The sequence below is a fragment of the Aquarana catesbeiana genome, linkage group LG02, assembly GCF_042186555.1.
Source record: "Aquarana catesbeiana isolate 2022-GZ linkage group LG02, ASM4218655v1, whole genome shotgun sequence".
Classification (NCBI taxonomy): domain Eukaryota; kingdom Metazoa; phylum Chordata; class Amphibia; order Anura; family Ranidae; genus Aquarana; species Aquarana catesbeiana.
In genome coordinates, this window is record NC_133325.1 from 55374524 (window position 1) to 55518702 (window position 144179).

Consider the following 144179-nt stretch of genomic DNA (forward strand, 5'->3'; position numbering starts at 1 on the left):
GATTGGAGCAGAGTGTAACAGGTGTCACATCTGATTCCTCTGTTTATGCAGAGCAGACATGGACAGACTTCGCTGTCCGTTTTTACATCTGACTGCCTCCCAATCCGGTCTGCAAAAATGGAATATAATGCAGTTGGACATACCCACCATGTATGTGAGTGCTTTCTTCCTTTCTTACATCTCTGGAAACAAACAGGAGGGTACCATGGGCCATATTTGGCTTGCAGGAACCAAAAACCAATGGGCTAAAAGGGGGACAGTTTAGATGGTTGGTTCCTGATCCCATTAGAGTCATGGTGTGCATTCCAGCTATTTGGTATTATATAGCAGCACAACAAGCACATCCCTTTTATCTTTAGCACTGAATGTTCATCCTAAATGATGCAACCTGGTCTCTGGTGCCTTGTACTCGTTGTCCTTTTTATTCACCTTTTTATGGTGACTTAAAGTGGTGTTCCGGCCGAAATGATACTTTTTAAATAAAATATCCCTATAATACACAAGCTTAATGTATTCTAGTAAAGTTAGTCTGTAAACTAAGGTCTGTTTTGTTAGTTTATAGCAGTAGTTTGTTATTTTTTAAACTTACAGCAGGCCGTGGCCATCTTAAGTGTGGGCATCTGAAGCCAGACTGTATTTCTTCCTGGATCTCATCCTTGCAGATCTCGCACATGCTCAGTGCAGCACAAGCAGTGTAATAAGTTTCAGGTCAGGTTTCCATAGCAACGGCAGTGTGAGGAAGTTGCCGCCCCTTCCCAGAAGGCATTGCAAACAGGAAATGATGCGATGGGCCACGGCCAGGGAGGAGGAAGTGAAAAATGAATACAGCAGATATACAGTAGGTGCTGAGAAAAAATTTTTTAAAAATATCCAATTCGTTTACAGTGCACAGTTTAGTGAGGGATGCTGAAGAGTTGTAAAAGTGGGTGGAACTCCACTTTAACATTTTCATGTATGTGCAGCACACATCCAGCTGTTTACCGGTCTGCAAAAGGCTTGCCCTGATCTGTGTATGTGGGAGCTTTTGTTGACCAGATATGTAGCTTTGCATTCACTGTAAGTGTTTGGGGTGTTTTTGTTTGGTTTTTTTTTTTTTTTTTTTTTTTGTTTTTTTCAGCCGAAACCTCTGGCAGCAGCCCTGTGTGCATTGTTGTTTACTCGTAACCAGGGCTTTTTTTCAGGGGGAACTTGGTGGAACTCTGTTTCACTACCTCTGGCTCAGACCCTTTGGTGCCTGCTCACCACAATCGCTTGTAAACACAGAAGTCTGGTTTCTGTGTTTACAAGTGACAGCTCTGCACTCTGTGTGTAACCCCCATGAACTCTGCACTCTGTATGTAATGCAATCCTGATATTTAATGCCCCTTTAAGACCCTTCTACTATTTTTGAAATATGACCACACCCACTATTTGATGTGATTTGAGAGGTGTGGGGGGGGGAGGGGTTTTGGGGGGTCGTGGTTGAGTTCCAGCACCTATTTGAGGAAAATAGCCCTGCTTGTAGCACAGCGCTCATCTTCTGGCAGCTCTAAACGAAATACTCTCAGAGTGGGGACATGGGAGGACAGCTGTCTGATCAGTGTGATACAGACTTCAAAGGAGGAGGAGGAACTCCTGGCTTTACTTTAATAATGACCCTCCCACTTGTGCGATTTGGCCACAGCCACCCTATGATACATCTGGGGGCGTTTATGGGGGTAAGTTCTTTTACCTATTCTCTGAGAGGGGGAAAAAAAGCCCTGGTGATTTAACATTTATTTGAGGATCACTTGTAATAATTGGGTGGTTTGTGGACAGAAATATAGGCTCTAAGCATAGTCCTCAGGGCCGGTGCTACCGCTAGGCAAACTAGGCAGCCGCCTAGGGCACACAGCTGCCTAGGGCGCCCAGCCACTGGTGTTCCTACTCTCTTCCCTCTGAAGCAAGCAACTAAGTCTCAGCATCAGCAGGCAGCTGCGGCTCCGTTTGCACATAGTTTTAGAGTAGCAGTGGAGGAATGGAAGCAAGCAAACCTTCATTGATGGGTGCTGGTGAGGCTGCATTTGAAGGGCGCTTCATTAAAAAGGTGGGGTATACATGGGCAGGGCAAAGGGGGTGGAGCCAGGGGTGGAGCCAGGGAGGGGGCGGCAAAATGAGGTTTCGCCTAAGGTGTCAAAAAACCTTGCACCAGCCCTGATAGTCCTTTTTATAGAGTGGAACCATGGTTCATGTATTTCTATTTCCAAACCAAAAACTTCATTTTTTTTTTTTTTCCTCATTAATGTACACACAGCACCCCATATTGACAGAAAAACACAGAATTGTTGACATTTTTGCAGTTTTATTAAAAAAGAAAAACTGAAATATCACATGGTCCTAAGTATTCAGACCCTTTGCTCAGTATTTAGTAGAAGCACCCTTTTGATCTAATACAGCCATGAGTCTTTTTGGGAAAGATGCAACAAGTTTTTCACACCTGGATTTGGGGATCCTCTGCCATTCCTCCTTGCAGATCCTCTCCAGTTCTGTCAGGTTGGATGGTAAACGTTGGTGGACAGCTATTTAGGTCTCTCCGGAGATGCTCAATTGGGTTTAAGTCAGGGTTCTGGCTGGGCCATTTAAGAACAGTCATAGAGTTGTTGTGAAGCCACTCCATTATTTTAGCTGTGTGCTTAGGGTCATTGACTTGTTGGAAGGTAAACCTTCGGCCCAGTCTGAGGTCCTGAGCACTCTGGAGAAGGTTTTCATCCAGCATATCCCTGTACTTGGCCGCATTCATCTTTCCCTCGATTGCAACCAGTCGTCGTGTCCTTGTAGCTGAAAAACACCCCCACAGCATGATGCTGTCACCACCATGCTTCACTGTTGGAACTGTATTGGACAGGTGATGAGCAGTGCCTGGTTTTCTCCACACATAGCGCTTAGAATTAATGCCAAAAAGTTTTATCTTGGTCTCATCAGACCAGAGAATCGTATTTCTCACCATCTTGGAGTCCTTCAGGTGTTAGCAAACTCCATGTGGGCTTTCATGTGTCTTGCACTGAGGAGAGGCTTCTGTCGGGCCACTCTGCCATAAAGCCTCCACTGGTGGAGGGCTGCAGTGATGGTTGACTTTCTGCAACTTTCTCCCATCTCCCGACTGCATCTCTGGAGCTCAGCCACAGTGATCTTTGGGTTCTTCTTTACCTCTCTCACCAAGGCTCTTCTCCCCCGATAGCTCAGTTTGGCCGGACGGCCAGCTCTAGGAAGGGTTTTGGTCATCCCAAATGTCTTCCATTTAAGATTTATGGAGGCCACTGTGCTCTTAGGAACCTTAAGTGCAGCAGAATTTTTTTGTAACCTTGGCCAGATCTGTGCCTTGCCACAATTCTGTCTCTGAGCTCTTCAGGCAGTTCCTTTTGACCTCATGATTCTCATTTGCTCTGACATGCACTGTGAGCTGTAAGGTCTTGTATAGACAGGTCCAATCAGTTTAATCAAACACAGCTGGACTTAAATGAAGATGTAGAACCATCTCAAGGATGATCAGAAGAAATGGACAGCACCTGAGTTAAATATATGAGTGTCACAGCAAAGGGTCTGAATACTTAGGACCATGTGATATTTCAGTTTTTCTTTTTTAATAAATCTGTAAAGATGTCAACAATTCTGAGTTTTTCTGTCAATATGGGGTGCTGTGTGTACATTAATGAGGGAAACAATGAACATGAATGATTTTAGCAAATGGCTGCAATATAACAGAGTGACAAATTTGAGAGGGTCTGAATACTTATATATATATATATATCTCTTTTCATTCACTCATGGTTAGTGTTTGGCTGAAGCCATTTATTATCAGTCAACTGACCCTGATCAAAAGTTTACATACCCCAGTGTATTGCCCCCTTTAACATCAATGACAGCTTGAAATCCTTTGTGGTTTTTTGTGGATTAGGCTCTTTATCTTCTCAGATGATAAAGCTGCCCATTCTTCTCGGCAAAAAGCCTCCAGTTCCTGTAAATTCTTGGGCTGTCTTGCATGAACTGCACGTTTGAGATCTTCCCAGAGTGGCTCAATGATCTTGAGGGCAAGAGACTAAGATGGCCACTCCAGAACCTTCACTTTATTCTGCTGTAGCCAGTGATAGGTTGATTTTGTCTTGTGTTTTGGATCATTGTCATGTTGGTATGTCCCATGCGCAGCTTCCTGGCTGATGAATGCAAATGTTCCCCCAGTTTTTGATAACATACTGCATTCATCTTGCCATCAATTTTGACCAAATTTCCTGTGCCTTTGTAGCCCAAACATCCCCCAAAACATTCACGATCCACCTCCGTGTTTCACAGTAGGAATGGTGTACCTTTCATCATAGGTCTTGTTGACTCCTCTCTCCAAATGTTGTGTTTATGGTTGTGGCCGAAAAGCTCAATTTTGGTCACATCACTTGTGTGCAAGAAGATTTGAGGCTTGTCTCTGTGCTGTTTGGCGTATTGTAAGCGGGATACTTTGTGGCATTTGTGTAGTAATGTCTTCTGGCGACTCGACCATGCAGCCCATCTTTCTTCAAGTGCCTCCTTATTGTGCATCTTAAAACAGCCACACCACATGTTTCAGAGAGTCCTGTATTTCACCTGAAGTTATTTGTGGGATTTTCTTTGCATCCCAAACAATTTTCCTGGCAGTTGTGGCTGAAATTTTAGTTGGTCTACCTGACCGTGGTTTGGTTTCAACAGGACTCCTCATTTTCCACTTCTTGATTAGCGTTTGAACACTGCTGTTTGGCATTCTCAATTCCTTGGATATCTTTTTATATCCCTTTCCTGTTTTATACAGTTCTACCTTTTCCCACAGATCCTTTGAGAATTCTTTTTGTTTTCCCCATGACTCGGAATCCAGAAACGTCAGTGCAGCACTGGATGATGGATGCAAGGGTCTGTCAGGAGTCCAGAAACTCGTTTACCTTACACACACACACACACACACACACACACACACACACACACACACACTACAACAAACAGATCACAGGGGAGGATGGTTACCTTTTTTAAAGTGGTTGTAAACCCACAAAAAAACCTGCAAGACAAAGGCATAATGAGCTAGTATGCATGGCATACTAGCTCATTATGAAATAATCACCTTAAAATCGAAGCCCCTGTAGCGGTCCCAGTACACAGCTCTGGCCGGGGACATCGCTCCCGAAGTTACTTCTGGTTATCGCGGGCTCCGGTGTTGTGATTGGCCGGAGCCACAATAATGTCACTCTAGTAAAGGCACACTAGCTGAAGTAACGGCATGAGCGTGCCATTGCTTCATTGTGCATGTGCCATGCAGGTTTAGGAGATATCCGGGGTAGCTACAGATAAGCCTTATTATAGGCTTGCCTGTAGTAAAAATAGGATTTTTTAAAACGGCTTACCTGTAAAATCCTTTTCTTGAGATTACATCACGGGACTTGGAGCACTATTCATTACATCATGGGTTAGATAGTCAGGTGTTGGACACTGGCAACACTACTTGTAAGTAGAGTTCCTCCCCTATATAACCCCTCCCATATGGAGAGTACCTCAGTTTTGTAGCAAAGCAATAAGTATCCCTATGTATGTGTGTGTGTGTATGTATATGTATATGTATATGTATATATATATATATATATATATATATATATATATTCTATCTCTAATATAGAATTTAGAGCTACATATACATGAGGACCCGTCATGGAAGGATCATGCAGAGTGCTGGTCTGGAGAGGGGCCTGGTGACTCGGTTGGAGGACGTATCCTGAAGTAGTCTTACTGCATAGTACTGCCGGGTTGGCTTAAAGGTTCAAGCACTGTCTGACATTCATTGCAAACCAATACATCCTGTGGCAGAGGATTGTACGGGTTTTATTCCAAACAAGTCTGTGGCAGAGACTTTTGTTCGTGCTACGTACTGGCTGGTAGGCAAGTGAGAGAGGCCTATCCAGGCGGGCAAAGATTAAATCCTACAAAGGGGAGACTATTAAACTACAAGTGTTCAATTCCAAAGCATGTTCTGAAGAATACTACAGAAAGGTATTTGAGCTTTCCTGCAGCTTTCCTTCTGCCTCTTTCCTGCTACTTCCTTTATTTGTTCATTAAAGCATTGGAAAACATACTCGAGTCTTCAGTGCTTGTATCGTCCAGAGGTTAACTCAACGGAACCCTAGAATATATATATATATATATATCTCCCAAAGAGGGGCGGGGAGCTATGTGTCCCGTGATGTAATCTCAAGAAAAAGATTTTACAAGTAAGCGGTTTTTAAAAATCCTCTTTTCTTGTTCATACATCACGGGACACAGAGCTCTATTCATTACATCATGGGACGTCCCAGAGCAATGCCCAAATTGAGGAGAGGGAGACTCAGGTCAGTAAAAAAGACCGCCATTGGACGTGAGGACCTACACTGCTGCCTGCAGTACACTGCGCCTGAAAGCGGTATCCTCATGCCCTCTTACATCCACCTGATAAAATATAGTTAATGTGTGGACCAAAGACCAAGTTGCAGCCTTGCAGATCTGAGCCATGGAGGCCTGGTGATGCACTGCCCATGAAGCACTTACTGCTCTAGTCGAGTGCACCTTAACATGAAAAGGAGGAATCTTCTTTTCCAAACCATAGGCCTGAACAATAACTTGTTGAATCCACCTAGCTATAGTGGACTTCGAGCTGCCTGGCCCTTTCTGGGACCGTCTGGCAGTACAAACAGTCAGTCTTCCGCATCTGAGTAGTTGTGTCTAGATAGATTTTGACTGCTCTAGCAACATCTAGAGAGTGTAACAACATTTCCTCCATGGACTGCGGATCTGAAAAAAGAATGGTAGGACCACATCTTGGTTTAGGTGGAACCCTGATACCACCTTGGGTAAGAAAGCCGGGTGAGGACGCAACACTACCCTGTCTTTGTGAATAATTAAGTTTGGCTCTTTACATAAAAAAGCTGCTAACTCCGATACCCTCCTGGCAAAGGATATGGCAACAAGAAAAAACACTTCTTGGCCAAAAGACACAAAGTAGCATGACATAATGGTTCAAAGGGCTGTTTTTGCAAAACAGACAGAACCAAATTCAAATCCCATGGGCACACGGGCAGCCTGACTGGTGGATTTAAACACGGTGCCCCCTGAATAAAGGCCCGGACTAGGGAATGAGAGGCAAGCGTTTTCTGAAAAAATACAGACAAGGCTGAGATCTGACCCTTGATAGTGCTCAAGGCCAGCAGGGAGAATTTCCTAGGAGGAGAAAATGATTTATCTGGGTGAGCCCATCCATCATACATTAGCTTTTCCATTAATTGATGGATGGGAAAGGAAAATGCAGCCTGTGGAGACTTCCAAGACCCCAAGGATGAAACTGGGGACAGGGCTGGTTCAGTACAGGGCTGGTTCAGTACAGGGCAAATTGTATGTGGTGCGCACCATCCCTGTATATTATTGCACTTGTAGCTTAAGAGCCTGCAAGGTAGAAGAGAGCTTCTCCTCATCCGCTGATTTGTCCAACTGCTTGTGATCCTTGTCCCCAGACAGTGTTGTATCATCATCATAAGACTGCTGATCATCTGATAGGGAGCCCAGAGCAGAAGGAGACCTACCCCGTTTTCTGCTATCTCCTGAGGATGCTGTGATAAAAGCAGTAATCCTTTGTTCTAAACCACCCAATGCTGCCTCCATAGCATCTTCAGTGACATGCAGGGGCTGCAATATTGGGAGAGGCAGCAATGCCTGACAGCGGCGATGGCTCACTCTGCATGGCTGCCTCCAGTCTCTCAGGGGGGGGGATGTTACCCCGCAGGCATGTCTAGAGTCCCCAGACCCTGATGGTGATTTCTTGGTGCTCTTTTTACCTGCCTCTGAAACCCTTCTGCAGGGAGACATAGTCCTGAGCTAACAAAGCAGAGGTACTAAAATCATTTGCATACACTGTTGTGCCTAGCTTACACTAGTAGTGTTTGCTTAGACTGCACAACCTGATGCTGAGTAGGTGTCTTAGGTGTGCCTGTATCGGATCCACATGACATGTTTACATGCCCCAGCTCTGTGTCCTGCCGCTTACAGACCCCTGGTGACCTGGGCTCTTTAAAACAAGCACCTCGCACCTGCGCAGTGAATCGCCATGCACGCTGCATGTAACCACGCCCCCCTCCTTCCCCGCCGTTTTCGCCGTAAAAGCATGCCCCCCTGCGCGTGCGTAGGGCCAATGCGGCGGCTGGGGGTGAGGGGTTGGGGGGGGGGGAAATGAGAAGACCAGGAGGCTACGCGGGACCCCAAAATTGCGTGGGATCCCCTTTTATCACTTAAGTGTCAGAGCCTGCAGCGGAGGAGGTGAGCGACTTACAGAGCGGCTTCACTGAGCTGTATTTCCTGGAAGCATGTAAGTAACACCAGGTATGCCTCTTGCTGCCTCTAGTGGCGGAAAACAGGTAAGACATGCAACAACTCAAAGAAGCTAATCCTTAAGGTGTTCACCTAGGATTGCTTAACCTACCTTATCCCCGCCGCAGGATACTGCTGACAACAGCCAGACCCAACCTTCACCCATCACGGCGGGTAGTGTTGTGCCAACCTTCAGGGTTCTGGGTTCCTCATTACAGGACCTGTGGAAGACTCTGCCAGAAAAACTTTACGCATCTTTAATATATGTGCTCAAAAGTACTGGATCCCAGAGCCCAGTCCTCAGAAAGAGAGAAAGAGAGACATTGCAGGCAAAACATAATTTCTTCTTCGAGGCCCGGATACCATCCATCTTAGGCGATATAAATTGGCCCAAGGTATGGATCCAGTTGTGTAGCTCCTAGAACCTCGCAGAGACCATCAAACAGAGCTTTTCTTCTAAGCACATCTTGCATCGTGACCAAACGCCTTAGGCGCTGACGAAAAAACTGAGGTACTCTCCATATGGGACGGGTTATATAGGAGAGGAACTCTCTCCTTACAAGTAGGGTTGCCAGTGTCCAACACCTGAAGGTGACTAACCCATGATCTAATGAATAGAGCTCTGTGTCCCGTGATGTATGAGCAAGAAAAGTGGATTTAAGGGTTTACAACCACTTTAATAGCCATTCAAACCCCTTTGTGTCAACTTGTGTGCCTGTTATCCGGCCAAAATCACCAGGGTATGTAAACTTTTGATCAGAGTAATTTTTGTAGTTTCTGTTGCGATTTTTTTTTTTGAGTATGATCATACTTTAAAAAAAAAAAAAAAAAACTTCTTTCATGTTGTCATTATGGGGTATTGTTTGTAGAATTTTGAGGATAAAAAATTAATCCATTTTAGACTAAGGCTGTAACAAAAAAAAAATATGGAAAAAGTGAAGAGCTGTGAATACTTTTTGGATGTACTGTAGCATTCATCTGGCATTCTGGGTCTTTCTAGGCCTACATACCTTGATTTTTAAAGATCATCAGAGGATGATTGTGTCTGCACTTTATCCCTAAAATTTATATACCAATACTGCTAAACTGGTTCCCTTTTTTTGCAAGTCCCTGTTTGTGAACTATAAAAGGGTTTGCCTTCTGCCGTAGAGATTTTCAGGCAACCAGAAACACCTTTTGCAATTGGTTTCTTAAATTAGAGACATTTTCTTGCACCCCATGTTCATTGCAAAAAAAAAAAACTCTCCCAAATCTGGTGAAAGACCCTAATGGTCAGTTTTAATATTAACGGATAAATCTGCCATTGTGACCAATGAGAATTGTCACTATTAACGTGCATTATGGCCCCTTTTGAGGGTAATACTTGATGCTTTGTAAAATGAGTATTCAAACTGGCTTCTTTGTTACCATAAGTGTTAGAAATTCTGTTGCTCTTCACAGCAGGACTTTAATGCTGAATTGTTTTTTCGCTTTTCAGCCACAGCCGCAGCCGCAAGCCCCACAGGCTGCAGCGAGGGCAGCAGCAAGACCTGCAGCTCCTCCGGAGCTTCTACAGCCTGAGCCTCAGCTTGTTGGCAGGGGGCGCCAGAGGGGACCTCCGATAGGTGAACGGCCTCCAGCTGATGGTAAGCTTCTCCACTTGGCTTGTTTATAACAGAGTGAATTTTGTATTTATTTAAAGAGATGCCTGCCCATTTACGACTTATTTAGCCCCTCCAGAATTCGTGCAGAAGTTAAGTGTTCTAAAATGCACTTCTGAATCTGAGTTAAAAAAAAAAACAAAAAAAAAACATGTTTGTAATTTTATACCGCAGCAGCAAATGTGGACTAATAAACATGCATAAAACTCAGTTCTGCAGCTGTCAGCTGGATTTCAAGAGATATCACTCGGTGAACGAGGCGGTCGAAGACGGGATTTTCAGGACCTTGGAGTGAACACTCGTCAGACCATCGAGCATGTCAAAACATCCAAAACGGGTATCTGCAGTTGTAGATTGTTATAGGCCCACTGTACTCTGAAATATGAAATTGTATACTGCTTCTTCCCCCCTTTTTTTTCTTTTCCTTTTCCTTTTTTCTTTTTTCTTTTTTCCTTTTCCTTTTTTCTTTTTTCTTTTTTCCTTTTTTCTTTTTCCTTTTTTCTTTTTCCTTTTTTCTTTTTTCTTTTTTCTTTTTCTTTTTCTTTTTCTTTTTCTTTTTCTTTTTCTTTTTCTTCTTTTTCTTTTTCTTTTTCTTTTTCTTTTTCTTTTTCTTTTTCTTTTTTCTTTTTCTTTTTTTCTTTTTCTTTTTCTTTTTCTTTTTTTCTTTTTCTTTTTCTTTTTCTTTTTTTCTTTTTCTTTTTCTTTTTCTTTTTCTTTTTCTTTTTCTTTTTCTTTTTCTTTTTCTTTTTCTTTTTCTTTTTCTTTTTCTTTTTCTTTTTCTTTTTCTTTTTCTTTTTCTTTTTCTTTTTCTTTTTCTTTTTCTTTTTCTTTTTCTTTTTCTTTTTCTTTTTCTTTTTCTTTTTCTTTTTCTTTTTCTTTTTCTTTTTCTTTTTCTTTTTCTTTTTCTTTTTCTTTTTCTTTTTCTTTTTCTTTTTCTTTTTCTTTTTCTTTTTCTTTTTCTTTTTCTTTTTCTTTTTCTTTTTCTTTTCTTTCTTCTGGGGCTTGGGTTCCACAACAGTAATGGGTGTTCTAAACTGTGTACTGTATGTGGAAGTCAAAGTTTGCAAACTGTATTTGCTGTGCATCTGTCAATGTACAGCCTTTGTTCCCCCAAAAGTCTTTCTACCTAACTCAGCAGAGAAAACTACAAGAGTGAAGAAGAAGCCGATCACATGATTCTGAGTGTCAAGTGACTAGGATCCCCTCCGGCTCTTTACTTCTTTCTTCTTTCTTCTTCTTTCTTTTTCATCATTAGTAAACGTAAAAAAAATCCCAATTTGAGTTGTCCCCAGAAAAGCAATAGAGGGGAAATCTTCCAATGGGTACACTAGTTCTAGTGATCTGGTGGTCCCCAAGAGATTCTCTTAATTTTCAGTGATTTCCTCTCCCTTCTTGTTTTGGCTATGGGACAGGAAGTGAAGAAATCTCCCCAGTGGGACAAAAAACATTTACCCAAATAAGAAATAAAAAAAAAATTGCCTATAGCTCTATTCTAAAAAAAATAGAGCTATAGGCAAAAAAAAAAAAAATTAAGTCAGCAGCTACAAATACTGTAGCTGCTGACTTATTAGGACACTTACCCGGTGCTGGGACAAGGCCAATTGGTGCCCAGATGACAAACTGCACAGAGTTCACTCACACATTTTAATTATATGTATTTTTATTGGAGGCACTTTGAAATAATAATGCAACAAATGTGCTTGTAGAAAGGCCTGTTAACTGTTTTTTCTGTCAAGGCCCATGTGAACATACTAAAGTTTTCAGTTTTGCATTCTTTTTTTGTGAGGTAGTGCCCCAATACCAAATATTCACATAAATAGGAAAAATGCAAACTCAAAAAATATCACAAATTTCTCAACCAACATACATGGCCTTCAAAAAAAAGAACCCTCAATACAAAATATTAATATATAACATTCAACTGTAATCTTTCCTAAAGGTAGTCAGTGCCCCAATACAAAATATTCATATAAATATGAAAAGTGCAAAAAAAAAAAAAAAAAAAGACATATTAAACATACAGGGCCTTCAGTCAAATAGATCCATATCTCCCCCACTGTAATGTCCACATCTCCCCATACATCAGTCCGCTCAGCCCCCCCCCCCCCCCCCCCCCCCCCCCCCAACCACCCTGATGTTCTCAGCCCACGACATCACAGCCCTCAACAACTCCACTTTAATGTCCTCAGCGAGTTAGCACACACTTTCCTCCTTTTCAGCTTTTCAGACTAGTGTCCTCACTCCCTGTAACTTCGCCCCCTCCCTCACTTACCTTGCACAGACCGAAGATTGGAGGGAGGCATGGCATGTGTCGGATGGAGGGTGGGTGTTGCAAGATGGTGATTGGTTGCTAAGACTGCCCTTCATCCTAGCAGCCAATCACCTGCTTGTTAACCTCCGGCAGCTCCGCCCTCCATCCAGAACTGTCCCGCCTTCCGCTATCGGCTCTGTGTGAGGATTACAGAGATGGCAGGGGAAAGAAAAGGATGCTAAATGGTGGTACCCGGGGCAGGCCGCGTAGAGTGAGGCGGTCCGTCATTTTAGTGATGCCCGTTTTTAGGACACTTCACTGTGCCCACCCCAATAAATTGTACCACCCAGGGCATCCGCCCCTTCTGCCCCCCCCCCCCCTCATACTGGCTTTGCGCTCGCCTGTCCAGGGATCCCGGGATGTTGGCACTGCAGCCGTTTTTTGTTTTTTTTCAATCAGCTCTCGGGTGATGCTGCCACCATTCCTTGTGAAGGAAACCTTGTGGCTTCACAGCTGGCTCCCTACTGTGCATTGCGCAAAGTGCGCATCGCTTTGTAACTGCCCTGGCGGCGGGGGAAGGAGTGGGGGGGGCAGAACCTCCGAGGGACCTCGCCACGGTAAGGTCTCCCAGAGGTGGAGACAGGTACCCCCCCCCCCCCCCCCCAAAGGTGCCAAATGTGGCGGGGGGGAGGAAGCAAGCGGAGCTTCCCCTTCTGGGTGGAGCTCCGCTTTAAGCTCCACTCTGCTGTGCCAAGTCATGCCCACCTGCTCTTAGTGGGCACTTTGGGCACTGTCATAAAAACAGGTTACTGGTGGTGTACCAAACAAAGACTTTCTAACAGAATAAATCTAGTATCAGGGAGGCGCACAGAAAAGGTTTTCCTGCATTCTGAAGATGGCAGTTACTGCTTTTTATGGTGGCTTTGCACAACTTGAGTTTGATTCTGTGTGACCAGCATTAGGCAGAACCTTTAGTTTCCAATGAAATGCCTTCCTGGTTTGTTTAACCACTTCAGCCCTGGAAGGTTTACCCCCCCTTCATGACCAGGCCATTTTTTGCGATACGGCACTGCTTTACTTTAACTGACAATTGCGCGGTCGTGCGATGCTGTACCCAAATAAAAATGTCCTCTTTTCCCACAAATAGCGCTTTCTTTTGGTGGTATTTGATCACCTCCTGCAGTTTTCTATTTTTTACGCTATAAACAAGACAATTTTGAAAATAAAAAAAATTTTACTTTCTGCTATAAAACGCATCCAATAAAAAATTGTATTTGATCTAAAATCAAATTTCTTCTTCAATTTAGGCCAATATGTATTCTACATATTTTTTGCTAACACAAAATCCCAAAAAGCGTACTGTCTACAAACCTATGGAATTTTTTTTTTTTTAATTTACTAGTAATGGCAGCGATCAGCGACTTGTAGAAAGTTTGCAGCGGGCAGATTGGACAATGACAGTTTTAGCGACCAGTGACACCAATACAGTGATCAGTGCTAAATAATATGCACGGTCACTGTACTAATGACACTGGCTGGGAAAGGGGTTAACATCTGGGGCAATCAAAGGGTTAAATGTGTCATTAGGGAGTGCTTTCTGACTGGGGGGGTGACTACTGCAAGAGGAGATCTGTTTTTCTGCTTAGCAGAAACACAAGATCGGTCTTCTCCTGTCACAGAACTGTAATCTGCCTTGTTTACATTCTGTCTGCCTCGGGAACGATCGGTGGTTCCCAGTGGACCTGCTGATTGGCTCCCGCTGTCAGATCACAGTGGGATGCTGGTCGCCGGCGGCACGCGTGCACGCCCCAGACCCGGAAGGGCAAAATCAGAACATTGTAGAAAACCTGATCTTGGAGACTGTTGGAGTGGGGTTATGAGGAATGGCCTAATATTTGATCACAGGATGGTTGTAGACTTTTTTTCTCCCCTGAATGTTGTGTTCAGTGATTAATGCTTTTGCCTGTAGGTGCGACTGGCAGCGCAATCCAGCTGGTCACCAACCACATCAAACTGGTCTCTCGGCCACAGTGGGTCTTGTTTCAATACCACATTGACTACAATCCTCCTATGGAGTCCTACCGCTTGAGAACCGCTTTGCTATACCAGCATGAAGAAACCATTGGGAAAGCACATGCCTTCGATGGTACCATCTTATTTTTACCTAAAAGGCTCAATAAGGTATCTAATGAGAAACTTCAAATTGTGATAATTTTTTTTTTTTTTTTTTAATTTAAAATTGCATTAACATATAGACTTTTACTTTAATGTTTTTGTGTACTTCTGGTTGAAGGTTACAGAAGTGTTCAGCCAAACACGGAATGGAGAGAACGTGAGAGTGACAATTACACTGACAAATGAGTTGCCGCCAACTTCACCCACCTGCTTTCAGTTTTACAACATCATCTTCAGGAGGTCTGATCATTTAAATAAACTAGGAGTACAGATTTTGAGCGTTTCCTCCTTCTTCTTTTTTTTTTTTTTTTTTTTTTTTTTTTTTTTTTTTCTTGCTGTCATGAGCTTGTAAAGGTGCTTAAGTGTAATGTTGTAAAGGTTGGACCAACCCATGACATGACTGCAATGCACAATATGAAGCATATTATATGGTTTCTGTTTCTCTGTAATAACATTACAGCTTCTTTTTTATCCTATTTATTTTTTTTAAATATATTATTTATTTATTTTTTTTTTTTTTTTACGCCAATGTGGAATTCATGTTTGCAGGCTGCTCAAGATTATGAACATGAAGCAGATTGGACGCAACTACTACAACCCCAGTGATGCTACAGAAGTCAGAGCACACCGGTATAAAAATAGTCTAGATTCTCTTCTATAGAGTTTGTATATCTCTAAGGTACAGCTGTCTTACACAAGATACACTTTAGTCAGTGATCCATGAAATATATGAAAATAAATCATAACCTACCTTCTCTGGGCTTCTGTTAATACAGCTGTAGTGTTGCAGGCCACCCCACCAATGCACAATTCTTTTTTTTTTTTTTTTTTCTGGGAATTTAGTATTGGCAACCCCAGTTGTTGAGACAATGAAAATGGCAGGCCAGGTGTTTCTTACTTTTGGTTTAATGTGCCCATGCAGAAAATGTGTCAGAACTCAGCCCTTGCTACTCCCGCACATTTTGGCGGTTGATTTACTAAAACTGGAGGGTGCAAAATCTGGTGCAGCTGTGCATGGTAGCCAATCCGTTTCTAATGTCAGCTTGCTCAATTGAAGGGATATTGAAGTCTTGTGTGGGTGTTATTTTGAAACAAAAAAAAAAAAGTCATACGGGCATACCCCGCTTTAAGTACACTCACTTTTACATACACTCGCGAGTAAGGACATACCCCTGAGTGTATGTAAAGTGGCTCTCAAGCTAAAGCTGCAGCTGAGTAATCCGTGCCTGGATAGTTCAGATTCCCCACTACTTGGAAACGCACCCCCTGACACTCCCACTACAGTCCCTGACACCCCAGAAGTGAAAAAAGGTATTGCTTCACTTTAAGTACATTTTCATTTTACATACATGCTCTGGTCACATTGTGTACTTAAAAGTGGGGTATGCCTGTACTTGCCTGCTCTGTACAGTGGTTTTGCACAGAGCAGCTCAGACCCTCCTTCTCTGGTCCCCCATCGGTGCTCCTGGCTCCTCCCTCCTGCCGATTGTACCCACAGCGAGCCGCTTTCTACATGCGCATCCAAGCAAGCCGAGCCACTGCTCTGTGTCCATTCAGACACCAGGCCACAGCTCTGCCCTGCCCCCTCTCTGTGGCAGCTGGTGAAGTTTTAGGATGGGGGGGGGGGTGCCAGAGCCTGCCATTTTTTTTACCCCCTCACGCTTCTCAAAAGCCCCACCCCTTATAAAATCCACCCACTCCGTCCCCTGTATTTCAAGTGCTTCCACCCATAGTGTCAGGAGTATACAGCCCCGAAATCACAGGACCGAGTATACAGCTTGGCCTCACAGATCAGGGTATACAGGTGAGCAGCATTACAGATCGGGTTTAGAGAGCACCCCCCGTGACCACATTCTCCCCCCCCCCCCCCCCCCGCCCGCAGAAGGTCCGGCACTTACCGGGCTGTTTAGAGAGGATCCTCCTGTGTCTCCGCTCTCCTCCACATTGCGGACAACAGCGGTGGCAGAGGTGTCTGCTCCTAATGCTTCCTCCGCTCTGTTTCCTCTTCCGCCAAAGCTCTAGGCATCCAATAGGATTGTCTGCAGCTTTGGCCAATCGGGAAACAGGTCTCCCCTTTCTGATTGGCAGGGGGGGGGGGGGGGCACTGTAGTGTGAAATTGGCAAAAATTAATTCTCTATGGTCACACAATTGGGTGGGATCAGTACGCACTCTCTGCGACCCAAGCCCACCCTTTTTTTTTTTTTTTTTTTTTTTGAAGCCCATTGGAGCCTCTGGCTCTATCTGCTACTACATATTGGTCCTCTGAGCTCTGATGTTGGATCCCTCAAGAGGTGGGTTCATGACACCTTGCACTCACAGTATATCCTCAGTCTTTATAGGTTGAATGACGCTAGACTGAGGACATCTTGTGGCGATAAGGAACCGCTGTGGGAGGGCGGTGGAAGAGGTTATTGCTGCCAGAGTTCCCTTTTTTCTTTTTTTTTTTTTTTTTTTTTTGTGTGTGTGTTTTAAAGCTGCCCGAGTGATCTTTTTAAATTAAAGAAAAAAAAGTTAGATGTTAGGCTTTTAAATGGCTTCAAATGAAAAGTTAAAAATTATTTTATAGTTTGTGTGATTTTATATATATATTTTTTATTTTATTTTGCTAGCCTGACTATCTGGCCTGGATTTTCAACCTCCATCCTGCAGTATGAAACCAGCATTATGTTAAATATCGATGTCAGCCATAAAGTACTGAGAAACGAGACCGTCCTCCACCTCATGCGCAATATATATGAGTCGTGTGAGCAGCAAAAGTTTCAGGATTTGTGCACTAAGGAGCTGGTTGGACAGATAGTGCTTACCAAGTAAGAAATAATTTGTGTATGAAAATTTGAGCGTGAAAGGAGGGATTTGATATATTTGGGGTTTTGCAACTTTCTGGCAACAAGCTGTGTAATGTTACCTACTTAAAGTGTTACTAAACCCACAACAGTAAAATCGGTCTGTATATGCAGTAAAGCATGCTTGTTATACTCACGGTGGAACCTAAGGGGTTAATCCTTCGTGTTGTGTAGTAAAAAAAAAAAAAAAAAACTTGTTTTCAACCGGTCTTCTCTGATCCTCCCTTTCCACTGTCCCCAATCTACCTGCTGATCATTCAGAGCCTTGGAGGCACTCTGTACATGCTCAGTTTGGTGTGTATTGCTAGAGAGGTGTGTGTGTGTGGGGGGGGGGGGGGGGGGGGTGTTGGCAGGGTGCATGTGATCGGCTGTGGGCCAATCAACACTGTCCAGACAGGGGGTCAGGGATCATGCAGCCTCATAAGTCAGAGGAGACTGAAAACCGCCTCCTACAAGCTTTAACCAGTGCTTGGCCAGACACTGATAGAAGTCACAAGACTGCTATGTACTGATGAGAAAAGGTATTTAGCAGTTTATATTTACTAAAATTATTGCATTTCGATGTACTGTGGGAGACCAGATATAGTGAATGCTGGGTCCTTGGTTTAGTAACACTTTAACCCTAATCTTCATTACATAGACCTTTTGTATAACTGATAGCATTGGTGGCCGGCGCTCAATATTTTATGGGGGGGTGGTGGGGCGGCAAACCAACGACACCCCCTCCCCTGTGGGAGACTGACGGGGATGCGGCGAGGGCCGTTACTTCTCCTCCCCGGGCAAAACAGAGTGAGTCTTGAGATGCGATTGACCAGGGAGTCCGAAGACTCGCTATTGTCACACAACTGGGGGGGCACTGCGCCCTGAGCCCACCCTTTTTTGAAGCCAATGGGCGCCTCTGGCTCTAATCGCGTGCTTCTAAAAAATTAAATTGAAATCCATGCGTCTGGCGCCCTGCATGTAGATTAGGGGAGCGGCGCTCGTATGGACGGGTCACCACTGATTGAAAGGAGCAGTTACTATCACAATTTTATAAAGTGGGGGGTCCCTACAGAGATTTCTCAGCAGTAAGAAGTCTGTGAACTCTGGCCTAATCAGATAATGTATTTTCTGCCTGTATTGCAGCGATTTGCCTCTGAAATTTTATAGCACAGGACTAGTCCCAGCAAGTGTAGTGGTGTGTGTTTGTTTTTTTTTTTCTCTAGCGTCTGAGTCTGGATGTCTTTTTCTTCTCTGCTCTGATAGATGCAAACCGTTTTATTTTAGCTGTAGCTGCAGCCTCCGTTTAGCAGCTTTATGGATCGGTTGACTCCTTGGCCAGTGCCTTGGGTGACTATACCCAGACTCCTCTAGAAAAAAGATGTGCGGCTAGCCTGTAATGCTACTTCAGCAATCAGGTTCTACATGTGTGCTCACCTTGGCACCTAACTCATTCTAATGAGTTAGCCACAGGGTGCTATACAGGTCCAGGGCAGTAACGCCACCATCTGGACTGACCCTGTTGCTGTATGGTCCAAGGACATGGCCCAAGAACCTGGGTGTATTTTGCATCTTTCTGTCCTTCATTAGTTGGAGCTCTTGCCCCTTGCATTACCCTATTATGCGGACAGGTTAGCAGACACTCCTTGAATGAACCTCCTCACTACATATGAAAAGGGTTCTTTGGCTCAAGTGTTGGTCTGCGGAGCTTCCTCGTAGGAAGCATTTCATGTAGATGCCTTTTGAAGAACCGTGCCTTTTAATGGTGATTCTTTGGACCCTTACAGCTAGGAAGTCCTGGGGGTAACCATACTCCTACAACGGAAGAAGAATGCATAAGCACCCACTGGCATACCTTTCAGTTTCTGAAATGGAGAGTTCCTTTTAGAATCTCTTAGGCCTCTGGGTATAAAGTGTTAGCTCGGCTTACACTCCACTGTAAAATCTCAAAGTCAAAGCCTACTGTGTCCAAGTACAGCCCCTCCTCATTTGCCTGTACAGCCCCTCCTCATTTTCCTTTACAGCCATCTGGGCACAGGGCATTTCAAACATCTGGGTCCAGAACCTTGTATCCTGGGGCTACGAGAGGGAGCTCCAGTCTTTCGACCCACCCCCCATTTCATGCAGTTAAATCCCTTCTGAGGGGAAGAGGGCAAGTTATCTTCATGCTGCTCTCAGCATCTCCTCACAGAGGGGGGTCATTACAGTTCCATAAACGGAGAGATGTCAGGATTTCTATTCCAACCTATTTGCTGTACCCAAGGCAAAGAGTGGCAGTCGCCTTATTCTAGAATGTACCAGGTCAGCCATCGATTACCTTTTTAGCCCGGGGGACCTTCTGACTTCTGTGGACATCAGATGCCTACTTACACATTCCCATCTTCCCCCGTGTCAACACTACTTGCCTTTTTTGCTGTGGGCAGACAATATTACTGGTTTGTGGCCCTCCTTTTTGATGTGTCCTCAGCACCTGGTGTTTTCACCAAAATGTTGCCTCCTCAATGTGTCTGTCGGGGCATCTCCATTGAGCAGAATCTGCAAAGGTTTAGATGGATCCCAAATTTCCAGAAGTTGACATTTGAATTGGCCCACCACTTTGGACCATCTCCAGAATCGGGCTCAAAAACTCTAAAGTTTTGCTCCTGCCGACAAGTTCTCGGCCCTCTGCTTCCAGTTCGGGCCCTGAGGTCCAGGGGACACCCATCAATTTGCCTTTGCATTCGGGTCTTTGGCCTGATGGTTGTCTCCTTCAAGGCAGTATCACACACACACACACCCAAGTGGTATGGAAATGGCTTACCTCAGCCACCAAGAAAGCAAAAGGCTTTGCCCTGTTCAAAGGGAAGTGAGCCTCATTCTAACCTGGGTGGAACTACACATTCTGACCACGTCTGGGGTGCACAGTTGGCAGGCAGACTCTTAGTCTTCGGTGTCTCTTTCCAGGAGCATGGTCTCTTCACCCAGAGGTGTTTCAAGACCTCTGTTGCAGGTGAGGGACACCAGGCATGGATCTTCTAGTGTCCAGATTCAACAGCAAGCTGGACAGGTCTGTTGCCAGGACCACAGACTGTCAGGTCTTTGGAGTGGATGCCCTGATGACTCCATGGGATAAGTTCAACTTATTCTGATCTCATAGGGCTCCTGGCAGGCTCTCACCAGATCAGCCAGATCTTCTGTCCCAGGTGCCATCATCCTGCTTCCTGAACACTGACTTTGAGCATGGCTATTTTGAGGCCCAAAACCCTTTCTCTCCTCTGTCTGGATGTGGTATGCGACAATTGGCTTTACTCCTTGTCATTTGAGGGACCCTGTAGGGGGACATCCTGCCCCTGATTTCACCATTGCCAGGTAGATTAGGTAAGTTATCACTTGAGCCTAATTGCGTTGTGCTAAACTGAGGCTTCCCAAGAGTGGGAAAGGTTACGCTAGGGCTGTCCTTAGTTTTGTTTGCCAGTATCCAATAACCTGAAGGTAGCTGCATAAACCCAATCATCTAACATTAAGCTCCTGTGTAATGTAATGAGCGCCAAGAAAAATTTTACAGGTTGGTCCAAAACTTTTTTTTTTTTTTTCTTTTTCTTTTTTCTTTTTGTTTTTTTTTTTTTTTTTTTTTCTTGTAAACCCCTTTGCTTCAATTACTTTTTGCAGGTACAACAATAGGACATACCGCATAGATGAGATTAACTGGACTATGACTCCAGCGGCTACATTTAAGAAATCGGATAAGGACGTCTCCTATCTGGAATACTACAAAAATGTAAGTTCTGCATGCCAAACCCACCTCTACAGTACCTTGGAGTGTTTCCTGGCTCTGCTTACAGCCAGGGCTGTTTTTTAAAGTGGAAAATTTAGACTCAACAATGAAAATGGGTGGACAAGCAGGAATTTTTTTTTTTTTTTTTTTTTTTTAAAAAAAGGTTTTTTCAATTTTACAACAAAGAGGAAAAAAAAACAAAACCATAGTGCCCCATGAACAATAAACACAACAAAAAATCCAAAAACGGTGTAGGACATCATATCTTGTACAAATTAGAACCTTTCCCAACATTTGCTCCCTAAAATACTTAAACTTAACTGTAACTTTTATATAATAAATGGCGCTGTGCTGCTTAAGTGCACATATATTGCACTACGAGTATTGTGCAAAATGAAAGAACACTGTGTAGTGTTGGTAAGTGAAAGGGCAAAAAAGCAATCAAATGGTGTGCAACTCTGCAAATAAACACTTAAAAACTATAAATTCATATAATCAATGCTCAGTGACTGGTGTATAGAGAGCAGATAGGTATACAGAGATAAGCATAACTAGTCCATAAGTAAAATGTGGATAATTCAACAGTACAGTGTGCTAGAGTCCTTTGAGGCAATGGTGTGTCCCTTCACTATTAGATGTGTATATCGATAGTCTGTCTCTTCTCTTTCCACCGCGATGACATCTCTGTGCTCTCTAGCCTCTCGCCTTAATACTGCTTGGTTACAACATTTAGTTGGTAACTCAATTTGGTGGTCCATTTGTCTCCACTCCCCTCTAGGGGTCCTCTAGTAATCCTCCCTGGCTAACCAATCTTTGTTAGGTAGAGTCCACTCGCTGTATCATTCGTAGTTGGATGTTACTGTGAAAGACTTCCCATAGTGTATTACCGTTTTTTAAAAGCTATTTATTTAGGTTAAACCGCTTTTTACTCATGTTTGGAACAATTCCCAGAAGAAGTCACGTGGGTGTGACGTAACGCGTAGGATGTGAGCGTAGGCATACCAGAAGTGGTGTCAGCGTTGGTACAAGTTCAGCCAGCACTCATGGATTACATACGTTTTTTTATTGTTCCAAATGTGAGTAAAAAGTTGCTTTTAACTTAAATCATTTAAAATGGTAATACACTATGGAAAGTCTCTTTCACATATATATCTAACTACGGATGATACTGAGAGTGGACACCTGGGATTACCATAGAGGAGACCACACTTGCCATAAAGATCTGTTAGCCTGGATTATATTAATTTATCCTACCATAAAGCATTGAGCACACTATATTGCATCCATTTTGGGTAAGTAACTTTGTTTTTCCCTAATGGATTGATAAGATTTTAGATACAAATTCATTGTTGCATGAGGAATGTATTGAATTGTGTATGATTATACTCAGAAAAATGTGATAACCTGATTTGTACCAACTTCTTATGAATAGGCTGTATTTTTTGCTGTTGCTCATTGTTCTTCCTTTTTGCTTTATTGTAGATTTTGTTTAACTGTCTGTGATTTACTTGTTTTAAATACACACAATTCTGTTGGCCCTGATGAAGCAGGTAATCCGCGAAACACGCTGACCTTCTCAGAAGATTTGATGCGCTTTTCTTTGTAATGTATTTCACAGACAACGTGTTTTTTTTTGGGGGGGGGGGGTTTGTTTTTTATTACATACAATATAAAAAAAAGGTTTTTATACAAACTTTATGATCTAGGATAATTTTTTCTTTTTGTGTGACTCTAGGGTATATTTAAAGTCCCAAAATACTCTTTTTCCTTTTGCTATTATATTAGGATGATACCCTAGTGCTCACACATTTTAGATTTTAGATTTACTGCATTCTTTATGGTAAATATTTGCAGAGTTTGACCAGAGCACACCATTTGAGTGCTTTTTTGCACTTTCACTTACCAGCACTACACAGTGTTCTTTCATTCTTTCATTCTTTCATTATGTCATTTTGTTTTGCACAATACTCAGTGCATTATATGTTCACTTTAGTAGCATAGCACCATTTATTATATACAAGTTGCATATCACATTAACCACGGATAAGCTATTAGGTTCTTGAAGCAGTTGGCTATTTAAATCCATCCTATCCCACCTTAAGTGATGGCGCGGGAGCACTCATTAATCTTAAAAGGAACCAGAGGCGGCTCTAGGCTTTGTGAGGCCTTAGGCAAAATTTTACAGGGCACCCTCCTCACCCATCAGACATATGCAGCCAATACAACATCTGGGATCCAGCAAGGTGACAACCCCTCTAGGATTTTCCCCTGTGCCTTGGGAGAATGGGAAGGGGGTGTCAATGAATCATTCCACATCCACAGAGGAAGGAGAGTGGGGGGATCCCAGGGCAGAGAGAGAGAGATAGAGGGGGAGGGAGTGAGTGAGTGAGAGGGAGGGAGAAGGAGGGGGAGGGAGCGAGAGAGAGAGAGAGAGAGACCGCAGGAAGCTGTGTGTAATGCTTGGTACGGTACCGTTCATGACGGCCAACAGCAGACAGGGTCCATTCTCATTCTGGGTGGGGACAGTCTCCTGCTCCTTCCAGAGGATCTATCTGGAGATGGAGTGGTCCCTGGTCACCTTTACCTTCCACCCATCCTTGTTTTCCGGCCCCAGTCAGCCTGTCCTCCAGTCCTGGGAGGTCTCTTCTCCCTCCAGGACTATCGATCCTTGCAAGCCTCGCTGCTCAACTTGCCCGCCAGGCCCAGACTGGGACAAAAAAATAGACTGAGCAGCCCATGATAGTGGTCCCTTCCCCGCTCCCCAGCCTGAGAGATCCCTGCAGCAGCCGGAGTGAAAAGAGGGGGGGACCTAGCAGAGCTGCCCGGGGTGAGGGGCCAGAAAAGAGAACAGGGGTGGTGGAGAGCACGGGAGTGAGGCTGAGAGCAGCAGAGGGGGGGGGGGGGGCAAGAGTGTGCGGGTAAGAGCACTGGGGGAGTGGAGAGCAGGGGGGTGGAGAGCACTGGGGGAGCTGGAGAGCACTAGGGGGGTCACTGGCGGGAGTGGAGAGCCTGGCAAGGGCAGAGAGCATGGGGGGGTGATGGAGAGCATAGGGGCCAGAGAGTACTGGGGGAGGGGCAGAAGAGCATACAGAGGGTGGGGAGCACTGGGGGAGCTGGATAGCACAGTGTGGTGGAGAGCATGGGGGGAAGCCAGGGAGAAAAGTGGGGGCTGGAAAGCACAAGGGGGGAGCTGGAGAGCACTGTGGGGGAAGTTGAAAGCACAGCGGGAGCCAGAGAGCACTGGGGGGGAACTGGACAGCACAGGGGGCAGAGAGCACTGGGGTGCAGATAGAACTGGGAGGGGTTAGGGAGCACGGGGGAGCAGAGAGCACTGTTGGGGGGAGCCAGGGAGCACGGGGGGTCGGAGAGCACTGGGGGGGAGTATGGGGGAGATGGGGAGGACCAAAGCACTGTGGGGGGATATTAGTGTGGGGGGAGCCAGAGAGCACAGAGCACTGGGGGGAGGTGGAGAGCAGTGGGGGGGGGCAACTGGACAGCACAGTGGGGGGAGCCAGGGAGCACAGAGGGGACTGGGTAGCAGTGGGGGCGAACTAGACAGCACTGTGGGGGGGGGAGCACTGTGGGGGAGCCAGGGAGCACAGTAATGGGGGACTGGACAGCACAGTAGGGGGGAGAGCATGGGGGGGAGCTGGGGAGCAGTGGGGCGGGGACTGGACACCACAGTGGGGGAGCCAGGGAGCACTGGGGGGAGCCAGGGAGCAGAGGAGGTGTACAGGGAGAACTGGGAGGAACCAGGGAGCACGGGGGCAGTAAAAGAGTTGGATAGGAGGAGCTCTGGTGGATGGATCCCATCCCAGCGCCTGCTGCAGCCTGGCCGACCGCCCAGAGAGTGCCCGGCCGTGCCGCCCTCCTGTGTGCCTGGATAGGAGGAACGGTGGGACAGCTCAGCTGCATATGGAGGAATTGATCTTTCCGTATTCTTTCTGCAGCCAATGAACGCCCACAGAAGAAGCGGTCATTCAGCGGCTGCAGGAGGAATATGGAAAGATCAATTCCTCCATATGCAGCTGAGCTGTCCCCCGCCGCTCCTCCTATCCAGGCACACAGGAGGGCTGCACGGCTGGGCACTCGCGTTCTCTCTGGGCGGTTGGCCAGGCTGCAGCAGGCGCTGGGATGGGATCCATCCACCAGAGCTCCTCCTTCTCCTTCACAGACAGTCAGTCATAGGGCAGGGATAGTTTCTGCCGCCTGGCCCAACTCCTGACCCAAATAGGCAGCCGGCCAGACGCGGAGAGGCCAGGTGAGCGGCACGGGCTGATCTTAGCTGCTTTAGGGCCCCATATGGACTTGCGGCCCGCCCGGTGTGCCCTATGGCTGCCTGCAGGGCTTTTACAGATGGCACCTGGAGCCTGTTGCTCAGTCCAGCGATCGAGCAGAGGCAAATTAGGCGGCCGCGAGGCCCCTGTGAGTGAGAGGCCTTAGGTGGCCGCCTAATTTTCCTGATTAGAGAGCCGCCCCTAAAAGGAACCTCCCTTCAGAGTAGTAGACATTGTCATAATATTGGAAACAACAATTTTCATAATCACAAGAATCGAGTATCCTTAGTCCAACCTAAATACAGCACCTGCCTCCTAAACAGGTGAGTTCACTGATGAAACAAATGTCACTTCTGCAGAGGACAACCATGGTTTTGATATCTTTTTTTAGAATTTTTTTTTCTTTTAAGACAACCCCAATGATTATATGTCAGTTCCCCCCCCCCCCAAAAGAGAATTAACAGCTTCTCTCCATTGTGACAAATCAGGAGGGGTGGGATTTTAATGCAGAACAGACATGTTTTGTCTCTTCTGCATTAAGGCTGGGTTCACACGTAGCTGATTCGTTGGACAAACTCCATTAGCTCAGCGGGGGATCGCTCTGTTGATCCCCACTGAGCCTGTCTGTTTTAATTCGATCCACTGGACGGATGGTGAACGTATCGCCATCTGTCTGTTTTGAGCAGATCTTATCGGATGGCAGGTGGGTGTCTGTCTCTGCTGACAACTGCCTGCCCATAGAAGTCAATGGATGGCCTGCTCGGATCTGCCTGAAAAACGGATAGGTGTATCCGAGCGGGCAGTTTGTGTGAAAGTGGCCTAAGGCTACCTGCCTGTCTGTCCCTGTACAGTAAATTTGCGCATGAGCTGGAGTGATGTCACCTCAGCCCAGCCAGTAAACGCAACAAAAAATTTTGGGGTGGCTGGAGTTGAGTTCCAGGGGCAGCACATCTCTAGATTCAAGGTGCGTTTAGTTCCACTTTAAAGTGACACTACTGTTTCCTGTAACGGCATGAGGCTTGACAGGAGGAACCACTGAGTGCAGCAGGGGACATAGCAGATCGCCAATCACAGTGTTGGTTTCAATAGACTTCAGCAGCACTAAGAGAGGTAGGTAAACTGGGTGAGTATTGTATCCAAAAATTGAATCGATTTGATTAAAATATCTACGGTAATTTTTATCTTCTAATGGGCTATTCATATTGCTCTTTATTTACATTTCATTAGTAGCTTGTTTAATGGTGCTTGGGGTGTGTGTGTGTGTATTTTATTTTTTGTTTTTTTTTCCCCTCAATTCAGCAATACAATATAAATATCCAGGATCCAAAGCAGCCCATGCTTGTCAGCATATCCAAAAGAACCAAGCCAGGTGTCCCCAATGGTGCTATTATGTTGGTGCCAGAACTTTGTAACATGACAGGTGAGAACAGGCCTTTTATCCATTACACTGTATTTGTAACTGCGGTTTTTATTTCCTCCAGAGATTAGTTTGCCACTTCAATACCGGGCACTTTTACCCCCTTCCTGCCCAGGACAATTTTCAGCTTTCAGCGCTTTTGGATTTAAATGACATTTGCATGGTCATTCAACACTTTACCCAAACTACATTTATATCATTTTGTTCACACAACTAGAGCTTTCTCTTGGTGGTATTTAATCACCACTGGGTTTTTTATTTTTTGCTACATGAAAGACTGAAAATTTAAAAATGTGTTTATACAATGTTACAAATAATTGTTCTTCATAAATTTATCCCCAAAATGTATTCTGCTACATTCCTTTGGTGAAAATAATCCAAATCGGCGTAAATTTATTTAGTCTGTAGGCAGGGGCGTTGCTAGGTCTGCAAAAGATCTGGGGCTTGAGCCCATAGCAGCGGTCCCCAACCGGGGAGGGGGGGTCGGGGGCATGTAGGTGGTAAGCAATTTTTCATGGGCAATGGCTGGTGTTGGCTCTTCATCATGGCACCTTGGTTGATATGCTGTCAGGGTGATTGAAGTGCATTGTTTCTATTGTTACATTCTAATATATAATGAAGTGGTTCAACTCACCATAATGCAGAATCAGTGGGAGCCCTGGGCGTGTCAGTTGCCACTGTCACCTGGCACCAGATGTGGATTGTCAGTTGCCACTGGCACCAGATGTGGATTGTCAGTTGCCACTGGCACCAGATGTGGATTGTCAGTTGCCACTGGCACCAGATGTGGATTGTCAGTTGCCACTGGCACCAGATGTGGATTGTCACATCACCTGCAACCTGATGCGGATTGTCACTTGCCACGTCTCCTGGCACCAAATGTGTATTAAATCGAAAAATAGAAAGAAATGGACTTTGAAGGCACGTATAAAATATAACAAATTTTTAATAGTTCACATATAGACTACATATACAATGCACATTGACTAAGACACATATTGTAGAAATTACAACAGGAAAGGAACCATTGATCAAACCCAAGAGTGTTCTTCCTGTGGGGCTTGTATTGCTTAACATCAATAAGACCTCCACTAGGGTATGGCATCCGCTAATGGGTTGTTCATGGTCCTTATGGATTTAAAATTTGCTCAACTTGTTTCGCGATTTGAAGTTATCGCTTCTTCAGGAGCTCTGTATCATTGGTTAGAGAGATAAGTTTACAATTGGAAAACAAATATTCAAACATCATATCAATGCTTGATCATATACGCATATAGTGTGAACTTAAGAAAGCTTGGTATCTTAAATTCACCCCTGCTGATAGAACGCTGCTACAGACCAACATCGAACCTCTCCTGATTGATGGGAGAGGATGACCACATAAACTGGACAACAACCCCCTAGGCCGAACAGGGCCTCAAAATGCAGATACTGTGGTATGGGGGTGCATCTGATAACTAAAAAATATATAAGAAAATATCTGCATATTGGGCTGGACAGGCTTATACATTGCTTTTAAAAGGGCGAAACTGCAAAAGAGGCGATCTGATAATTGCATTGCTGCTGCGAAAAAGTATATGTATCCACAGCTGCCTATGGGCACTAATATGGTCCATCCGTAGCGGCTATATCTGAAAAAATATATATATTTGGGCATAATTATAGTTTATAAATCGTATCCCTATATCTGGAAAAATTCATTTATATAGCTTCATGTCAGGATTCACCATGTTTTCTTTTACCGGCCAGTTAAATCTGTGAATCGGTGAATCCTGACATGAACCTATATACAGGCAGTCCCCGGGTTACAAACAAGATGGGGCCTGTAGGTTTGTTAAGTTTAAATTTGTTTGTAAGTCGGAACAGGTACTTTTTTTTTTTTAAGTGTAGCTCCAGCCAAAAAACATATTTTTTACATTTTTTGGATAGCATAGGGAAGGGTTAATACCCCTGTAAGGTTTGTTTTGCTGTCTGTGCCCCTGTTCAGAAGATTTCAACCTCACTTTCTGTCCCTATGACAATTGGATTTAAAAAATTTTCGGGTTGTTGTGGAAACAAGGATTGGTGATAAAGCTTCAGTTGAGACACCTTTTTCCCATAACTCTCTTACAGAAGTGAATTTCCCTTCCTAGAGGTAGATTTCCTCTCACTTCCTGTTGCCTCCCTCCGTTTGTAAGTAGGAGTCATTTGTAAGTCGGATGTTTGTAACCCGGGGACCGCCTGTAAATGAATTTTCTCTTTCGTTCATTGACGGACACAGCACTATAATCTTGACCTTAGCGCTATATCGCTACCTTTTAGGAGAGGACTAGGCAGAACATAGAAAAAAACAAGCACAGTACTGCCCAGAGGGCGGTCCTACTGGCAATAACCCTCCCACTCTGCTCCCAGCAGCTCAGTTTTTTTTTTTTTTTCTGCCTAGTCTAGGAGAAGGACATGGCTCCCTGTGGGGACCAGTGGTTCTTTGAAAATTTTTGCTTTTTTCTTCCTGTGATCTGCAGTCAACATGCTGGCTGGATGACAGGCTGGATGATATAGATCCTGGTAGTCTCCCCAGCCTGGCCATCGAGCAGACCTTAGCCCCTCGCTGGGTCGGTCACGACAGGCCCCATTTTGGTCTGAGGCAGCTGGCGAGCTCTATGCTCCGGGCTACTGCTGTCCGAGTCAGTGTTGCCATGGCCGACAGCCACTCTGTACTATGCGGGAGATGGCTCTGTCCGTGGAGTGCGTACAGGAGGGGTAAGTATGGCTCCACTTGTTTAGACAGGCTGGAGCAACTGGGCACTCCCGGGGGGGGGGGGGGTTGATTAGGGCAGTTTTTTCTCTCCATTTCCGCCCTCCCTGCCTCTTTCCCTCCTCCCCTTCCAAGGGGCGCTGCGTGGCTTGGCGTAGGGGGTGTGTGGCACTTACTTTTCCGTGGGGTCTCCGGGTTCCTGGCAAGGGGTTGCTGCCGTTTTTTCCTCTAGTTTGACCGCCATGCAGGGGGAATGGTCGATGCATTAACCGTGGCCATTTTCTTGGATCGCAGTGGCCATTTTCCCGGCGTTTTCAGGCACTTTTGTCATTTTCTTGTAGCCATGGGGGACGTTTTCTGTTAGTTCTCTAGCGCTGGGCGGCTGTTTAAGCCAGGAACAGCGTGAAACTGACACAGAACTCCTCGTGGTTTGGACGCCTGCAGAGGGTTAACGGCACAGCACAACGCCTTGGTCAGGCTGGTGAGTCCTTCGGGGGGCCCCTCAGTCTGTGGCAGCAAGGAGGGTAGGCATTTTTTGTCTCTTGCCTTGGGTTCCGGGTGGTGACAGGCGAGAGTGGGTCAGGCATGGCGTCTGATGCTGGCGCTTCTTCCCCAGACACCCCTGGGATGGCAACCGGTTCCCCTGGACCTGCGGTGCCCCTGGACGCTCTGTCTGCGGTCCTGGAATCATTTGTTTCTAGGGTGGAAGTGGCGGGTGGAAGTGGCGGGTGCAAGGCGGGTAAAAACACCCCCTTCCCTCACATCTTCCGGGGAAAGCTCTGATTCAGACTCTGTTCCCGCGGTGGCAGGCGGCCCTTGTTCTGATGCTTCAGAGTTTGCGGACCATGACCCTTCGGACAGTGAGGAGGAATCTTCCGCGTCCATTTCGGCGCAGGAAAAATCGCTAGTGGGGGCACTTATCACGGTGGTCCGGGAGACCTTAAAGATAGAAGATATGGCTGGGGCATCTGCAGATGTGTCGGTCCCTTTTGGGTCCCACAAGCCGGTCCGCACCGCTTAGGTGTTTCCCTACCTGACTTATTTTGATAAGTTTATTTACAGAGATTGGGAACGCCCGCAGCGTGCCTTTTCAGTCCCGAGGCGATTGGCGGTGCGTTACCCATTTGAGAGTTTCCTGAAAAAATGGACATCTCCTCCGGTCGTTGACCCCCCCCCCCCGGTATCTAGGTTAAATAAGATGACCACGATTCCGGTGGAAGGGTCCCCCCTCTTTCAAGGACCCTGCCGACAGAAGGGCGGAGGCGGTTGCCCGGTCTGTTTACAGTGGTGGGGTCGGCACTTCGGCCGGTGTTAGCCACGGCTGTGGTGTCACAAACACTTATGCCGCGTACACACGGTCGGACTTTTCAGCTACAAAAGTCCGACAGCCTGTCCGACAGACTTCCGGCGGACTTTCGGCGGACTTGCAGCAGACTTTCTAACGAACGGACTTGCCTACACACGACCACACAAAAGTCCGACGGATTTGTACGTGATGACGTACACCGGACTAAAATAAGGAAGTTCATAGCCAGTAGCCAATAGCTGCCCTAGCATGGGTTTTTGTCCGTCGGACTAGCACACAGACGAGCGGATTTCGGGGTCCGTCGTAGTTACGACGTAAAGATTTGAAGCATGTTTCAAATCTAAAGTCCGTCGGATTTGAGGCTAAAAAAGTCAGTTGAAAGTCCGGAGAAGCCCACACACGATCGGATTACCAGCCAGCTTTAGTCCGTCAGCGTCCGTTGGACTTTTGTAGACGAAAAGTCCGACCGTGTGTACGCGGCATTACTGAATAGGCTAAGTTGTTGCACAGCGAGTTGGGGAAGGAGCAGGTTTCCCCAGTCTGTGTGGAACTGACAGACCGGTTGGTGCACGGCCTTAAGTATATTTGTGATGCGGCCCTGGCTACGGCCCCTTTGCTTTCTAGAGCCTCGATATCCGCAGTAGTGCTGCGTCGGCTGATTTGGCTCAAGTGTTGGTCTGCGGACCAGACATCTAAGAAAGCGCTGGTGGAGTTGCCCTTCCAAGGTGGGAGGCTGTTTGGGCCTCTCTGGATGACATTATTAAAGATGTTACTGGGGGAAATAGTACTTTGCTCCCACAGTCCGGAAAGGGTAAGGAGCCACGCCGTAGGCAGGGCCCTCTTTTTCCGCTCCGCTCAGAAGCGTGGTTTTTTTTTTTTTTGTCCGCCAGTTTCGGCGGGTAAGCAATCCCAGTCCAACAAGGTGCCCCTGAAGGACAAAAGCATCCCTGGTATTGCAAGCCTAACAAGGCTGCGAACAAATCGGCTACCGCATGAAGGTTCACCCCCGCCCGGTTCTCAGATGGGGGGCCGCCAGACAGGTTTTTTCCCTCCAACCTTCATCTCCTTCCGTCTCGTCGGGAGACCCTGTTTGGGGTAGTACAGGACTTGCTACTGCGTGGGGTGATAGTGCCTGTACCGACTTGGAAAGGTTTCAGGCATTCTACTCCAATCTGTTTGTGATCCCGAAGAAGGAAGGGGTCCGTCCGGTCCTGGATTTCAAGGCCCTCAATTGTTTTGTGATTGTTCGGAGGTTCAGGATAGAATCGGTTCATTCTGTGGTCGCTGCACTTCATCAGGGGGATTTCCTGGCGTCCTTGGACATCAAGGGCACGTACTTGCATGTTGCCATGTGTCAGGCACCAGAGGTTCCTGCGATTTGCGGTTGGGGAAGCGCACTACCACTTTGGAGCTCTTACCTTTTTGGCTTAGCGTCGGCACCAAGGGTCTTCACCAAGGTGCTGGCTCCGATTCTGGCTTTGCTGAGACAACGAGGGATCGCGATCGTGGGTTACCTGGACTATCTCCTCCTGAGAGCAGCTTCTGCCTCAGAATTGAGGGAGGATGTGACGATCACCATACAGACTCTTCAGGAGTTTGGACTGGGTGTTGAATCTCCAGAAGTCGGTATTGCTGCCAACCCAGCGCCTGGAGTACTTGGGGCTGATTCTGGACTACTCAAAGGCTAGAGTCTTTTTCCTTCAAGCAAGCTGCAGACTCGCCACTCTGCGGTGCGATACGAATGGTGGCGGATGTTCCTTGGCGGCTGCTGGTGCAGGAGGATCTTCTGTCTCAAGGTCCGATACTCCACCCTGCTTTACTGTCTCTGGCTTTAAGGGCATGGCTGTTGAAAGCCAGGTACTGAGGGCTGTCGGCTTCGGTAATTTCCACAATGCTAAGGGCATGAAAGTCGTCTTCTTGGAAGATTTATCATCGCACCTGGAAGGCCTACATCTCCCTGTGTGAGGTGGTGGGGTGGGATCCGCGTTCATATTCGGTTTCCAGGATCCTGTTGTTTCTGCAGCGGGGAGTGGATGAGAAGCTTGCATTAAGCACCATTAAGGGGCAGATATCAGCTCTGGCTAGCTTTTTTCAGCGGCCCCTGGCGGCTCACTCATTGGTGCGTACGTTTGTTCAGAGGGTTCGGCATGTGACCCCTCCGGTACGCCCGCCACTGCCCCCGTGGGATCTGAATCTGGTGTTCTCATTGCTCCAGAAACCACCGTTCGAGAACATTAGGGAGATCCCTTTACTGACACTCTCTCAGAAAGTAGTCTTTCTAGTGGCTATTACGTCTGAATTGGCGGCCTTGTCATGCAAGTCTCCCTATTTGTTTCTCCACAAGGATAAGGCAGTGCTGCGCCTGCAGCCCTCTTTTCTTCCGAAGGTAGTTTCTGCCTGTCATCTAAATGAGGACATTGTGCTTCTGTCCTGGGCTGTTGCATCCCAAGGAGGTCGCCCTACATTCTCTGGATGTGGTGTGTGCTCTGCGGGTGTATCTGTCTGCTACGGCTCCTTTCCGGAGTTCCGGACTCTGTTTGTTTGTCTCGGTGGTTGATCTGAAGAAGGGCCTGGCGGTCTCGTTGGCCACCATTTCTCGGTGGATCAGACAGATTGTTGTTCAGGCTTATTTCCATAAGGGGGGCGGGCGCCTCCCTTTCCTGTCACGGCACATTCTACCAGGGCAATTGGTGCTTCCTGGGCCTTCTGGCATCAATCGTCCGTTTCCCAGGTGTGCAAGGCGGCTACCTGGTCGTCCGTACACACTTCCACCAAATTTTACAAGGTTGATGAGGGCGCATCTTCGGATGCATGCTTCGGCCGCAAGGTTTTGCAGGCGGCGTCTGAGGTTGCGGCTCCTCTGATTGGGAGTTCTTTTTGTTGTGGGTGGAGTTTTTTTTTTCTCTTTTCCCACCCCTCGTTTTTGGCACTGCTTGGGGACGTCCCTAAGGTCAAGATTATAGTGCTGTGTCCATCAATGAACGAAAGAGAAAATGGGATTTTTTACTTGGTGTAAAATCCCTTTTTCTCTGAAGTTCATTGACAGACACCGCACCCATCCCTCCTATTTATGTTTGTACTGCTTTTTGACGAACTGAGCTGCTGCTTAGTCCCCTCCTAAAGGTGGCGATATAACCCTAAGGTCATGATTTATAGTGCTGTGTCCGTCAATGAACTTCAGAGAAAGGGATATGGTAAGTATAAAAAAAAAAAATCCCATTTTTCCAGATATAGGGATACTATTTATAAACTATATATATATATATATATATATATATATATATATATATATATATATATATATATAATATAAATTTTTTTTTTTTTTTTTTTCAGATAGTATAGCCCCCGTGGCCCATATTGGTGCCCATAGGCAGCTGTGGATACATATATATTTTTTCGGAGCAGCAATGTAAGTATGGGATCGCCTCTTTTGCAGTTTCGCCCTACAAGCCTGTCCAGCGCAATATGCATATATTTTCTTTTATATTTTTTAGTTATCTGATGCACCCCCATATCACAATATCTGCATTTTGAGGCCCTGTTCGACCTAGGGGGTTGTTGTCCGGTTTATGTGGTCATCCTCTCCCATCAATCAGGAGAGGTTCGATGTTGGTCTGTAGCAGCGTTCCATCAGCAGGGGTGAATTTATGATCTGAAAACCAAGTTTGGTGAGTTCACACTATATGCGTATATAATCAAACATTGATACTGTTCATGATGTTTGAATATTTGTTTACAATTAGAAAACGTATCTCTCTAACCAATGACACAGAACTCCTGAAGAAGCGATAATTCCAAATCGCGAAACATGTTGAGCAAATTTTTAATCCATAAGGACCATGAACAACCCATTAGTGGATGCCATACCCTAGTGGAGGTCTTATTGATGATCAGCAATACAAGCCCCACAGGAATAACACAAGTGGCACCTAATCTCTTGGGTTTGATCAATGGTTCCTTTTCTGTTGTATTTTCTACTTTGTGTCTGTCAATGTGCATTGTATATGTAGTCTATATGTGAACTATTAAAAATTTGTTATAATATTTTATACGTGCCTTCAAAGTCTATTTCTTTCTATTTTTTGATTTATCATTACTAGGATGTGGCACATTTTTATCTAGGGTGTTTTGATTGCCACCCCGAGGCATTGCAATCAATCTTTTTCTTTACCAGATGTGGATTATCACTTGCCACGTCGCCTGGCACCAGATGTGAATTGTCACTTGCCATGCCAACCAGTGCCACCAAATGTGCATTGTCGCTTCATTGATGGCAGGCTGGCAGCATTGGTCCATTTAGTGAGGGCAGGAGAGCGGTGATGCGGGGCGGGCAGTGAGAGATGTCATCTCTGCTCGTCCGCCCGCTCGCTTCTCTCCTTTCTTTTAGAGTAGCCTCTGGTGCTGGGACAACTGCTGCAGGGAAGGCAGAGAGGGAGTCAGTGTTCTCATGATCAGCGGGCTGTGCTGGCAGTGAAGCCCAGTGCTGCTTTTTGGCTGAGCGCAGCTTAGTGGGTGATGAGACTGGGGAGACTGCAGCTCTCTTACCTTTGTCAGATGAGGAGAGGGAGGCTTCAGCTGTGGACTCCATGTCAGAGTGTCTGGGCAGTGGTTGTGGTGAGGCAGGGCGGCCGTTCTCCGCGGCGTCATCTTGGACTGCTGTGTGCGGTGGCTTCATGAAGAAATCTGTGAGGTGGCGAGGACCTGATATCTGCAGTCGCCACTGGGTCATGGTCCGCTGGTGTGCAGGGATCTTCTCCTCCCTGGGAGAGACAAAATCGGCGGGCTGGGATGCAGAGAGCTGTGTTTTTCACCCGGAGCAGCAGCCGATCACGTGGCCATATTGCTTGGCGGCCAGGACACGCCCCCCCGCTTGCTTCTCTCCTCTCATGCGCCTCTCTAAGGCAGCCGCAGCCCGCTGGTTAGGCAGGGACCCTGCGGCAAGAGACTCGGGGCTATGGGCCCCAGATTTGGGGCTATAGCCCCAATAGCTACCCCCTAGCGATGCCACTGTATGTAGGAAAGTTAAAGTTCACAAACTATGGTATACATCTGAAAATTGATCCATCATGATGTACTGACGGCCTCATTTCTCGAGGCCTTAAAATGCCAGGACAGTACAAATCTACCCCAAATGACCCCTTTTTTTGAAACTAGACAGTCCAAGGTATTTAAGAGGCATTGAGGGTTGTTTTGTTTTGTTTTTTTTTTTTTTTTTTTTTTACATGCGGTCACCAGGGCAGTACAGCATCTGTGGTGGTGATCAGGGACACTGACCGGTAACAGTAGAAAAAAGTAAAAAAAAATGTATTTTTTATTTTTTTTTCTCAATACACTGTGAGCAGAACAGACCAGCTGTGATTAGGTCAAAGCTAATCGCATGGCACAAATGGGCTGTGATTGGTCCTGTCTGTACCATGTGATCAAATTGACTAATCACAACTAGCAACACAATTTTATTTATCATACATCAGGGGACACAAGCTAGGTTATTCATTACTTACTGGGTTATACGCCATCTCTAGGTGACGGTAGACAAAGTCTTAGACAGGAAGTCTGCCCCTATAAACCCCTCCCATAAGGAAGTACTTCAGTTTTTTACCAGTGCTGCAAGGTGGATGGGCACGTTTGTTTGAGCTCTCTAGAGCTCCAGGTCTTTAGTTCCAAAACTGTTCTTAAATGAATCGAGGGATTGACCAATCGGATCCATTTGAAGAAAAGCTTTATATGCTTAAATAAATGGTACCCGAGCCTCACAAAGAAGATGCAAGGATCCTGCAAGGTTTTGCCTGTAACTCGACCTTCGGGCGCTGGACCCTGACTAGTGGAATCCTGGACACCACAGAGCTTAGGCATTCCTGCAGGGTGCTGTACAGGTCCAAGGGAGTAGACCCTAAAACGTGAAGGGGTACCCAGTCCTTGATGGTCCCCAAGTGACGTAACCTGCCATGATGGGTGAAGAAGATTGGGCTGTTAGTTTCTAAGGCTACCCTGCGCCTGGACGGGTAAGTGAAACCCCCTTATTTACTTAGTGTGGGGTGCCCCAGGGATTGTAACAATCTGCCAAACTAGCTAGAGGCTGGACATCTGTGTGCGATGACCACAGGGGGAAGTTTGGGCTAACTGTGGGTGTTTGCAGGAGTACCCTTTTTTTTTTTTTTTTCTTGTCTTTACTGCTTATAAATGGTCCGCGCACGAGGGTGCACCATTGCGCATCTTGGTTCGCTATGGCGCACGTGCGTTTGTGGCTATTGGCCATGGTGCATTCGGCTTCGCCACAGACATTGTGCGCAAACGGAGCCGCGCATGCACCATAGCCTAATCTTGGCATGCAAAGAATTGCGTCGTGTGAATACAGCCACGTGCATTCGCCGGGACCACACACCTGCACGTATGCGCAGCCATCTTATTTAAGCAGAGAATGGTTGACATGTGGCACCTCCAGGGGACAGCTGTGGGACACAGAGTAGGCTCTGGACCATTCACTTTCAGCAGTAAATTTCTCCTTACCCGGGTCACGTCAGTCACCAGGTGTTGGTTGGCATGCTAAGGTCCTTGGCAGGATTGATGCATAGGGGCTTGGTGAGCCCTATTAAAGGGTCTCCCTTCTGGGGTGTGTAAATACTAAACTAAGGTATGTTTTTTGTGGCTTGCAATGTCTTCAAAAAAGAGGAGCGGGACTAACAAGACAGGGAAGGACACATCTGTGTCAGTAGCTCCTGAGGAGCCTAGTTGAAACCCTAGTGTTGTATCCCCTGAAAGACCAGAGGCTTCTGGGAAATCTGAGCCACTGCACCTGTCTATTGTGCCTACTGTCAATGCTGCTGCTTCAGCTTTTATCACCAGGAATGATCTGTCCTCAGCTCTAGCCGGGTTAGAGGACAGGATTATTGGCATGATTGCCTCCATCCGTATCGGGGGGGGCAGGGTTTTATTTGAACCTGTTCATGGCTCAAAAACCTGGGACACAAGGCCCACTTTGGATCTAAGATCCCTGAACCAGCATCTATTAATCCAGTCCTTTCGGATGGGAGACTTCTTAGCCTTCATTGATATCAAGGGCGCGTATTTACATGTACCTATCTTTCAAACTCATCAGAGGTTCCTGCAATTTGCAGTAGAGCAGGGGTACTGAATTAAAATTCACGGGGGTCCGGTCAGTAAAGTTTTCTTCCAGCGGAGGTCCGAGTGTCATATTGGTGATGACTCATCGCGTCATGATTGTATTCTATTATAGATCTCTGCACAAGTGTGAACAAGCCCTCACATTAGTGCCCTCAGTCCCCCCTTCACAGCACATCTCTCCCTTTTACATCACAGTCCCCCATCAGAGACCTGCTAACCCATTACAGACAGTCCCATCACAGCGTGTCCCTTTAAAGACGCCCTCCATCACAGATCCCTCCGACCCCCATCACAGATCCCTCCGACCCCCATCACAGATCCCTCCGACCCCCATCACAGATCCCTCCGACCCCCATCACAGATCCCTCCGACCCCCATCACAGATCCCTCCGACCCCCATCACAGATCCCTCCGACCCCCATCACAGATCCCTCCGACCCCCATCACTACAGACTCCACTATCGCAGACCTCACTCTATTACAGAGTTAGACTGTCCCTTTTCATCAACACAGCATTCCCCCTTCCTCCCCCTCCCCACACTGCCCTACCTTAGTCACACAAGCCAGGAAGCACGCATGGCAGATCCAGACAAAGGGCGGGACTTTCTAAGTTAAAGACGGTAATTGGTTGCTGGGACCGCCCCACTGTCTAGCAATCAATCGCCTGCTTTGTAACTTGAAAAGTCCCGCCCTTTGTCCGGACCTGCAGCGCTTCCAGGCTTGTGTGAATAAGGTAGGGCAGTGTGTGGAGGGGGAGGAAGGGGGGAGTGATGCGATGATGTAAAGGATAGAGCTGCCGCGCCTCCCATGTAAATCAAGGATGTTAGCGGCAGCGGCGGACAGGCGAGCCAACAGAGGGGAGGGAACACTCAGGCAACCATCTGGCGAGGCTGAGGGCCGCATAGGGTTGCTACTGGTTCCGGATTCAGCCCGCGGTCCGCCATTTAGTGATGCCTGCAGTAGAGGAACACAATTTCCAGTTTGTGGCTCTGCCCTTCGGGCTTGCCACAGCATTCCGGGTGTTTACAAAGGTCCTAGCACCAGTACTGGGTCTTTTAAGGGCCCAGGGAATCTCTACAGGTTCTAGAACCGAGCATAGCCTCCACAGTGCAGTATTTTGGAAAGCCTGGGCTGGGTCATAAATGCCAAAAAGTCAGCCTTAAGACCAGCTCAAAGTCTGAAGTATTTAGGTCTGATCCTAGATACAGTGCAGGCAAGGGTATTTTTGCCACCTGTGCCCTGATCGATCAGATGCATCAGATAAGGGGCACCAGGCAACCCTCCATTCGGCTTTGTATGAGCCTTCTGGGAAGGATGGTGTCTGCCTTCAAGGCAGTTCCCTATGCCCAGTTCCGTTCCAGGCCTATAAAAGAAGACCTCTTGTCGGCTTGGAACAGGAGAGAGCAAGCCCTGGATTACCCCCTGTTCTTATCTCCTCGAGTGCACTTAAGCCTAAGCTGGTGGCTGCAGGATCAGAACCTACAAAGGGGAAGATCCTTCCTCCCGGTGTCTTGGAGAGTACTGACCACAGACGCCAGTCTCTTGGGCTGGGGAGTGACCCTAGAGGGGCTCACAGCTCAGGGAAGATTGTCAAAGGCAGAGCCTACTTATCAACATTCTTGAGTTACGAGCAGTACGTCTGGCCCTATGGTCCTGGACGGTAGAGCTTCAGGACTGCCCTATCAGGGTTCAGTCGGACAATGCCACTGTGGTGACCTATATAAACCACTAGGGCAGTACCAGGAGTCATTTAGGTCAGGAAGAGGTGAACCACATATTGGCGGGGGCAGAGGGACATGTGCCAGTTCTATCGACGGTCCATATCCCGGGGGTAGAGAACTGGAGGGCGGATTCTCCGCCAGCAGATCTGCCCGGGGGAATGGTCCCTACACCTAAAGGTTATCTGGGAAATTTGCCAGTATTGAGAATGGCCAGATGTCGATCTATTGGCATCCAGGTTCAACAACAAGCTACATCAGTTTGTGTCCCGAACAAGGCATCCCCTGGTAATCGGAGCAGATGCTCTAGTAGTTCCATGGCACCAGTACTCCCTGGTTTATGCTTTCTATCGTAAGGTCTGGAAGACTTGTATTGCTTGGTGTGAAGCCAGAAAATGGCATTCTCAGAAATACGCGATTAGGAGAATTCTCTCTACTGCAGTCGGCTGTGGAAATCAGCATGGCTTTGAGTACAATCAGAGGTCAGATTTCGTCCGTGTCTGTATTCTTGCCAAAGCTGGTGTCGACCTTTCATTTAAATTGGGACATTGTTTTGCCTTTTTTTTTTTTTCTCTCGGTCTTGTTTGGCGGAAGAGAGGCGACTGCATTCCTTGGATGTCGTCCGGGCAGTCAGGTTTTTTTTTTTTTTTTTTTTGTCTAGAGCTGCGGAGATCCGAGAATAGTTTTTACTAGAAGGACCCAAGAAGGGGCAGATTTCAAAAATTTCAAAGCTTCCATTGCCAATTGGGTCCACCAGGTCATTCAGGCCTATGATCTGAAACGTAAGGCTCCTCCCTTCAGGGTGAGAGCTCATTCTACAAGGGGTGTAGGAACCTCCTGGGCTTTTCAACATCCAGTATCTGTGGCTCAGATTTGAAAGGCTGCTACCTGGTCTTCAGTGCATAGGTTCACAAGATTGTATCGAGTAGATGTTAGAGCAGCCGAAGATTCGACTTTTGGCCATAGTGTACTACAGGCTGCCGTTTTTTAAAGTCTGGCTGTTTTTTGTTTGGCAAGTTGTCTCCCTTCCCTCAAGGCTATTACTCTGGGATGTCCCAGTAAGTAATAAATAATAGCCTAACTCTGTGTCCCGTGATGGATGATAAAGAAAATAGGATTTTTTGTCATACTTGCCTGTAAAATCCTTTTCTTTGAATACATCACAGGTCACTGAGGTCCCTCCCCTCCTTTTGAGGATTCAGTGCTTGCTGCAAAACTGAAGTACTTCCTGTATGGGAGGGGGTTATATAGAGGCAGACTTCATGTCTAAGGCTTTGTCTACCAGTGTCCATTCTCCTAGAGATATAACCCAGTAAGTAATGAATAATGTCCTAGCTCTGTATTCAAAATTTTACAGGCGTTAAAAGCTTACCATCACGCAAGTCCCTTGGTCCCGATGGCCTCCCTTATGAATACTATAAGGCATTTCTTCCAACCCTCTTGCCCCATATGTGTAGGTTGTATAATGCCTTTCTTCAGCAAACCCCTATTCCCTCAGACATGCAGAGATCATTCCTTACATTAATTCCCAAGCCTGACAAAGATCCTTCATTATGTGCAAGTTATAGGCCAATCGCACTGCTAAACTCTGATTTAAAAATTTTTACTAAGCTCCTCCTCGATGCGATTGAACCTAATACTTCCCTCCTTAATACATAAGGATCAGGTGGGCTTTGTCCCCCTCCGTCAAGCAGGGGATAATACGAGACGGATTATTGATCTCATATTAGTGGCAAACAGGGATGGTTTGGAAACATTGGTCCTAGGGCTAGATGCTGAAAAGGCCTTTGATCGCCTTGGATGGCCGTTCCTGTTGGCCACATTGAAATATATGGGGTTCCGGGGCCCCTTTTTGCAGGCCATACAACACTTATACACAAATCCCACACCTCAGGTCAAGACGCCCTTTGCCTTATCAGCTTTTTCGATCGCGAATGGAACCCGCCAGGGATGCCCTCTCTCGCCGTTATTATTTGCGTTATGTGTTGAGCCCCTGGCGGCGGCGGTTCGTAAAAATCCAAACATACACGGGACAGGGAATTTAAACTAGCACTATTTGCAGACGACATTATACTTACCCTGACTCAGCCTAGGATATCGCTCCCCAATTTACATGCTGAGCTAGATTTATACCGCTCCCTTTCTGGTTACAAAATAAATGCATCTAAATCAGAGGCTTTACCCGTTAATATCCCCCCAGCGGAAGTACAGCATTTACAGCAGTGTTTCCCCTACCACTGGAAAACTACAGCCCTGAAATACTTAGGAGTGCAGATTACCCCGTCCTACACTACCCTATATAGAGCCAACTTCCCTCCCCTCTATAGATCCATAAGGGATTTGCTACAAAAATGGAAGGCCCATCATATATCCCTTCTGGGGAGGGTGGCCTCTGTAAAGATGACCATCCTTCCCAAACTTCTGTACCTCTTCCCGACACTTCCCGTTCCAATTCCTCGGTCAGATCTGAGGAAGCTGCAGACGGATTTGGTGAAGTTTGTGTGGAACTATAGGAGGCATAGAATATCTCAATCAGTTTTAATGGCGGCGCGCTCAGAAGGGGGACTGGCGTTCCCCGACTTTAACAGATATTACCAAGCAGCCCAACTGCGGACCCTGGCATCCTGGTTTCCCCAACGGTCTTACAATAGATGGACTGAAATTGAAAAACTCTGGCTGGCACCCATACACCCAAATAGCTTGCTCTGGAATGCAGATGTGGAGGTGTACTCGGCCCGGCTCCTAGGCTCTATGCTTCTTCTTCGATCTCTCTGGCGTAAACTATCCAGAACACATAAGTTGGGCTCGGAGAGATCACTTCTTACGTCCTTTCTTTACAACCCCAGACTGCCTGCAGGCCTCACACATCAAATGTCCTCACCATGGGCAACAAGGAATTTATTCCACTATGGTCATCTAGTACATCCCTGTACACGTAAACTGCTATCATTTACAGAACTCCAACAGAAATTTGATTTGCCCGTCAGGTATTTTATGGGTATCTACAGATCCGGCACTATGCCCAATCGCTAGCCCCGAACTTACAATTCTCAACTCCAACCACATTTGAGAATCTGATGTTAGAAGGTTCAGCACGTTGAGGTTTAATCTCAGATATATACAAGGTGCTAAATTCGTATTGCTTTGCCACACAGGGTAAGCATGCATACATGCTTCGATGGGAAAGAGCATTGGGAGAAGCGATACCAGAAGCGACTTGGGAAACAATTTGGTCACAGGTGGCTAAAAGTTCTCTTTGTACACTCTACAAGGAGAACGCCTATAAAATTATTTTCTTTTGGTATATGACACCAGATGTTCTCCGAGCCATTTACCCTTCTAGCTCGGATAGATGCTGGCAGTGTCAGGGAGATAGGGGAACTTTATATCACATTTACTGGTCCTGCCCCAAGATAGTGCCTTTTTGGACGGAGACGCAATTTTTACTAACCCGCTTGCTGGGAGTACAGGTCCCTAGAGCCCCTAAATTATTCCTCCTGGGAGTATCTGGTTTACAGATACCTAAGCACTCCAAGAAACTGCTTCGAGATGTCTTGACAGCCGCGAGGTGTCTCATAGCCCTCTACTGGAAGAGACGGGACCCGCCTACTCAAACAGACCTATATACCAGAATCAAGGATATAGAATTAATGGAAAAAAATGACTGCTAGATTACAAGACAGATTGTAAACACATAAGGTCTGGGAAGACTGGCACAGACGAGAAGATCCTCCTTGAGCTATTGATGGAGCCTCCCCCTTCCCTCCCCCCTCTTTCTTTCTTTCTCTTCTCTACTGTTTCTTTCTCTTTTTTTGTTCATCAGACGATGCTAGGGTCCATGTTTATATCTATATGTTGACTATTGCACTATATATGGAACCCAATCCAAGCTTTATACATCCGAATAATTGTTTATTGATGCTGGTTATTTGCCAGTTTTGTTGCTGGCATAGCAAGTTCTGTACAACACAATATCATTGTCTTTGTAACTTACCTGACTTTATGACTAATAAAAAATGTTATTTGGAAAAAAAAAAAAAAAAAAAAAATTTTACAGGTATGTATGACGAAAAAAAATCCTATTTTACAGAATGGATAGCATGAAAGGAAAGTGTGTACAACTGTCATGTGACCTGCTGTGATTAGTCATGGCGGTCAGTGTACCAGTTCACTGCCGGTACAATGTGATCAGTCACCGGCTGTGTCAGTGGACACAACCGGTCACCGATCACACCGCTGCGTGGGCCCTTGGGTGGTGTTTTCTGACAGGACATCATATGATATCTAGTCAGGATGGGAAAGCCATCGCCCAGCTGTCATTATGCTGTAAGTTGGACAGGAAGGTGTTGAAGCAGAACTAAACCCTCTTATGCCTCCATAGCCTCTGTTTGATCTAAAATTTCCATGGTGCTGCAATATTGACCAGTTATGACACCAGCCATGATGGCTTGACATGTCTTTTGAGAGCACAAGCAACTGTGACAGTTATTCACAGCATGTCTTAAATGTAATGGTTTTGTAAAACTGTTAAATCAATGGGTTCAGTTCTGCTTTACCCCTTCAAAAGTCCAGCAGATTTTTAAAGTCAACTCTTGCTTTATCAGTCATCCTAGAATACAGCTGGGGTACTGGAAATCCTGTAGTAAGACAAACAAAAGTCAGTACTAATCTGTTTCTCACAGCTACCAAATTCAGATTCAGACCTGTTCTGGGCTTTTAAATTTGATCAGGAATACAAGAGACTATATACAGTGGGGAAAAAAAGTATTTAGTCAGCCACCAATTGTGCAAGTTCTTCCACTTAAAAAGATGGGAGAGGCCTGTAATTGTCATCATAGGTATACCTCAACTATGAGAGACGAAATGTGGAAACAAATCCAGACAATCACATTGTCTGATTTGGAAAGAATTTATTTGCAAATTATGGTGGAAAATAAGTATTTTGTCAATATCAAAAGTTCATCTCAATACTTTGTTATATATCCTTTGTTGGCAATGACAGAGGTCAAACGTTTTCTGTAAGTCTTCACAAGGTTGTCACACACTGTTGAACAACAACAAGAAGATAAAATGAACTGGACGGCTTTGCTTAATCAATATTGGTAACAACTGGTGAAAGTTCAGTGATGACTACACCTGTGTATACTTAGCTAATAGCTTACACCCGGGGCACTCGGGCATAAAGGTGGGTGCATTCCTCTGAATTATCTATGCATATCAAAAAAGGGAGGGGGAAAAGAAACGGAATTGGAGACCAATTCCAACCAAAAGCAATTCATCAAAGAGGAACAGGCAATTTAGCAAAAATATATTTAATTTCATTTTAAAAAAATTCACTTGAACACCAATCAAAAAATGGTTAAGAACCAAATACCATCACCAATGAATAAAATAGACAACGTTGTCTATTTTATTCATTGTTGATGGTATTTGGTTCCTAACAATTTTTTGATTGGTGTTCAAGTGAATTTTTTCAATAAAATTAATATATTTTTGCTGAATTGCTTTTGGTTGGAATTGGTCTTCAATTCCGTTTCTTTTCCCCCTCCCTTTTTTGATATGTCGCACACTGTTGCTGGTATGTGTTATGTCCCTTTTGACACAGGGTCTCTCAGGGTGTTGCTAGCAATGCTGCCAGTATCTGCTCAGCAAGTTACACACAGGCTTGATGCACTTCTTAACCAGGGAAGGGTTTATTACTCAGAAAGCTATATACATTCTTACATGGAGGAGTCTTATACAACAGGTCTCCCTCTTTTTTTTTTATTTGTATTGCTGAAATAAATTCACTTTTTGATTTTCAAATTTGACATGCACCTGTATATCCACCAGTGTGCAACCCAAAAAGAACTTGGTTGCACTAAAGTTAACTTGATCTAATCTGTCAGTCAATGGGCGCATCGTTTTTTCTCCTTTTTTTTTTTTTTTTTTTTTTCTGTGTATATGCCTTTTCATGTATCCAAACATAAAAATGGTTGTAGAGTTCTAAAATGTAATTTAGGCTTTCTTTCTACGGCTGGTAAATATTTGAATGGCTGATGTGTAGTGCAGATTTTATTAATTCTCTTCAATGAATGCCACAGGTTTAACTGACAAGATGAGAAGCGACTTCAACGTCATGAAAGATCTTGCTGTTCACACCCGACTGCCACCAGACCAGAGGGAGCGACAAGTAGGACGATTCCTCAACTACATTCACAAGTAAGTATTTGTTTTTTGCTCTTCAGTAACTTTTTTTACCACTTGCCGACCGGCAAACTAAATGTACGTCATTTTATTTATTTCAGGTACTTGTATAGCATCCGTCAATTTACATATACATTGTACATTCACATCAGTCCCTACCATCAAGGAGCTTACAATCTAAGGCCCCTAACTCATTTATACATACACATTCTAGGGACAATTTAGACAGGATCCAATTAACCAACCAGCATGTCTTTGGAGTGTAGGAGGAAACCCAAGTACCTGGAGGAAACCCACGCAGACACAGAGAGAACATGCAAACTCCAGACGGGTAGTGTTGTGGTTAGGATTTGATCCAGCGACCCTTTTGCTGCTAGGCGAAAGTGTTAACCACTACACCACTGTGCCGCCCATATCATTACTTTGACGTTAAACACCAGGGTTATGGCAGCAGCTAGCAGCTTGAAATGTCGTAGACGTGCATCTGACTAAATACCTTGAAATGTCGTAGGTATTTAGTCAGATGCATGTCTGGACGGCTGAAGCTGTGACGGGATTTCTATCCCCCCCCCCATTGAAGTTGAGGACATCTGAGGATCCATCTTGCCAGCCTTGGTGGCTAAACAAGCTTTCTGGGACTTGTAAGACGTATGTCTTTTCAAGTCACCTGGTTCCGGTAAGCCTCCTCTGATGCTTTGGTGGTGGTCCCGACACTCATCTAGACGCCTTATTTACTTGGTGTTTTATCTATCCACTTGGCAGAAATTTTCCATCGTTGTTTCTACTATCTCACCCTCAGAGACTTTTGGGTGGCGGATGTGGAGTTTCATCTAGATCATAATTTTCAACATTTATGGACATTTTGTTATTTCTTCACCTTTTATATTATTATTTTTCACATTGTTTTCTCACTGGTTTAATAGTATCAATCTATATGACAGTGTATGGCACTCAGTTTATTTTTGATTGTGTTTAGTCATTTATATGTAACCTTGAACCACATTTTTTCTACTGTTCTCGTGGGCCCCCCATGAATGGTTTGGGCCTAGTTCATTGTTCTCATTTATTTACACATTTAGCGCTACACTTAGCACACTTTACTTTTTTATTTCTCTTTGTCTAAGAGGAGTGTCAGCTGCTTGCTGTGTAACCATTCTCCAGTATTATTGGTGCAGCGCTGTACTCATCTCCCATTGAAACCCTCCAATAGGGACTCTAGTTCTGGTGACCTGGGGGTCCCCAAGGAATTCCCTTAACAGGCATTTTCACTTCCTGTTTTGACTATGGGACAGGAAGTGAAGCTAAATCTCCCTGATGAGAAGCAGATAGCAAAAATAATAAACCAACAGGGGTTATAACCCTCCATTATTGTATCTAAAAAGAAAAAAACAAGTTTTGCCCATAGTTCTACTTTAACTACTTGACCTCCAGAAGATTTACCCCCCCCCCCCCTTTCATGACCAGGCCATTTTTTGCTAAACAGCACTGCGTTACTTAAACGGACAATTCCATGGTCTTGGATCACTGTACCCAGATATAATATTTGTCCTTTTTTTTTATCCTTTTTTTTTTTTTCTCACAAATAGAGCTTTCTTTTTATGGCATTTGATCCCCACTGCATTTATTTTTTGCGCTATGAACAAATAAACAGGACAATTTTTAAAACAATATTTTTTACTTTCTGCTATAAAACATATCCAGTAAAAATTTTAAGTTCTTGAAAAATTTAGGCCAATATGTATTCTGCTACATTTTTTTTTTTTTTTTGGTAAAAGAAATTCCAATAGGCGTATATTGATTTGTTTTGCGCAAGTTAGTGTCTACAAACTATGGGATATATACTGGAATTTTATTTTTCTTTTTAGCTAGTAATGGCAGCGATCAGCGACTTATAGCGGGACTGTGATATTGCGGCAGACATGCAACCTCTATCTGACACTTTTTGGGAACCAGTGGAACTAATACACAGTGATCATTGCTAAAAATATACATTGTCGCTGTACTAAGGACATTGGCTGGGAAGGGGGGTAAACATATAGGGCAATCAAACGGTTTAATGTGTGCCTAGCCAGTGTTTTGGTGTACTGTGCGAGGTGCTTTTGTACTAGGGGAAATAATCAATTGTGTTCCCTGCGTTGCGTGGAAATAAAATCTATTAATTCAGAACAGGACAGGGCTGTACCTTGTTTACATAGGCAGAGCCCTGTCCTGTGTAAACTCGTGATGATCGCCAATGGATTATCGCTGGCACCTGGTGAGCGACATCTGCTGTGTTTAACCACTTCCCGCCCGCAGTATGTCATTTGACCTCCTGGGTTTTGAGTGGGGATATCTGAATGATGGGTGCAGCTGCAGGCATCATTTTTTTTTCAGCCAGCGATTCCCTGCACCGTAAGTACAATCATAGAGGCTTGATTGTTCTTACAGGCGGCGGGAGGGCCACACTCCGGTGCTTCTTCCAACTCGCCCGTGCGATCAGCGAGCCAGAGAAGGAATCGACCGGCGTGCGGAAGTTCACTGTAGAGAGTACCAAGGACCAGATGGTCCCTGGCAATCTCTATGACTCTTGGAGGCCTGGGCGCGACGTTATGACGTCACACGTGGCCTGGCAGTTGTAAATACTGCCGTTTCCTGGGCTGGAAAGCTGAGATTTTGTGTGCATTTTTTTTTTCTCAGGCTTTACAGCCTTATTGACCCCACATCTCTCCATAAAGAGGACCTGTCATGCCCTATTCCTTTTACAAGGGATGTTTACATTCCTTGTAATAGGAATAAAAATGATCAAAAAATATTTTTTTAAGGGAAAGTGTAAAAACAAATAGAAAAAAATAAAGGGAAAGTTAAAATAAACAAAAAAAAATACATTTAAAGTGCCTCCATCTCCGCGTGCTCACATGCAGAAGCTAATGCATATGTACATCGCACCCACATATGTAAACAGCGTTCAATCCACACATGTGGTATGGCCGCAAATGTTTGAGCGAGAGCAACAATTCTTTCCAAAGATCTCCTCTGTAACTCTAAACTCCTAAGTGTGCATACATTTAAAGCGTGACATGTTGGATATCTGTTTATTTGGCATAACCTCTTTTGCATTATCCAAAAAATTTGGGTTAACTTTAGTGTGTTTTTTTGTTTGTTTTTCTGGAATTCATTCGGTTTTTTTTTTTTCAAACGCATTTGAAAAATTACTGCGCAAATACCGTGACATAAAAAGTTGCAAAACCCACCATTTTATTCCCTAGGGTCTCTGCTAAAAAAAAAAAAAAATATATATATATATATATATATATATATATATATATATATATATATATATATATATATATATATATATATATATATATATATATATATATATATAGGGATTCTGAGTAATTTTCTAGCAAAAATAATTTTTACATGTAGGAGCGGAGTGCCAGAATTGACCCGGTATGGAACTGGTTAATCGCAGCACGGCCAAGTCCCCAGCGGCACATGCGCCCCCACCCCTACCCAGAAGTGTCAGATCGAGTACTAGGTACATGATCTGGCACAGCCGACCCATTTTGCCACCGTATATCTAGGTTATATAGTCATCGTTTCATTGATGAAATTTACACTATTTTAAGTTGACTAACATACGACTAAAACTAAAATGGTATATTAGTCAAGACTATGACTAAAACTGAAATTTTGAGGTCAAAATTAACTCTGTTCTGATGTCAATAAACTAAGCTTTGTAACTTTGCTGAGTTGCATTTTATATTACAGCATTGTATGTGTTTGTCTTTGTTTAGGGATGAGAGTGTTCAAAAGGAGCTGCGTGACTGGGGCCTTAACTTTGACACCAAGCTTCTGAACTTTAAAGGGAGAGTTGCCGTTCCAGAGAAGATTTTGCTGAGAGGCCGATCTGTAAGTGGCGTTAAGGCAGGAACTATCTATATTTCTGCTGAAGGTTCTCTGTGATGACTGACCAGGGTCTTCTTTCTCTGTGATGACTGACCAGGGTCTTCTTTCTCTGTGATGACTGACCAGGGTCTTCTTTCTCTGTGATGACTGACCAGGGTCTTCTTTCTCTGTGATGACTGACCAGGGTCTTCTTTCTCTGTGATGACTGACCAGGGTCTTCTTTCTCTGTGATGACTGACCAGGGTCTTCTTTCTCTGTGATGACTGACCAGGGTCTTCTGTCTATGCTTCTGTCCGTTTTGCAGGCAGAGTACAATCCCCAGTTTGCAGACTGGTCCAGGGATATGAGGGGTCCGGTTCTGCTCAGTGCTCCAGTTCTGAACAGCTGGCTGCTGGTTTACCCCCGGAGAAATTATGAAGCGGCCAATGCTCTTTTACAGACTTTGTATAAAGTCACCCAGCAGATGGGGATCCGCATGAATAAAGCTAAGATGTAAGTAAATCAAATTACTCTGCCACCATAAACGTGGCAACCATTTTTTGGGGGGCAGATGCTTCATGAGTGTTGTGCTCTCCCAACCTCTTGCGCTAGTGATCACTCAAAATGTTTGGATTTTAATTCTTTTATCTCATTGACAACTGAGACAGGTCAAATAGCATGGTGAAGGTCTGTCCTTATCCTGCTCCTTCCAAAGCCTAAATAATTTCCCTTTTTACTGTACATACATGGTGATTTTTCTATCATAATGGATTTATATTTTATGTTTTTTAGGGTGGAAATAGAGGACAATGTAGGCGCTTATCTACAAGCGTTTCAGAGGGAAATTTCAGACCAAACGGAGATGGTAAGTACAGCCGGTGTAGCGATCTTCCCAGATTTGAAAAGTTAGTTCCAAAAAAATTTGGAGCCATGTAAAGAATAGGATTGTAAAGCTCCTATAAATGTGAAAGCGGAGACATGGATTGGGGTGTATAATGGATTAAATCGAGTTAAATAAAGCCTGAATACAGTCCTCAGTGATGTAACATCCGTGCCCCGTCCACCGATGTACAGGTGTTGTGTGCATCTCCCTAACAGCAGTCCCATTGTTGTCTATTGGGACACAGCAGTTGTGTCCCAATATGACATTCGTGTGGGTGCGGGTCCCAGAACCCACAGACCATTCAATGAAGGATGCCCAAAATGGTAGTTTCTGAAATTGGCCATGAAAAACTTAAAGTTAATCAACCTTTAATGGGTAAATCGACTTTCGTGGGGAAAAAAAATATACAATTGCAGCACAAGTCATATTGTAATTTTAACGTTATTAAGCTCTTCCCTCCAGCCGTACGGATATGTGACCTCTCGGCAGGTGGGCTTTAACCCCTTGCCTACCGGACACTTTCACCCCCTTCCTGCACAGGCCAATTTTCAGCTTTCAGCGCTCTCACACTTTGAATGACAATTGCGCTGTCATGCTACACTGTAACCATGTGAAATTTTTTATAATTTTCTTAATGCAAATAGAGCTTTTTTTCCAAAAAAAAAAAGACCGTAAATTAAAAAAAAAAAAAAAAAAAAAAAAATTTATTTACAAAATTTACTGACAAACTAATTTTTTTTCTCCTTCACTGATGTGCGCTGATGAGGCAGCACTGATAGGCTGCACTGATTGACATCACTAATGGGCACTGATTGCTGGCACTGGTGGCGCTTTATTGTAATCGGGGCACTGATGATCAGTGTGAGACGATGAGAGCCGATTATCGGCATTTCCGTGTTTAAATATAACCGGCTGTGATTGGACACAGCTGGTCACGTGGTTAAGGAGCCGTGGCTCTTTACAGAGATCGAGGTCGATCCGTGTCCTAGTAACGCGGTGTGGCTGCAATTCCCCCCCCCCCCCCCCGGCCATTTTGGTGCGCTGTCATTTGACGTCCACCCAGAACGAGAGCCGCACCGTCCCTCCGTCATTTGACGGTGGACGGGCGGCAAGCAGTTCACACAGAGAGGCCACATATACTATATTACCAAAAGTATTGGGACGCACATGAACTTTAATGGAATCCCAGTCTTAAGCTGTATATACAACTTTTTTGTTGGATTTTCTTTACATTTATCTTCAACTATGTTGTACAAGGGTCTGCCTGATTGCATACAAATTGAAAGTGTTCAGGTTTGACCTCATATTTGGTTTTGGTAAATCTAAAGGAAAAAAATCTGCCGACCAGTTGTATAGTGTGTATCCAGGTTTAGTTCGTAGGGTTCAATATATTGAGTTGGCTCACCCTTTGCAGCTATAACAGCTTCAACTCTTCTGGGAAGGCTGTCCACAAGGTTTAGGAGTGTGTCTATGGGAATGTTTGACCATTCTTCCAGAAGCACATTTCTGAGGTCAGGCACTGATGTTGGATGAGAAGGCCTGGCTCGCAGTCTCCGCTCTTATTCATCCCAAAGGTGTTCTATCGGGTTGAGATGTGCAGGCCAGTCAAGTTCCTCCACCCCAAACTCACTCATCCATGTCTTTATGGACCTTGCTTTGTACACTGGTCCAAATCATTTGGTAGAGGGAGGATTATGGTGAGGGGTGGTTTTTTCAGGGGTTGGGCTTGGCCCCTTAGTTCCAGTAAAGGGAACTCCTAAAGCGTCAGCATACCAAGACATTATGGACAATTTCATGCTCCCAACTTTGTGGGAACAGTTTGGGGATGGCCCCTTCCAGTTCCAACATGACTGCGCACCAGTGCACAAAGCAAGGTCCATAAAGGCATGGATGAGTGAGTTTCGGGCGGAGGAACTTGTCTGGCCTGCACAGAGTCCTGACCTCAACCCGATAGAACACCTTTGGAGTGAATTAGAGCGAAGACTGCGAGCCAGGCCTTCTCGTCCAACGGCAGTGCCTGACCTCACAAATGTGCTTCTGGAAGAATGGTCAAACATTCCCATAGACACACTCCTAAACCTTGTGGACAGCCTTCCCAGAAGAGGTGAAGCTGTTATAGCTGCAAAGGGTGGGCCAACCCAATATTGAACCCTACGGACTAAGACTGGGATGCCATTAAAGTTCATGTGCGTGTAAAGGCAGGCGTCACAATACTTTTAGTAATATAGTGTATGTGTGTCCTAAATGTAAACACAGCTGATCACAGATCACGATTAAAAGCCAATCGCAGTAGGCTCTTTATTATGTGACCGGATGTGTCCAATCACAGCTGATTACAATGTTGACAAGCTTGACGGATAACTGCATTCCTTTCCTTACGCACTGTCGCAGCGTGAGGAGAGGCAGGAACCAGTAAGTATGACGGGACATTTACACAGATCAAGGCACTGATCATCCACATCCTGATGATCAGTGCAGTCTCATCAGAGCCCATCAGTGAAGGAGAAAAATTACCGATTTGCAAATAACACGATATTTCATCACTAGGCCATTCGCAAGGACTCCTGGGATGCATGATGCTGCTATCTCAGGAGCCCTTGTGAATCGCCCAGTGACGTAATCGCCTAAGCAGGGAAATGCTGGAAGTGCGGGTGAAACCCTAAATTAAAGGTATTTGCATGCCAGAAAAGAAAATGACTATTTCCATTAGTAAAAGCATGATCAATGGGTATGCAAGTGACATCAAGTATAAAAAAAAAAATGGGTGGAACTCCGCTTTAATTTACGAAGGTGACCTGACTGGGATTTTTTCAGCCCTTGACATACTATGGCGGAGATTTACTGAAACTGGAGCACGCAGAATCTGGTGCAGCTGTGCATGGTAGCCAATCAGCTTCTAACTTCAGCTTTGATGATGAAACCTGGAAGCTGACTGGTTTCTGTGCAGAGTTGCACCAGATTTTGCACTCTCCAGCTTTAGTAAATAACCCCCAATGTGGTGTTCTGCTGCAGGTGCTCTGTTCTAGACTTCTGAAGCAGCTCTCCTTTATCTCCCTCTAGGTAGTGTGTATCCTGTCCAGTATAAACAAGATGAAGTATGATGCAATAAAGAAGTACCTGTGTCTGGACGTGCCCATACCTAGTCAGTGTGTGGTCTCCAGGACCCTGAGCAAACCACAGACTCTCATGTCTGTGTGTACCAAGATTGCCCTTCAGATGAATTGTAAACTTGGAGGGGAGCTTTGGAGCGTGGAGATACCGGCAAGTCGTTCCTACTGTATAATAGGAAAAGAATTTTTTTTTTTATTCATGAGCACGTTTACTTTAGAGCCTCATGCTTATGTCACTAGACATTTTACACCCCACCACTACCTTAGGAAGTGCTATGAACACTGTAACTGTAGGGACATGCCATGGCAACAGAGGTCAGCTTTGAAATGTTATATGCCCCCTCTAAGCATTATAGGCCTCATATTTCCCATTCACCATGATAACTCTTTTCACATGAGCGATCTGACCAGGTCCACCTAACCATGTATCCCTATCGACCAGCGGAGGTAAACAGTCTTTTTTTTTTTTTTTTTGTCCATTTACATCTGCCTACCTCAAATCCGGTCCACTAAAAAAAAAAAAAACTTGGATCTGTTTCCCTACATCTAGGCAGACTTGATCAGAGGGCATTCGAGTGTAAACGGACAGAGTCTGTTTACACCCAACTGTCCATAGACCAGAGCGGTCTGTGTCCATGTCCGCTGTGCATAAGTGAAGAGGACACCGACCTGTCATCTGCCTGCTTTGCTCAGGGGGCAGACCCCCTGCTGAGCAAAGCAGATTCCTCCCGCATGCAAAAGGGGCCTAAGTTTTCAGTAATGTCCTTCAAGTAGCAAAACAAAATTTTTATCTTTTGTAGTTCCTTTGGTAACTATCTTAACTTGTCAGCTTGGAAAAAGAAGACTTCCGTGTGTCTGTCTAGTTCAGACAATTGGGAATGCTGGTGTTTTTTGGGCAAGATGAATACAAGTCTCCTGGGTAGCTTTAGACAAGGGTGTATTCTACCTGACTCAACAAGGTCAGTTCAGTTCTCTTGATCAGTCGTCCAACATATAACATGGTATGCTTTTTTTTTACGCTATTTTTTTTTTTTTGGAAAAGTGGCTACCATTAATAACAATCATCATACCCCCTTCTTTTTACTTTTTGCTCTTGCTGGCAGCTTACATTTTAGCAGTCCTGTTGCTGATGAAGACATGAAGTGTGACATGGGCCTTAAGATAAAAACCCTTCTCTGCATGTATACATAAGTTGCATCCTTTTTATCCCTTGCAACGAAATGCTTGTTTTACAGAGCATTATATGGATCTAAACACTCTGTAGTCTTTTATTGTGTTACCCTCCATCTCTTAGTTGCCCACCTTACATGACAATGGGCAAAACAATCCATATTCAAAATATAGCCTTGCAAGTGACTTTGTACACGAAAAAAACTACCGTATATACTCGAGTATAAGTCGTTCCGAGTATAAGTCGAGGCCCCTAATTTACCACAAAAAACTGGGAAAAACGTATTTACCCGAGTATAAGACGAGTGTGAGAAATGCAGAGGGTAAACAATGCCTATCTGCAGCTGCATGCCTCCCTGTGTCCTGTGCAGCCTATCTGTACCCTGTGCATGTGTCCTGTACATGTGCATGTATCCTGTACATGCGTGTCCTGTACATGTGTGTCCCTGTGTGCATGTGTCCTGTACATGTCCTGTGTGCATCTGCAGCCTACCTGTGTTCTGTGGCGATCTCCATCCTCCCTGTGGCGATCTCCATCCTCAGATGGCGGCCGGCGTGTGATGATAGTGTTCCACGGCCATTCCACAGTTCAAAAGCCGCGCCTCCTCCTCGTCTGTGAAAGGCTGACCGCTGACTGCCTATCACGGACATTCTCTCATGGGATGAGAGAATGTCCGTGATAGGCTGAACAGCTGTCAGTGTACAGCCTATCAGATGAGCAGGAGGCGCAGCTTTTGAAAGCTGGAATAGCCGCCGAACACTATCATCACACGCCGGCCGCTGTCTGCCTGCATGACAAGCTGATCATGCAGACAGACGGCGGTGACTCGAGTATAAGTCGAAGGGGACACTTTCAGCCCAAAAAAAAGGGCTAAAAATTCGACTTATACTCGAGTATATACGGTATTCTTGCTTCACAATATTTTTAAATCCCCTTTTTATTTTTTATCGTACATCATGGGACACAGAGCATTAAGTAATGACTTAATGGGTTATGGGCCACCTTCAGGTGATAGACACTGCTATACCCAATACAGGAAGTTCAGTCCCTATATAACCCCTCCTCCTTCCAGGAGCGCATCAGTTTTTTTGCCAGTGTCTAAGGTGTTAGTCACGTGAAGATGTGCTCTGAGGAGCTCCAGGAGGGATCCATGCTGGATTTAATTTCCTTCATAGACCGGATCCATCCAAGCTACTGAGGCCACAGGATGGTACCTGGGCCTCGCATAGAAGAACCAGGTTTTGCCTGTAACGCTTTTTTGAGGGCTGGACCCCAGGTACCAGGACTTTTTTTGGTCTTGCTACATTACCTAAAGTTGCTCCTGAGGGGTGCTATACAGATCCAAAGGAGTGGAACCCCTATTATAGGAACCCGGTCTTTTGAAGGTTTACTCACGCAACCGGCCTTGATGGGTGAAGTTTGGATCTGTCTATTTCAGCAGTATCCTGCAGAAAGGATAAGGTAAGGGAAGTCCACCTATGCCTTTTTCTTCCATATATGTAAAACATTGTATGCCTTAAAAGATCTCCACTAGAGGGAGTAAATTACACATACCTTGGTATGTTGCTTCTCAGCAGCTCTTTGTCCGGCTACAACAGCGTGTGTGGTCCCAGCAGCCAGAGGGGGGTTCTTGGTTGAACAAATGGCGTTTCCTCTTTGAGGGAAATAAGTGGGGGTACAGCAGCAGTTCATAATGATATATTTTTATGTATAGATGGCCCCTACTAGAACATTATCTACTAAGGAGCCATACACCACTGCGGATAAAACTCCCCTCCCCTCCTGGTGAGGTCCGGTGGCGGCTTCCACAGTTATATATATCAGACTTGCCTTTTTATATAAAGCACCATCTGCAGAAGTTTGTTGTGCCCCAGCCTTGTATTACAAGGCAGCACGTTCTCTAGCAGGTGTGCAGCCATAGCTTGCAGGCTCTGACGGCCAGCGCCTCCTCTTCGGGTCTGCATTTACAGACCCGAATGCTGTCCGCACACGTGCGGACTAGTGTCCTTTTTGAGCAAGGAGGGGGGGTGTAAATTGGAAAGGGGCGTGGTCTAAGAAGTAGGCGGCGCCATGTGCAGGACGTAGCGTCCACGTGGAGCACACGGCGCATACACTGAAGGGCAGAAGACGCTGAGGATGCCAAATCGGGCTCTCACCTGAGGCTTTAAAGACAGACGCTCTCATTATCAGAAATCTCATGGAGGAGAAATCTATAACTGAAGAGAGGAAGTCTGACACACTAAGGGACACGAGTGCTGGGGCACGTAAGGGATGTATACAGGCATTTCCAGTACAGGAAATACAATTGTTTTTCTAAGACTATTGCTCAGCAAGTAGTATATTTTTCTTAAAGTGCCTCTGCTTTTGTGCCAACACTATGACTTCCAGAACTACCATGAAGGTACCAAAAATTCCACCCCTAGGCACTGGGAACTCCAGTCATGCCTCCACACTGTCATCCTCTCCGGAGATACCCTGGCTTGCCATAACTGATGAGTCATTGGAACCAATTGGTGGTGCTACTGCTTCTTACACTTCAGCCCCTGTATACGTGACTGAATATGCATTTTCCTCTGCCCTGCAGGGCCTAGAAGGAAGATTAGTGGCTTTAATATTATCCTCCATCCAAATGGATAGGATGCGTCCCAGATCCCCCACCTCAAACACTTTACCAAGGGAACAGTGGCCACAGAATGAGGTATTACCCTCAGGTGATCACAAGGAAAAACAAGCCGATTATTCCTTTGCGGAGGACCAACGGTTGATGAACCTTTTTCAGCCTCGCAATCTGAGAGATTGCTTGTACAAACTTACAGAGATGGTTCGTCCACTTTCATGCTACCCCTAACAGTCAGCTGAAAGTTCGGTTTCTTCCCTGGGTTCTTTAAAAACCCTTACAGCCTTTTTGTGCGTTTCCGGTCCATGCATTACTAGAAAAGCTTATTTATGCTGAATGGGATCACCCGGATAAGCATTTTCTCCCTCCAAAGAGATTCTCTATCCCATAGAGGAGAAATTCACCAAAGAATGGAAAGTACCAGCAGTTGATGCTGCGATTTCCAGTGTGAACAAAAGTTTAACTTGTAACTAGTATCCTGTCTGCTTGGAACAAAACGATCCAAGCTTTGGACTTGCCAATGCGTCTGTCCCCAACAGTGTCCCAAAGCCTCAATTGGTGGTTACTAACCTAGAAGCTGCTGAAAGGAAAATGCTTCAAAATAATTTATCTGGAAAGTAGTAACGACAGATGCCAGCCTTTTAGGCTGGGGAGCAGTACTAGAGAAGACGACTGTCAGGGGACAGTGGTCAAAAACCGAAAGAGCCTTGCCCATCAACATCCTAGAGATTTGGGCAGTGCGTCTGGCTCTGAAAGCCTGGATTTCCAGGTTAAGGGATTGTCCTGTCAGGATCCAATCCAACAATGCCACGGCTGTGGCCTATAACCATCACTAAGGGGGCACCAAGAGTTTCTCAGCGCAGAGAGAGGTGAACCCTATTCTAACTTGGGCAGAAAGGAATGTTCCGTGCCTATCGGCAGTCTTCATTCCAGGAGTAGAGAATTGGCAGGTGGACTACTTAAGTCGCTAACAGTTATTTCCAGGGGAATGATCTCTTCACCCCGACATTTTTCGGGCTATTTGCCAAAGATGGGGGACTCCGGACGTAGATCTTCTAGCATCCAGATTCAGCATGAAGTTGGTCAACTTGTGTCCAGGACAAGGGATCCACTCGCATGTGGAACAGATGCTTTGGTGACCCCGTGGGATCAGTTCTCACTGATCTATGCATTCCCCCTCGTTCAGTTGCTACCACGACGACTTTGCAGAATCAAGCTGGAAAGAAAGCTGGTAATTCTGGTAGCACCAGCATGGCCCAGAAGGTCATGGTATGCAGAAATCGTAAAGATGGCAGTGGTCCCTTCCACTAAGACCAGACCTACTCTCTCACAGGGGCCGATATTCCATCCTACTTTACGAACGCAAAATTTAATGGCCTGGCTATTGAAACCCACATTCTGAATAAACGTGGAAAAAAGGGGGGTGCTCAAGCGCTAATGTGAATAAATAACCAAAAAAACAAAAACTGAATTGCTAAGAGATAACCAAATAATATAGCTGCAATTAATTGATGTATGATAAGTGCTACAATAAAAGTGGATAATTGCGCTGATATTAACCTCTTATGTGCATACCTGAGTGTAATGATTCAGTGTGTAACAACAAGATTTCCTCACACATATAAATATACATACACTAATAGCATAAATAGTAAAATAAATGCCCGGGAGGAGGAGCCTGTGACACTGCTAGTACGGCTGTGTGGGAGCACTGACGGCGCACGGAAAGCCCGTGATACAGAGCTTAATGCAGCTGATCATTACTGCCCATACGCAATCTTCCAAAGCAGGGGATATGTGAGTACAGCTTATTATTCTTGATATTTATATATCTTGCTGAGATCATTGTGCAATGGGCCTATCTCTCTTTATTTCATATGGCATGTGAATGAGCGGAGAATAAGTGTAAATCTCACTGGGAGCGGAGAGGAGAAAAGTGACAGTGAACTTACTAATACTACCATCATTGAAGGCATAGGTTTTGGCACTTTTTATATGCTATCCAGGCATTTGCTATTGACTCCTTTTCATGTTCTAATGCACAGAATTGAATGCAATTGCCTATTAATTAGCACTCAACGAATTATGACATTTTGAATAATTGTTGCTTTTATTGTTCTTCACATATTATTTTACTTTGTTATTTATAATCTTTGATTATTGGTGCACAATAGATTGTTCATGCTAAAATAGTAGCACTGATTGCTAAACTACTAATTTTATGCACTTAATTTTTTGAAATTATAGGTTTATACACTTGGTTATATATTTGATATAGCACATAATTATTTAAGAAGGTCTTGGATTTCCGGATAATTGTGGTATTATATTTCACATTTTATTTTACTATTTATGCTATTAGTGTATGTATATTTATATGTGTAAGGAAATCTTGTTACACACTGAATCATTACACTCAGGTATGCACATAAGAGGTTAATATCAGCGCAATTATCCACTCACTTTTATTGTAGCACTGAATAAAGGTGGGCTTTCTGGGTCAGTTATCTCTACTTTGATAAATGCAAGGAAGCCAGCTTCCAGAGTCTGGAAGGCTTATGTTTCTTGGTGTGAATCCAAGGGTTGGCCTTGGAGATATATCATAGGCAGAATTCTTGCCTTTCTACAATTAGGCGTGGAGATAAAATTGGCCTTGAGTACTATTAAGGGCCAAGTCTCAGCCTTATCGATCTTATTTCAAAGACCGCTTGCTACACATTCTTTAGTCCGGGGTTTCATGCAAGGGGTGATGCGGATTAATCTGCCAGTTAAATCACCTTTGAGCCCTTGGGACTTGAACTTAGTTTTGTCAGTGTTACAAAAACAGCCATTTGAACTGATACAGCATAATCCCTTTGTCCTTTTGACAAGGAAACTGGTATTTCTGGTTGCTATATCCTCAGCAAGGAGGGTTTCGGAATTGGCTGCTCTTTCTTGTAAAGAGCCATATTTGATTATTCATGGGGACAGAGTAGTGTTACACCCTCGTCCAGATTTATTGCCAAAGGTGGTCTCAGGTTTTCACCTGAACCAAGATATTGTCCTGCCATCGTTTTTTTCCAAAACCCATGTTCCAGGGAAGCAAAGTCATTACATTGTCTTGATGTGGTGAGAGCAGTGAAAATCTATTTAAAGAAAACTGCTCAGATTTGTAAGACTGATGTCTTATTTATTCTGCCAGAGGGTCCTAAGAAGGGACAGGCAGCGTCGAAAGTGGATTCGGCAAGTTTATAATTCAAACTTATGATTTAAGGGGAAAGATTCCCCCTTTTCAAGTTAAGATGCACTCTACCAGGGCGGTTAGTGCTTCTTGGGCAGTGCATCACCAGCCCTCCATGGCTCAGATCTGCAAGGCCGCAACTTGGTCTTCGGTACATACATTCACAAAATTTTATCAGGTGGATGTAAGGAGGTATAAGGATATCGCCTTCGGGCACAGTGTGCTGCAGGCAGCAGTATAAGTCCTCAAGTCTGTGGGTACCCTACGGGTTGTGTCTCCCTCCCCTCAAGTAGCATTGCTATGGGACGTCCCATTAAGTAATTACTTAAGGCTCTGTGTCCCATGATGTACGATAAAGGAAATAGGATTTTTACAACCGCTTCCCTGTAAAATACTTTTCTTGGGGTACATCATGGGACACAGAGGTCCATCTCCTCTTTTGGGATTTAAGTATATTGCTTTGCTACAAAAACTGATGTGCTCCTGGAAGGAGGGGTTATATAGTGGAGTGAACTTTCTGTATTCGGTATACCAGTGTTCATCACCTGAAGGTGGCCCATAACCCATTAAGTAATTACTTAAGGCTCTGTGTGCCATGATGTACTCCAAGAAAAGGATTTTACAGGTAAGCTGTTATATAAAAATCCTATTTTTAAGCAGCCTATACTTGCTTTTAAAGCTACTAGTGAGCCAATTAAACAGTATTCCCAGTTAAAGGATTTTTTTTAATGTACGCTATATTACCAAAAGTATTTGGGCGCCTGCCTTTACATGCACATGAAATTTAATGGCATCCCAGTCTTGGTCCATAGGGCTCAATTTTGAGTTGCCCAACCCTTTGCAGCTATAACAGCTTCAACTCTTCTGGGAAGGCTATCCACAAGGTTGAGGAGGGTGTCTATGGGAAAGTTTGACTCTGTGCAGGCCAGTCAAGTTCCTCCACCCCAAACTCGCTCATCCATATCTTTATGGATCTTGCTTTGTGCACTGGTGTGCAGTCATGTTGGAACAAGAAGGGGTCATCCCCAAACTGTTCCCACAAGTTTGGGAGCATGAAATTGTTCAAAATGTCTTGGTGTGCCAACACCTTAAGAGTTCCCTTCACTGGAACGAAGGGGCCAAGCCCAACCCCTGAAAAACAACCCCACACCATAATCCCCCCCTCCACCAAATGATTTGGACCTGTGCACAAAGTAAGGTCCATAAAGACATGGATGAGTGAGTTTCGGGTGGAGGAACTTGACTGGCCTGCACAAAGTCCTGACCTCAACCCGATAGAACACCTTTGATATTCCCATAAACACACTCTTAAACCTTGTGGACAGCCTTCCCAGAAGAGTTGAAGCTGTTATAGCTGCAAAGGGTGGGCCAACTAAATATTGAACCCTACGGACTAAGACGCCATTAAAGTTCGTGTGTGTGTGTGTGTGTGTGTGTGTAAAGGCAGGTGTCCTAATACTTTTGGTCATATTGTGAATATCTCTCTCTCTTATGATTTCCTTAGTGCAAAATCCTGAGGTGTAACTGTGCAATGTTAATGTGCTCATATCTGATACGTGAGCGATGGTAAACACATGGAGGACAAAGGATCATCAACTGTTGATGATGATGGGCTCAAATTGTACCACGCAGAATCGCATGTGATTTGCACAAGAATGCAGTGCAAATCGCATGCAATGCGACACATCGCATAGCTTTATGGGCTGATGATGCACTGCATTCTGTAGACCTGAATTGTAGGAAATGGGATCAGCCCTGCCTAGTTGTCTTTTACTAAGATACAGAATTCCTTCCTGTCTCTTTACCATCGCTACAATATAGAGATTTTATTTTGTTCTATAGTCTGATGGGAACTAGGTGGACTGATTAGACTCCTTGTGATAACACTGATTAGCAATTATTTATTTGCAACTATTGAACAAATATTACAAAATGCTTTCAATGGTGTATTTACCAGACCAGAAAGGAGCAAATAAGAATGGGATTTACATACAATCTGTGGAGATTTCCACTTGTGACCTCATCTGAAGACTCTAGTTGTCTGGCTGTCATTTCAACTCTCTCTTGCTTCAGTACTTTATCACTGACTAATGGTTGGAATGCTTTGTGATTACTCTCTTGCAGGTGGAACGCATGATGGTCATTGGGATTGATATCTACCATGACACTGTGGCAGGAAAACGATCAATTGCTGGTTTTGTCGCCAGCATGAATAAAGGAATGACTCGGTAAGATGATGGCAGTGTCATGGAACTTTCCAGCTCCAAAGGAGTAGAAAGCACACCTTTTTTATGCAAGATGGTACTGCATAAAAAGAAGAGGGTAGGACAATGAAGATGTCATGTAAAGTGCATAAATTCACACTTTATCATTTGTACAAGTTATTATGGCTGTGTTTTAGAGTTAAGTATCTCTTAACTTCACTTGCTGGGAGGTAAGGGGGAGAGAAGCTACAAGACTGGAGGTTAAATCCCTTGCATTATCTCGGTCTATAGCTTGTTCTTTGTATAACTATGGCTGGTGTTCCTGGCTGCCTTGCAGTCTAAACTTTTAACATTGCCTTGGTTAAAATATGACGGGCCTAAAATATGGAAGGCAACTCAGTAAACATAAAGTGGAACCTTTGATCCAAACTTTTTTTGTTTCCTTTCTGCTACATTTTTCACTTGAATTAAAAAGGTTTCATAAATCAACAATTATTTGGTATGGTCAGGTTGGATTTTGGAAATCCTGGAGGTCTCTCCAGTTGGCCAAGGAGCATGGGTTTTTCCCAGTTATAGTAGAAGTATAGTGATGTTTTATCTTATACTGCCCTGCAGTTGGCAGTGGCTACCTATCTGAGTTCCAGTTGGCACAGGATTCCACTATCAGGTCGGTAGTGTTGTTCTGAGAATTTCTGGTGGTGGCATCAGGCCCAGAACTGCAGCAGTGGTTTGTTCCCTTCTCTGAAAACTGTTAGTACCTGGCAGGCTGCTGCTTTCTTTCTTTGACAGTTTACACTTTCACAGTTTTTTCCCTCACTGGCCAAGACCCAGGTTGGTGCATGCAGAGCTGATTTTGAACAATGTGGATACCACCCCACTTAAAGAAATAGCAAATGAACTTTACAGACGTGTTGGATATAACTCAGACTAATGAAGACTAATGAAGACTAGTGAAGTGGTACAGCTGATAAAATACAGTTTCAACATCCAAAGCCACGTGTCCGGTTTAAAAGTGGTTAGTTGAACTTGAATCTACAATCTGCCTCGATCTTCTCATGTCTCAATAACATTGAACAGACCTTCTTTCAGCTATTCTAGAACTGTTAACACGGGGGGTTGTTGTTCCCGTTTCCCCAACAAAATGTGTGGGTTGTGTTTTTGTTTTGTTTTTCTTTGCTTTTTATAAATATAAACCTGTTATTTCTGGATCCAGAACAGGCATCCCATCTTGAACCTTAAGGACCTCAACACATTTGCATGTCCCTAATCTTTTCAGATAGAATCTATTCAGTCAGGTGCCAATAACCCTTGATGAAGGAAGGCAGTAACTACCAATATAAAGGATTCATATTTACAAATTCACACCTTTTCTAGATCTACTTTTTTCACTTTGTTGTGGGTGACAATCGCTGTCAGTTTGCGGCTTTTGCCTTTTTGGCCTTGTCTGGGCCCCAAGAGTGTTCACAAAGGTCCTCTTACCAGTTCTGGGCTTTTTTCACCTCCGAGTTATTCTAGTCATCGGATATCTGAACAATCTGCTGCAAGAGCAGACCGCCTTGATTTTAGACTCCCATTTGGCAATCACACTGCACTGCCTTTGAGAATTTCAGATGGATCCTGAACATTATGAAGTAATTTCTAAATAGCATTGCTTGCAATATTTGGACCTTCTCCTGAACTTGTCCCATACGAAGTTGATGAAACTGCAGAATCGGATTAAGGATATCCTATCTTCCTATCCTATATATATCCTATCATCCTATCCTATCTTCCTATCTTATCCTATCTTATCCTATCTTCCTATCTTATCCTATCTTATCCTATCTTCCTATCTTATCCTATCTTATCCTATCTTCCTATCCTATCCTATCTTCCTATCCTATCCTATCCTATCTTCCTATCCTATCCTATCCTATCCTATCTTCCTATCCTATCCTATCCTATCTTCCTATCCTATCCTATCCTATCTTCCTATCCTATCCTATCTTCCTATCCTATCCTATCTTCCTATCCTATCCTATCTTCCTATCCTATCCTATCTTCCTATCCTATCCTATCCTATCTTCCTATCCTATCCTATCTTCCTATCCTATCCTATCTTCCTATCCTATCCTATCTTCCTATCCTATCCTATCTTCCTATCTTCCTATCCTATCTTCCTATCCTATCTTCCTATCCTATCTTCCTATCTTCCTATCTTCCCATCTTCCCATCTTCCTATCTTCCTATCATCTTCCTATCATCTTCCTATCATCTTCCTATCATCTTCCTATCATCTTCCTATCATCTTCCTATCATCTTCCTATCATCTTCCTATCCTCTTCCTATCCTCTTCCTATCCTCTTCCTATCATCTTCCTATCATCTTCCTATCCTCTTCCTATCCTCTTCCTATCCTATCTTCTATTAGGGCAGTGAGTGCTTCTTGGACTTGGATCTGTAGGGTTGTGACCTGGCCTTCTGTATATACCTTTTTCTAAGCTCTAAAAGTTCAGTGTGTCTGCAGATACTAGTTTGGGTCACAAGGTTCTGCAAGCAGCTGTTTAATGCCTTTTTGGTTCCCTGTTTGTTTTGTGTTTTTATTTTTTATTCTATTGAACTGGTTCACCTTTGTTTTGTTGTGCCCACCCCTCAGTTTGGTTTTGGGTGTTCCTAGGTTTCTTATTATCAAGCTGTGCCCTTCAGTGGGCGACAGAAAATGGCATTTTTGTACTCCTCATGAAATCCTTTCTTGAGTCTATTGAAGGACATTCCTCCGCTCCCCTTTATATGCAATTGTTTTCTCTGTAAACTGCTTGCTACAAATGAGCAGAGGTGGGGAGGAGTTGTAGCCTCTAGAGGGCTGCCCTTCAGTTTTCTACGAGTTCATTTGTCCTATAGGTAACAGTAAATCCTTGGTTGCTTATTATCAAGGTATGCCCTCCTTGGATTTGAGAACAGGATTTAATGGTTAATGGTGATTGCAAAAGTCCTATTTATTTATCATCCTTTGAAGGACAAAAGAGTTCCTAAACTGTGAGGATATACTACCTCCAACAGAAAAAATGATACTGGGGAAAAAGGCCATTGGTTGCAATGCAGACTTGTACTTCACTGCCTTCTATAGTCTTGAGCCAAGACAGTCTTGTCCCTGGACTGATCCGTTTATTTGGTTGAATGCCAACTTGTACCTGGCTTAATGGCTCAGGTAGCAGATTATAGAATTGAGTAAATTCTCCTTGTATTGTGGCAAATCCTCCCAAATATTGCCAGGCTGGGAGGAGCTAAGGGCGCCCTGTTGTTGTGGGGGACATCATTGTAGTCTCCTTTTCTGATCTCCATCCTGGAACTGCAAGTGATTTGGTAGCCTTTGGACTATTGGACCATCCTGTTTGAAGGGTTATCCAGTCTGGATTTGGTCAGGCAACAACACCGCCATGAAATCCATCAAGCAGTAATCAGAAGTCTCTCCGAGCTGAAACTTGTAGTTCGGATCCTATCTTGCATTGAATATGAAATTGCTGCTTTTCATCCCGGTGTAGATAATTGGCAGGTGCACTTCTGAGTGGGTAATGCCTGAGCTCGGGGGTGGACCCTACATCCTGAGGCATTGTAGCAAATATTTCATGGGTAGGGGTAATGACATGCGGACTTATTGGATGCCAAGTTCACCAAAATACTCAACAGGTTGGTTTCCAGGTACAGGGATCCTCTAACACAGTGGTTCTCAACACCTGGACCCACTAACAGGCCAGATTTACCTTGGAGATGCAGACTAGAATACTGCATACGCTGAGCTGCAAATGATCTCGCCTGTGATGTATTTCAGTTATCCCAAGGACAGGGGTTGAGGACCACTGCTCTAACAGAAGCAGTGGAAGATCTGTGACTCTGTGAGATCAGTGCACCCTCATCTATGACTTTTCTCTGAACCTTCTTCCTAGTTTTTCACAGGATCAAGATGGAGAACATTCCAGTGTTCCTCATTGCTTGAGACTGGCCCAGATGGATGTCATACTTTGTCCTGGTAGGACTCCTAACGGACTCTCCCTGGGCTGTCAGATCGCTGGGGGTCTTCTGTTCTAAGGACCGTTTTGCCATCTTACTTCGTGATTACTGACTTCAACGACTTGGCTGTTGAAGCCTTGATTTTTTTTTTTTTCGAGTCTCTGGGACATCTTTGAACAGCTTGGAAGAAGAATTCCCAAAAGTTCTATGTTTGCACATGGCAGGCATAACTCGCTTGGTGCGTGTTTTGGCGATTCCACCTAAGGTGTGTTCTGTAGAACGTATTCTCTCGTTGCTGCAGATGATTCTGGATCAGTGTTTGGCTCTCGGCACATTCCCCTGGGATTTCTCTCTGTGCTTCCAGAATCCCTGTGGGAACCCAATACAGACATTCTGCTCTCTCTTCCACAAGATGGAGTTTCTTGTAGTCTTCACCTTTACGAGATGAATGTCTAAAAAAAAAAAAATAGTGGCTATATTCTGCAAGGAGATCAGGTTATGTTGAGGCCCAGGACTTCCTTGACTTCAGAACTTTCACCATGACATTGGTCAATCCCTTTTGTTTGGCTCCAGTTCACATAATGGATTTTTTTTTTTTCCGTTGTCTGGTACGACACCAGACAATAGAGAAGAAATACCATTCCAATAAGGAGAAATCAGTTTTCTGGAAAAAGCAGTGGCTGAGAGATTATCACAGTCCGCACCACGCATGATAATCTGTCTATCACTGATTTTTCAGAAAGACCGATTTCTCCTTATTCCAGATAAACTGGATAAGGGCACTTTAGCTCATTCCACCACCTCTGGTGTCTAAGGCAGAGTCATCAAACTTATGGGCTTTTAGTATCGGGTTTTAACCTTCCCTGTTAAAGTTGCACTTTACTAAATCTTTAAGTGTTTCTTGTTTTTGGTGTCGTGCAACTTTGCCCAGTTTTCAAGGCAACCATCTGATTGAATGATTTTCTCTTTTTTGGTTCTATCAGGTGAATATTCAGACCTTATTTCATGCCAGCTTTGGGCATTGGCTCTTTCAGGCAGTTCTTGAGCTGCAGGCAGACCCTAGCTTTCTGTGGTGTTGGTGTGGTGTTTTTCCCTTGAGCCTGATTGCCTTTGTTGCTATGTTGCCCAACCCCTCTGTTAGAATTGTTTGGCTGCTGTGACATCCAAAAGCAGTCAAAATATTATCTCCCTCAATGAATGATAAAGCAAATATATTTTTTTTTTTTCTTGGTGTCCATTGGGTGACCATTGAATGTCCATTGAGTCCCTCCTCTGTATTTATATTTTCATGTTCTTGGTACTACTTTGTTAGAAAACTGAGGCATTATTATTGTAGGCAGGGTCATACTGTGCTAGGCATCTTTTTTTTTTTTTTTTTTGCCAGTGTCCATTTCTCCATAACGTGACAAAATAACCTGAGAGTATGAGAATTCAAAACATTCCTGTGTCCCTCAATGGACTCAATGATGATGATTTTTTTTTTTTATGTACAATGATAAGGTAAGGGGTGAGTATCCTTTATAAGATTTTGTATCGATTCAATCCTCATTATGGTAATTTGCTTTCTATTCCTGTTTAGTCAACAGGACAGTAAGTAATAGGAACTTAACCAGCAGTACAAAAATTCATCCAAAAAAAAAAACGAAAATCTCTAAAATACACCAAACCTATCACTGTAAGAATACCATCTTCTACCCCTTAACCCTCCCTTCTTTACAGCTGCAGATGCCATGCCTGCCAAATGACTGTCTTCTCACCAAAATACTCCCATCAGTCAGCATTTGCTACCACATGTCCGCATTTAACAAAGCTTTATTGTGCTGAACAGCTCATACTCCCCAACAGACTCTGCTCCTTGCCTGATGCAATCTGCCCAACTTCAGGACTCCATTGTAGAGGACCATGACCCTTCCCAACTGTATACAACATTTTTATTAAAAATTTGACGCTTCCAAAATACATTAAATCTTCATCACAGCAGCTCCCTCCTTTACCCTCCTGCTATGCAGCGTTATTTACTACAAATACAGGTGAATGTTAAGCCTGCCACTTCATCTACATAATGCTGAATGTGAACAGTGTTTAATCTTGCTTGTAGCTTTCAATATTTCTAATAAGCTAGCTTTTCATTTTAATCTGTTTTTAATACAAGTTTTGATGCTCTGTTTCATCCTAGTTGGTTTTCTCGATGTGTGGTCCAGGATAAAAAGCAAGAGATTGTTGATGGTCTTAAGGTCTGCATGCAAGGTAAGATAATCAAATAGATTGACTGAAAACCATAACATGGGTTGGCAATCCCCCAGCACTCATGCCAAGGCAGGCACATAATGTCTTTTTCAGTGGCATGCTGTTGTACCTCCTGCACTGAGGACACTTCTGTTTTCTGGTGGCAAATCTGGCTGGTCCTCACCATGGCAACCAGGATGTAGCTGACTAGCCAAGGAAATGCAAAAACCAGAGTGATAGAGGTGTTATCATTGTAGGGGGGAGCCCAGTAATGAGCCAGTGGGGACACGCATGTGTTGGTGGTTTCTTAAATGTATCCAGCCTGAGCTAGACTGGGTTTCGGGCTGATCTGACCTCTAAAGGGGCAGGAATTGGGGCTGATCTGCCGTTCATAAATTTGAGGCCTAAATATAAACCTGATCTGAGTGTGTACCGGGTAATATAAACGTGAGTTTAACTTGCCAATATAAGTACTATTTGTGTGTGTTCCCCCCCATGTCCCCTTTTTAAGCAGCCTTTACTTGCTTTTAAAGCTACTAGTGAGACAATATATGTACACTATATTACCAAAATAATTGCGTCGCCTGCAGGGGCGTAACTAGAAATAGCAGGGCCCCATAGCAAAATGTTGTATGGGGCCCCCCTGCAAACAGCCCCCCCCCCCCCCCCCACAGCTGCCCTAGTGTCAATGCAGCATGACCTGTGCCCCATACAGCCTGGTCTGCCTGTGCCCCATGCAGCCCCACCTATGCAGAGGAAGAGGCAAGCCACCCGGATCAGCAGAGAGCGGGATTGCGCGCTGTAATAGCTTTCATTTGAATTTCCTATCTTCCCAGGGCTCATCGTCACATAGCCCCACCTCTTGGCCCGACGCCTTTGATGACGTCACATGTCCCGCATTGGATTGGCGTTCTGTCTATCAAAAGCACTGGGCCAAAAGGTGGAGCTATGTGACGTGAGCCCCGGGAACACTGGAAGTTCTAATGAAAGCTCTTACATCGGGCAATTCAGCTCTCTGCTGATACGGACAGCTCGCCTCTTCCTTTCCTCTCTTCCCCTGGCTGGGAGGCTGTTCCGGCGGTGCTCTTATCCTCACTGGGCCCCACTCGGCTGCGGGCCCCATAGCGCCCGCATGGGTCGGTATGGTGGTAGTTACGCCCCTGGTCGCCTGCCTTTACATGCACATGAACTTTAATGGCATCCCAGTCTACCCATAGGGTTCAATATTGGGAGCGAACACGCACAAGTGTCCCTATGGAAAGTGGCTTCCCATGGGGGGCACTGGACAGAGAAGAGGAGCCAGGAGCATCAGCGAGGTACCTAAGAAGAGGTTTAGAGCTGCTCTGTGCAGTTCCATCGTACAAAGCAGTTAATTATAGAGATGTTATTTGTAAATATCTATTTTTTTTTTAATCACTTTAAAGAATAAGATTTTCCTGTTCGATTTAATCGTGGTGTTTTTTTTTTTTTTTTTTTTTTTTTTATATCGATCGACTAATTTCGATTATTTATAACGCACATACAGATCTGTGTCCCACCAAATGCAGCCTTGCCTGTGTGTCCCACCAAATGCAGCCTTGCCTGTGTGTCCCACCAAATGCTGCCTTGCCTGTGTGTCCCACCAAATGCTGCCTTGCCTGTGTGTCCCACCAAATGCTGCCTTGCCTGTGTGTCCCACCAAATGCTGCCTTGCCTGTGTGTCCCACCAAATGCTGCCTTGCCTGTGTGTCCCACCGAACCCCCCCACCCGGCTCTCCGCGGGAGCACAGTGGTAGTGTACTACTTACCTTGCTGTTGTCCTCTCCAGCGGTGTCGTCTTCTTCCTGTTTCCTCTCTCCCAGGCGCAATGGGAGAAAGAAAACAGGATGGAGGCACTTGGGGGAGGAGTCCGGTGACGTTTATGTCTGTGACGTCACCGGATCTCTGACGCAACTCCCTGAAGACCCGGAAGCCGGCGGAGAGGTGAGTACCAATCAAAAGAATTTTGATTGATCAAAAAAAAAAAAGATTAATCGAGGAATTAATCGTTAATTTCCGCAGCCCTACTTTAAAGCTTAATTTTTTTTTTTCCTCATGCAGTGGGGCTGTGCCTGCAGTGCATGAGTTAACTGCTTTTTTTTTTTTTTTTTTTTTTTTTTTTTTTTTCCAAGGGGTGACTAGAAAGCTGCATACTCGCCCGATCTTCTGTTCCAGCAGCAAACGGCGCTCCCCCACGATCCAGCAGGGACTGTTCTGATGTCTTCACATCCAGAACAGGTCTATGGACATGATGACTTTAGGAACTTTGCACCACAAAAGACCACTAGACTGTAGAGGGCAGAGGCAGCAAGGACCTTTTATGTACTGGGAGGATCAGAGGATTAGATGAGTTTATCTCTGCTCGCCAATCCCCTAGACAAAAACAAGCAGTTGATTTTCTCTTCTGATACCTTTTACTCCTGTCAGCCACCACTGGACGGGTTGCCACTGCCGGAATCACTTATATGTGATCAGGGTGCACAGATGCCTCCCTTCTAGCAGTACAACTGGTATAGGGTGGTCGGCAAGTGGTTAAAAACAGAAAAGGAGGGCACACCAACCTAGTGCATTACCACTGATAAACTTTAATGCAGCATAAAAACAGCAAAAATTATACTCACAAACGAGCTTACAAAACCAGCTTTGAAAAGGGCGCAACAGCGCTGTTTCTGTGAATCGACACACCAGGACCTATTGCCAAGAGGGTCAAACCGGTGCAACGCGTTTCGGAGGAGCACCCCTTTCTTCATAGCCTGAGCAGGCAATGGTTGGTCTCTCGAAATTCCCTCTCTATAAATGTACCTGTATCTGCCACACCCAATTGGTAGCGACGCCCCCCCCCACAAAAACATAAGCAACACCCACCCATTTAAGCTAACCCTCCCTGGACCCATCCCTCTGAGTGCAATCCCCATTTAAGCCAGATAATAAAAAACAAGCATCACTCTATGTTGCCTGCTAAATATTGAGCCAATGGATCTATAATACTATCAGCATGGACCACATAGCACAGGGCGCAGCCACTCCGGACAACCACCCCAGGAGGGGGGAGAGAGGGGGGGGGGAGAGAGGGGGGGGGAGTCGGTGCCGACCACACATACCTCAAATCCTGCATGCAGTTCAGACAGTAGCCCCATGCCGTAGCTACACCGGGATGGATAGTGCGGGGCTTCTCCGGCTCCCAGGAGCCATAATGACACTGCATACAGCGTGTGGAACGCACACCGCCCGAAGAACCAGGAAGTGCGGGTGTTCCTGCGTTCCACCCACAACTTCCGGCCAATCGCGGCGTCATTTCCCCTTCCAGAAGTGTCAGAGGACACTGTGTGCAGGGGACACAGCCCGGAAGCGCGGGTGTGTTTGTGTTCCACCCGCTGCTTCCGGCTGTCATAGAAAAGCCTATAGATGGCTAAGATTGATGGTGCGCGTGCATCTCAATACGCCCGCGCGCCTTACCAGGGCTGTGTTTTGGCCTAGGCCGACAAGGCCTAGGCCTAGGGCGGCACTTTGCGGGGGGCGGCAAAATAGGCCGCCCCCCCGCATGAGAGAAAGCCCCCCCCCACCCGTCTGATTCCCGGCTCCCGCTGCCGCCTCCCGCACACTTGCAGCCCACGGCGGCCGGCTTTCTGTATCTCACGCCCCCTACTCTCTGACAAGCACGCCCATACACCGCGGCGCCGCTACAGAAAGCCGGCCGTCGTGGGCTGCAAGTGTGCGGGAGGCGGCAGCGGGAGCCGGGAATCAGACGGGTGGGGGGGGCTTTCTCTCATGCGGGGGGGCGGCGTGTGTCACTCGCGCCCCCCATAAGAAACAGGTGACAGGTGGAGCCTTAAGCTCCGCCTACCCTCCCCTGCACCGCTTTCCTGCAGTGAATTGTCTTCTCGGCCCTGGGGCTGTGACATCAGGAGGAGAGAGAGGAGCACGAGGGAAACCCCCAGGACAGCAGGTACAATGATTTAATAAAGTATATCAGTATTATGGGCACTGGCAGCATTTGATGGGCACTGGCAGAATTTGATGGGCACAGTGGCTGCGTTTGAGGGCACAGTGGCTGCGTTTGAGAGCACAGTGGCTGCGTTTGATGGGGCACAGTGGCTGCGTTTGATGGGGCACAGTGGCTGCGTTTGATGGGGCACAGTGGCTGCGTTTGATGGGGCACAGTGGCTGCGTTTGATGGGGCACAGTGGCTGCGTTTGATGGGGCACAGTGGCTGCGTTTGATGGGGCACAGTGGCTGCGTTTGATGGGGCACAGTGGCTGCGTTTGATGGGCACAGTGAGACCCCCCCCCCCCCCCCCGTGATGGCATTAAAACTCAGCAGCTAAAAATACTATTAGGACACTTACCTGTCCAGGGATCCAGCGATGTTGACACCTCAGCCGATTTTCGGATTGGCTCTCGGGTTTTGCCACTATCATTCATGGTAAGGGAAACCGACCGGTTCCCTACTGCACATGTGCGAAGCGCGTTGCACTTTCTGAATGGCCCAGCGGAGGAAGGAGGAGGGGGGCAAACTTCAGAGGGGACAGCACAGTCTCCCGGAAGTGGGGAAGGGTACCTGTCAGAAACAGGTACCCGTTCCCCCCTGAAAGGTGCCAAATGAGCCTAAAGAGGAAGGGGTGTTGTTTACAGATGATAGGGTGGGTCTTAAACAGGAAGGGGTGTGGCCTTGGCAGGATGGGGTGGGTCGTATTTAAATTAGGGGGGTGCATGCGTTTAGTCAGGCCTAGGGCAGCACAAAACCTAAATACACCACTGCGCCTTACACCAATCACTCTACTGCTGTCAGCTATCATAGGCAGAAGACAGGCAGCATTCTAGCGAAGACTACAGGCAACACTCAGCCCACATCTCTCTACAAAAGACCATTCTTATAGGGCGTACACACGGTCGGACTTTGTTCGGACATTCCGACAACAAAATCCATGGATTTTTTCCGACGGATGTTGGCTCAAACTTGTCTTGCATACACACGGTCACACAAAGTTGTCGGAAAATCCGATCGTTCTGAACGCGGTGACGTAAAACATGTACGTCGGGACTATAAACGGGGCAGCGGCCAATAGCTTTCACCTCTTTATTTATTCTGAGCATGCGTGGCACTTTGTCCGTCGGATTTGTGTACACACGATCGGAATTTCCGACAACGGATTTTGTTGTCGGAAAATTTTATCTCCTGCTCTCCAACTTTGTGTGTCGGAAAATCCGATGGAAAATGTCCGATGGAGCCCACACACGGTCGGAATTTCCAATCGGACATTTTCCATCGGAAAATCCGACCGTGTGTACGGGGCATTAGAATGGAGAGGGAAAAGGTGTATTTAAAAAAAAAAAAAAAAGAACATATATTTGGTATAATTAGAATTGATATCAATTCCAAATGGGGAGGTAGGTAAAAAAAAAATCAAACCGATACTATTAATAATAAAAAAAATTAAAATAATAATAATCAGTCGATATGTTCTGCAGAAGTATCCTCCCAAGGTGTGATAGATTGAACAACATATAATGTATATATAGTTCGTAGATTAAAATATAATTGATTATACAACATGTAATATATATATTTCATAAAATACATCATTAGATATAGTATCTTAATATTAAAAGATCAAAACATGGAAATCCATAACAATTAGTCATATAAATAAGACCAAGAAGAAATCCGTGCATGATGATGCCTACATGATACTGATTCTAAAAGAGGATAAAAATAAATAGAAGATCTAAAAATAAATACAAAAACTCATCGGCCTATACCATTATTGATCACCATTAAAAACAGCAATAGGGTACACCTACTAAGAGGCTACGCACCACTCCATGTAGATAAAATAAAATATAAATATAATAAATAATGTATATAACATATGATAAAATAGAACATACTATGTCATATAACCATAGTGACTATCACCCCAGCATATGCCCTGGAGGATACCTCTGCGGTCTAGCATACCAAAGAAGAGAGAGACCATTGCCCGCTTACACCTAATGGGAATTAACACTATACCCCAATGGCGGTGATGTACATAAAATGACAAGAACTACATATTGTACCAAAATTAACAACAAAAATAACAAATTAACAACTGTCTAAAAACCACCCACAACCTAATGACTAGATTCTACGCATAAAACTAAAGACTGCATACCTACTACTACACCTGTTGAAATAATCTGCCCCAATTCCTGGTCCCTGATCCTAGTATATCCCATATTACCCAAAAATAAGCCCCAACCTGCATATTGATGGCAAGGAGCACACTACAAAAGTCAAACCATAATTAGCCTAACTAAAGCCACCAATGACTCGGGGACTGAAGGTGTTATACAACATTGTGTAGTTCGATTTCCTCGTTCAGGCCTTTTGGGACCAAAGTGCCTAGGGAAAATATCCAGAAAGCCTCTCTATTACACAGCATTTGGTGTTTTTTGCCGTTATCCAATTCGCTCGGCATCGCTTCAATGCCGAACACTTTGAGACCGTCTGTACTGCTACTGTGGGTGGTTAAAGTGTCTCGGTATTGAGTAGTTTGTCCTTTTCCGTCAGGATACTGCTCCTGTGCTCGTTCATTCTGGTCCTCATGGGTCTTGACGTCCGTCCAACATAGAGGAGGCCACAAGGGCACAGAAGGCCAAAGATGACATATGGAGTGCCACAGTTGATAAACTGCTTCATCTTGTGAACCCTACCGTCTGTTCCAACGACTTCTTTCTATGGCACATATGCACGCAGTTCCCACAAATGTTACTCCCACATCTGTAGCTACCCTTCTGGTCAAAAATCGTGCTCCAGATGCTGCTGAGCCCTCCATTTCTTTGTTTTATCACCCTACTTGGGGCAATAATGCTCCTTAGGTCCTTCGGTCTCCTAAAGACCAAATTGGGATGTGAAGGAAGGCTTGTCTCTAAGATGGGGTCTGATTCGAGGATCCTCCAATTCTTTTTGAGGATTTTTTGTATTATGGGGGCCTTGTTGTTATACCTAGCACAGAACCGTACTTGTGGTCGTTCATACTGTGTCGGCAAGTGATTAAACCAGCATTTCTTCTGGTAATTCCATATACTTACTGTAATGCAATTTTAGTGCTAACATGTGCACCTTACCATAACCTCTATAACTGCAAGTATTTTCCAGCTGACCTAAAATGTGGCAATATTACACATGACAAAGTGTCCCTGGCTAAACTCTGATTTTGGTTCTGCTGGAAGAACATCAGTCAAAATGACTGTGAATAATATCAGTGTTTTTCTTCAGGTGCTCTCCATGCTTGGTTTAAATGCAATGGCTTTCTACCCAACCGTATTCTCATTTACCGTGACGGTGTGGGCGATGGTCAGCTAAAGACCCTTGTCAGCTATGAAGTGCCGCAGATTATGGACTGTACCAGGACGGCAGCCAAGGATTACATGTAAGGCTTAGTTTTATTTGCCCTAATAGTGTGTAATAATATTCTAAATGGCATACATTTTCCTATTTACCTTGTGTGATCTTCTTTTTTTACCCTCTTAGCCCTAAACTGTCAGTTGTGGTGGTTAAGAAACGCATCAATGCCAGGTTCTTTGGTGTTCTTGGTGGCCGGCTCCAGAATCCTCCTCCTGGAACAATAGTTGATACTGAAGTCACCAGGCCTGAATGGTAACTGACAGGTTATTTTTTAGAAAAAAAAGTTTTGTATGCATTGATCCTTGTACTGCTGCGTGACGTTTACCTAGTGAAGTACAGACTGGTTTGTTAAAATTTCTATAGTCGGCAAGACACTTGAGCGTTAGATTAAAAACAAAAAAAAAAATTGATATAAAAAAAATGTAAGCAATAGACAGCATAAGTTGACAACAAAGCAAGCAAATATGCTTTCTTTTTATACGGAAAGTAAGCAAAACTTAGACAAGAGTGGCTGTGGATGTGGTAGATTTGAACTTTGCTAAACTGTTTGACACCATTCCCCACACACGGCTATTGTATAAAGTGAAGTCATAGGAAATTTAGCTTACAGGCTTAGAAAATGTAGCTTGTAAATGGATATAAAACTAACAAAGACCATATTCCGAGAGTAGTGATTAATGACTCGTACTCAGAATGGTCTATAGCAGAGGTCTCCAAACTTCCTAAACGAAGGTCCAGTTTACTGTCCTCCTTCAAACCTTAGGGGGACCAGACTGTAATCAGTGGGAATAGAAAATGCCCCACGTCAGTGTGAGTAAACCATGCCTCAGGCTTGGTAGTCAATGGGAGTAAAAAAAAAAAAATTACTTGGTACCTGTGGTCAGTAGGAGGAATTGTACACTGTTGGTACCGGTGGGTGTCCCATCATTGGTGTCAGCGGGAGGACTAGTACCCCATTGTTGGTGTCAGTAGAAAGAGAATAGTGCCCCATTGTTGGTGTCAATGGGAGGCATTATGCCCCACTGTTTGGCGTCGGTGGAAGGAATGGTGCCTTATCGTTGCTATCAGTGGAAGGAATGGTGCTTTGTATCAGTGGGCAGAACAGTGCCATAAGGGCCAGATAAAGGCAAGCAAAGGGCCACAGTTTGAAGACCACTGGTCTAAGGTTTATCGTGTACCCAAAAGTTCAGTGTTGGGACCCTTACTTTTTAACATATTTATAAATTATATCATTTGATGAAGCAAAGCAGGGAAATACGGGGCAATTTAGGAAACCGCGATTACAGGTCAATTGGCTTCAATATAAATCACACAAATAGGAAACATAAGGGGAATACAAAGATATTGAATTTCAAAAGGGCAAAGTTCCCCAAACTACGAACCTTGCTAGAAGATATAAATTGGGATAAAATCTTAGGTACAAAGAACAGGGAGGACAGATGGGTTGGTTTTAAGAGCATATTAAATAAGGGCATTAGCCAATGCATCCCATTGGGAAATACATTTTAAAAGAGCGAACAAAAGTCCTTGATGGCTTAACTCCAATTTAAAAATGCATATAAAAGCAAAGAAGAAGGCCTTCAAAAAATACAATGCTGAGGAATCGTCCTCAGCATTCAGACTTTACAAATAATATAAACCGTATAAAAGGGAGGACAGACCATATTGGCCCCATAAAGAATGAGGACCGAGGGTCCTTAGGGAACTCAGTCAAGTAATTGCCAGACCATTGTTCCTAATTTTTACTGACAGTCTACTGACTGGAATGGTACCAGCTGATTGGAGAAAAGCCAATGTAGCTCCAATATTTAAAAAAAGGGCCAAAATGCATCCCTGGGAATTAGACCAGCTAGCCTGACATCAATAGTATGCAAGCTCTTGGAGGGGATGATAAGGCACTGTTTACAAGATTTTAGTAATGAAAACGGTATCGTTGGCAGTAATCGGCATGGGTTCATGAAGAATCGTTCTTGCCAAACCAATCTATTAACATTCTATGAGATGAGCTGCCATCTTGATGAAGGAAGGCCTGTAGATGTGGTGTATCTGGATTTTGCAAAAGCATTTGATACATTTCCCCATAAACCTTTTACTGTAAAAAGTAAGGTCCGTTGGCATGGACCATAGGGTGAGTACATGGATTGAAAACCGGCTACAAGGGCGAGTTCAGAGGGTGGTGATAAATGGGGAGTACTCGGAATGGTCAGGGGTAGAAAGTAGGGTCCCCCAGGGTTCTGTGCTAAGACCAATCCTATTTAATTTTGTTCATAAATGACCTGGAGGATGGGATAAAACAGTTCAATCTCTGTATTTGCGGACAATACTAAGCTAAGCAGGGCAATAACTTCTCCGCAAGATGTGGCAACCTTGCAAGAGGATCTGAACAAATTAATGGGGTGGGCAACTACATGGCAAATGAGGTTTAATGTGGAAAAATGTAAAATGCATTTGGGTGGCAAAAATATGAATGCAATCTACTCACTGGGGAGAGAACCTCTGGGGGGAATCAAGGATGGATAGGCTCAGCAATGGCATGCAATGCCAAGCTGCTGCTAACAAAGCAAACAGAATATTGGCATGCATTAAAATGGGGATTAACTCCAGAGATAGATCGATAATTCTCCCACTCTGGTCCGGCCTCACCTGGAGTATGCTGTCCGGTTCTGGGCACCAGTCCTCAGGAAGGATGTACTGGAAATGGAGCAAGTACAGAGAAGGGCAACAAAGCTAATAAAGGGACTGGAGGATTAGTTATTAGGAAAGGTTACGTGCACCAAACGTATTCTCTCTGGAGAAGAGACACTTGAGAGGGGATATGATTGCAATATACAAATACCGTACTGGTGACCCCACAATAGGGATAAACATTTTCCGTGGAAGGGAGTTTAATAAGATACGTGGCCCCTCATTAAGATTAGAAGAAAAGAGGTTTAACCTTAAACTGTGTAGAGGGTTCTTTACTGTAAGAGCAGCAAGGCTGTGGAATTCAGTGGTTTCAGCGCGCGCGGGGGGCGCGCCCGCGCGCATTGATAGTTTCAAAAAACTATTAGATAAGCACCTGAACGACCACAACATACAGGGATATACAATGTAATACGGACATATAATCACACACATAGGTGGGACTTGTGTCTTATTTCAACCTCGCATACTATGTAACTATAATTAAGTCCCATTTCTGTGTTTGCAGATGTAGTGCCCACCTACTTAGGTGTGTGCTAGATTAGATAGTTAGGTTTAGAAATAGGCCAAATTACCAGTGTTTTACCCTGTGGTGTAGGCTGGTGGGTTTGATTGGCATGGGAGGTTGATTAGAATAGAGGAAGGTGTGGCCACCTACACTCTGTCTGTGTAGTTTCCTTCATTTCTCTGACCTGATCTGGGAAGTGGGAGAAATACAGGAATGGAGTGACAGGCAGTCTTTTTGAGACCCCTCTGGGCCAATCATTAATTTGCTTGGGCAGAGGCGGGACTTCTATAAAAGGCTTGGTCACATGTTTCTTAGAGAGTTGGTTCATGGGAAGTTGGAGATCCAGAGATGAGAAGGATGTCATTCGGGTACAGCTTTGGTGTTCTCTCCTGCGGGGGAGGGGAAGCACGCGGTGTGGAGATGAGACTTCAGAGGAAGGTTCTTCACGGGACAGATGCTCCTACTGACAGACACAAGGACTGGGAGAGGATAATCTATGTGCTTCATGGATGGTCACTCGGTAACACACGTGAGTGTAACTGTCAGACTTGCCCGTACCAGACTGACGAACCCGATGTAGCAGAGGATGGCCTCCCGTATGTATCTGGTTCCCGGCCCCTGATAGAGTACACAGAAGGCACAGGAGCACAGAATGGTATGAGAGCCTGGCGGGTGGTTTGCAGGAATAAGGCCCAGGATCCTGACACAAGCTGGCAGGTGGTAATAGGTAGGCTGGAGATCAGCTAACAGGTGCAGAGCAGGCAGATCCGGTCACTAGCAAAGTTGACAGCAGGCGGTCAGCACGGTACAAAGGGAGCAGGCAGATACAAGGTCCAGGTCACAGGCAGGTTTTGGCAACAGGCAATCAGCACGGTACAAGGGGTCAGGCAGGTTCAACGTCAGAGGCAGGCCGGGGTCAATTTGCAGGCGGATAGCAGAGAGAGAATCCAGTAAACAAGCCGGGTCTGGGGTTTAATGCTAGGTTTGTTTTTGTTAACACTATTTTGTTGTTTCAGGTGCTTTAGATTTTCTTTTTGGTTTTTTTTTGTTTTCTTTTCTATGTGCTTTGGAGTGTCGACACGGGGAAGGTTTCTAGATATTGGAGTGTGCATGACAATTTATGTAATTGAGTGTGCGGATGCTGATCCCTCGGGCTGGGTGATCCGTGTACCCCTATCAATTCTACCACCTAATGGCTGAACTTGAGGTAATCTCATGGAACGTGCGAGGCCTTAATACTGCAGTGAAAAGATCCCTAGTGTTTAAGTTCCTACAAAAGCACCAACCGCAGATCTGTATCCTCCAGGAGACACATCTGCAGGGTACCAAAACCATTTGTCTTAATAAGACTTGGGTCGGCCTACATTACCACTCCACATTTTCCACGTAGGCCCGTGGGGTCAGCATCTTAGTACACAAGACAGTGCCGTTTAGGCTTCTGGAAGTCAAGACAGACAAGGAGGGTAGATACGTAATTTTATATGCTAACATATATGACAAAACTGTGGTATTAGTCGGATTGTATATTCCCCCTCCAGCTAACGGTAATGTTCTTCATGAAATCATGCAAACTGTGGTACAATATGATACAACTTTTGTTTATTTACTGGGAGATTTTAACATGGCCCCCTCGGTGGAACAAGATAGGTTGCACCGGTCGGCTCGTGATACTCCGGACCTCAGACAGTGGGCTGATCTTTATGCCCTCACTGATGTCTGGAGACACATATACCCGACCTCAAAGGTATTTACTTGCCACTCTGCTTCTCATAAAACTCTATCTCGAATCGATCTGATATATGCCTCATGCCCTGCCTTACAATTTGTTAAAGACATTTCTGTGCTTCCCAGGGGAATCTCTGACCACACGCCCCTCTGCCTGACGTTGACTTTGACTGCCCCCCCGGGCCCCCGGCTTTGGAGGCTGTCCAAGTTCTGGGCTGATGACGAGCGACTACAGGAACCCCTAACAGCAGCCATTTGCAATTTTTGGACGGATAATGTGGATTCTGCCCCACCGATCGTGCTGTGGGACACCTTTAAGGCTTGGGCTAGAGGGGAGTTTATGACCAGTATTGCTCGCCTTAAACGTGACTCCGCTCATGAATTGGAGGAACTTGAGAGACGGGCGGCTATTCTGGAGGCTGACTTTGTCGCTAACCCGGGAGACGACCGATATAGGGAGTGGAAACGGGCTTTATGCAGACTCTCCACAGCTAGGATGGCACAAACGAATAAAGCGCTACTCTTTTCGGCCCAAAGAGTGTTTGAACATGGGGGGAAAAATGGGAAACTCCTTGCATGGTTGGCTAAGGGTAATATCCCAGCTACCCCTATTGGTTCCATCAGGGACAGTTCCGGCCAGTTACTCACATCCCCCCAGGATATTAACACTCGTTTTCGGGAATATTTCCGAGAGGTTTACTCCTCCAGGTCTGAGGTGTCTGACTCAGACCTGGCCAGGTTTCTAGATTCATTGTCCATCCCTAACTTAACAGCGGAAGCCAGGGAAGAATTGGAGAAGGATATTTCGCTAGAGGAGATTCAGGTCGCTATGGGACATCTCAAAGGGGGGAAGGCTCCTGGGGCAGATGGCCTACCATCTGAAGTCTATTCCAACTTCAGCGAAATTCTAGCTCCTAAATTAACCTCGCTATTATCTAATTTTATGGCCCTAGAATCTTTACCAGAGTCCATGAACGAGGCAGTAATTGTGTTGATTCCCAAGCCGGGTAAGGATCCGCTAGAGTGTGCCTCGTACAGGCCAATATCGCTACTTAATGTAGACGCCAAGATCTTTGCGAAAGTTCTGGCTATCCGCTTATCTCACGTCATAGAAGACCTGATCGGTATAGATCAGACCGGATTTATGCCTGGCAAGGGAACCGATATCAATCTGAGGCGTCTCTTCCTTAATCTTACCATTCCACATGACAATGTAGGGACCAGAGTTGTAGCCTCTCTCGACGCCGAAAAGGCGTTTGACTCTGTGGAGTGGAACTATTTGTGGCTGGTATTACAGAGATTTGGGTTTGGCCATAAGTTTATACATGGCATTCGATTGTTGTATCAGGCCCCCAGAGCTAGGGTCCGTACAAATAATTGGGTCTCGGAGCCCTTTGATCTATTCCGCGGCACGAGGCAGGGCTGCCCGCTCTCCCCCAGCCTGTTCGCTCTGGCGTTGGAGCCACTGGCAATCTCAGTCAGGAGTGCTCCGGATGTCCTGGGCTTGCGGGTGGGTCTGCTGGAAGAGCGGCTGTCTCTGTACGCGGACGACGCGCTTCTATACCTGAATGATGCGGGCCCGTCTCTCCTTGCGGCATTGAAAATCTTTGACAACTTTGGGGGGTTATCTGGTATAAAGATTAACTGGACCAAATCAGTACTGTTCCCTCTGGACGACGCAGCTGCCTATGGGCCATCATCCTCCCCACTACAGTGGGTGACGGAGTTTAAATATTTAGGGATAGTGATCACGAAAAACCCATCAGACTTTATAATTAAAAATTTGAGCCCCATCGTGAGTATGTTGCGTGCGAAGTGTTTGGCCTGGGCTGACTTGCCCTTAAATCTATTGGGACGCATCGGCCTCATTAAGATGATGATGCTTCCTAAATTCAATTATGTTTTTAGAAATTCCCCGGTGTGGGTCCCTGCTTCATTTTTTAGGGAGGTTGGTGGTCTGGTGGGAACCTTTATTTGGAGGGGTGGGAACCCCAGATTGGCGCGCTCCACTTTGTGGCTGCCTACCTGTTTTGGAGGATTAGCCCTCCCCAATTTTCAGGTCTACTACTGGGCGGCTATGTTGGTGTCGGTTTACTGGTGGTTTCAAGGCTCTAAAATGAATGCGGCAGTCTGCCTTGAGGCAAACTATTTGGGCTCCCTTACTGATCTACGTAACTTTCCCTATCGAGGTCCGGGTGCGTATACGCGAGTTCCTGAACCCACTCGGGCAACGTGGAGGGTGTGGGTGGCTGCAAGACGTAGATTCCTCTCTCCGGGTCAGTTATCGCCAGCGAACCCGCTATGGGGAAATCCAGCTCTTAAACACTTCCGGACTGTGCCTGACCCACAGCTTTGGGCCAGGTTCGGCATTACAACTATAGAACAAATTATGCCCAGAGGGGAATTGCTCTCTATCACGGAAATAATGAATAAATTCCAGCTGCCCGGAGGGATGAGGTTTAGATGTTTTCAACTAAGACATGCGGCACGGGCTCAGTTTCCTCAGACACCTTTGCTTCAGGCAGATCCCATTGAGGAGCTATTGACGTCTGGAGATGTCTCTAAGCCCCTTTCCACCTTGTATGCTGTACTCCTGGGTAAGGACTCTCCTAAAATGGCAAAACTATGGGACAGTTGACACACCGACATTCCATCATTAGACAGAGAGGATTGGGAGGAATGTCTAGATAATGGCCCTAAACTGGTGATTGCATCCAGGGATAAGTTAATCCAGGTCAAATTTATACATAGGACTTATTACACCCCACAGAGACTCCATCGCATATTCCCTGACAGAGACCCTATGTGTAACAAATGTAAGTGTCAAATTGGAACTTTTTTCCACATGTTCTGGGAATGCCCATTGATAGCAACATATTGGTGTGCAATATTTGCAGAGATAAATTCCAGGTTGCAAATATCCATACCAATCACTCCGGAGTTGGCCCTTCTCGGGATTCATGACAATGAACAAAGAGCCTATCATTTAAAATTGCTTATTTCCTTTCTACTTTATTATGCCAAGAAGGAGATACTGATGAAGTGGACAGACCCCTCACCCCCGACCGTGTCGGCCTGGGAGGCACAGATTGAGGCAGTTATACCTATGTACAGAATCACATATATCAATCGAGGTTGTCCATGGAAATTTGAGAAAGTGTGGACACCTTGGCTCTCATCTTAGAGAGCCACGGTGGATTCATGTATTATGTGGGGGGGGGGGAGGGGTAGTCCCTGGATACATGAGGTACTTTTCTCTGTGATCATTTTGCTTAGAATGTTGACATGTACTGATGTTTCACCTCCTGCACATGTATGACACTGCTATGCGATTGCTCATGCTTATCTGTCATGTAATGTTCTGAATTATGTCAAGAGGTATTATGTAACCTTCTTCCTTGTGATACAATAAAGCACACCTGTTTGTTAAAAAAAAAAAAAAAACAAGCCGGGTCACAGGGAGATCAGAGCAATACACAGGAAACAGGAAGTTCGGAAACAGGAAGCTGATGATTGGACAGCACTGAGCACAGCATCCCATCAGCTTAAATAGGCAACCGGCGCCCTCTAGAGTGCCCAGCAAGTGTCCTGAACCGAGAACCTCTCTGACAATGCCCCCTCCTTAAGAGCAGCCTCTGGATGCCCAGCCGGGCCAGTCTATCCGCATGGGTGTTCCGAAAATACCTCAAGAGTTCTTCAGCGTGTAAGTTACCCTCCGGCTCCCAAGAATTATCTTCTGGTCCGTACCCCCTCCACTTGATTAAATATTGGATTTGGTTTTGTCTCTTCCTGCAATCCAAAATTGCCTCCACCTCAAACTCTTCCTCGTTGTCGATAATTACGGGTTCAGGCGGGCCAGTATTGCGACCCAAGAAGGAATTGGGGGCAACGGGTTTAAGTAGAGACACATGAAAGACCGGATGGATCTTCAGTGAGTTAGGTAAGTCCAGCTCATAGGTCACATCATTGATCTTCCTCTTGACTGAAAAGGGACCCACGAACCTGGGACCTAACCTCCTCGAGGGACAGGCCATCCTTACATTACTGGTAGACAGCCAGACCTGGTTGCCAGGTTCCAACAACAATTGTCCTCGCTTCTTCTTGTCATACATCTTCTTATTGTACTCTTGGGTTTTAGCCATGGTTTCCTGCAATAATTTGTTGTTACTGATGAAGAAGTTCATAGTTTCAGAGACTGCAGGAATCGCACATTCAAGTAAGGAGCTGGTTAAAAAGGATGGGTGAAAACCATAGTTTGCAAAAAATGGTGTTTGCTTGATGGCCGAATGCACAGAGTTATTGTAGGCAAACTCGGCAATAGGCAGAAGAGAGACCCAGTCATTTTGTGAGAAAGCAGAAAAACATCGGAGATACTGTTCTAGAGTCTGATTAGTTCTCTCCGTCTGCCCATTTGTCTGGGGGTGGTAGGCCGATGAGAATGCCAATTCTATCTCAAGAGATCTGCAGAGAGCTTTCCAAAACCTGGAAGTAAACTGTACCCCCCGATCAGATACTATACTTGAGGGGACTCCGTGGAGACGTACAATTTCCTTAATGAATATTTTTGCAGTTTCCAAAGCTGATGGGGTACCCTTCATTAGTAGGAAGTGGGCCATTTTGGAGAGTCTGTCTACAATGACAAAGATGGTGGAGTAGCCTTCTGCCGGCGGGAGCTCAACGATTAAGTCCATCGCGATCATTTTCCATGGCCTTTCCGGCACGGGTAGAGGTCTTAATAGACCCCAGGCCTTCGCTCGACTGCTCTTGCTCCGAGCACAGGTGATACAAGACTCCACAAAACTCTTGCAGTCGCTTACCAGCTGGGGCCACCAAAAGGTACGTTGTACCAGCTCTGTTGTCTTCAACACACCGAAATGCCCAGCCAATTTGTGGTCGTGACAGAGTTCCAGTACAGCAATCCTCAGATCCTCTGGGACCATGATTTTGTCCTTGTATCGGAACAGGCCGTCTTGCGAGCTTACATCAACTTCCACGGGAGGGGACCAATTCCTTGAGGCCTGTTTAATTCGTGATATGAGATCTCCTTGAAGAAGCAGGAAGTTTCCAGCCGGAAGAATGGTGTCTGGAGGCAAAGGTTCCCTGGAGTCATGGAACATACGAGATAATGCATCTGGTTTGGTGTTTTTGGTACCTGGTCTGTACGTTATGTGGAATTGGAATCTAGAGAAGAACAAAGCCCACCTTGCCTGCCGTGGTCTCAATCTCTTGGCTGACCTCAAGTACTCTAGATTCTTATGGTCCGTGTAGACCAAAATGGGGTGAGCAGCCCCCTCCAATAAGTAGCGCCACTCTTCAAGTGCGGCTTTAATGGCCAGCAACTCCCGATCTCCTACATCATAATTTTTCTCTGCATCGGAGAGTTTTCGCGAGAAGAAGGCCACGGGGTGAAGAAGAGCCTTGGCACCTTGCCGCTGAGAAAGCACTGCCCCCACCGCGACCTCCGATGCGTCCACTTCAAGGACAAACGGTAAAGCAGGGTCTGGGTGCTTCAGGATAGAAGCGGACGTAAAGAGTTCCTTGAGCCTTCCAAAGGCCGATTGTGCCTGAGGGGACCAACAGAATTGATTTCCCTGTTTCGTCAGTTCCGTGATGGGGGCGATTATAGCAGAAAAGCCCCTTATAAATTTCCGATAAAAATTGGCGAAGCCGATAAAGCGTTGGACCCCTTTTCTATCGGAGGGAGTGGGCCAGTCCAGGATAGCTGCAACCTTTTGAGGGTCCATCTTAACACCATCGGTAGAGATGATTAAGCCGAGGAACTGAATGCTCTGGAGCTCAAATTCACATTTCTCCAATTTGGCATAAAGTCCATGCTGCCTGAGCCGGGTTAACACATTCCTGACATGCCTGCGGTGTTCATCAACTGAGGGGGAGAAGATCAGGATGTCGTCCAGGTATACTATAACGTATAAATCTAGAAGGTCACAAAAAATGTCATTGACAAAATGTTGAAAAGTCGCCGGTGCGTTGCACAGGCTGAAGGGCATGACGAGGTATTCGAAATGTCCGAACCTGGTACGGAAGGCCGTTTTCCACTCGTCTCCCTCTCTAATGCGAATTAAGTTGTAGGCCCCACGGAGATCGAGTTTGGTAAAGATTTTGGCTGAACCCAATCTTTGAAACAGCTCTGGCACGAGAGGTAAGGGATAGCGATTTTTGATGGTCACTTTGAGTTCCCTATAATCGATGCAGGGTCGTAGCGAGTGGTCTTTTTTTTTTTTCAACAAAAAAGATGCCGGCTCTGGCTGGTGAGGTAGAAGGGCGGATAAAGCCTCTCAAGATTTTCACCGATATACTTTTTGAGGGTAACCAACTCCTGCTCAGTTAAAGGGAATATTCTCCCAAAGGGAACTTCAGATCCCGGCAACAGCTCTATGGGACAGTCGTAGGGTCTATGGGGCGGAAGGGTTTCTGCTCCTTTCTTACTAAAAACATTGGAGAAGTCTCGGTAAGCGTCAGGAATCGCCTGCTGCGATTCCATGTCGGTGTTCAGACACGAGTTGACTGGGTTCCGCAAGAGTTCTGTATAAACAGTGCTGTTGGCAGTAACTGGACGGGAACTTGATTTTTCCAGAAACCCAATCAATGCTGGGGTTATGAGCCTGCAACCAAGGCATTCCGAGAATAATAGGGAAGAGTGGTGAAGAAATGGCATCCAGCCGGAGAAACTCCCGATGACAGTTGTTCAGGATAGCCAGCAGTGGGATGGTTTCCTGAGTGACCGGACCAGAGCTAAGGGTGGACCCATCAGCGAGGTGGACAGCAAGTCTCTGCGACTTTGATTGAAGAGGGATGCGATGATGGGCCGCAAAGGAGAGATCAATGAAGCAACTGCAGGCTCCTGAGTCAATGATGGCCGAGGTAAGCAGATCCTGTCCTGGAAGCTGGAGGATAACGGAGAGAGCCAGATGGTTAGCAAGGTTAGGCAAGGCAGGTGCAAACTTAGAAGTAGCTGAATGAGACTTACGTGTCTTATTTGGGCAAGACCTCACGTAATGACCTGGTTCTCTGCAATACATACGTAAGTTATTGACTCGTCAGGGCTGTCGTTCTTCAGAAGTGAGGGACTGGCGGAGAACCCCCAGTTGCATCGGTTCAGAAGTATCAAGGGCTGAGGCAGCTGGTGCATGAAGACTTTGGCTTACAGAGCTGGTAGCACTTGGGACCTTGGGGAGGACCCAAGTGGGACGGAACTGGCTAACAGACCTCTCGGAACGGCGCTCTCTCAAGCGCCGATCAATCTGCACCGACAGGTTAATGAGATCTTCCAGGGTTTGGGGTATGCCAACCCGTGCTAGTTCATCCTTGAGTGCATCGGATAACCCCAAACGGAATTGGTAACGGAGGGCCGCGTCGTTCCATTCCGTGTCTGAACTCCACCGCCTAAATTCCAGAACGTAGTCTTCCGCGGGCCTGCGCCCTTGTTGTAGGGCATGTAAGGCGGATTCAGCGGTGGCTTTTAACTGAGGGTCCTCATATAATTGAGACATGGCGGTAAAGAAAGTATCCAGGTTATCCAGACAGATTGATTTTTGCTCCAAAAGGCGGTGGGCCCAGGACTGTGGTTCTCCAGATAGCAGGGAGATGACAAAACCCACCTTGGTTGCTTCCAAAGAAAAGGTGCGTGGTTGCAATGCGAAGTACAATTCGCAAGCGTTGCAAAACGCTCGATACTTATTGCGCTCACCGGTAAATCTTTCGGGAGTAGGGACCCTGGGTTCAGGGGGTAACATAACCACTGAGGGTGCAGGTGAGCATCCAGCAGAGGAAGCAACTTGTGGGTTCGCAGGTGAGGACAACACTTGAACTCGTTCCTCCAGTCTGGTATAGCCCTCTTGAAGGCTTTTTACCGCCTGTGTGAGACCCGCCAGGTGTCTGCATAATTCATCCTTGGGAGAGGTCCCCTGCTCGGGCTTGGACATGGCTGTCCGATACTGTCAGACTTACCCGTACCAGACTGACGAACCCGATGTAGCAGAGGATGGCCTCCCGTATGTATCTGGTTCCCGGCCCCTGATAGAGTACACAGAAGGCACAGGAGCACAGAATGGTATGAGAGCCTGGCGGGTGGTTTGCAGGAATAAGGCCCAGGATCCTGACACAAGCTGGCAGGTGGTAATAGGTAGGCTGGAGATCAGCTAACGGGTGCAGAGCAGGCAGACCTGGTCACTAGCAAAGTTGGCAGCAGGCGGTCAGCACGGTACAAAGGGAGCAGGCAGATACAAGGTCCAGGTCACAGGCAGGTTTTGGCAACAGGCAATCAGCACGGTACAAGGGGTCAGGCAGGTTCAACGTCAGAGGCAGGCCGGGGTCAATTTGCAGGCGGATAGCAGAGAGAGAGAATCCAGTAAACAAGCCGGGTCACAGGGAGATCAGAGCAATACACAGGAAACAGGAAGTTCGGAAACAGGAAGCTGATGATCGGACAGCACTGAGCACAGCATCCCATCAGCTTAAATAGGCAACCGGCGCCCTCTAGAGTGCCCAGCAAGTGTCCTGAACCGAGAACCTCTCTGACAGTAACCCAGGGGGAACAGTGCTTCTAAAGACTTTATAGGGATTAGTGTGCGGGTTCAGGAGAACAGGGCCTGGCCATATGCCTCGTTTCCACTGAGCGGTTCGGGTCGGTACGGTTTGAATGGCCTAGAATGGTCCGGTCTATGCTGGTGAGAGTTTCCACTGCAAGTGGGACCACAAGGGGCCATACAGGGTTTAGAAAAAATGCCTCTGCATAGCACAGCAGAGGGTTTTCTGTCAGCCAATCAGTGGAATGTATCGTAGCTCCACCCTAACCGAACCGTTCCATTTTCTATGGCCCCACATCTGAAGCAGGACCCTGAATGGAGCGGTACGGTTCAGTTGTATGGACCGCTTTCATAATGGAAACACCCAAAATAGCGTACCGAACCGATCCGCTCAGTGGAAACGAGGCATTAGAGAACTAATACCCTGGAGGAATCCAAAAGTCATCTCTTAGACTTTATTCAGAGTATTGTCCACAGAGTTAAACTAGAAGTGCTGTGCAGTCAGGAAATGGTAACTAACTGGAAGAAGGAGAGATGCATTACACAATGTGGAACTGGTGCAACATGGAAGTTTTATTCACAAAGGCTTCATATATTCTGGATTGAATGTTGTATTTTCATCGCTTAAAACATTGGATGTTATTCAGAGTGGCTTTTCAATGTAATGCAGCATTATACATCTTTATTCTTGTTTCTGGTGTTTAAAGTTTAACTGTTCATGGACTGTCTACATGTCATATCTGAGGGAAAGAGGGGGGGTAATGGAACACACTTCAGGGAAGGAACGAACTATTAGCCGCTCCCACGGGAGTAGGGCGCCTCACAGATGATACCAATTAGTGGTGGAATAATGTCCTTACAGTGTGTCTCCAACTCTCTCATGCTCCGATTAGACCTCCAATAAATGGATTTTGTTCCCAATTTGAAAACACGTTGCCACCTTCCTTAACTGTAATTCCTTAAAACTTTTCCCTAAAAAACATACTGAAAGAGGTAAAAAAGGCAGCCCTTCCGGCAAAAAAACCTACTTGTAGTCTGTCCTATGCCTTCGCTTTAGGCATCAACACTGCAGATTTGAATTTGCGGTCCTGTGTGTGGTTTGAAATTATGTGATATATGCACACGTACGTTTTCCATGTTCAGAAATTTTTAAAAAAATTTTTTCTGTAACCCAGCTTTCTCAATGAATAACGAATCGGCACCACTGACCCGAGGAAGCCACAGATCTTACTAATTGGCAGACATTTTTTCAATCTTTTGGCAACAAATCAGTAAATATATTTGTTTAGCTGTTCAGTTTTAGGTAGAGTAGCTCAGCTGTTTCATTTTTTTGTTTTCAACTGGCTTTGTAGAATGGCTAGGTTGGTGTGTATACTATGTTTGGGTGTTTTGTTTGTTTTTTTTGTTATTGTTTTTTCAAAAAACTCTTCTGTGGCTTCTTCCCTTCAGGTATGACTTCTTCATCATCAGCCAGTCTGTGCGACAAGGCACTGTGTCCCCAACACACTACAATGTTGTGTATGACAGCGGAGGTCTGAAGCCAGATTATATGCAGCGACTGACTTACAAGCTGTGCCACCAGTACTTCAACTGGCCTGTATGTATGATGGAAGCTAATTTCTTAAAGTGGAATTAACGTTACTAAACCCACAACAGTAAAATCAGTCTGTATATGCAGTAAAGCATGCTTGTTATACTCACTGTGGAACCTATGGGGTTAATACCCTGCATTGGTAGAAAAGCTGTTTGATCCTGTCTTCACTGTCCCCAATCCATCTGCTGATAGAAGAGCGCCTTGGGGGAACTCTGCACATGCTCAGCTTTGTGTGTATTGCTAGGTAGTGTGTTTTTTTTTTTTTTTTTTTTTTTTTTTTTGTTTTTTATTTCTTGGGAGGGCGCATGTGATCAGCACTCCTGTAAGCTTTAACCAAACTCTGATGTCATAAGACTGCTATATATTGCTGACGAGAATTTAGCAGTTTACTAAAAAATTGCATTTCCATGTTCTGTGTACTGTGGGAGACCAGATATATTGAATGCAGGGTCCTGGGTTCAGTAATTCTTAAAAGTATAATTTCTCTTATGTTCACTGGACGATACAGCTATGCTTTGGGTTTAGATTATCACCTACGGCAGGGGTAGGCAACCTCGGCCCTCCAGCCTTTTTGAAACTAAAAGTCCCATGAGACATTGCTAGACCCTAACAATCACAGGCATGACTCCTAGAGGCAGAGGCATGAGGGAATTTGTAGTTTCACCACAGCTGGAGGGCCGAAGTTGCCTATCCCTGACCTACGGAGTGTAATGCTACCCTGGATGCTGGGGACAACCGAAAAATGAAACTGCATGCAGATCCATGCAGATTTGCTTGTGATAGCCCTAGCAAGGGGCAGCCTATTGAGTTTTTTCTCCTGGGGAAACATATGACCGATCAATCTCAGACTGTCCTGTCAGATGAGCAGTGTCATGGCCACGGCAGGCAGCATCCTGCACCCCCTCATGGTGGACACTCATGAAACGTGTGGAAAGCAGTATGGTAAGCATAGGGTTTCCCACAATGCTCTCTTTGGCTGCCTAGTGTGCGGTTCTTCTCCCCTGGAATGGTGAATTTCCATCTCAGCCCAGAATCTGTGAAATTGTTCACCTTCCCCCTCTCTGGAAGGTAATGACAACAATGAACGCAAGCCTGGTAGGCTATGGTGTGGTCTACAGCTCCCTGACTGTCCAGGGAACCTAGCCTCTACAGAACCTGCTCCCCTTTAAGAGTCATAAACTGACTATCCTACACTGGATCCCTTTTCTATGCAGACACCCAGTCAATATGATGCCGGACAATGCCACAGCTGTAAAGTTGAGATCATTCCCAAGACTGGCTCAGCTGAGTGACATCAGTCGACAGCGGACTTTAGCATAATGAACTGCACTCCTGTGATCTGAAGGAGAATTGTAGCCAACTGAGCTTTGGCTATACTTCTCCTTTAACTGCTCTGCAAAATGGAGGAAGAATGGATTCTAGTGTGCCTCATTGCTCCAAATTGGCCCAAGAGAACTTGGTACATAGACCTCCAGACTCCTGGTGGACAGGCCTTGGCCTCTACCAAATGGGCCAGACCTCCTTCCATAGGGCCCTCTGCCTCTCAGTCATGGCTTGAACAGTATAGCTGTTAAAATCCAGGTCCTATAGGATAGCAAAATTGCTGACTGTCATGTTCACCTTGCTCAAGGCAAGAAAGCCACCTATTAGGATCTACATTTTTAAGGCCTACTTTGACTGGTGAGAAAGTAGGCATCTCGTCTCAGAGGAATATTCTATTACTTGCATCCTGGCCTTCTCCAGTCTGGCCTGGACAACATCTGGCTCTTGGTACTCTAAAGGGACAGGTTTTGGCCTTATCCATTCTTTTTCCAAAAACCTTTTGGCTTTGCACTCTCTTGTAAAGACCTTTTTATACAACAAGTTGCTTCTGTTAATTTCCCACTCTAGCTCTATGGGACCTAAATCTGGTACTTTAAGTTATTCAAATCGTTCCTTTGAACTGATTAAGGATATCCCATTGGGGATCCCACATGAAAGGTTGCCTTTCTGGTGGCCATTACGTCTATTGTGCATCTCGGAGTTGGTGGTCCTTTCTTGCAAAGAGGCTTTTCTTGTCTTGTATAGGAAGAAGATGGTCCCCAGGCCCGTAGGGGGGGAGCAAAGTCAAACCAGCCCATAGACTCCTATGCAGAGTGTGGTAAATTATAGGAAATGTAGTTTGAGATGGCAGACATGCATTGGGCTAGTGAACTTTTTACACTACAGTTCCCAAATTCACCAAGGAGCAGGGGGAGAGGTGAAATTATTTTTACTGGACTGACCAGGTAAATTCACACTATTGGTGTGAGGGACTTGGGGAGCACACATCTGCATCCAGGGTTGGCTGCTGCCTGACTGGGTTGAAAGAGATTGGTTAGGAAGTCCAAGAGGAAAGGGAAGGAGATACCCTTGGTGCACGATACAGACTCCTGTGCTCAAGCTGTGCCTTTGCTGCAGAGGGACCGGAGAGACCTATCGCCCACAGATTCCCACTGCAAGTCTTTGGGGGCATCAGAGAAAGCGAGAGCAGGGTGTCCTATCTCTACTACAAGCATCCAGCTGAATTGCAGGGACTGGTGAGAGGGCTCATCACCTACTATAAAGCCTGTTAGCAGGACATTAAGAATAAGTTCACCTTTTTAAAAAAAATAATAAATGCACATTCTTTTTTTTTTTTTTTTGCAGGTAAAAAAATTTGCATTCAACAATTTTTTGTTAGAAGCCTGGAATGCATTGCACCAGCGATAAACAGATCGCTGGTTCCATGCAGGTCTCCTGCAGACTGTTGGTTTAAGATGACTGCCCGTACATTGTTCCGACAGGCAGTTTTACACCAATAGGAAAAATCCATGAACTACCACAGCGCGGTGTTAGTTAATTGAGAACTACATGCCGACCACCGCAAAGGCTGTCTAAACTTGGATTTTTCCCATTCACAGATCACTATGAATGGATGGTGGCGGCCAGTCTCCACGGTTGGCTAGGGCTCCCCAAGGTAGGTAGGAACCACCCCAAGGTGGATGGTACAAGTGCCAGAAATGATTGCAAGGAGAGTTTACCATTTTAAGTCCACAAGAGCTACTGTATAAGAAGCCAGCATGTGACTGACCAACAGACACCATCTAAGATGTACAGTCCCTTGAAAAAGTATTCATTACCCTTGAAATTTTCCAAATTTTTTCATGTTACAACCAAAAATGTAAATGTATTTTATTGGGATTTTACGTGCTAGACCAAGAAAAAGTGGCACATAATTGTGAAGTAGAAGGAAAATGATAAATGGTTTTCAGTTTTTTACAAATATCTGAAAAAGTGTGGCGTGCATTTGTATTCAGCCTCCTTTACTCTGATACCCCTAACTAAAATCTAGTGGAACCAATTGCCTTCAGAAGTAATCTCAGTATAAATACAACTGTTCTGTGAAGTACTCAGAGGTTTGTTAGAGAACCTTAGTAAACAAACAGCATCATGAAGGCCAAGGAACACAACATACAGGTCAGGGATTAGGTTGTGGAGAAGTTTTTAAAGCAGGGTTGGGTTTTAAAAAAAAAATATCCCAAGCTTTGAACATCTCAGGGAGCACTGTTCAATTTATCATCCGAAAATGGAAAGAGTATGGCACAACTGCAAACCTACCAAGACTTGGCCATTCACCTAAACTGACAGGCCTGGCAAGGAAAGCATTATTCAGAGAAGCAGCTAAGAGGTCCATGGTAACACTGGAGGAGCTGCAGAGATCCACAGCTCAGGTGAGAGAATCTGTCCACAGGACAACTATTAGTCGTGCACTCCACAAATCTGACCTTTTTATGGAAGAGTGGCAAGAAGAAAGCCATAACAAGTTCCGTTTGCAGTTTGTGAGAAGCCATGTGGGGGGACACAGCAAACATGTGGAAGAAGGTGTTCTGGTCAGATGAGACCAAAATTGAACTTTTTGGCCTAAAAGCAAAACGCTGTGTGTGGTGGAACATTAACTGCACAATCACCCTGAACACACCATCCCCACCGTGAAACATGATGGTGGCAGCATCATGTTGTGGGGATGCTTTTCTTCAGCAGGGACAGGGAAGCTGGTCTGATATGGGGAGATGGATAGAGCCAAATACAGGGCATACTTAGAAGAAAATGTTAGTCTGTAAAAGACTTGAGACCGGGGTGGAGGTTCACCTTCCAGCAGGACAACAACCCTAAATTTACAGCCAGGGCTACAATGGAATGGTTTAGATCAAAGCATATTCATGTGTTAGAATGGCCCAGTCAAAGTCCAGACCTAAATCCAGTTAAAAAATCTGTGGCAAGACTTGAAAATTGCTGTTCACAGACCGTCTCCATCTGATCTGACAAGAGCTTGAGCTATTTTGCAAAGAATATGGAAAAAAAAGGGGGGAAAAAACTGCGCTATGAGGTATTAGGATAAAAAAAAAATATTTGTGAATAAAGCAGCAATTAATGTAAATTATAAAGAAAAAAAGAATTGCGCTAAATATATGAAAATTGCGCTAAATATATGAAAAAATGTGACATAAATTAAGCAGTGACAGAATTTAAAAACCAATTAATGCACAGAGTGAAAAATAAATAAACCCTTGTGAAAACTGCTTGTAGTCCAAAAAATAAATCTTAAACTGCAGTGAAAGGAGGTGGCCCTGAACCACCAATAAAAAATATATATAAAAGTCCAGGTGATTTAACAAATGTTCATCTGTGAAAAACAGGAAGGAATCCACCACCAGAAATAGAAGGGGTCACTCCTTACCGAATGGCCACGATCCCCCACTACAGAGGATCATAGCTCGCAGATGCACATTAGTACTGGCAATAGGAACCCACATCAGCATCCACTAGGGGTCGTCGCACCATCAGCAGTGAGCTCGTGAAAAGGTCGTACCATAAAACGAAAAATGGAACTCACATAGCGTAAAACCATAAAAGATATTTTATTCCAAAACTCATAAAATGAACACTTACAATATTCCAGAGAATAAAGAGCCTTAAGTCCGGTCCGTTGGCCGTATGGACTCCGACAAACCCGTCCTGCTGCTAATATGCCAAGCTGCTGCTAATAAGGCAAACAGAATATTGGCATGCATTAAAAGGGGGATCAACTCCAGAGATAAAACGATAATTCTCCCGCTCTACAAGACTCTGGTCCGGCCGCACCTGGAGTATGCTGTGCAGTTCTGGGCACCAGTCCTCGGGAAGGATGTACTGGAAATGGAGCGAGTACAAAGAAGGGCAACAAAGCTAATAAAGGGTCTGGAGGATCTTAGTTATGAGGAAAGGTTGTGAGCACTGAACTTATTCTCTCTGGAGAAGAGACGCTTGAGAGGGGATATGATTTCAATTTACAAATACTGTACTGGTGACCCCACAATAGGGATAAAACTTTTTCGCAGAAGAGAGTTTAATAAGACTCGGGGCCACTCATTACAATTAGAAGAAAAGAGGTTTAACCTTAAACTACGTAGAGGGTTCTTTACTGTAAGAGCGGTAAGGATGTGGAATTCCCTTCCACAGGCGGTGGTCTCAGCGGGGAGCATTGATTGCTTCAAGAAACTATTAGATAATCACCTGAATGACCGCAACATACAGGGATATATAATGTAATACTGACACATAATCACACACATAGGTTGGACTTGATGGACGTGTGTCTTTTTTCAACCTCACCTACTATGTAACTATGTAACTATGTCCTACTGGAATGGAGCACAGATTGGAGGTGACATCAGCACGTCGTCTAGCTCCGCCCTACGCGTTTCGTGACATCATCATGTCTTCCAGGGGCACCAACTGATCTGACAAGAGCTTGAGCTATTTTGCAAAGAAGAATGGGCAGAAATGTCACTCTCTAGATGTGCAAAGCTGGTAGAGACATCCCCAAAAAGACTTTGCAGCTGTAATTGCAGCGAAAGGTAATTCTACCAAGTATTGATTCACAGGGGTGAATACAATTGCATGTCACACTTTTCACGTATTTATTTGTAAAATTTTGAAAACCATTTATCATTTTCCTTCCACTTCACAATTATTTACCACTTTGTGTTGGTCTATCACATAAAATCCCAATAAAATACATTTACGTTTTTGGTTGTAACATGACAAAATGTGGAAACTTTTCAAGGGGTCAGAATACTTTTTCAAGGCACTGTAGTTATCACTTTTGGGTGACCTTTTAGACACGAAATAATTGTTTAAAGACTATAATAAAACATGACCTCTGCCTTTTTCTTTCTCTTTCCAGGGAGTGATTAGAGTGCCAGCTCCTTGCCAGTACGCCCACAAGCTGGCCTTCTTGGTTGGCCAGAGCATTCACAAGGAGCCGCACAATTCCCTGGCTAACCTACTCTACTACTTGTAGCCACGGGATGAACACAAGACCACCATTTGACGTCTTTTAGGAATTGGAGTTTGGAGCCATTTTTCTGCTGATGTTAGAATGTGTAGTTTGGGAAGCATTTAGAAAACAGGAAGCTTTTTTCTCAAGTTTGTTAGTTTGTTTGGTAGTTTGTGTTTACTGTTAAAGCTGCTGCTTACCCAGGGGGCATCCAGTATGACGACTGAACTTTTGGTCTGCCTCAGGAAGAGTTTCTTCCCAGTCTTAAAGGAAACCTGCACTGAGAAACTATGGAGTCTATCATTGAACTCTCATTTTTAATATGCTCATTGGATCAGCCTAACAGTCCGGATATTCTTTGTCACCAACCTGGAGCCAATTTGCAGATCAGGTGGTCTGACTGTGAAATTGCTGAGGCCAAAGAGAGGCTGCTATCATCTTCAGGAGGAGGGCATTGTGAGCTTTGCCATCTAGTGCTAGTTGCCTGGCTATCTCTGGTCTCAGTACTATAAGGTTTCTTAAACCTTACCTAGGGAAATCTTACAAAGATCGCAACATGGCATGCTGTAAGACAGTTTAGCATCACTTAATAGAAAACAAATATTGCACTCGCATTAGAAGCATGCATAGAGGAATCAAGGCTGTTATGTGTCAATCCATGGCCAGCAGCTGGTAATCTGTTCAGTGGTTTGTGAAAACCGCAGTAGTCAGGGCAGACCACCACAGACTTTATTACCAGCTTCTTCAATACTCTTAATCGAGTCTGTGGATGATTTGAAGTTTGTTTTGTGTGCTGTTGTTGAAATAGTCCTCACTGCTGCTTTTTCCATTCACCACAGACTATATTATTTGCTGCTGGCCACCAGAGGGCAATTTATATCAGACTTGCATACTTTATGCATGCTTTATTATGCAATTTTTTTTTTCTTCTGGTTCAATTGGTGGTAAACCTTTATACTATACCAGTATGCTTTCTGTTTTTGCTAGACAGCTAGCATTTTCACATGGAGAAGTCAGGCTCCAAATTTCTCATAGTGCAGATTCCCTTTAACTTGCGGCCAGGATTTTGGCAAAGAAAGTGCAAAGGTATGTACTGTTGTTTTTTTGGTTCTTTTTTTTTGTTTTGTTTTTTTTTGTTTTTGCTCTCCAAGTTACATGAGCTGCTGCTTTATATGGAGCAAGAGCCAATCAAATTCTAAAGAGGGGAGATCTTCATGAAATATACTATGCAACATCATAGGCCTTGGCTTAATAATTATATTGCTTATTTTTCTGCCAAAAAATATGAAATTTATGGTTTTCTTTTAAGTAATAAGTTATACTTTGTCATTAAAGACTGTTTAAATGCACATAAATGCTTTGTTCACCATGTTTGTTTGGCGTGTGTGTGTGGTTATGGCAAGTCTGAACTAAGGGAAGCGTGAAAGCTTGGCTCATATAATATTTGAGCGACGCATCCTTACAGGGGTTCTAACCTTTCTTTTTCATGTGAATTTTAATACCAATTTAGGTAATATTCCAAAAAGTGGCAGCTCTTGAAAACAAAAAAAAGTAGCTCTGGCCACTCTGCTTTAGAACTCGCCAATCCAGTGCTACATGTCTTCAGTTTTTTTTTTTTGTATACCCAGGGGGTCAAGGCTCCACCTTCTGCTCTGAATGCACCTGAAAATGCTTCAGAGCATGGCATCACATTATGTAGTGCTGCGGTCTGCAGCATTTAGAATCTGTCCATCTCTGGAGGAAGAAGAGGGCAAAGAGTCCATGACATCACTGGACAAGAAGACACCTGGAAGTGTGCGTTTTTTTTTTTTTTTTTTTTTTTTTATGGTGCAGGCTGCTTTTAAGCTGAGCCTGGAGTTGGGCTTTTAAAACATTTTTGGCTTTAGACCTAATTTAGTGTACCAGACAAAATTATTGGATGTCTGTGAGGTTCCACATCCAAATAGTTAAACCAAAAGAAGAAATATCCCCTAACTGGACTTTTAAAGGCACAAAATTGACATGAGTACAAAAATATGATTTTTATTAATAGCGTAGTTCATAGGATACAGAATAAAAAAAGGGGGGAGGCGGAATGTTAACAATAGTGCATATGAATTATGACAGTCACACAGCGATTGACAGTATTATCAATGGCTCACCCAACGCGTTTCGGAGTTTTCAAAAGATTTTGAAAACTCAGTTGATTTCCTACTCGCTGTGTTCATGGTAAAAACATTCTACAGCCTTGTACGCACAAAAAAGTTGGACCTCCTGGCCCCTGGGTTAAACCACAAACTGAACAGGTTTTTGTCTAGGTACCAAGATTCTCTAGCAGAAGTCGTGGATGCTCAGATGTGTCTGTGAGATTGGTACATCCGGGTCTGTGTTTCATCCCCTGACACTTCCTCCTTGTCAGCTCCACAGGTCCAGATAAAGAGCGTTCTGGTAATCCCTCATTGAGCTGGGCTGGCCCAGGTGCATGTGGCATGCCAACCTAGGAGGGCTCTTGGAAGATGCTCAGTGATCACTGCCAGATCATCAGCATCTTCTGCCCCAAAGCCAGATTTGATGTGTTGCTCCTCCAGCTACTGGTTTTATTGGCAAGGCCAGTAAAAAGTCCAGGTTCTGAAAGGCAGGGGCATCGGAGTCTGTATTTCCTCAATGCTCAAAGTTAAAAAGTTTATTTCCTGTAAAGGTTATCATATTCGGGCTCCCACTCCAGGAGTTTCCCTGTGGGCCAAATGCTCTCCTTCCTGCACTATCAAAGGTCTGGTTTCTCCCCCTTTTTTCCCTTTTTTTTTTTTTTTTTTTTTTTTTAATATATCCTGTTTCAGAGACCCGTAGGCCTCTCACCCTTGAATAAGAACCTTGAATGAGAACTTTGTAAGAGGGTAAACACTGCAGCACAGTTCTCCAATCTTGTATAGAAAGGGTCTGCTAGAGCTGGAAAGACAGCATTGTGTTTGGGTGTGAGGTTTCTTAGCAAGGCATGCCAATGTTTCTATTCCTTTTGTAATGATTAAAGTGATCGCAAACATTTTTATAATAACAAACAAGTTCTACTTACCTGCTTTGTGAAAAGGCTTTGCACAGAGCAGCCCCAGTCCTCTTCTGGGGTCCCCCGCCAGCACTCCTGGCTCCTCTTCTCTGTTTGCCATCATAGGAAACCACTTCCCATTGTGGCACACCTGTGGGCTTGATCCTGAGCTGTGCTGTCTGCATCTATAGACGCAGACAGCAAGGCCTGGCCTCACCCCTGCTCTCTCACCACAAGATTTGGTTGACAGCATCTTGAACCAATGGCTCATGCTGCTATCAAACTGTCCTGGGAGGAGAGCGAGAAAGCTGAGCTAGACACTGTTCTCAAGCACAGTGTTGGATCCAGGATGGGCTCGGGTAAGTATAAGAGGGAGGAAAGGGTGGAGGGAGGGAGGGAGGGGGGGGGGGGTGTGGCTGGGGAGGGAGCTGCACACACAGGTTTTTTACCATAATGTATTAAGTTAAACAAAAACTACACTTTACAGCCATTTTCAGACACATCCTAACTAAAAGAAGAGAGAACAGCAGTGAGCGGTCTTTATTACAGGAAGTTCCTGCACAGAGGGAAAGTCTCACACTAGATTACTGCAAAGAACTGGAACAAATACACAAACCACATCAAGCTTCAAGTAACAATAAGCATTCCACTTGTATTCAAATTTTACTGCCCCCCCCCAATCCAGGCAGCTTCCTTAAGGTTGCTCTGCCATTTTTAGTGCTACAGCTCACCTGACCAGCTCCTTGGGCTGCTGCTTTATCTATCTATCTATCTTGCAGTGGACTGCAAGAGGCTGATACTAAGTCAAATACAGTGGCAGGAAAAAGTATGCAAACCCCCCAGAATTACCTGATTTTCTGTAGTCCCAACAATAGACAAACATGTTCTTAAGATGGCAACACACAAGCAATTCACATTTCTTGTGTTTTTTTTTAATTAAACACACCCACTTAACATTCACAGTGTTGGAAGAAAAAACAAGTGAACCCTTGGAGTTAATAGCTGGTCGAATCTCCTTTGGCAGCAATGACTTCCAGCAAAAGCTTTTTTTTTTTTTTTTTTTTTTTTGGAGAGCAACGGCTACCTCTGTGGAGTTCTGCCATGGACATCCTGCCTGTTCAAAGAATTGCATATGGTAGGCTTGTGAACAGGGATGTTTGCTAATTCCAGTGATGTCTTGAGAAGGGCTTTTCTTTACCTCCATTGAGGATTCTGCATTGTGCTTTGGGAGTCATCTTGGCTGGGTGCCCCACTTCTAGGCAGGGGCGGATCCAGAGTCTAATCTCGGGAGGGGCACTGCTAAAATTTTCGTGGGCAATTTGTCGGGGCAATGGCTGGTGTTGGCGCTTCAATCATCACGGCACCGTGGTTGGGTTGTTATGGTGTCAGGATGATTTAAGTGCATTATTTCTATTATTACATTGTCATACATAATGAAATAGTTCAACTCGCCATCCATAATCAGTGGGAGCCCTGAGCGTGTCACCTGCCACCAGATGGGGATTGACACTTCCTACGTCGCCTGTTATCAGATGTAGCTTGTCACTTGCCATCGTCGCCTGTCACCAGATGTGGATTGTCACTTACCAGTGCCAGTGTCCCTGTTGTCCCAGACTGAGGGCGTGCAGCGAGAGATGTCATCTCTCTGCTGCCCACGTCTGCACAGTAATGGCAGTCTTCTTTTAGATGCAGAAATGCGGTGATGCAGGAGGGTGGTGAGAGACAGTGGTATCTCCAGCTTTCATATTTAGGGGGGCACATGGGGGGGGGGACAGGGTGGAGGCAGCCAGGTGGAGGGGAGCACAGGGTGAAGGCAGCCAGGTGGAGGGGAAGACAGGGTCGAGGCTGCCAGGTGGAGGGGAGCACAGGGTCGAGGCTGCCAGGTGGAGGGGAGGACAGGGTGGGAGCAGCCAGTGACAAGGTACTGTACCTCTATGGAAGCCTGCATCCCCCCACTTGGAGATAAGTTCTTACCTTGAGGGATATATAGTAGAATGACTGGCACTTTCTCTTTGGCTCCCTCCACCCGACAGTCTCGTGGTCTCTTCTCCTCTCGTGGTCCTCTCTTCCCTCCTCCTCCTCTTCCCCCTCGGCATGTTGGGGGCTGCAGTGCACTCTCAGGGAATCGTCCTGGGCCCCTTTCACGCTACCGCGACTTGCAATCCATACATTCAAAGAAACCAAAACAAATACGTTTAGAAATTAAGTTGTGTTGAATGACACAATAAAAAAAAAGTATTGAACATGTGAAGAAAGGGAGGTGCAAAAAGACATGGAAAGACACGACACTGCTGAAATCTATCAGTAATTAGAAACAATCCTGCCCCTTGTGTTATGGCAATTTTTACTTACCTCACTATTAATGATACAGAATATAAGAGCCCTTTCACACTGGGGCAGTTTGCAGGCGTTATTGCACTAAAAATAGCACCTGCAAACTGACCTAAAACTGCCTCTACTGTTTCTTCAGTGTGAAAGCCTGAGGGCTTTCACACTGAAGTGGTGCGCTGGCAGGAGAAAAAAAAAACTCCTGCAAACCGCATCTTTGGAGCGGTGAAGGAGCGGTGTATTCACCGCTACTAAACCGCTCCTGACCATTGAAATCAATGGGGCAGCGCGGCTATGCGAGCGGTTTTAACCCTTTTTCGGCCGCCAGCGGGCGTTAAAACCGCACCAATAGCGGCCGAATACCGCCGCAAAAACGACGGTAAAGCAGCGCTAAAAATAGCGCTGTTTTACCGCCCCCGCCGCCCCAGTGTGAAAGGGACCTAAGTGATTAAAACATTTTATATATATATATCTATATATTTTATATATATGAATCGACCAATGCGGTTGCAGCTATAACCCATTAAATTGATAATGGTGCTAAAATACAAAGATCTAATTTATTCATACAGAAAGGAAACATTAGAATAATCAGATATTACCAAATATAACAGTGATGTTACAAATGCAGTGGTGCCAGTCTACAAAGTTAATTAATGCAGAAAAGGAGATATGGTTACAATTAACATACACATGCTATCACCGTATTATGGAAAATCCTAGTATAGAAAAAGTTAGAGAAAAGAAAAGAGACATAAGATAATACAGGTACATTACATAGACAGCTCTTACGTGACCATACTTCATCTAGACTGTGACCCTAAGAGAGGGCATCCCTGGCAGCTTGGGTTTTTATGTTCCCTCTCGACTCATTTCTACCAATCAAACCACTGGACCACGGTTTATTGCTTCAGAAGTGGCATTGATTCCTGATTGGCTGAAATTCAAGTCTAGTCATCATGCTTCTCACATAAGCGTTAGACTCTCTCCCGTGCCTCTCCATCTGAAACATGATTACCTTTGTTAAGTTTATCTCTAAAATGTGGCATGGTAATTTAATTAGAAAGTCCTCACAATGGTTCCCTTGAAGCTCCTTGATATAAATATTAATTTCAAAATTTCCACATCACTTGTCACTGAAAATTTAATATCAGCTCGTTCAGGCTCAACTGATGGCCTATAAAAAGGTGTCTGTCTCATTACCAAGGTGTCACACAAGTAACATTTTATAATGAGTAAAAGCAAAGAGCTCACTTAAGACCTTTGCAGCCATATTGTTGCAAAGCATACTGATAACATTGGTTACAGAAGGATTTCTAAACTTCTGAATGTTCCAGTGAGCACTGTTGGGGACATAATCCGGAAGTGGAAATAACATTATTTCCCCATAAACTGGTCATGACGAAGTGTTCCTTGCAAGATTTCTGACAGAAGAGTGAAAAAAATTATCAGAAGAGTTTACCAAGAGCCAATGACCACTTGTGGACAGCTTCAGAAAGACCTGGAATTAGCAGGTTAAATTGTTTCAAAGAAAACAAAGGAAAAAGCACTCAACCGCCATGGCCTGTATGCACACTCACCATGCAAGACTCCATTGCTGAAGAAAAAGCATGTTGAAACTCGTTTAAGGCTGGGTTCACACTATTGCCAATTGGATGCGGGTTTCTCCGCATACAATTGGTATGTCAGGAGATTGTGACTGGCTCTCTATGGAGCTGATTCACACATCTCTGGAGCGAATTGCACAGGAGTCCTCTGCGTCTTCTGGTCCCTTTTCATGTCCCAATTCAGCCAAAAATTTTGGCCAAAAATGGACCTGAAACGTTGAATAGGGGTGCACTGGATTCTTGCTGTAAGCCTCTCCGTGGCAGTGTGAACCCAGCCGTATGTTTGCTGCACAACATTTTTAGTGCCTTGAAAAAGTATTCATACCCCTTGAAATTTTCCACATTTTGTCATGTTACAACCAAAAATGTAAATGTATTTTATTGGGATTTTATGTGATAGACAAACAAAGTGGCACATAATTGTGAAGTGGAAGGAAAATGATAAATGGTTTTCAACATTTTTTACAAATAAATATGTGAAAGGTGTGGTGTGCATTTGTTTTCAGCCTCCTTTACTCCGATACCCCTACCTAAAATATAGTGGAACCAAGTGCCTTCAGGAGTCACCTAATTATTAAATAGTCAACCTATATGTAATTTAATCTTGTTATAAATACAGCTGTTCTGTGAAACCCTCAGAGGTTTGTTAGAGAACCTTACTGAACAAAAAGCATCATGAAGGCCAAGGAACACACCAGACAGGTCAGGGATAATATGTAAAAGTTTAAAGCAGGGTTATATTATAAAAAAAATATCCCAAGCTTTGAACATCTCATGGAGCACTGTTCAATCCATCATCCGAAAATGGAAGGAATATGGCACAACTGCAAACCTACCAAGACAAGGCCATCCACCTAAACTGACAGGCCGGGCAAGGAGAGCAGGAATCCGCGAAGCAGAAAAGAGGCCCATGGTAACTCTGGAGGAGCTGCAGAGATCCACAGCTCAGGTGGGAGAATCTGTCCACAGGACAACTACTAGTTATGCGATCCACAAATCTGGCCTTTATGGAGTGGCAAGAAGAAAGCCATTGTTGAAAGAAAGCCATAAGAAGTCCCGTTTGCAGTTTGCGAGAAGCCATGTGGGGGACACAGCAAACATGTGGAAGAAGGTGCTCTGGTCAGATGAGACCAAAATTTAATTTTGAAAGCAAAATGCTATGTGTGGAGGGAAACTAACTGCACATCACCCTGAACACACCATCCCCACCGTGAAACATGGCTGTGGCAGCATCATGTTGTGGGGATGCTTTTCTTCAGCAGGGACACGGAAGCTCGTCAGAGTTAATGAGAAGATGTATGGTGCCAAATACAGGGAAATCTTAGAAGAAAACCTGTTAGTCTGCAAAAGACTTGGGACTGGGGTGGAGGTTCACCTTCCAGCAGGACAACAACCCTAAACATACAGCTAAAGCAGGGGTAGGCACCCTGGCACTGGTGCCGCAAGCGGCATGTCAAGCCTCTTTTGCCGGCACTTGACTCCCTCCCTATCAGCAGAGCAGTGCAGGGAAGTGTCATTGAGATTTTAATGCATTCAGTCAGCTTTTGTGATGGTGAAGAGATTGGGTGCAGTTCTGCCTGGGGACTGTGGGGGGCGGTCCCTGTTACCAGGAGGAGGAGGAGGAGGAGGACTCTCATTGGCCACTGCTAAAGCCAATCACAGTTGTGCAAGCCTCCTCCACCATCTGGAGGAAGATGACTCTCTTGGTTGCCACTACCAAGCTCAGGAAGAAAAGATTTCACATTAATTGAGAAAACCACATCAGGTGGCAGTTTGTGGAATTACTGTGTTGAGCTTCTGGGAACTTTGTTGAAATTGTTCCTGAACCTTTGCGTCACTTACTACTAAACCCCCCGACACTGTGTGTCCCTTTAAGCCACAGCCAGTATTCAGCGCAATGAAAATCGCAGAGCGCCACACTTTTTCTCAGCTGTGGGGGCCCAACTTATGATCCTGCACACAGGCCCACTGCTTTCAGAAAATGCCTCGACCTGAGCTCATCATTGCGCATCCATTGCAGATGCTTATATGTGACATCATATAAATCACATACATCACATAGAAGAACGTGGTCTGAATGCGAGAGGTGGATCAGCAGGATGAATGTGCCAGAACAGGTATATGTGTCTCATCTCTGCTTCCTTTCACCACTCTGTATATCACGCATATCATAGATGAGAAGAGGGTACAGCGGTGAGCAGATATGCAGGGAGGTACAGTGGTGGAAGAGATGAGCAGGGAGGTTCAGTGTTGGGTCAGATGAGCAGGAGGTTTAGTGGTGGGACAGAAAAGCAGGGGGGTAGAGCAGTGGGGCAGATGTGAAAGGAGGTGTATTGGTGGGATGGATAAGTAGGGAGTTACAGAGGTGAGACAGATGTGCAGGAGGTAAATTGGTGGGGCATATGAGAAAGCAGTTTACAGTGGTGGGGCAGATGAGCAGATGGGTTCAGTGTTAAGACATATGAGAAGGTGATTCAGTAGAGAGACAGAAGAGCATGGGGATACGGCGGTGGAGCAGATGTGCAGGGATACACAGTGGTGGGGCAGATGAGAAAAGGGGGTACATTGATGCGACAGATGAGCAGGGGGGTTACAGTGGTGGGACGGAAGAGCAGGAGGTACAGTGGTGGGAGGGTTGATAAGGGGATTCAGTGGTGGGACAGAAAAGCAGGGGGTTACAATGATGAGGCAGGTCAGTGGGGTGGGGTTCAGTTTTGGGCCAGATGAGAAGGGGGTTACAGTGGTGGGAACGATGAGCGGGGCGGGGGTTCAGATTTGGGGCAGAGGAGAAAGTAGGTACATTGTTGGGACTGTTTAGCAGGGGGGCACAGATGTGGGGCAGATGTGCAGAGGAGAAAGGAGGTACATCGGTGGAACACATGAGCAGGGGGTTACAGTGGTAGGGCAGATGAGAAAGGGGGTTAAAGTGGTGGGGCAGATGAGCAGATAAATTCAGTGTTAGGACAGATGAGAAGATGGTTCAGTGGTGAGATAGAAGAGCATGAGGGTACGGCTGTGGAGCAAATGTGCAGGGAGGTATAGTGGTGGAGCAGATGAGAAAGGGGGAACATTGGTGGGGCAGATTAGCAGGGGGTTACAGTGGTGAGACAGAAGAGCAGGGTGGTACAGTAGTGGGACAGATGAGCAGGGGGGTGCAGTGGTGAAACAGAAGGGACAGTGATCTGAGGTGTAAAGGTGCAGGAATTGGGGGTCATCTGAGGTGTAGAGTTGCAGGAATTGGGGCTGATCTGAGGCGTGAGAGTGCAGGATGTTAATTTCTCACTACTAAAGTCGTTTACAGCATTTACTTTATAAAAAAATCCTTTTTGTGTTTGAGTGTGTGAAGTTGACATTTTTTTGTTATAAAATTGTCAGGCTCAATTTCTTTGAAAACATTTATCGGCACGCTGTGCTGAAAAGGTTGCCTACCCCTGAGCTAGAGCTACAATGTAATGGTTTAGATCAAAGCATATTCATATGTTAGAATGACCCAGTCAAAGTCCGGACCTAAATCCAATTGAGAATCTGTGGCAAGACTTGCTAATTGCTGTTCACAGATGCTCTCCATCCAATCTGACAGAGCTTGAGCTATTTTGCAAGAAAGCATGGGCAAAAATGTCCCTCTCTAGATGTGCAAAGCTGGTAGAGACATCCCCAAAAAGACTTGCAGCTGTAATTGCAGTGAAAGGAGGTTCAACAAAGTATTGACTCAGGGGGGCTGAATACAAATGCACGCCACACTTTTCACATATTTATTTGTAAAAACATGTAAAACCATTTATCATTTTCCTTCCACTTCACAATTATGTGCCACTTTGTGTTGGTCTATCACATAAAATCCCAATAAAATACATTTACGTTTTTTGTTGTAACATGACAAAATGTGGAAAATTTTGAGCGGTATGAATACTTTTTCAAGGCAATGGTTTTCAAAATTATTTAAAAATAAATATCTCAAAAGTGTGGAGTGCATTTGTATTCAACCCCCCCCCCCCCCCCAAGGAGTCAATACTTTGTAGAACCCCCTTTCCATGCAGTTACTGTACATTGTTTTTGGGGATGTCTCTACCAGCTTTTAAACAAGGCAGATAGGCACGCACATAGCAATGCAAAAACAAGAAGACATTGGTACACGATATAAACAACAAAAAGGAAATGTCAGCCATGAACAATGCAAAATAGAGGTTTCCAGGTTTTCCCCCAATTAATTTGAATCCCCGAGAATGAGCCAAATCTGCATATAACAATAACTTTTCCTCGCGCACCCCTACAGTGCTCCCCTTAACCGCACCCTCCTCTCTGATTGTGGCAGCCAGGGGTTCTATTGCCAGTGTGAACAGCCCAAGGGACAATGGACAACCCTGCCTATTCCCCCTGCCAAGAGAGAAGGATTGGGAAAGAGAATTATTCGTACGTATCCGAGCAAGCGGTTCAGAGTATAACATACGGATCCATGTAATAAACATGGGGCCAAACCCAATTTTTTGGAGAACAGCCCAGAGGTAGGTCCATTCAACAGAATCAAATGCCTTTTTGGCGTTTAAAGAGACAACCACCCCCCGGGCTGTGCTCATCCGCCCTAGCTAGATGTGTAAATAATCTATGGCTATTAATGTCTGTTCCCTTGCCCAGCATAAGCCCAGTCTGGTCTGGATGCACCAATGCTGTGATAACTTTTTTGAGGTGCAAGGCCAATACCTTAGCTAGAATCTTAGCATCTACGTTATATAGCGAAATGGGCCTGTAAGGGGAGCACAGATCCGGATCCTTGCCAGGCTTGGGAAAGACAACTATCACTGCCTCCTTCATTGACAGAGGCAAAGCCCCTGGTCCTGTATTCAGGCCAGCATCTTATGATAAAGGGGAGGGAGAGAGTCCTCATAAGTTTTAAAATATTCCTCCTGGAGCCCATTAGGGCCCGGGGATTTCCCTGTGTGCATGGTTTTAACCGCATTTTGGATTTCCTCTAAAGTGATAGGGCTGTCCAACCTATCCCTGTAGGAGGCAGTCAGGCAGGGATGGTCTATATCCCTTAAGTAGGCAGCCACCTCCTCCTCCGAGCACATCATCTTGGAGGTATAAAGGTCCCTGTAATAAGCGACAAAGCAGTCATTTATTTGGGCCAGGTCTGTCAGCATCACTCCATCAGAGTCAGCAATGTGGGGGATAGAGACAGGTATAGATTGTTCCTTAGCCAACCAGGCCAGTAGGCACCCTGTCTTTTCCCGCTGTTCAAAAATCCGCTGAGTCTGGTGCAGCAGGTGCATAGCTGTGGCTTCAGCGCATAGGAGACCAACCCCCCCGCAGTGCCTCCTGAAAGGCCTGGTATGTCTGTGGGTCCTGTGTGCGAACATAGGCAGCCTTTACTGTGGAGACCATTTGCTCCGCAGCCACCAAATCTGTTCTTAGTTCCATTTTTACCCGTCTCATGATCCTCTGAAAGCTTCCCCTAGTGAAGGCCTTAAACGCATCCCAAGAGACAGGAAGAGGAACAGAATCATCCAATTCATTCCAAAACTGTAAAAGGTCACTGCGGTAAGGCATATCGACTCTCGGATTAGACAACCAAAACTGTGACAGTCGCCACAGACCCTCTGCTGGGGGGGTAGAAACACCCAAACCCAGTGTCACCGGGGCGTGATACGAAATGCCCCTAGAAAGAATATCGATACTCCGGACCCTGGTGAGGATCGGTCCTCCCACAAAGATTAAATCTATCCATGAAAATGTTTTGTAGGAGGCAGAGTGACAGGTATAAGCTCTCACACCTGGGTTTCTCCACCTCCAAACATCAACCAGGTGGAAGGTATCTGCCCAGGCCAGAAGATCAGAGGTAGTAGAAACTACATTAGACATTCTATCCCACCCAGGGTCCGGGACCGTATTAAAACCTCCCATAATCAATAAATTCTCCGTAGGAAAGAAAGCCAATTTAGCCACTATAGCAAAGAGTTGCCCGATTGGTGTTGCCGGCGGGAAATAAAGACCCACCACTTCTAGGCTATATAACTGTTATGGCGAACCTTGGCATTCCAGATGTTTTGGAACTACATTTCCCATGATGCTCAACTACACTGCAGAGTGCATGAGAATCATGGGAAATGTAGTTCCAAAACATCTGGGATGCCAAGGTTCGCCATCACTGCTATAAAACAATGCATGAGTGATCACGTACCGGCCGTCTGAGTCCAGCACCAAACCCAGCAATTTAAAGGGGATAGCTTTATGAAGCAAGATACTTACACCTCTAGAGAAGTTAGTGTGAGTTAAATGGTAGTGATAACCCACCCAGGGGCATTGATGGAAAGCATCTGTGAACAGCAATTTTCAAGTCTTGCCACAGATTCTCTATCGGATTTAGGTCTGGACTTTGACTGGGCCATTCTAACACATGAATATGCTTTGATCTAAATGATTCCATTGTAGCTCTGATTGTATGTTTAACCCCTTCAGCCCCGTACCATTTGGCTGCCCAAACACCAGAGTGTTTTTTGCGATTCGGCACTGTGCCACTTTAACTGACAATTGCGCGGTTGTGCGACGTGGCTCCCAAACAAAACTGATGTCCTTTTTTCCTCACAAATAGAGCTTTCTTTTGGTGGTATTTTTTCACCTCTGAGGTTTTTATTTTTTGCGCTTTTTTTTTTTAAACAAAAAGAGAGGGACAATTTTGAAAAAAAACGCAATATTTTTTACTTTTTGCTATAATAAATATCCCCAAAAAAATATAATAAAAATTTTTTTCCTCAGTTTAGGCCGATACGTATTCTTCTGCATATTTTTTTATTGGTTTGCGCAATAGTTATAGCGTCTACAAAATAGGGGATAGTTTTATGGCATTTTTCTTAATAATTTTTTTTTTACTAGTAATGGCGGCGATCTGCGATTTTTATCGTGACTGCGACATTATGGCTGACAGATCGGACACTTTTGGCGCTATTTTGGGACCATTCACATTTATACAGCGATCAGTGCGATTAAAAATGCACCGATTACTCTGTAAATGTGACTGGCAGGGAAGGGGTTAACCACTAGGGGGCGCTGCAGGGGTTAAGTGTGTCCTAGGGAGTGATTCTAACTGTGGGGGGCTGGGCTACCTGTGACACGACACTGATCACCGCTCCTGATCACAGGGAGCTGTGATCAGTGTCCTGTCACTAGGAAGAATGGGGAAATGCTTGTTTACATCAGCCTTTTCCCCGTTCTTCCTCTCTGTGAGACAATCTTGGGTATCCCCACGGACATCGAGTCCATGGGACCCGCGATCACACTCACGGAGCTCGTGGCAGGCACAATGCCGCGTCTTAAAGGGCAATGTACAGGTACGTTAATATGCCTGTACGTGCCCTTCTGTCGACGTATATGGGCGTGAGCCGGTCGGCAAGGGGTTCAGAACATTGCCCTACTGGAAGGTGAACCTTCGCCCCAGTCTCAAGTCTTTTGCAGACTCTAACAGGTTTTCTTCTAAGATTGCCCTGTATTTGGCTCCATCCATCTTCCCATCATCTCTGACCAGCTTCCCTGTCCCTGCTGAAGAAAAGCATCTCCACAACATTATGCTGCCATTACCATGTTTCACGGAGGGGATGGTATGTTCAGGGTGAGCTGGAGATCTCTGAAGCTCCTCCAGAGTTACCATGGGCCTCTTGGCTGCTTCTCTGATTAATGCTCTCCTTGCCTGGTCCATCAGTTTAGGTGAACACCATGTCTTGGTAGGTTTGCAGTTGTGCCATACTCTTTCCATTTTCTGGTGATGGATTGAACAGTGTTCAAAGAGAGATGTTCAAAGATTGGGATGTTTTTTTATAACCTAACCCTGCTTTAAACTTCTCCACAACTTTATCCCTGAGCTGTCTGGTGTGTTCCTTGGCCTTAGGTGACTTCTAAAGGCAATTGGTTCCATTAGATTTTAGTTAGGGGTATCAGAGTAAAGGGGCTGTATACAAATGCACGTCGCACTTTTCAGATATTTAATTGTAAAAAATGTTGAAAACCATTTTATCATTTTCCTTCCACTTCACAATTATGTGCCACTTTGTGTTGGTCTATCACATACAATCCCAATAAAATACATTCACACTTTTGGTTGTAACGTGACAAAATGTGATAAATTTCAAGGGGTGTGAATACTTTTTCAAGGCATTGTACCATAGTTTGTGGACTCTATAACTTTCCTACAGACTAAATAATATACACTGATTTGGGGCTATTTTCACCGAAGAAATGTAGCAGAATACATTTTTGCCTAAATTTATGAAGAACAATTATTTATTTGCAAAATTTTATAGCATCAAAGAAAAACGCTTTTTTTCCCAAAATTTTTTGTATTTTTTTTTTGTGTTTATTTAGCAAAAAATAAGGGTGCAGTGTTGCATGACCACGCAATTGTCATTCAATGTGTGACAGCGCTGAATGCGATAAATAGGCCTGGACAGGAAGAGAGTAAAAATGCCCGGAATTTGAGTGGTTAAGGTAACAGAGGTCCTGTTATATTCAGTATATATGTACTCATGATGACAGTTTGTCTGCATTGAGTGTTTGGACTCTAATGAAGTCCCAGTCACCTCACATGACCCTGAATGGCTTTTAAATAGAATGGCTGTTTGATCTTTTGTTAACTATTGTGATTAAGTCATTGATGTTCTTTTTATTTTTATTTACTATAAACTAGAACAGTACATTACATTTACGGGATGTGAGGATCATTTTCAATTGCCTGGTTCTAGAAATGTAACTGGACGATTCTATTTTTTTTTTCCTTTTGAAATTGTACATAATGACCCACCTCTGGACAATGTATAATCTCCTTGTTTTGTAAATTCAGCTTTCTCCAATACTTGTATCCATTAATGCAGACCTATACTGAGTTAGCATTCTCCCCCCACCACCAAAAACATCCTGGCACTCATGGACTCTATACAGTGCCAGTCGTGTAACCACAGGCCAGCACATTAGTCACATATTATCAGGGCTTTTTTTCAGCAGGAATTAGGGGGAACTCAGTTCCACCACCTCTGGCTCAGGTCTTCTGCTCCCTGCTCACCACCATCACTTGGTAACACTGAAGTCCAGCTTCTGCATTTACAAGTGATAGCTTATCTCCCAGTAGCTCCCACAGGTCAGATCTCCTGCGCATATCCCACGGAGTGCCGGGCAGGGACAAGGGAGATACAGAACAGGTGCACCCTAGGTGGTCTCCATTGTTTCCCTGGTGACCAATTGTTGATGCTCCTACTGCATGTTCTCCCTTGCAAGTGACTGTAGTATAGTATAGTGTGCTACAACAAAGGTAAGACATATGACAGATGGTGGAGCTTTTAAGGAGGGGGGGAAGATGAGGGCAGTGGAGGGAAGGGTTGTATGCATAGGGAAGAGCTACTATTTGATGCCATTTGGCAGGTATGTGTGTGTGGCGGGCATGGGTGAGTTCCTTCACCTTTTCTCTGAGAAAAAAAGCCCTGCATATTATACAGGTTTGAAGGGCTTCTGAAGGGCCTCTGAAGGGCCTCTCTTCTGAAAGGCTGGCCAATCAGTGACTATCTGAAAGTGTTAGGAGAGATCACATGACCAATGCTGTTTTAGAGTAAGTATTTTAGTAGCAATCCAGAACGTCAAAGATCTTTTTCTGAATATACATGATCTGATTGTGGAAGAGTAAGTGTTTATGGCTATGGGAGCTAGAGGGGGTCTAGAGAGAGATTCCCTGTTTTCGGCTGCACACGGGTGTTTAGCCACACTGCGAATCCCAGTGGGAAGAGTCTACTGATTCCTGCAGCTGGGATTGATAGCTGTGTAAAGATAGCCTGCGGTGATCGTGGCTGGACGCACACAAAGTGGCTATCCATAGTTATCAAATGATCCTCTTAGGAGAGCGTCTGCGTAAGATCTAGAGTCATCTATCAGGTGGCAAAGTCCAGCCAGCCTGTACAGCGTGACCCACCTCCAAACAATCCTCCATACAAAGGTGTAGACTGTGTTCCATACTTACACTGACAGATAGTCTATAGAAGTTATTATGCAGCCAAACATATTTAAAGTGTTTAATAAGCGATCAAAGGCACTGCCTTGGTTTTTGTGATCACAGCGTTAAAACCTGTCCGACGTTTCGCCCATAATCCTACTTTCACATTGCAATATATATATATATATATATATATATATATATAGTATCTCACAAAAGTGAGTACACCCCTCACATTTGTGTAAATATTTTATTCTATCTTTTCATGTGGCAACACTGAAGAAATTACACTTTGCTACAATGTAAAGTAGTGAGTGTACAGCTTGTATAACAGTGTAAATTTGCTGTCCTCTCAAAATAACTCAACACACAGCCATTAATGTCTAAACCACTGGCAACAAAAGTGAATATACCCCTAAGTGAAAATGTCCAAATTGCACACAAAAGTCAATATTTTGTGTGGCCACCATAATTTTCCAGCACTGCCTTAACCCTCTTGGGCATGGAGTTCACCAAAGCGTCACAGGTTGCCACTGGAGTCCTCTTCCACTCCTCCATGACGACATCACGGAGCTGGTGGATGTTAGAGACCTTGCGCTCCTCCACCTTCTGTTTGAGGATGCCCCACAGATGCTCAATAGGGTTTAGGTCTGGAGACATGCTTGGCCAGTCCATCACCTTTACCCTCAGTTTTTTTAGCAAGGCAGTGGTCATCTTCGAGGTGTGTTTGAGGTCGTTATCATGTTGGAATACTGCCCTGCAGCCCAGTCTCCAAAGGGAGGGGATCATGCTCTTCTTCAGTATGTCACAGTACATGCTGACATTCATGGTTCCCTTAATGAACTGTAGCTCCCCAGTGTCGGCAGCACTCATGCAGCCCCAGACCATGACACTCCCACCATCATGCTTGACTGTAGGCAAGACTCGCGTGTCTTTGTACTCCTCACCTCGTTGCCACTACACATGCTTGACACCATCTGAACCAAATAAGTTCATCTTGGCCTCATCAGACCACAGGACATGGTTCCAGTAATCCATGTCCTTAGACTGCTTCTCTTCAGAAAACTGTTTGCGGACTTTCTTGTGCATCATCTTTAGAAGAGGCTTCCTTCTGGGATGACAGCCATGCAGACCAATTTGATGCAGTGTGCAGCGTATGATCTGAGCACTGACAGGCTGACCCCCCACCCCTTCAACCTCTGCAGCAATGCTGGCAGCACTCATATGTCTATTTCCCAAAGACAACCTCTGTATATGACGCTGAGCACGTGCACTCAACTTCTTTGGTCAACCATGGTGAGGCCTGTTCTGAGTGGAACCTGTCCTGGTAAACCGTGGTATGGTCTTGACCACCGTGCTGCAGCTCAGTTTCAGAGTCTTGGCAATGTTCTTAAAGCCTAGGCCATCTTTATGTAGAGCAACAATTCTTTTTTTCAGATCCTCAGAGAGTTCTTTGCCATGAGGTGCCATGTTGAACTTCCAGTGAACAGTATGAGAGAGTGAGAGCGATAACACCAAATTTAACACACCTGCTCCCCATTCACACCTGAGACCTTGTAACACTAACAAGTCACATGACATCAGCGAGGGAAAATGGCTAATTGGCCCCAGTTTGGACATTTTCACTTAGGGGTGTACTCACTTTTGTTGCCAGCAGTTTAGACATTAATAGATAGATAGATAGATAGATAGATAGATAGATAGATAGATAGATAGATAGATAGATAGATAGATAGATAGATAGATCTATCTACTCACCAAGGTACATCTTGCTAGTACCGGGTTGGACCCCCTTTTGCTTTCAGAACTGCCTTAATTCTTCGTGGCATAGATTGAGATCTGGTGACTGTGGAGGCCATTGGAGTACAGTGACCTTGTTGTCATGTTCAAGAAACCATTTCGGGAGGATTGGAACTTTGTGACATGGTGCATTATCCTGCTGGATGGATCCATCAGAAGATGAATACACTGTAGTCATAAAGGGATGGACATGGTCAGCAACAATACTCAGGTAGGCCGTGGCATTTAAACGATGCTCAATTGGTACTAAGGGGCCCAAAGTGTGCCAAGAAAATATCCCCCCACACCATTACAGCACCACCACCACCAGCCTGAACCGTTGACACAAGGCAGGATAGATCCATGCTTTCATGTGGTTTGACCAAATTCTGACCCTACCATCTGAATGTCACAGCTGAAATCGAGACCTATCAGACCAGGCAACGTTTTTCCAATCTTCTATTGTTCACCCTCTGTTTCCTGTTCTTAGCTGACAGGAGTAGCACCCGGTGTGGTCTTCTGCTGCTGTAGCCCATCTGCTTCAAGGTTCGGTGTGTTGTGCGTTCAGAGATGGTATTCTGCATACCTTGGTTGTAATGAGTGGTTATCTATGGTACTGTTGCCTTTCTATCATCTCGAACAAATCTGCCCATTCTCCTCTGACATCAACAAGGCATTTTTGCCCACACAACTGCCGCTCACTGGATATTTTCTCTTTTTTGGACTATTCTCTGTAAACCCGAGAGATGGTTGTGCGTGAAAATCCCAGTAGATCAGCAGTTTTTGAAATACTCAGCCCAGCCCGTCTGGCACCAACAACCATGCCACGTTCAAAGTCACTCAAATCCCCTTTATTCCCCATTCTGATGCTCGGTTTTTAACAGCAAGTCATCTTCACCATGTCTAGATGCCTAAATGCATTGAGTTGCTGCCAGGTGATTGGCTGATTAGCAATTTGTGTTACCAGGCAATTGAACAGGTGTACCTATTAAAGTGGCCGGTAGGTGTGTGTTTTATATATATATATATATATATATATATATATATATATATATATATATCAAATAGGATATACAAATCCTGCATCTGCTTTAAAAAAATGTGCATCTCTTAGGCAGGGTTGTGTAGTATGTGACAGCTGACACATTCATTGATGCTACTGCCCCACGTCATACAAGGCCAGGTCCTCTGAGGACACCTCAATTCCTATGCCTGGGCTAAACCATTGCAGGGATAGGGCAGATATAAAGGAAGATTTTGAGTTCATGTTTTCAAAGCATCTTTTTTAAGAAGCTTTGTGATTTGATACAAAATTATAAATACTCATACAAATGTCAACAAATAATTTGTCAATGTTTGAGCTCTGTATCAATATGCTCATTTCTTCAGGTTTGAGATATGACTATGTGTATAATGGTATCATCCTGCATACAAACCCATTGGTGCTCTGACTGGGTTCAACAGCCCAGTAAATGCAATAGATTTCAAACAGAATAACATACCTGTAGGGGTTCTGGTTATCTTTTCTCCCTTTCCTTATTATGGTAAAATATTGGCCTGCGGGGTGTTGTGGTTAAAAAAATAAATAAAAATACACCATCGGCCATAACATTATGACCAAAAGTAGGCGCTAGCACTTCTATACAGTTTGTGTACGATAACCTGTGATAAAATGAATCAAATAATATCATTATTCAATATAATAGAGTTCAACTTTGTTATAAAGAAATCTCCACTCACCGTGACCTTGTGAAATTATATACACTGCTCCAAAAAATTAAGGGAACACTTTTTAATCAGAGTATAGCGTCAATTAAACTTCTAGGATATTGATCTGGTCAGTTAGGTAGCAGAGGGGGTTGCTAATTTCATTAACAGCAAAGCACCTGAAACTGATTAACAACAGGTGCACTAGATGGGCAACAATGAGACGACCTCCAAAACAGGAATGGTTTTACAGGTGGAGGCCACTGACAATTTTTCCCCTACATGAAGGGATACCTGGACCCTGTAGAGGTTGCACAGGCAGTCCAACTCCTCCAGTATGGCACATCAATACGTGCCATTTCCAGAAGGTTTGCTGTGTCTCCCAGCACAGTCTCAAGAGCATTGACGAGATTCCGGGAGACAGGCAGTTACTCTAGGAGAGCTGGACATGGCCTGGTATCTCGTCCTTTGTACAAGGAGGAACAGGAGGAACAGGATGAGCACTGCCAGAGACCTACAAAATGACCTCGAGCAGGCCACTGGTGTGAATGTATCTGACCAAACATTCAGCAACAGACTTCATGAGAGTGGCCTGAGGGCCCGACCTCCTCTAGTGGGCCCTGTGCTCACTGCACGGCACCGTGGAGCTCGATTGGCATTTGCCACTGAACACCAGAAGTTGCAGGTCTGCCATTGGCACCCTGTACTTTTCACAGATGAGAGCAGGTTCACCCTGAGCTCCTGTGACAGACCTAAAAGGGTCTGGAGAAGCCGTGGAGAACGTTATGCTGCCTGTAACATTGTTCAGCATGACCAGTTTTGGTGGTGGGTCAGTGATGGTCTGGGGAGGCATATCCATGGAGGGACGCCCAGACCTCTACAGACTAGACAATGGTACCCTGACTGCCATTAGGTATTGGGATGAAATCCTTGGACCCATTGTCAGACCCTACACTGGTGCAGTGGGTCCTAGGTTCCTCCTGGTGTACGACAATGCCCAGCGAGAGTATGCAGCCAGCTCCTGGAGGATGAAGGAATTGATACCATTGAATGGTCCCCATGCTCGCCTGACCCTAAATCCAAAATAACACCTCTGGGACATTATGTTTCGGTCCATCCGACACCACCAGGTTGCACCTCAGTCTGTTCAGGAGCTCAATGATGCTCTGGTCCAGATCTGGGAGGAAATACCCCAGGACACCATTCGTCATCTCATTAGGAGCATGCCCCGACGTCGTCAGGCATGCATACAAGCACGTGGGGGACAAACAAACTACTGAGTACCATTTGGAGTTGCTGCAATGAAATTTCAGCAAAATGGACTAGCCTGCTGCATCATTTTTTCACTTTGGTTTTTGGAGTGTCTTTGAATTCTGCCCTCTGTAGGTTGATAATTTTCATTTCCATCAAACAATGTGGCATCCTTTCGTTCCTAACACATTACCCAGTCGATAACATTATAGATATCCAGCAATTTTTTTGGATGTATCTGGAGCACTGCATAGATTGATGGCGCTACATGGGTACCTTAAATATATAAAATAACAATATAGTGGATGGGCATATTGATGGGGTGCAATGTGCGGGGATGGGGACAATTGTGGGTGCTCAATCAGATTGAACTGGATGGTCTGGTGTCTTTATTCAACCTTCTAACTATGTAACTATGTAAGTAGTAGATGACACAGAGCTGAGGGGGTCAGTAGTAAGTGACACACACACACACTCGCACTAACTATATATATTTCAACAAAGAAGTCCATTCTTGATTGGTAGTGGCAACCAAGCGAGTCATCTTCCGCCAGATGGTGTGTGTCGCTAGCAGGACTGTGATTGACTTTAGCAGTGGCCAATCACAGTCCTCCTCCTTCTGGAGACAGATACTGCCCCCCTAGAAGAACTTCCCCCAATTTCTTCCCCATCACAAGAGCTGATGATCGCAGCTACAGCAAAGTTAGGGAACCAAACAATGTTTCCCATCTTGTACAATGTATGGGGACACAGTGCCTCCGCCTCAGTGTGGCCTCGATGCAGGAAATTGTGAGATTGGAATGCAGTAGTGCGGCAGAAGCTGTGTCTCACTCACACTCACTCACACAATTAAGGGGTGTGGTTAATTGCTCACAGGTGCCTATTTAACTTGTTGTAGGACTCAGTCTGAGCGTGCTCAGTTTGAAGCTGTGGAGCTTGGTGTAAGTGGAGCTGGATTAAGTGGGAGTTAAAAACAAGTGTTAGAGTATACAAGTCTTGCTGTCTGTTGGTGTGTGTTGCTGTCTGTTGGTGTGTGTTGCTGTCTGTTGGTGTGTGTTGCTGTCTGTTGGTGTGTGTTTGCTGTCTGTTGGTGTTTGCTGGGTTGCATTTTGGGGACTTTTCCTTTTAGTTTTTAATTTGCCTTTTGCTGTCACTTTTTAAATAGCTTTTTTTTTTTTTTTCTTGTTTCATCAGTCTATCAATTAAGGGGTGTGGTTAATTGCTCACAGGTGCCTTTTTAACTTGTTGTAGGACTCAGTCTGAGCGTGCTCAGTTTGAAGCTGTGGAGCTTGGTGTAAGTGGAGCTGGATTAAGTGGGAGTTAAAAACAAGAGTTTAAAACAGGAGGTTATAACAGGGGTCATAGTACCTGTGTAGTGTGAGTATCTGAGTGTTGTCTGAGTAGTGTGTGTGGATCGTTAGTACTTGTGTATTGTGTACCTGTGTATTGTCTTGTCGTGTACCTGTGTATTGTCTTGAGTATTAGTGCCAGGAAGCTAGTTGTTAGGTAATTTGGACAGGGTAAAATCCCCAAATCCTCACCAAATTTAATAGGTACGATGCCCGGCGGGTGTGGAGAGGCGACTCTTTGTACATCTTGCCGCATGTATGCGTTCCTTGATCATCCGATCGAGGGCGAATACTGCTGTGCAAAATGTAAGCACATTGTTTCCCTGGAAGCCCAGGTTCTGAATCTGGGGAAGCAACTGTCAGCACTGAGAAGTCCCTCCATACTAAAGGTGAGCCAGGAACGTACACGGCAGGTGCCGGCAGGGGCCAGCACAGAGGCGGGTGGAGACAAAGAGGTGCAGGCACTAGCAAAGAGTAGATGGGTGACAGTCAGGAGGGGTAGAGGGGGAAGTGCCAGGGAGGCCGATCCAGGACTGGAGCATCCCAATAAGTACGCTCCATTGAGTGACATTGGTGTAACAAGTCAGGGACCAGCACTGCTGGAGATGAGGGACTCTCCTAGCTGCCAGGGGAAGAACTCCTCCAGTGAGAGTGGGGGGGCAGCAAAGGGAAAGGAAAGACAGATTCTGGTGGTAGGGGACTCAATTCTTAGAAGGACAGAGAGGGCAATCTGTAACCAAGACCTGAAGCGCCGAACAGTATGTTGTCTACCGGGCGCTCGGGTTCGGCACATCACGGATCTTGTGGACAGATTACTGGGAGGGGCTGGGGAAGACCCGGCTGTCATGGTGCACGTTGGCACCAATGACAAAGTCAGAGGCAGATGGAGTGTCCTAAAGAACGATTTTAGGGACTTAGGAGCTAAATTGAGGAAAAGGACCTCCAAGGTAGTGTTCTCAGGAATACTACCGGTACATCGAGCCACACCAGAGAGGCAGAGGGAGATTAGGGAAGTAAACAAGTGGCTGAAGAGCTGGTGTAGTAAGGAGGGGTTTGGGTTCCTGGAGGACTGGGCCGACTTCTCAGTCGGTAACCGGTACTATAGAAGGGACGGACTGCACCTAAATGAGGAGGGTGCAGATCTGCTGGGAATGAAGATGGCCAAAAAGTTAGAGGGGTTTTTAAACTAGGGGGAGGGTCCAGAGACAGTGATAGCCAGCGCGGAAGATATTCCAGAGGGTAGTATTGGGGGCATTAGTGGTAGGTTAACCAAAGCACAAAAACACAAGGTGAGTATAGTAGCAAGTCCAAGTTGCAATCTTAAAACACCCAATACGAGGACAATATGCGACCGGTCTAAACTATGTGGCATGTTCACCAATGCCAGGAGCCTGGCGGACAAGATGGGTGAACTAGAGATACTGTTGTACAAGGAGGATTTGGATTTTGTGGGAATTTCAGAGACCTGGTTCAACAGCTCTCATGATTGGCTGGCAAACATTCAAGGGTATACCCTATACCGCAAGGACAGAGAGGGTAAAAAAGGGGGAGGGGTATGCCTATATATCAAGAATAATGTACAAGTGAATGTGAGAGATGACATCACTGAGGGGGCTAGGGAGGAGGTGGAATCTTTATGGGTAGAGCTCCAAAGGGATGAAGCTAAGGGGAAAATAATACTGGGAGTATGCTATAGGCCCCCTAACCTGAGGGAGGAAGTGGAGACGGATCTCCTATCACAAATTGGATTAGCAGCAAGGATGGGAAGTGTTATCATAATGGGGGATTTTAATTATCCAGACATAGACTGGGCGGAGGGAACCGCGCATTCATTTAAGGCTCGCCAGTTCCTTAGTGTCTTGCAGGACAATTTTATGGGTCAGATGGTAGACGCACCAACTAGAAATAAAACATTACTAGATCTACTGATTACCAACAATACAGACCTGATAACAGATGTGGAAATACGGGGCAATTTAGGTAACAGCGATCACAGGTCAATTAGTTTCAGTATAAATCACACAAATAGGAGACATGAAGGGAACACAAAGACACTGAATTTCAAAAGAGCCAACTTCCCTAAACTACAAACCTTGCTAAAAGGCATAAATTGGGATAAAATATTAGGAACAAAGAATACGGAGGAGAGATGGGTTTGCTTTAAGAGCATATTAAATAAGGGCATTAGCTAATGTATCCCATTGGGTAATAAATTTAAAAGAGCGAACAAACATCCTGGATGGCTTAACTCCAATGTAAAAATGCATATAAAAGCAAAGGAGAAGGCCTTCAAAAAATACAAGGTTGAGGGATCATCCACAGCATTCAGAATTTATAAAGAATGCAATAAGAAATGTAAGGGTGCAATTAGGATGGCTAAGATAGAACATGAAAGACACATAGCGGAGGAGAGCAAAAAAAATCCCAAGAAATTCTTTAAGTATGTAAACAGTAAAAAAGGGAGGACAGACCATATTGGCCCCATAAAGAATGAGGAAGGACATCTGGTTACAAAGGATGGGGAGATGGCAAAGGTATTGAATTTATTCTTCTCCTCAGTCTTCACGAGTGAATCGGGGGGCTTCAGTAACCAAAACTGCAGTGTTTATCCTCATGACACAACACAGGAAGCACCTACATGGTTAACAGAGGACGGAATTAAAATTAGACTTGAGAAACTTAACATTAATAAATCACCGGGACCAGATGGCTTGCATCCGAGGGTACTTAGGGAACTCAGTCAGGTGATTGCCAGACCGTTGTTCCTAATTTTTACAGACAGTCTATTGACTGGAATGGTACCAGCTGATTGGAGAAAAGCCAATGTAGCACCAATATTTAAAAAGGGCCCAAAAAACATCCCTGGGAATTACAGACCAGTTAGCCTAACATCAATAGTATGTAAACTCTTGGAGGGGATGATAAGGGACTATATACAAGATTTTAGTAATAAGAATGATATCATTAGCAGTAATCAGCATGGATTCATGAAGAATCGTTCTTGCCAAACCAATCTATTAACCTTCTATGAGGAGGTGAGTTGCCATCTAGATAAAGGAAGGCCCGTAGACGTGGTGTATCTGGATTTTGCAAAAGCATTTGACACAGTTCCCCATAAATGTTTACTGTACAAAATAAGGTGCGTTGGCATGGACCATAGGGTGAGTACATGGATTGAAAACTGGCTACAAGGGCGTGTTCAGAGGGTGGTGATAAATGGGGATTACTCAGAATGGTCAGGGGTGGGTAGTGGGGTTCCCCAGGGTTCTGTGCTGGGACCAATCCTATTTAATTTGTTCATAAACGACCTGGAGGATGGGATAAACAGTTCAATCTCTGTATTTGCAGATGATACTAAGCTAAGCAGGGCAATAACTTCTCCGTAGGATGTGGAAATCTTGCAAAAAGACCTGAACAAATTAATGGGGTGGGCGACTACATGGCAAATGAGGTTCAATGTAGAAAAATGTAAAATAATGCATTTGGGTGGCAAAAATATGAATGCAATCTATACACTGGGGGGAGAACCTCTGGGGGAATCCAGGATGGAAAAGGACCTGGGGGTCCTAGTGGATGATAGGCTCAGCAATGGCATGCAATGCCAAGCTGCTGCTAACAAAGCAAACAGAATATTGGCATGCATTAAAAGGGGGATCAACTGCAGAGATAAAACGATAATTCTCCCGCTCTACAAAACTCTGGTCCGCCCGCACCTGGAGTATGCTGTCCAGTTCTGGGCACCAGTCCTCAGGAGGGACGTACCGGAAATGGAGCGAGTACAAAGAAGGGCAACAAAGCTAATAAAGGGTCTGGAGGATCTTAGTTATGAGGAAAGGTTGCGAGCACTGAACTTATTCTCTCTGGAGAAGAGACGCTTGAGAGGGGATATGATTTCAATTTACAAATACTGTACTGGTGACCCCACAATAGGGATAAAACTTTTTCGCAGAAGAGAGTTTAATAAGACTCGAGGCCACTCATTACAATTAGAAGAAAAGAGGTTTAACCTTAAACTACGTAGAGGGTTCTTTACTGTAAGAGCGGCAAGGATGTGGAATTCCCTTCCACAGGCGGTGGTCTCAGCGGGAAGCATTGATAGCTTCAAGAAACTATTAGATAATCACCTGAATGACCGCAATATACAGGGATATGTAATGTAATACTGACACATAATCACACACATAGGTTGGACTTGATGGACTTGTGTCTTTTTTCAACCTCACCTACTATGTAACTATGTAACTATGTAACTTCCCTGTGCTGCTCTGCTGATAGAGAGAGAGCCGCGTGCCGACAAGAGGTTTCACGTGCTACTTGTGGCACCCCTGCGGGGGGTTGCCTACCCCTGTACTACAGCAAAACTAACATTTGCAAAGAAAAAAAGTGTGTTTAACCACTTAAAGTGGAAGCTCAACCCAAGGCCGTGTTCACACTGCAGCACGCTCCGGCTCACAGCAGGGAGTCCTGTGCGTCTCCATTCACCATTTCAGATCCGATTTCAGCCCGTATTTTTGGCTGAATTCGGACCTGAAACGGACCAAAAGACGCACTGGAGCCACTGCGACAATGTGTGAACCGGCTCCATAGAGAGCTGGTCACAATCTCCTGCTATGCAAATTGAAATATGGGGAAGTACGGGGAAACCCGCATCCAATTCGCAATAATGTGAACCCAGCCTAAAACTAAAATCTCTAAATCTAGTTGTATCTACACACACAATCTAAGTCTATTTAACGCTGTAAAGCAAAAAAATCGCTATACATACCTTTTCTTAAGCCGATCCGATACGGTCTTCCAACATGACAATGACCCAAAGCACACAGCAAAAATGACCACACAGTGGTTAAAGGAGAAAAGGGGGAATGTCCTTGCATGGCCTAGCCTTAAACCCCATTGAAAATCTGTGGAATGACTTGAAGACTGCAGTCCACAAAATGGTCACCATCAAATGTAACTAAACTTGAGCAGTTCTGCAAAGAACAGTGGGCAAATATTGCAAAATTAAAGCAAAAGGTGGTTCAACAAAATACTGACACAAGGGGGTGATCCTTTTTCCAACTCTGTGATTCTGTTTTTGAATTTATACTGGATTTTGTTTTTATACCAGTAATGCCAGTGATAAGCGACTTTGGGGGGCAACAGGCAATTTGACACTTTGTGGGAACTGACACTGACATCACCAGTGACACTAATACAGTGATCAGTGCTAATAATATACACTGTCACTGTACTAATGACACTAGCTGGGAAGGGGTTAACATTTAGGGGCAATCAAAGGGTTAATTGTGTACCTAACAATGTTTATTCTCGCTATGTGCTGTTTTTACTAAGCAATGTGCCAGTTTTTACTCCCTGCTTTGCAGGGAGCAAAAAAATGGCACATCGCTGCTGTCTGTAGAGAGCTCTGTGTTGTTTACCAATAGGGTGCTCTCTTCTGTCATTCGCTCAGCCAATCAGCGGTTCCCGCCATTAATCCTTGATCCGTGACCCTCTGATCAGCTTGTGCTGTAGCGAATGACAGTATTTCCTACCTGGAAATACTGGATCACATACACATACGTGATCCAGTGCAGCCAGGCCGCCCTGTAGCCATACACACATACATACCAGAGGCGGTTAAATTGCTTGCAAAGTGGCAGCTTCCAGCCTCTTTGCTCTGTTTGTAAAAAAAGAAGCCAGGAATTCCCTTTATCTATAGCAGACCCTTATTCTAGAAGAAGGTCTTGTATAGTTGTTAAGAGAGACCTCACACAACAAAAGAAAACAGCATGAGGTTCTCCTCCAAAAAATACATACCAGACTTTTATCCTTGATAAGTTTGATATGGAAGTCAAGAGGAATAACCATGCAAAAAAAATAAATAAAAAAGCGGCCCCAACTTCCAGAGCCTGATCCAAGTATACAGCCTGGAAAGTCAGAAAAGGAAGGGAACAAGCACCCCTCTCCCTGAACCATGCCAAGCCATGGGGAATGGTTTTCATTTTGCATGGGGTCCTCCTTAAAACCCATACAATTTTTAATTTTGGTTGGAACCCCACGCTGTGTTTTTTTAACATAAAAGTCCCTGCCCCTTTTTGTTTCCATTCTGCTGTTGGCTGGGATGACTCAAGGCTGTAATGCCGTGTACACACGGGCGAACTTTTGGACCGGACTGGTCTGACGGGATGAATCCTTCGGACAATCCGACCGTGTGTGGGCTTCATCAGACCTGCAGCGGACTTTTTCAGCCAAAAATCAGACGGACTTTAGACATGTTTCAAATCTTTCCGACTGAATCGAGTCCAGTCGAAAAATCCGCCCATCTGTATGCTAGTCCGACGGACGAAAACCGACGCTAGGACAGCTATTGGCTACTGGCTATCAACTTCCTGATTTTAGTCCGGTCGTACGTCATCACATACAAATCCGTCGGACTTTGGTGTAATCGTGTGTAGGCAAGTCCGTTCGTTCGAAAGTCTGTCGGAAGTCCGTCGAAAGTCCGTCCGAAAGACCGTCGGACCTTTGTTGCCGAAAAGTCCGCCCGTGTGTACACGGCATTAGGAAGTCATCAGTGTCTGGCGCCCTAACAACCAGCTGGAGGGGAAACTGTCGCATTTAGCAGCAGTAATAATACTGCTGCTAAATGTTTTACTTGCCGCTGCCAATGGAGGTTTGACTTGGCCGAACACCAATTTAGTTCGCCCATTTGCTGAAATTCCAAACACAGGGGACTACAGGTGTCGGCGCCTTTGACTGGCTCCAAGCTACTATTCGCGCGTGGGACAGAGCAAAGGTTCTTATGCAATCTGAATCAGAGGCCTGGTCACGGAACACTCTATTATGATTCAATCCATGATTATCCCATTTTAATGAAATTCCAGACCCAATTATATGGGCCCGAGTAGGCATCAAACAATTGAGGAACATAATGGGAGGGGGAGATTGCTTTGATCAATTAAAGGATAGACATGACCTCCCAAACTGGTACTTTTTCCATTATCTGCAGCTGCGGCACTCATTCACCACACAGTTTGGTGCAGGCCCAGAGGAACTCCAAACCTCACCCCTGGAACGGTTACTTTGTGACGCATCCGTGCAAAAGACGCTGTCAGAAACCTATAAGGAGCTGTTTGTCGACAGGCCACAGACACTTGGAAAGTGCAGGGATAAATGGACTTTACTAGTCTCTAATTTTCAAGGGGACGATTGGGACAATATGTGGGACCACCCTTTTCAGGTCCTGGTATTGGCACATGAATGATATATACAATTTAAGATACTTCATAGGGTATACTATACTCCAGCAAGAATAGCCAGTATATATGGTTTGGATGATGCAATTTGCTGGCGGTGCACTACCGCCATGGCGGATTTCGATCATATATTCTAGCATTGTCAAACAATACAGGAATTTTGGACAGGGGTTACGAGAACCTTTCAGGGTCTAATCTCACTACCTGTCCCCGTGACAATATCAGTATGTCTACTTGTTCTGGTGGAGGAGGTGGCACCACTTAGAGCGCAGAGAACCATGCTTTCCCTCACTTTATTCTATGCACGTAAAGCTATACTACTATGCTGGAAAAAGCCTGAAGCCCCATCCCTAGCCTACTATAAGGGCCTGGTGAATAAGGCATTGTCCTTCTATAAAGCTACGTACTTGAGTAGAGGTTGCCCCAAAAAGTTTGAGAAGGTATGGCAGTGCTGGCTCTCATCAGACGACACTCTGTAATTGAAGGGTTTAAGTAATACATAAACAGAATCTCCACTAGTTGGAGTAGCCTGGCATGCTTAGCAACGACCAAGTGATCTGGCTCACTGTTCTATATCTCATTAGTCTATGCTGCTTTAATGAATGTAAAAATGCTGGAAGGGTAATACATACTGTTTAACTGCCTGTAATTTGTGGTTCATTGCACAACAGGGATGAGGGAGGGGGGAGGGGGGGGATGGTTGTTGGGGTTGCATTTTGTGTATTGTTTATACAAATTTGAATAAAAAGAATTTTTTTAAAAAAAAAGAGAGAATACTTGAATAATAGAATACATTTGAAACAAGCCTCTGCATTTTACCTACATTGAAACATCTGGATTCAGACAACCAAGCAGGTTCTGCTGATGAACAGAGGTCTGAGTCTGGCCCAAAAGACTCTCTCTTCCCCTTTGTGCAAAAAGACAGTGTCTTGTTTTGATTGGGAACAAACTCGCCACTGTGTCAGCAAACCGATTTTTAATGCAGCTGGGTAACAAAACTGTAAGTGATGGAGAGAGGGTAAACCTCTCATTCATTTTGGTGCTCCAGTGGTGGGTCTCCAGCTTGGAATTCTGGAGTGGTAGAACTCAATAGGCATTGTGCAGGGATTCTCGTTCACTGCTGAATGAATCTCTGGCCAAGTAAACAGATTAAAGGGGATTTATCAATTGATACACAAGCTTGCAACACAAAAACTGAATTACAAACTTCAATACAGGCGAGCGGGTCACATGCTGTTGCTGATATAATGCCAAGTGTCTCCAAATGGCTGCATAGACATGAGATGGCAGCAAAGAGACATTCCATTTAAAAGAGAAAAAAAAAAAAGCATAAATGTTTGCCTCAAGGTAGTCCATACCTCTCAATTTTCTGAGATGAGTAAGAAGCACAAAGTATTTAGGTGAAGGACACACCCCTGTGTCATGACCCTAGTTCCAGGAATCATGTAAGTGAGTTATTAAGCAAACAAGTGATTTAGTAAATCCGCAATTACCCTTTTTTCACTACTTTTTTCCTTCATAACAAATGCAATATATTACACTGACCTACCTGACATACACTGACCTACCTGACGCACACTGACCATTACACTGACCCAGACCCACACTGACCTACATGATGCACAGCACACTGACCATTACACTGACCTACATGACGCACACTGACCTACCTGACATACACTGACCTACCTGATGCACGCTGACCTACCTGATGCACACTGACCATTACACTGACCCAGACCCACACTGACCTACATGATGCACACTGACCATTACACTGACCTACATGACGCACACTGACCTACCTGATGCACGCTGACCTACCTGATGCACACTGACCTACATGACGCACACTGACCATTACACTGACCCAGACCCACACTGACCTACATGATGCACACTGACCATTACACTGACCCAGACCCACACTGACCTACCTGATGCACACTGACCATTACACTGACCCAGACCCGCACTGACCTACATGATGCACACTGACCATTACACTGACCTACATGACACACACTGACCTACCTGACGCACACTGACCCACCTGACCCACACTGACCTACCTGACACACACTGACCTACCTGACGCACACTGACCTACCTGATACACACTGACCTACCTGACATACACTGACCTACCTGACATACACTGACCATTACACTGACCTACATGTTGCACACTGACCATTACACTGACCTACATGACACACACTGACCTACCTGACCCACACTGACCCACACTGACCTACCTGCCACACACTGACCTACCTGACACACACTGACCTACCTGATACACACTGACCTACCTGACATACACTGACCATTACACTGACCTAGACCCACACTGACCTACCTGACCCACACCCACACCCACATTGACCTACCTGACCCACACTGACATGCACTGACCTACCTGACCATTACACGTGATGTCAGACTTCAGGTGACTGTGACCTCCGGCTGCTCTCCTCAGCCTTAGTGTGCGGCACGGGCGCGCCCATCCCAGTAGACAGCAGGCAGCCAGAGACTGGAAAGGTGAGGACAGGAGAGGAGAGCCGCCCGCCAGAGCGCCGAGCGGGGATCTCATAGTGACATGGCCACATTGTAATTCCTGCCTTCTTGAGCCTGAAGCGCCTATGATGGACGTCACACGTACCACGGTCCCGGCATTGGACCAGTGGGACATAAATCATAGGCACTGCAGGCTCCAGAAGGCGGGACCTGCTATGTCACTCGGCCGCGCTCCGAGTCAGATCGGTCCCCGCTCGGGCTTGGGGCTTATAATACATTTGTGTATGCCCGAGACTCAGGGCTTTTTGGGGGACCACTCGGGGCTCCAGCCCCCCCTAGCCCCCTCCTGATGCCACTGGATGGGGCACAATTTTTTCCACTGATAGGGCACTGTCCCTTTCATTACCCCAACAATGAGGCACTGTTCCTTCTAGTGACACCAATAATGAAGCACTATCCCTTACACTGACATCAATGAAAGGGCACTATTTCTTCCATTGACACAAATGATTAAGCACTATTCCTTCTCCTGAGAACAAGGATGGGGCACTGTCCCTCTCACTGACACAAATGATGGGGCACCAATCCTCCTGCTGACAGCAACAATGGGGCACTATTGCTTCTTCTGACACCAATGATGTAGCGCTATTCTACTATTTCCCTTACTTCAAAGAGGAGCCACTATTCCGGCCATTAACACCAGCGATGGGACATTAATCCTCCTCCTACTAACTACAGACTCCAGGGATTCTTTTTGCCACTGCTTACCAACCCTGGAGCATGTTATACTCCCTCTGAACACTAAGTTTTTCTTTACTCCTGTGTACCACTTACACCAGAGCATGTTCTCTTCCTATTGGCCACAGCCTGGCCCTTCTAAGGTCCAAAGGTCAGTGAACTGGCCCTTTGATTAGAACGTCTGAGGACCTCTTATTTAGAGATTGGATGAAAGCTGAACTTTGGGTATCCATTAAATATAAGTAGTTTGTGGCTCCCTCCCCTTGGATAGCAACGATTAAATTCTTGTTTAGGGGGTGTAAAGTAGAAAAATACTTACCTTATTTCTCATTTCTATGACAGGTGGCGCTCTTCATCATTTAGTCCACTCTCCCGTGCTCTCCTCTGGTCTCGGAATGCGAGAAGGGCCTCAACTGGTCCCACCGGTCTGGCTTGTACATGATCACCCTGGTATTTAGGAAGCCTGTGGGAGTGGGCAATAAGGTCCTTCTGACCATGCATGGCTCAAATTTCTTTCAATAACTCAATAATATTTTGACATCAGAGAAGCAGGAAAAAGAGTTGAAGGAGAACTATTTTTTAGCATATCTGAACAAGGTGTTACATATTTAAAGTTGAACTCCAGGCACAAAACTTCTATTTGAATACATTCCTTTACAGCCACAAAGGATACACACTCACCAACCACTTTTTTTCTTGTTAAATATATTTATTGAGTTTTCAGAAAGAAAGAAAAAAGAATAAAAGAATATAATACATGGATACATATCACATATTTCCAGAAGCTTTACAGTATAATATTATACATAGAACCGTCTTACAACTGTTATTATGTTATACACATTTTAAGTATGACATAGAAATAAAGGAAAACATAAAATGATTTGGCTAGATATAGTTGTCTAGTTGTAAGATGAGCAATAGAAAAAGTATGAAAAGAATATGTATCTCATATATTCAAACAGTATATACCCTAGAAAATATTACACAACAAAAAAAAGAAAAGAGGGGGGGGAGAGAAGAAAGAGAGAAGGAAAGGGAAACCTGGGGTGGCGTCCTGGCTCATGGCATATATACAATTAAATTTAGTGAATATATTATATAACCTAGTGTGGTAATAACAAAGATTGGTCAAAGTCAGCAGGAAACTAGTGTTTGAACCATGGTTGCCATATCTTATTAAATAGATCAATTTTATTATCTTCAATAGCTGTCGTCTTTGCTTGTATGAGTGCTTTATTCATTCTGTGTTTAGCTTCGTTCACGATTAGAGTTTGAGACTTCCATGCCTTGGCAATGGTTTGTTTGGCTGCAGTACTTAGTTGGATAAATAAAAGAAATTGAGTGTGAGTGAGCATGGTAGGTTTTAGGTTTAGAATAGCCATGGTGGGATCTGGAGGAATTGTGATTTCCAAGGCTTTAGAGGCCATAAGAAATATGTTATTCCAGAATATTTTAACAACAGGACATTGCCACCATATGTGATAATGTGTAGCGGGCATGTCGCAACCTCTAAAACAATTAGGAGAATATGAGGGAGCGAATTTAGCTATTCTAGCTGGTACCATGTACCATCGCATTAAAATTTTATAATTCGTTTCTACAGCAAAACAGTTAGGAGAGGAAGTTTTGGTGGCTAACCATATATTAGACCAATCTTTATCATCCAGTTTTTGATTAATATCCTGTGCCCATTTAATAGCATATGAGGGTAGAGTTTCTCCTGAAGTCACATTACATTGGTGATATAATAGTGAGATAAGACCTCTGATGTGCGGGTCGCTCATACAGATTTGTTCAAATTGAGTCATTTGATTGAGAGTAGAACCTGTATTAAGTAGTGGTTCATAAAAATTTTTAATCTGTAGATAGCGAAATATTTCTTTTTTAGGTAAACCGTAAGTTTCACATAATACAGGAAAGGCATGAATATTAGATGAGGATGATAGATTACATAAACGGGTAAGATTTACCGTGGACCATGCAGAGAATGATCTTGGAAATTTCCAAGCAGGATAAAAGGCTGGATTATGGAGAAATGAAAGCAGAGGATTATGTGGAGATTTAAGATTATGTTTGAATTTATCCCAAATAGTCAAGGTATGTTTTGTTATTGGATTAGTAAGGTGGATCCTATCAGCAGGGTTTAGCCATAACATATTTGCCACTGAGATAGGATCACTGTCTACTGATTCAACAGCAACCCAAAGGGGTGTTTCAACCATAGCGTGATATTTGGGTAGAAGTGCAATTTGCGCAGCATTATAATAAGAAGAAAAATTGGGTATCCCCAAACCCCCATTCAGTTTATTCAAATACAATGTAGATTTAGATATGCGAGGTTTGGTGTTACCCCAAATAAATGATATAACTCTACGTTGAGTAAGTCTTAGAAAATAGGATGGTATTGGTATTGGAAGTACCCTAAATAAATATAGAAATTTTGGTAGTATTGACATCTTATTAGCGTTAATCCTTCCCAACCAGGATAACGGAAGAGAAGCCCATTGTTTCATGAGAGCAGTAATTTGTTTTAGAAGAGGCAAGTAGTTAACTGCAAAAAGATCTTTAAGGGAAGTTGTGATTTGTATTCCCAAATATGGGAGTTGTTTCGGAACCCAGTTGAAAGGTAAGGAAGTTTGGGCTTGTTGAAGTTCAGTTTGTGATAAAGAGATATTTAACGCATTTGATTTTGTAGGGTTGATGTATAGACCTGAGATTTGGGCGAAGTTTTCAAGTGTGAGTAATAAATTAGGGGTAGATATATGTGGACGTGACAAAAATACGAGAATATCGTCTGCGAAGAGACATAATTTATGATGGTGACCACCTAATTCAATACCTTTGATATCGGGGGTATTTCTAATTAATTGCGCTAAAGGTTCAATTAATAAGGCAAAAAGTAATGGGGAAAGGGGGCAACCTTGTCGGGTACCTCTTTTGATGTCAAACATTGTTGACTTATAACCGGAATATTTAATATATGCTCTGGGATTATTGTATAAAGAGGAAATCCAGGATAGAAAGTGATCACCAAAACCCCATTTTTGGAGAGTATATTCCATGTATGGCCATGTGACAGAGTCAAATGCTTTCCTTATATCTAGAGACACCAGGCAAGCTGGGATCTGTCTAGATTTAGCTGCATGGATAAGTAAAAGGGTACGTCTGATATTATCACCTGCCTGACGTTTTGGCATGAAGCCTGTCTGATCTTTATGAATTAGATGTCCTATAATAGAATTTAGTCTGTTGGCCATGATTTTAGCCAATAGTTTTATATCTAGATTAAGAAGAGATATAGGACAGTAATTAGTCCAAGAGGTAGAATCAGAGTGTGGTTTGGGAATCATTGCTATAATAGAAGTAAGCGTTTCTGTTCTAAAGGAACGTCCTTCAAGAATCGAATTAAAGGCTTTGGTTAAGACTGGTGTTAAGATGTGTGCATACTGTCTATAATAAGCTGCTGAAAAGCCATCTGGGCCTGGTCTCTTACGTAATTTTAAGGATTTTATAGCTTTCAACACTTCATTGTCAGTAATCGTGTTTTCTAGCTGATCTCTCTGCAGCTGGTCGAGGTTAGGAAGTGTAATATTAGAAAATAAAACATCAGCATTGGACTTATCAAAATTAGGAGATGAGGAATATAATTTGGCTAAATTAGAACAAAATATCTCGAGAATCTTTACTGGATTACTGGTATATGCTTCTCTGGATATTTTTAGCTTTATGGGTGTTTGATTGTGTTGTGAATTCTTCAGGATTCTAGCCATAAGCGTATCGGGTTTATTTGCTTTAAGGTATTGAATATGTTGGCGCTTGCGTATGAGTTTTGTCTGCTGAATCGGTCAGAAAAAGATCTAAATCTAGGCAAGCTCTTTCAAGTTTAGTGCTGTTGTTAGCATTCGGAGAGGATTGAAATGTCTGGTAACAGTCATTAAAGGTGGATTCAAGTTTTGCAAACAGAATTTTACGTTCTCTTTTAAAAATAGTAGCTTGTTGCATGAGTCTACCTCTAATAACCACTTTATGGGCTTCCCATAATGTAAGAGCAGAGATATCACCCGTGTCATTAGACGTTATATAATCTGATAATGCTTTTTCAATCTCAACACGGTGAGAGGGATGAGTAAGTATAGAGTCGTTTATGTACCAAGTTGTGTCATGTGATCTGGGAATTGTGGAAGCAATAGTAGTAATTACTGCGCAGTGGTCAGTCCACGGAAGAGGAACAATTTTGGATGAAATGATTTCTGGTAACATACTGGATGGAGTAAAAATATGATCTATTCGTGAGAAAGACTTATGTGGGTATGAATAGTGAGTAAAACGTCTACTGGCAGGATTCATCTCTCGCCAAGTGTCAACTAAACCATGCGTGTTAAGTAGGTGTTGAAAAGTCAAGTTTTTAATACCCGTGTTAGGTTTTGAGGGAGAGTTATCCAGAAATGGGAATATAGTTGCATTGGAATCTCCACAGATAACAACTGTACCACTCCTATGAGCTTCAATTACATGTAAAAGATGAGACAAGAAACCAACCACTTTTTTAAGTACACCTGTTAAATTGCTTGCTGACAAATTGCTAATCAACCAATCACATGGCAGCAACTCAATGCATTTAGGCATCTAGACGTGGTTAAGATGACTTGCTGAAGCTCAAACCGAGCATCAGAATGGGGAAAAAGGGGATTTAAGTGACTTTGAATGTGATATGGTGGTTGGTGCCAGACGGGCTGGTCTGAGTATTTTAAAAACTGCTGATCTACTGGGATTTTCACACACAACCATCTCTCGAGTTTACAGAGAATGGTCCGAAAAAGAGAAAATATCCAGTGAGCGGCAGTCGTGTGGAAGAAAATGGATTGTTGATGTCAGTCATGGCACACACTGGGGTAGAAATGGCACGGAGGGCTGTTTCCTAACTGCGCATGCGCCGATGACCTCATTGGCGCACTACAAGGCAAATATCTCCTAAACAGCGCACGTTTAGGAGATATTTTCAGTACATATAGGTAAGCCTTATTATAGGCTTAAGAATAGAAAAATTGCGCATAAATCTAGTAAGCTGCCAACATCTCCACTAGACATAAAAAGTAAATACAAATAAAAATAAAAATGTGGCGCTCAAAATGGTGACAACAATTATTAGTGACAAAAAATATAAACATGAAAAAATATACCCAATGTATCCTGAAACTACTGCACAATGTTTTCTTACAACCGTACGTGCCCAGCCTTGTATGGAACTTTTTTGATTGTCGACTTGATGTTTTATAATAAACCCACTATTAAGTGTACACTATGTGTGCTTTTTATGTTTTTATACCCATCTTCATGGATCACTAAGTTCACCTTTGATGTGGATCACTGCACCTTATAGAAGTAATTTTCTGACGGTGGATCCCCTCTGTCGATATCGGAAGTGGCCCATTCGCAGATCATCAGCTTTGCATGCTGAATCCTGTTGAGGTTTTTCCTTATGAATGCCTGTTTGATTCCTATACTATAGTATACAAGTCCACCAAGTCTGGTAAGCGTGCCACCTTATCCTTTGTCTATTATACACAAGATTAATTTTGACTTCACCGGGAAGAGCGTGAGAGACTTTTCCCTACACAAGATTCACCTTGTGAAGAACACGAAAGACACATAGCGGAGGAGAGCAAAAAGAAATCCCAAGAAATTCTTTAGGTATGTAAACAGTAAAAAAGGGAGGACAGATTATTTTGGCCCCATAAAGAATGAGGAAGGACATCTGGTTACAAAGGATGGGGAGATGGTGAAGGTATTGAATTTATTATTCTCCTCAGTCTTCACGAGTGAATCGGGGGGCTTCAGTAACCAAAACTGCAGTGCTTATCCTCATGAATCGTTCTTGCCAAACCAATCTATTAACCTTCCATAAGGAGGTGAGTTGCCATCTAGATAAAGGAAGGCCCGTAGACGTGGTGTATCTGGATTTTGCAAAAGCATTTGACACAGTTCCCCATAAACGTTTACTGTACAAAATAAGGTCCATTGGCATGGACCATAGGGTGAGTACATGGATTGAAAACTGGCTACAAGGGCGAGTTCAGAGGGTGGTGATAAATGGGGAATACTCAGAATGGTCAGGGGTGGGTAGTGGGGTCCCCCAGGGTTCTGTGCTGGGACCAATCCTATTTAATTTGTTCATAAATGACCTGGAGGATGGGATAAACAGTTCAATCTCTGTATTTGCTGACAATACTAAGCTAAGTAGGGCAATAACTTTTCCGCAGGATGTGGAAACCTTGCAAGGAGATCTGAACAAATTAATGGGGTGGGCAACTACATGGCAAATGAGGTTTAATGTAGAAAAATTTTAAATAATGCATTTGGGTGGCAAAAATATGAATGCAATCTATACACTGGGGGGAGAACCTCTGGGGGAATCTAGGATGGAAAAGGACCCGGGGGTCCTAGTAGATGATAGGCTCAACAATGGCATGCAATGACAAGCTGCTGCTAACAAAGCAAACAGAATATTGGCATTAAAAAAGGGATCAACTCCAGAGATAAAATGATAATTCTCCCGCTCTACAAGACTCTGGTCCGGCCGCACCTAGAGTAAGCTGTCCAGTTCTGGGCACCAGTTCTCAGGAAGGATGTACTGGAAATGGAGCAAGTACAAAGAAGGGCAACAAAGCTAATAAAGGGTCTGGAGGATCTTAGTTATGAGGAAAGGTTGTGAGCACTGAACTTATTCTCTCTGGACGCTTGAGAGGGGATATGATTTCAATGTACAAATACCATACTGGTGACCCCACAATAGGGATAAAACTTTTTCGCGGAAGGGAGTTTAAGAAGACACGTGGCCACTCATTAAAATTAGAAGAAAAGAGGTTTAACCATAAACTGCGTAGAGGGTTCTTTACTGTAAGAGCGGCCAGGATGTGGCATTCCCTTCCACAGGTGGTGGTCTCAGCGGGGGGGGCATTGATAGTTTTAAAAAACTATTAGATAAGCACCTGAACGACCACGACATACAGGGATATACAATGTAATACTGACATATAATCACACACATAGTTTGGACTTGTGTCTTTTTTCAACCTCACCTACTATGTAAGTAGCTCTCTCCCCTTTGTACCATGTAACTATGTAACCTTTGAGCTACATTATCTTGTTTATTCAAGAACTTTTATATGTTTTTTACTCATTTTGTTCATACACAACATATATTGTTATTTTCATTTATATGATATTGTTGCTTCTGGTATATTTATCTTATTATAGGCTTACCTATATGTAAAAATGTCTCTGGGGGGTTTACAACCACTTTGATGCACAGATCTTGAGCAAATGCACAAAACACATCCAAGATTCATGTCAAAAATACACATTAATCTTGTATTTAGACAAAATTAGCACTGTCAGCACTGTAATTTTCTGTAAAATGCAATGCCATATGGCTACCTGGAGGTGTTCTTTACACAGAATTTTTACAGAACATCCCTCAGAAACATCACTTCCTGCTTGTGTGATTGGCTCACCGATTTTCCCAGAAGTCTGCCCTAAGAAACAAGTCAGATTTTAGGCATCCCCTGCAATAAAAATATCATTTTCTGTGAGATATTCCCAATAGGAAATCACGTCTAAAGGAATGCAGACCCTGCAATTTTCCTCATTGGAGCCCTGCAGGTGCAGCAGCTGGTTGATAATTATGAAACCACTCCCATTAGACTCACCTTGCACATGGATACAAACACACAGGGATTTCTTCCGAATAACAAAAGATAGGAATCTGCAACAAAGTTTGTTCAAATCCTTGCAATGTACATAGATCAACCAGAGGGGAATATTTTTTTTCTCAACAAAAGTGGATTTACTCTTTTAAGTTACATTGTCTTTTGGTGATTCGCGTGCACAGTTTTTGCCCCATCCCCCATGATGTATTATGAATAGAGAATTAATTATTGTTTTTTATTTTTATTTTTTTTTTATCATATGCCTACTGTCTCAGACTTTTCTGACATTTTGGTAACTAAAATCTCTTCTTGGGTTCCTGCAGAGTGACAATTTTTTTTATATGGATCCTCAGCGAAACGCGTTGACGCACAGGGGCTCACTCACTTGATATCATGTAACTTATCTGAAATATTAGGCCCTTTTTGGCCATATTCTGTATATATGTGTATATATTTTTTTTAAATAAAATATTTATTGTATTCAAACAATGTGGCCCAATTTGCCTCTAAAGTCTGGCCCCTGGGTTTTTCCTTCCTCCTAATTTCAATGATTATTTACAGACGTGGCAATAGGAGTGGTTTCAATAATTGTACTAACTTGTTTAATGTGCTCCCTTTTAGTCTGTTAAATTTACAACTGAAATTGTTTTGTTATATCTGTTCAATAAGCGCAAAAATGCCTGTTGCTCTTTCCAGAAATCTTCAGAACAGTGCAGCACAGAGAGCACAGGAAGTTATCAGTTACCATTGTTCCCAGCTATGTCTGAGGACCACAGAATCTCCTCACCTATGTTATGGAGAAGATGGGGGGGGTTGTTCTGTAGTTCTGTCCTAGGCTGACAACGCTGTTCTTCCATAGATACAGTACAGAGAGTGAGCATTGTTACCCTAGGATGAGGCGGATCACCAGGTGCAAATAAGGGAAAAAAAAACAAGTTTGAACACCACAACCATGGACTGGCAAATTGCTGTATATTTTTTTTTTCTTGGGTCTAGATACACTTTTGTGCAAGGACCCAAAGTAGCCAATCAGAATTATTTTGGTTCTGTCTTAAGCAGAGTTATTGGTTGGTATACTTTCCATAACTCAAGCTGGCCATAGATGGATAAAAATTTGACCCATTCGGCAGGGACCAACCAAATTTCAATCCATGTGTGGCTGCTCCCGCTCAATAGTAGGCGATCTAACAATCGACTTCTGTTGAACAGATTTGTTGGAAAAATGTTCCCAATCAGCGGCTGAAGCCAGTGGGCTGCGGTTGTTGATCAGTGTGTTCTGGCAGCAGAGGAGTCCCGCTGTCAGAATACAATGGCACAACAGGTAGGATTCCTCCATCCACCTCTCTTGTATGGATAGAGAGTTCCATCCATCTGTGTCATCTATGGCCAGCCTTAGGAACTAGCGCTCTTTATTGAATAAGGTGTGTCAGTCTGATATATAGACCTCTATCCTGGAACCCCGTGTCTGATATACACTATATTACCAAAAGTATTGGGACGCCTACCTTTACATGAACTTTAATGGCATCCCAGTCTTGGTCCCTAAGGTTCAATATTGAGTTGGCCCATCCTTTGCAGCTAGATTCAACTCTTCTGGGAAGGCTGTCTACAAGGTTTATAAGTAGGTCTATGGTAATGTTTGACCATTCTTCCAGAAGCACATTTGAGAGGTCAGGCACTGATGTTTGACGAGAAGGCCTGGTTCACAGTCTCCGCCCTAATTCTATCGGGTTGAGGTCAGAACTCTGTGCAGGCCAGTCAAGTTGCTCCATCCCAAACTCTCTCATCCATGTCTTTATGGACCTTATTTGTGCACTGGTGCACAGTCATGTAGGTACAGGAAGGAGCCATCCCCAAACTTTTGGCACAAAGTTGGGAGCATGAAATTGTCCAAAATGTCTTGGTATGCTGACGCCTTAAGAGTTCCCTTCACTGGAACTAAGGGGCCAAGCCCAACCCCTGAAAAACAACCCCACACCATAATATCTCCATCACCAAATGATTTGGAGCAGTGCACAAAGCAAGGTCCATAAAGACATGGATGATCGAGTTTGGGGTGGAGGAACTTGACTGGCCTGCACAGAGTCCTGACTCCTAAACCTTGTGGACAGCCTTCCCAGAACAGTTGAAGCTGCTATAGCTGCAAAGGGTGGGCCAACTCAATATTGAACCCTACGGACTAAGACTGGGATGCCATTAAAGTTCATGTGCGTGTAAGGGCAGGTGTCCCAATACTTTTGATAATATAGTGTATCTTGGTATAAGAAATAAGAAGTTATTCCTGACATGAAATAAGAAGTTATTCCTGACATGAAGACTAAAATCAATGGAAAAACTAATAGAAAACTGTCAAAAAATTGCAAGGTTTAGAATAAATAAAGTTTACTACAGTTTACAGCGTGGAAACAGTATAAGATGTATTCACATTATGGAGGGATTGTAAAGTGGACATTGCATTGGATAGAGGAGAAGATAGCGAAGCCATAGTGTGGTCAGTGGATGGGACTTCTTGATCTTGTCTTCCGATATTTCACTTTTTTGCCGGTGCAGTAAAATTAAACACCTCGTACTAGAGCAGTAATCATAATTGTTTTATGTTGGAGCAGATTCAATACTCAGTTAGGTCCCAGGAACACAGCATCTAAAACAACAAGGAATTATATATTACCACCACAGAGCATATTCAAATTTGCTACTTTTTCCAAAACAGCAGCATCTAGCACACTGCATTAAAGTGTCACTAAACCCACATCATAAAAAACTATCAATAAATAGTGTATTACATGCTGTTCATGCTCACTATGAGATTAGTTTTCTGTATTCTGCAAAAACCTGGTTGATCCTGCTGCTCTCTATCCCCCCCCTTCTGTTCATGTCCCCAATTCAGCTAGGGATTTTGCAGCTGTGGTGGCAGCTCTGCACATGCTCAGTTTGCAGTGAGTTTCTATGTTGAGCATTTCCTGCCTACCACATCTGAGCAGCCCATGTGACTATAGAGTCACACATGTGGGCGTATACACAGTGGTAAATGACAGCCCACTCCCTCCATCCTGGCATATTATATGTAGATTAACGGAGGCTTCACCTCCCTCCTATTCTAAGACACAGGCTGGAAGGGCGTGGCCCAGCCTGTGACTGGCAGGAACCTGCCCACACCATGTTATTTCCACAAAATAATCAAGACTTGATTTTAAATATTCGTACGACAATTTAAAACAGTTTATTGATATTAATTATGTATTTTTACTCTGTATTCCAAAGGCTGTTATTTTATTTTGAACATGTGACCAGCAGCAGGACTAGAAGCTGCTTATGTTACCCTGCAGACAGGCTGGGAAAGATCTGGGTCATGTGACAGCTGTATATCGACTAGGAAAAAGGTACTTAGATGTTTTTTTTTATTAAAATAATTACAGTGCCATCATCCATATACAGAAATAGGACAATGCAAATTAAACAGTGTGTGTTTAGTATAATTTTAAGGAGAGTTATTGCCAGGATTACAGGTCAAGTCAGTGTTAGGGTTGTAGGAAGGATTAGCGTTACCCTGTTTCCCCGAAAATAAGACCTAGCATGATTGTCAGTGATGGCTGCAATATAAGCCCTACCCCCTAAATAAGCCCTACCCCGTTTCCCCGAAAATAAGCCCTACCCTGAAAATAAGACCTACAAGGACTTTAACTAGGGCTTATTTGGGGGGTAGGGCTTATATTGCAGCCATCACCAACAATCACGCTAGGTCTTATTTTCGGGGGAAACAGGGTAGGGTTACAGGTTGGGCTAGTGTTAGAATTACAGAAAAAGTTAGTGTTAAGGGTATTAGGAGGGGTTAGTTTTGGGGTAAAGAAAGGGTTTGTGTTTAGGTTACAGGGAGGGTTAGTTTGAGGGTTTTAGGGGTGTTAGGGTTAAGGTTACAGGGAGGGTTCATATAAGGGTTACAGAAAGGATCAGTGTTAGGTTTATAGGAAGGGTTACAGGGAGGGTTAGTGTGAGGCCTACAGGGGATTAGTGTAAAGGTTACAGAAAAGTTTTCATAGGAGGGATACAGGAAGGGTCGGTGTTAGAATTATATGGAGGTTTGCTGTGAAGGTCACTAGGAGCGTTAGTATGAAGGTTACAAGATGGTACACTGTAAGGGTTAGAGGGTAGGTCAGTATGAAGGTTATAGGAGGGTTAGAATGAGGACTTGAAGTAAGGTTAGTGTTGGGGGTATCATTAGTGTTCAAGGAGGTTTAGTGGAAGGAAGATTTTGGTAAGCCCTCACTCTTTGCACCATTTTTGCTCTCTAGAATTCAAAAAAATAAATGAAAGAGTCAACGGTTATCCACCACTTTTTATACCTTAGCTATAACAGCTTAAAAGAGAAGTATGGGATTTTTTTTTAATCCCATATTCATACTTACCTAGGTGGATGCTGCATCTGTCCCCCGCCGCCTCTTCACTGAGAACCCAGCCACCGAATACCACAGATGGCTCGGTTCTCTCAGCTCCCCGAGCGGAGAGCTGCTGCCTGTCAATCAGCATCTCTCCTGCTCTGCTCCTCCACGCTCATTGGAGTGCTGAGCTGTGGAGGGGCGGGGAGCGGCCGTCTTAGCGGCTCGCTGAGAGGCTGAGACGCCTATAAGTCCAGGCACCTGGCGGATCCAGACTTCCGAAGTCAGGATGACGCGGTGCCTGGACTGATCTTGGTGACATCAGCAGAGAGCAGACTTCAGGCCGCTCTCTGCTGAAAACCGGTCACATGAGTACAAAACGAATTGCACTCCTGTGGCCCTTAGGAGAAGACCAGCCGAATGAGCTCAGGCTGGACTTCTCCTTTAAAGGTCCAATAATTTCTTTGACCACAACTGACATTAATTCCCTTTTTTTGGATCTTATTTTCATTTTTTACGTTGTAAGAAATGCAGCAGCAGAAAAGAGACTGTCTGGTGGCGATGAGGGAACCTTGAACTTTGACTAAAAGTGCCAGCATCACCAAGAAATATAAGAGGCCAGAGGGTGAAATTATGCTGATAATGTCCATCTAACGCTCAGTCATTAGCTAAATTAGCTAAAAGCAGAAAATCCACTTAATTTGCCTTAATTCTGATTATTAAAAATATAAAAAATACAATGCAGCATATTTCAGCTGTTTTATTTGTGTT

The 144179-nt window shown here is 44.6% G+C and overlaps 1 protein-coding gene across 1 annotated transcript; it reads left to right on the plus strand.

The window, feature by feature from the left end:
* The first annotated feature begins 9736 nt into the window (after positions 1-9736).
* LOC141126532 (piwi-like protein 1) lies at positions 9737-99174 on the plus strand. The gene is made up of 19 exons (XM_073612467.1): positions 9737-9983; positions 10210-10335; positions 14219-14430; positions 14543-14664; positions 14974-15054; positions 17035-17232; positions 20896-21004; positions 26578-26698; positions 45662-45779; positions 49544-49658; positions 49960-50147; positions 50427-50499; positions 53578-53778; positions 62760-62863; positions 69002-69072; positions 76330-76483; positions 76585-76710; positions 91369-91516; positions 97740-99174. Exons 1-19 carry the CDS (start codon positions 9737-9739, stop codon positions 97854-97856), a joined length of 2631 nt encoding a protein of 876 aa, XP_073468568.1. The 3' UTR covers positions 97857-99174.
* The last annotated feature ends 45005 nt before the right edge of the window (positions 99175-144179 follow it).

Excerpts from the sequence above, each read along its gene's own strand:
- LOC141126532 (XM_073612467.1), top strand. The coding sequence starts at position 9,737 with ATGAGTATTCAAACTGGCTTCTTTGTTACCATAAGTGTTAGAAATTCT. Across the intron at positions 21,005-26,577 it reads ATCTGGAATACTACAAAAAT|CAATACAATATAAATATCCA; the intron begins GTAAGTTCTGCA and ends CCCTCAATTCAG. Across the intron at positions 49,659-49,959 it reads TTTTGCTGAGAGGCCGATCT|GCAGAGTACAATCCCCAGTT; the intron begins GTAAGTGGCGTT and ends TCCGTTTTGCAG.